This window comes from Salmo salar, chromosome 15 (assembly GCF_965601325.2).
Source record: "Salmo salar chromosome 15, fSalSal1, whole genome shotgun sequence".
In the NCBI taxonomy this organism is placed as follows: domain Eukaryota; kingdom Metazoa; phylum Chordata; class Actinopteri; order Salmoniformes; family Salmonidae; genus Salmo; species Salmo salar.
The window spans coordinates 35767890-35912068 of record NC_138305.1 but is presented as its reverse complement, the minus strand read 5'-3'; the positions used below and the strand labels follow the sequence as shown (position 1 = coordinate 35912068).

At 43.0% G+C, this 144179-nt stretch overlaps 6 protein-coding genes, 1 long non-coding RNA gene and 1 pseudogene across 15 annotated transcripts; 3 read left to right on the top strand and 5 right to left on the bottom strand.

Moving 5' to 3' along the window:
- Positions 1-13504: 13504 nt before the first annotated feature.
- Positions 13505-16098, bottom strand: LOC106571241 (forkhead box protein A2). The gene is made up of 2 exons (XM_014144033.3): positions 15743-16098; positions 13505-15020 (listed from the first exon to the last, which is right to left on the bottom strand). Exons 1-2 carry the CDS (start codon positions 15809-15811, stop codon positions 13836-13838), a joined length of 1254 nt encoding a protein of 417 aa, XP_013999508.3. The 5' UTR covers positions 15812-16098; the 3' UTR covers positions 13505-13835.
- A 14859-nt stretch (positions 16099-30957) lies between these two features.
- Positions 30958-32918, top strand: LOC123727270 (protein CEBPZOS). Its single transcript, XM_045695623.2, has 5 exons — positions 30958-31055; positions 31262-31379; positions 31468-31512; positions 31923-32004; positions 32143-32918. The coding sequence occupies exons 2-4, from the start codon at positions 31262-31264 to the stop codon at positions 32000-32002; spliced, it is 243 nt and encodes an 80-aa protein (XP_045551579.1). The 5' UTR covers positions 30958-31055; the 3' UTR covers positions 32003-32004; positions 32143-32918.
- LOC145850277 (CCAAT/enhancer-binding protein zeta-like) lies at positions 31381-38062 on the bottom strand. Of its 3 annotated transcripts, XM_045696068.2 has the most exons (7): positions 37234-38062; positions 37072-37138; positions 36586-36689; positions 36317-36381; positions 35337-36041; positions 35137-35216; positions 31381-32207 (listed from the first exon to the last, which is right to left on the bottom strand). In XM_045696068.2, exons 1-4 carry the CDS (start codon positions 37280-37282, stop codon positions 36341-36343), a joined length of 261 nt encoding a protein of 86 aa, XP_045552024.2. In that variant the 5' UTR covers positions 37283-38062; the 3' UTR covers positions 31381-32207; positions 35137-35216; positions 35337-36041; positions 36317-36340. The 3 variants fall into 3 exon arrangements, with proteins under 3 accessions (XP_045552024.2, XP_082817831.1, XP_082817832.1); XM_082961705.1 differs by lacking the exons at positions 36317-36381; positions 36586-36689; positions 37072-37138; positions 37234-38062 and having other exon boundaries at positions 35337-35399; positions 35695-36281; XM_082961706.1 differs by lacking the exons at positions 36317-36381; positions 36586-36689; positions 37072-37138; positions 37234-38062 and having other exon boundaries at positions 35337-35399; positions 35866-36281.
- On the bottom strand, positions 37225-42383 carry LOC106571258 (CCAAT/enhancer-binding protein zeta-like; annotated as a pseudogene). Its single transcript, XR_014380534.1, has 6 exons — positions 42315-42383; positions 39726-40801; positions 39501-39592; positions 39227-39280; positions 38203-38302; positions 37225-37284 (listed from the first exon to the last, which is right to left on the bottom strand). The product of XR_014380534.1 is annotated as a CCAAT/enhancer-binding protein zeta-like (transcript).
- On the top strand, positions 42300-54743 carry ndufaf7 (NADH:ubiquinone oxidoreductase complex assembly factor 7). Of its 5 annotated transcripts, none has more exons than XM_014144038.3 (10): positions 42300-42543; positions 43313-43476; positions 45213-45293; positions 45466-45576; positions 45913-46126; positions 51116-51174; positions 51311-51424; positions 52425-52568; positions 53193-53366; positions 53607-54743. In XM_014144038.3, exons 1-10 carry the CDS (start codon positions 42492-42494, stop codon positions 53838-53840), a joined length of 1347 nt encoding a protein of 448 aa, XP_013999513.3. In that variant the 5' UTR covers positions 42300-42491; the 3' UTR covers positions 53841-54743. The 5 variants fall into 5 exon arrangements, with proteins under 5 accessions (XP_013999513.3, XP_013999515.3, XP_013999516.3 ...); XM_014144040.3 differs by having other exon boundaries at positions 42311-42538; XM_014144039.3 differs by lacking the exon at positions 42300-42543 and adding an exon at positions 42802-42825.
- Positions 54744-55510: 767 nt separating this feature from the next.
- On the bottom strand, positions 55511-132350 carry LOC106571242 (serine/threonine-protein kinase D3). Of its 2 annotated transcripts, none has more exons than XM_014144035.3 (19): positions 131962-132350; positions 130658-131507; positions 81051-81189; positions 76265-76396; positions 75332-75489; positions 73436-73628; positions 72961-73038; positions 71970-72150; positions 71084-71207; positions 70877-70954; positions 69406-69682; positions 66682-66734; positions 64911-64983; positions 64345-64451; positions 60348-60509; positions 59768-59866; positions 59230-59497; positions 58475-58560; positions 55511-58273 (listed from the first exon to the last, which is right to left on the bottom strand). In XM_014144035.3, the coding sequence occupies exons 2-19, from the start codon at positions 131009-131011 to the stop codon at positions 58100-58102; spliced, it is 2736 nt and encodes a 911-aa protein (XP_013999510.1). In that variant the 5' UTR covers positions 131012-131507; positions 131962-132350; the 3' UTR covers positions 55511-58099. The 2 variants fall into 2 exon arrangements, with proteins under 2 accessions (XP_013999510.1, XP_013999511.1); XM_014144036.3 differs by having other exon boundaries at positions 73436-73625.
- On the bottom strand, positions 126957-130644 carry LOC145860871 (uncharacterized). The gene is made up of 2 exons (XR_014380607.1): positions 127687-130644; positions 126957-127459 (listed from the first exon to the last, which is right to left on the bottom strand). It is a non-coding gene; the product is annotated as an uncharacterized LOC145860871 (long non-coding RNA).
- Positions 132351-132505: 155 nt separating the features above from the next.
- On the top strand, positions 132506-141919 carry LOC123727306 (uncharacterized). The gene is made up of 2 exons (XM_045696067.2): positions 132506-132733; positions 141594-141919. Exons 1-2 carry the CDS (start codon positions 132566-132568, stop codon positions 141807-141809), a joined length of 384 nt encoding a protein of 127 aa, XP_045552023.1. The 5' UTR covers positions 132506-132565; the 3' UTR covers positions 141810-141919.
- Positions 141920-144179: the final 2260 nt, after the last annotated feature.

Sequence of the window (144179 nt, the reverse complement as noted above, 5' to 3'; positions counted from 1 at the left end):
GCACAGTAGGTTGATACTGAGGAGTATGGAGCGGCTGGAGAAATGAATGATGGAACTGAGAAGTCATTTGTGTTTAGTCAAGTTTATTCTCTTTATGGGAAGCAAGCCTCTCCTGTTTTCCTCTGATCTTAAGGTGAACTATACAACTACTTAATATGGAAATGTAACAGCAACTACTGAAACTATGCAGACCCCTTGACTTTTTCACATTTTGATACATTACAGCCTTATTCTAAAATTGATTAAATAACTATTGTCCTCTTCAGTCTACACACAATACCCCATAATGACAAATCGAAAAACAGTATTTTTTTTAAATGTTTGCATATGTATTAAACATAAAAAAAATGTAAATACCTTATTTACATAAGTATTCAGCCCCTTTGCTATCAGACTGGAAATTGAGCTCCTGTTTCCATTGATCATCCTTGAGATGTTTCTACAACTTGATTGAAGTCCACCTGTGGTAAATTCAATTGATTGGACATGATTTGGAAAGGCACACAACTGTCTACATAAAGCCAGACGGAAGCCACTCCTCAGTAAAAGGCACATGACAGCCTGCTTGGAGTTTGCCAAAAGGCACCTAAAAGACTGTCAGATCATGAGAAACAACATTCTCTGGTCTGATGAAATGAATTGAACTCTTTGGCCTGGAGGAAACCTGGAACCATCCCCATGGTAAAGCATGGGGGTGGCAGCATCAAGCTGTGGGGAGGTTTTTCAGCAGCAGGGACTGAGTGACTAGTAAGGCTTGAGGGAAAGACGAACAGAGCAAAGTACAGTGAGATCCTTGATGAAAACCTGCTCCAGAGCGCTCAGGACCTCAGACTGGGGGCGAAGGTTCACCTTCCAACAGGACAACGACCCTAAGCAGACAGCCAAGACAATGCAGGAGTGGCTTCGCGACAAAGTTTCTGAATTTCCTTGACTGGCCCAGCCAGAGCCCACACTTGAACCTGATCGAACATCTCTAGAGAGACCTGAAAATAGCTGCGCAGCGACGCACCCCATCTAACCTGGCAGAGCTTGAGAGGATCTGCAGAGAAGAATGGGAGAAACTCCCCAAATACACGTGTGTCAAGCTTGTAGCGTCATACCCAAGAAGACTCTAGGCTGTAATTTTTGCCAAAGGTGCTTCAACAAACAGTCAAGAAGTGACTCCAGGATGCTGGCCTTCTAGGCAGAGTTCCTATGTCCAGTGTCTGTGTTCTTTTGCCCATCTTAATCTTTTATTTTTATTGGCCAGTGTGAGATATGGCTTTTTCTTTGCAACTCTGCCTAGAAGGCCAGCATCCCAGAGTTGCCTCTTCACTGTTGATGTTGAGACTAGTGTTTTGCAGGTACTATTTAATGAAGCTGCCAGTTGAGGACTTGTGAGGTGTCTGTTTCTCAAACTAGACACTCTAATGTACTTGTCCTCTTGCTCAGTTGAGCACTGGGGCCTCCCACTCCTCTTCTATTCTGGTTAGAGACAGTTTGTGCTGTTGGCAATTTCTCGCATGGAATAGCCTTCATTTCTCAGAACAAGAATAGACTGATGAGTTTCAGAAGAAAGTTCTTTGTTTCTAGCCATTTTGAGCCTGTAATCGAACCCACAAATGCTGATGCTCCAGATACTCAACTAGTCTAAAGAAGGCCAGTTTTATTGCTTCCTTAATTAGCACAACAGTTTTCAGCTGTGCTAACATAATTGCAAAAGGGTTTTCTAATGATCAATTAGCCTTTTAAAATGATAAACTTAGATTAGCTAACACAACGTGCCATTGGAACACAGGAGTGATGGTTGCTGATAACGGGCCTCTGTATGCCTATTTAGATATTCCATAAAGAATCAGCCGTTTCCAGCTCCAATAGTCATTTACAACATTAACAATGTCTACACTGTATTTCTGATCAATTTGATGTTATTTTAATGGACAAAAAAATTGCTTTTCTTTCAAAAACAAGGACACTTCTAAGTGACCCCAAACTTTTGAACGGTAGTGTATATACTAGAAAAATATAAATGCAACAATTTCAACGAGTTTACTGAGTTACAGTTCATATAAGGAAATCAGTCAATTTAAATCAACTCATTCGACTCTAATCTATGAATTTCACATGATTGACAGGGGCACAGCCATGGTTGGGCCTGGGAGGGCATAGGCCCACCCACTTGGGAGCCATGCCCACCCACTAGGCCCAGCCAATCATAATTATGTTTTCCCCACAAAAGGGCTTTATTACAGACAGAATTACTCCTCAGTTTCATCAGCTGTCCGGGTGGCTTGTCTCAGACGATCCCGCATGTGAAGAAGCCAGATGTGGAGGTCCTTGGCTGGCGTGGTTACAAGTGGTCTGCGGTTGTGAGGAGGGTTGGACAAATACTCTAAAACAACGTTGGAGACGGCTTATGGTAGAGAAATGAACATTAAATCATCTGGCTACAGCTCTGGTGGACATTACTGCAGTCAGCATGCCAACTGCACGCTCCTGCAAAACCTGAGACATCAAATTGTATTTCTAATTTTTTACATTTTTATTTCACCTTTATTTACCAAGTAGGCTAATTGAGAACAAGTTCTCATTTGCAACTGCGACCTGGCCAAGATAAAGCAAAGCAGTTCGACACATACAACAACACAGAGTTACACATGGAATAAACAAACATACAATCAATAATACAGTAGACAAGTCTATATACAGCATGTGCAAATGAGGTAGGATAAGGGAGGTAAGGCAATAAATAGGCCATGGTGGCGAAGTAATTACAATATAGCAATTAAACACTGGAATGGTAGAATTTGCAGAAGATCAATGTGCAAGAAGAGATACTAGGGTGCAAAAGAGCAAGATAAATAAATTCAGTATGGGGATGAGGTAGATTGGATGGGCTATACAGGTGCAGTGATCTGTGAGCTGCTCTGACAGCTGGTGATTAAAGCTAGTGAGGGAGGTAAGAGTCTCCAGCTTTAGTGATTTTTGCAGTTCGTTCCAGTCATTAGTAGCAGAGAACTGTAAGGAGAGGCGGCCAAAAAAGAATTGGCTTTCGGGGTGACCAGTGAAATATACCTGCTGGAACGCGTGCTACGTGTGGGTGCTGCTATGGTGACCAGTGAGCTGAGATAAGGCGGGGCTTTACCTAGCAGATACTTGTAGATGACCTGGAGCCAGTGGGTTTGGCGACGAGTATGAAGCGAGGGCCAGCCAACGAGAGCATACAGGTCGCAGTGGTGGGTAGTATATGGGGCTTTGGTGACAAAACGGATGGCACTGTGATAGACTGCATCCAGTTTGTTGAGTAGAGTGTTGGCGTCTATTTTGTAAATTACATTGCCGAAGTCGAGGATCAGTAGGATGGTCAGTTTTACGAGGGTATGTTTGGCAGCATGAGTGAAGGATGCTTTGTTGCGAAATAGGAAGCCGATTCTAGATTTAATTTTGGATTGGAGAAGCTTAATGTGAGTCTGGAAGGAGAGATTACAGTCTAACCAGACACCTAGGTATTTGTAGTTATCCACAAATTCTAAGTCAGAACTGTCCAGAGTAGTGATGCTAGACGGGCAGGCAGGTGCGGGCAGCCATCGGTTGAAGAGCATGCATTTAGTTTTACTTGCATTTAAGAGCAGTTGGAGGCCACGGAAGGAGAGTTGTATGGCATTAAAGCTCGTCTGGAGGTTAGTTAACACAGTGATTGATCACATACACATGGTTAGCAGATGTTATTGCGAGTGTAGCGAAATGCTTGTGCTTCTAGTTCCGACAGTGCAGCAATATCGAACAAGTAATCTAACGATTCTATCTAATGCACACAAATATACGTGAAGGGATGGAATAAGAATATATACATATAAATATATGGATGAGCAGTGACCGAGTGGCATAGGCAAGATGCAATAGATGGTGTAAAATACAGTATGTATATACATATGGGATGAGTAATGCAAGCTATGTAAACATTATTAAAGTGACTAATGATCCATTTATTAAAGTGACCAATGATTTCAAGTCTGTATGTAGGCAGCAGCCTCTCTGTGTTAGTGAAGACTGTTTAACAGTCTGATGGCCTTGAGATAGAAGCTATTTTTCAGTCTCAGTCCCAGCTTTAATGCACATCTGTGGCATTGTGTTGTGTGACAAAACTGCACATTTTAGTGGCCTTTTATTGTCCCCAGCACAAGGTATACCTGTGTAATGATCATGCTGTTTAATCAGTTTATTGATATGCCACACCTGTCAGGTGGATGGATTATCTTGGAAAAGGAGAAATGCACAAAATTGGTGCATATGGAAAATTTCTGTGATCTTCTATTTCAGCTCATGAAACATTGGACCAATACTTTACATGTTGCATTTATATTTTTGTTCAGTATATATTTAAGGTTTATTTCGAGTTGTACAGATTTGCAGCTAAATGATGAATTGCAGCATACATAGGCCTACATAAGTAAATAAAATAAAATAAATATGAGTAGTGTACAATATTACAGTTAAGCAGTCCCCATGATTTGAATCCGGTGTGTAGTGCTAAGGTAAAAACTTTGGGTCCCCAGGACCAAGATTAAGAACCACTGGTCGATACAATAGGCTTCTTTTATACTCTCTCTCTCTCATTTTCTCATTCTCTATTTCGCTCCCCATCTTATCTTCCTCTGGCATTCTGTCAGACTGCATCACCCCTCCTGGGTGTGCTGAGATGAAACCTTCTTTGGGAGAAAGAGAGAGCTTGAGCTTCTTAAGGGCTGGTGTTAAATCTTTCATAAACCCGTCCCGTCTCTCACTATCCTCAGAGAGTACACGTCGCAATAACATTCACACAGACTTGAGGCACAGATAAGTGTAAACAGAGATGTGGTGTTTGGCCTCTTTAAAAAGCATTACGTCCTATTGTTTGACATGCGTCTCTAGAGTAAATTTCCTCAGTATCTGCATTAAATACCGAGCTGTGAGACCATTTCTTCCTGGGATCACATTAATTGTGAAGAAAGGCCTCTTGGCTGAAATGTGCTATATCCACCTAGGTTAACATGTAATAAAATACACAGACCACCAGAATTCATGCCTCCCTGACTTCATTTTTATTACAATAATTGTGACATTGTAATAATGCACTTGTTATTTCGTCCTAAAGATGACATGTATTATGGTCCCTGCAGATAACCTTCGATGGTCATTCATTAGTCAGTCCTAAGGTGAAAACATTCAGAGAATAACCCGGAGAGGAATGTTGGAGTCATCTGCTCATCACGCCCAAGACATTGTGCTCCAAAGTCTGTTTACAGAGACCTCACAACCAACTCATCAGTGGAAAAAGCCATAACAGTGAATTGTGATTGGAAATGGCCTCTTCAGTCCTATATCTGTAATGTAAGGAAAATATATTACATCCCAGGACTCCATAGATGGGATTCAGTGTCACATAAGGGGTCATAAGCTACTTGTTGGTAATGGTCAAGCTCAGCACGGGTTTTCAGTGAATGTTGTTTGGTTCTTGAGCACCGCCAAGCTCCAAGCACTCACGCCCAAATAATTTCAATTCATGGCACTGAGGACTGTGAACAGGACTATGAGTGGGTGGTGAGATCCTGGCTGTGTCCCAAATGGCACCCTATTTCCTACAAGTGCACTACTTATTCCCTATGTATATCACCTAGTGCTCTATATAGGGAATAAGGTGCTATTTGGGACAACAACCCTGTAACAGAGCTGTGTTTCAGCACCAGCGAGTCGTGAAGGAGGGGTTCTGCACCACCCAGTAGCCTTGCCCACTCACTCACACACTGAGAAAATGCATACCTAAGTGTCTCTCCCTATAAGAAGGGTTACACCATCGGCACACACCCATCCCAGAATTATCAATGGGCCTTTTCAAAACGTCATCACACAGACGTACTATAGGCCTGCGTGCAATGAGATATTTTCTGCTGTACAACAGCATATACGGCGATTAAATTGTTAAGTTGTAGGTCTCTAATAACTCCTTATTACAAAGCCATCCAGACAGTTAATTAAAACAGCCAAAAATGCAATGGGACAAACCAGTGTGTGCATCCTAAATGGCACCCTATTCCCTATATAGTGTGCTACTTTTGCCCTATGGGCTCAGGTCAAAAGTAGCACACTACTGTATATAGGAAATAGGGTGCCATTTGGAACGCAGATAATGCTGTATAACATTCAATGTTACAGCATCACAGAAGATGAAAAATCAGCTACACAGATATCAGGAAAGCATTTAGCTGGTTTCCCACTTAAATATTGCTCGGACCTTGAAGACATCACACATCAACCTTTGTATAGGCTACTGTCTAGAAACCATAGGCTACTGTCCAGAAACCATAGGCTACTGTCTAGAAACCATAGGCTACTGTCCAGAAACCATAGGTTACTGTCCAGAAACCACAGGCTACTGTCCAGAAACCATAGGCTACTGTCCAGAAACCATAGGTTCCTGTCCAGAAACCACAGGTTACTGTCCAGAAACCACAGGCTACTGTCCAGAAACCATAGGTTACTGTCCAGAAACCATAGGTTACTGTCCAGAAACCATAGGCTACTGTCCAGAAACCACAGGTTACTGTCCAGAAACCACAGGCTACTGTCCAGAAACCATAGGCTACTGTCCAGAAACCATAGGTTACTGTCCAGAAACCATAGGCTACTGTCCAGAAACCATAGGCTACTGTCCAGAAACCTGTGTGTAGGGCAGAAACTATAGAGTGGCTTGTAAAGGGCAAAGGTGTTTTGGACAGAAAAGATGCAGAAACATTAATGGTGCCACCAAAACCTTTTTGTGCCAGACATATCCCCAAACTATTCTAAACCGATCTAGTTCACTCTAGATAAACAGCTGTTTGCCATTCATTGGGACGTACAATGTCGCTTTTTTAAGGCAAAAAGAGCTTAAGCGCCTATCTGTTTGCCTTTCAGACCACAGGTCTGGCCACCCAGAGTGATCTGGGCTGGGGGGCTTTGGTGGGGATGACAGGGTAGTTAGGGGGGTACTAAATCCACTGTATTAAAGTCAGTTTAGGTCCACAATTATAGTAACCTACCCCTGTAACTGATGACGTAGCTACTATTATGAGAATTCCATTGATGCACCAATGTAGGCTTGTAACGTGTCTGCTACATGAAGGGGCTGGATCATAGGGAATCCAATATCATTCACCACACTTGGCACCGCCGAAGCATACTATAGCCCATGCTAAACCATGGCACGTGCAAGGCTGATCTAAGCCAATAAAACAATGAGCACAGTTTGTCATGGAGTCAAATGGAGCATAATCAGGGCAGATAGGACAGATGTGGTCACATGACGCTAGAGTTCTGCAGAGAAAAGGCTTTTAAAAGCATAAGACATCTATAGTCTTATCTAACCGATGGGGATGCAAACCGGCCCCAACAAAAGGAGCCTAGGACACCACCCTTGATTCATGGGAAAGCCATCGGCCTGCCTTTGTGGCTGCCCTTCTGCTGTGCAAATAGTCCAAACTGTTCATTGGCCGTCTCCCATTCTCTCTCCCGGCACATTGTTTGTGTCCTTGCATTTCATTTTGACTGGGGAAGATTGCTCTCAGAGCCACTGAGCAAACAGTGGAGAAAGGAGCTTGCCATCTTCCTCTGTTCCCAGGAGAACTAGCATTTTTATTTCAGCTCCAAGCTGTCAAAGGAGCCAAGAGTTTATGTCAGGATGCTGAATGAATTGCTTTAAGCTGGGGGGGCTGGCCACCGCCACTTTTATCAGCAAATGCTCCGTTAAATGTTTCCTACAGATTATTATATGCCTCCGCTCCTCCACTCTATCGTCTAACCACTGCACGGAATATTAAAACATTTACAAATGTTTGGATAAAAATGTCATAGTTGCCTCCATTGCCCCATAGAGGTTAATTTCACAGTTGCCTCCATTGCCCCATAGAGGTTAATTTCACAGTTGCCTCCATTGCCCCATAGAGGTTAATTTCACAGTTGCCTCCATTGCCCCATAGAGGTTAATTTCACAGTTGCGTCCATTGCCCCATAGAGGTTCATTTCACAGTTGCCTCCATTGCCCCATAGAGGTTCATTTCACAGTTGCCTCCATTGCCCCATAGAGGTTCATTTCACAGTTGCCTCCATTGCCCCATAGAGGTTCATTTCACAGTTGCCTCCATTGCGAGAACAGTCATTTCAGTGTGGCTGGTTGTCATGGGTTTCAATGGCAAATAATTGTTTTGATCCTTCGTTGTTTTTCTTATTTTCTGGTGTAAGATTTTTTGTGATCTTCATTGAACTCTAAACTAGCACATTGATTTCATTTTGATAGATCTCAAAGTGTTTGGAATTCTGTCCTGTGCTGAATATGGTATTTCTTGAATCTGAAGACAGAGTAATTACTAAATCATCAGGCATCCAATAACCTTGCCTTGCCTCGTAGGTCGCGTCCCAAATGGTGCCCTATTTCCTATTTTGCCCTACGGGCCCTGGTCAAAAGTAGTGCACTAATTAGGAGAGAGCATTTAGGACGCAACCATGGCCTACGTACATGCATGGGAAAACCCATCGATCCTGTCTGAGGTCCAAAGAAGACCGGGATTATTGAGTAACTCACCGTGTCTGTACCACGACCCACCCTTAACTGACCATTCTCCCAGCCAGGCAGGTCCAAACCTGTCCTCTGCTCTCTCTGCAGTCTTCTAACTGCATCTACAATGTTTGCATCCCAAATAGCACCCTATTCCCTATATAGTGCACTACTTTTGACCAGGGCCCATAGGGCTCTCTGATAGACGGATACCCGTCGATCCAGATATGTGAGAGTGTAGCCTATGCTGTAACTTCCTTTATTCATAACCGTTCCAGCGGTGATACGTTCACATTTTAGACACACTGCATTTACATTCCTGCTGTGGCTAGAGTCTCACTACTCAAATCACTCATTTATTTTTTGTTACATAGTACTACCTCTGAAGGGTTAGATTTAGCGGGCCCCAACATAACATCTCCTCTCTGTTGTCCTCAGCATCTCTGTCTACAGTGTAGATCCAGCCAAGGTCATTATTTTGTGTATTGGCACAGTCTCTTTCACGCCACTCAGCAGGCTTCCCAGTGGGAACATCCATACAGTGGGGAACTGAGCCTGTCTGCAGTGGGGAACACTATTGCAAAATCTCCATGTTAAATCTCCCACTGATGACAGGTCTTTCTGTTGCTAATGGTAAAACAAGCTCCAATCACATTAGATAAATCAGGTTTTGGGTGCAGTGGGGGCATTGGCATTACAATGGACCATTCATTTAATCTGGCAGATAATTAAAATGGATCCCTTTAATTGTCAACCTCTGGAACACTGTGTGGGCATCAGGCGAGTTGTCTGCAGAGAGCCTGTGGCCTTTCTCTCCCATAGAGCCCAATACACAACCCACGGAGTTGAAAATTATGTCTTTCTTAAAGCACCCACCTATACTATACTTTCCTGTTGTCAGGGGTATGTGCGATGATGATACATGATAATGTGTGAAATGAGAAGTGTTTTTTTTTTCTAGGCTATAAAATGCAGTGAAATTGCTAGTTTTCTTGTAGCTTTTTGAAATGTTAGATTTTTTTTCACAATATCAGAAATCAATTTTTTATTACATTGCCATCTCAATATACCTCAATGACCTGCGGCTTCATTTATAACCAAAGTGTAACACTACCAGCTGACATATGTTTTCCCACACTCCTTTGCTAAACCATACGGTTCCCAGGTTGTTATTGCACACAGGCCTCTTGAGTTGACAGGAGCACTCTGTCATCAGCTTGCAGTGCAGACCATGCAGACTAGAGATCCCCTCCTCCCATGATGGATAGATGGATGGATTTATTGATGGATTGACTTTTTCCTCAGTGTGAGAGCCTTGAGGAGGACGTAAAGGGGAGCCAGTGAGGAGGTCAGGGCCGGTTCAGACTGCTGGCAGGACTCTCAGCCCAGTCAATGGGACAGTGTTGACACAGAGCTGTGTGTGAGAGAGGGCTCCGTCCCTCCATCCCCGAGCGTCAACGCCACTGTGCCGAACGCCTATGAAAGGCTCCCCCACGGCAGGAATTTCGCACCAGGCTGCCATAAAAGATCAAGCGATCAACTCTGGCAAGCAGAGTCCTCCTCTGTCACACACATTCTCACCCTACGGACCAAGTGCCTTCCCTTATCCAGCTTCTCCTGTTGTGGTTTGGCACTTTTCAGTGATGTCCAAAAGGGGGATATGCTCCTAAGATTGTTGTCATTGTGGATAGAACATGGTTCACCCCTTGCAGTCTGATAGGAATCAGGTTAGGTATCACACACCTAATGGAGAGAGGATGTCCCAAACCTGAGCCCTCCATCTGAAACTCCTCTTGTTTATACAGTACACACACAAAATACAGCTACATGTTTCCAATTTGCCTATTTCTCCCCGGGTAATGGGGGCAGGTTTTGGCGGCAGGTAGCCTATAGTGGTTAGAGCATTGGGCCAGTAACCAAAATGAGATTTAGGCCTAAAACCAGAGTGGAGTTAACAGCCACACCCTCCAATAGCTTAAAGCAGTATTAGGCTACAGCTTGTAAAACTGGTATCACAAATCACCTTGGAGACCACTCTACTTGGGTGTTCCAGGACTAGGTCCAGCCAAAATGGCTCATGAGGGCATCATAGTTGGGTACTAGTGCCCTCTATGGAATCAATGGGCAATATACTGTGCCAATGGGTACAATGTGAAGCTAACATTTTCGAGCATCTAAATGGGATTAGATTAAATTCAAAATAAAAATATTATCCTTAATAAAAAATAAGATACTAAAATCATGACTTTTATTCGTTGAGCAAGATGCAAAATAGGCAGGCTATTGTGAACGTTATGGACGTAGTTTATTTAATCTCGAAGACCAGTTATGTCTTGTTCTAACCCTTTTCAAACCGCCGAAGGGCTATATTGCAGCTAGTCCGTTATTTGAACCGAGGCTCTGAGATTAACTTTGTGAGCATACACTCATTTAATGTTTAGTCGGCTAATTGACAAATCCGGGACCTGCATTACCAGTGGAATTGGAGTGAATCAATTATTTAAAGACAGAAGCTGTCTGCCAGTGTCAGGTACTGATCACATCTCCTGCTGAAGAGGAACTCTACCAGAGAAACCATGCCAGATAGCAGAAGGGTCACCTCCATCAATACACCTAAAACGTGTCCCTGCATTGGTTATTTCTAGACTGCTTTAAACAAACATTTGCCTATAACGATAATGCAATTTATAACACAAAATAATAATAATGAAGTATTAATATTATTACTAATATTATCATTATTAATATTATTATTGTATATATTTTTTTATCATTATCGATATTGTGTCTGTATAAACATTGCTTATAGGCCTACACATAATGTTCATATTTCACTTACGGTATAAATTTATATTCGAAGAAAAACGAATACTAATTCAACACTAGAAAGAAATTACAATCTGGCAAGTAATTGCCGATAAAGCACAATGCACTCTCTTCCCAAAATGCATCAATCAGAGATGCTCTCCATTCCTTTACAAGAGATACATTTTCTTCTCCATGCAAAACTATCCCCCGAAACGAATCTACATTTCATGAAAATAAAAACATACAAATCTATCCACAGAAAGACCACAGGCATGATCAAGGCTCAAGAGAAATTGTCCATTGACATTTTTGAAAGCCTACTTCTGGATAGGTTTCTTACCGTTGGACATTGAAAGCGACGTGATCTTGGAAGGCAGCAAACTGCTTCCGAGGACTGAAGTCATCGCAGCATTTATTTGAAAGCTATCTCTGTCCATTTATTTAGCCGCAACGCAAAGATGTTGTGGCTAGCCACAACGCCTTGCTAGTTTAGAATAAAACAATATTGTTTAATACTGATGATATCGATTTTTTTTAATAAACTTTGCATAAGAGAGACATTTGAAATATTTGTGTAAATGTAGCTATCGAGACTAATAAGCATATAGCCTAATGTAAAGATTACATATGTGACTTTGAGGTGTTTACTGTAAGTGTATGTTGTTTGCAGGTTATTATCCGACGCATTTTGCACTGATCAATGATGATCATGAGTCGGTCACATTACGGCAGGGCGACCCAATTCCGGTTCTGGACGGCCTAAACTCGAAATACTTCTGTTTTTTGTTTCTACCTGGGTAGTGAATTCCACTCAACTGGTGTTCCAGGTCTGAATCAGTCCCTTATTAGAAGAAGAGGATGAAAACCTGAAGTGTTTCCGCCCGACAGGGGCGGAGATTGGGCAGCCCTGCATTAGGGGATACTGTTGGCCGAAAGTGTGGCAAAATGTGGATGAGATTATAGTCCTTTTCACACATAGGGCTTCACTTTATTTTTTGGGGGAGTAAATGTTTTTAAATAAAAGGTTAATACGCTGTAGTTCGTTCTTTGTGAACATGGCTTATGGCTTCTCGGTGAAAGCAACATGGGCTGCCATTCCATCCCGAAGTAGTTGATGTAATCAGAAGGGGCTCTGACATGCGGACAGTTTATCAGTTAGGATCAGTGGTGAGTCACACGTTAAGTGGTTTAACAGCAACCCAGTGTCAGGGACTCCATGTGGGACTAACATCACCAACACTTTCATTGTGTACTGCTCTTTCTCCCTCCCGTGCACATGTCTATTTTACAGGAGCTATTGTGTGAAAATGACACAAATGTCATGCATCATATGCAAATGATGTTGGTGCTCGTTGGGGTTCAGGGAAGGACTGGTGTGGGACATATAACGGGAAATCATTCGGGAATTGTCATGGTTGTCCGTTCATTGTATAACATGTCATATTAATAATAGTCTAACCAAACTCGTTTTATAAATAATAAATAATGTGGTTAAGTTACGTTTAATAATATGAATAATGCATTATTATACATTATTTTTGGTGTGGTGCTTTTCGTTTCGTTTCTTGGCGAAAATTGAAACCTTTTTCCTAAATGTGGGCAATTGGATAGGCTATATTGTCTTATTGAATAGTATTTAATATTATATATCAGAGATGGGCAATTCCAGTCCTCGGGGGCCGGAGTGGTGTCACACCTTTGCCCCATCCATAGCAAACACAGCTGATCAAACTAATTGCATTCTAAACTGAAGATCATGTAGTTGATTGTTGGAGTCAGGTGTTTTAGCTGGGGCTGGGGCTGGGGGAAAAGTGTGACACCAATCAGACCCCCGAGGACTGGAGTTTTCCATCCCTGGTGTGTGTGTGTGTGTGTGTGTGTGTGTGTGTGTGTGTGTGTGTGTGTGTGTGTGTGTGTGTGTGTGTGTGTGTGTGTGTGTGTGTGTGTGTGTGTGTGTGTGTGTGTGTGACACGTAGGCCTATAAATACAGAACCCTTACTTTCATTGTTTTATATTTGCCATAATTGCTAGCCTTTCTTAAATAAAGTTGTTCGATGTTTTTAACATTTTGAATCATGCAGTTAGCCTATTGCATAATTAGCCTGTATTCCAATGTTTCCTTATAGTAATGCACACATAAAGGTCATATAAAAAAACATCAAATAATACTTTAATATAGATTTTCAGCAGCTACATGAATACACATGAACAACGTATAAGTTATAAGGGATACACAAACGATTATGGCATAGAGAATGTCTCACAATTTGTAACACAGTTACGCCTTCAAATTCATGTAAAAATGGCTGTATAAAATCATTTCTTCCCGTATCAACATAATTTGAACGAATTTGACACTGAGACAGTCCCTTCCATGTCCAATGTCCATAAAATGTGACGCATAAAAACAAAAAAACAACCAATTTACAAATGTACAAATTGTAATTGCTAGAAAAAGTTAATTGAATGCAGATAAAAATCAAGAAGAGTTCATGATTGGCCTCGAATACACACCTTGGTAGTAGGAAGTGTCTGTGGGTGTCGAAGCAACATCTAAGCCCGTTTTAGTCGACATTGAGCCCATGGACAGTGCCCCTGTCATCGGTGAACCATAGCCGTGATACTGCATCATCTGTTCATACGTTTTTAGGTCCATTTTGTGGTGATGCTGCTGCTGCTCCGACGACATGAGATTGTTGATGGAGAAAGGGTGGTTGAATGAATAGTGGTGCTCGGGTTTCAGGTGCGCTTCGTGCACGAGCACCGAGTGATGTTGAGACGGAAGATGGTGTGTCTGTGGGACAGGAGTGGGCGCGTGCTCGGCGGGGCTCATTACCTGCTGCCGGGGTTTCGGGGCAGATACGGGCCGTTTGACGTCTTTAACGGACAGGGTATGATGGGGTGATTCGTTACCGTTACAGCTCTCTGGGCTGCTGTTAGGGCCTCCCTCGGAAGTTTTCCTCCCGGTTTCCCTGCCGACGTCTTTCTCGCACCTGAACCGCTTTTGCCTTCGGAGATAGCAGCCGTTCTCAAACATATTCCCTGAGTCCGGGTGAAGAGTCCAGAAAGATCCTTTGCCTGGTTTATCCGGGGACCTGGGCACTTTGAGGAAGCAGTCGTTGAAGGATAGAGAGTGGCGGATAGAGTTTTGCCAGCGCTGCTGGTTCTGTCTGTAGAAGGGGAAGAGGTCCTGGATCCACTGGTATAGCTCATTCAACGTCAGCATCTTTGTGGTAGACTGCTGTAAGGCCATGGTTATGAGAGAAATGTAGGAATATGGGGGCTTGGCGTGCGTATAGCTTCTCCTGTATGTTTTGGGGTCCCTTGACCTTATGTTGGACTGTCCATACATGGGGCTCATAACGCTCATATTGCTATAGGAGGTCAGGGCATTCATCGAGGGAGACTGGGTGCTTATGGGGCTCATATTCGGATTCAGCGTCGCGCTCATGCCCGCCATCCCTGCTCCCATACCGTGCATGGCCCCGGAGCCCGGTGACATCCCGGCCATGGAGTGGTTCACACCCGTGTTGACGTATGACATGTTCATGGGGTTGCCTGTCATGTTGCTGGTTGAAGTCATTCCAGGCATGCTCATATAGGTGTTCATCGAGTTCATTCCCAGCCCGGTGTGTTGTGTCATGTTTCCAACTGAGGTGTAGCACTGAAAAGAGTGCACAACGTCAATAATAGCTTTAACAATGTGAAATAAAGACTTCTAGTAAAATGACAACGAAATAATTAGGCCTACATAAATTCGTTGTCACTTATATAAACATGTATTTTTCAGTCGGTTAAACATCCAATCTTAGGCTATAAATTGTAACGTCACATTTACGTTCAAACAGTGAAGTGCATATACATCCTAAAGAATATTGTAAAGATATTGTATTCCAAGTCTGATTACACGGCAAAACGAAAACGATTGAAAAGGGAAGGAATGGATCAACGAATAACCCAATGAGGCGAACTGATCACTGTGTTCTCCGTAATAATTCCATAGTCAAAATAGAAATGTGCCTATAAACTTGAATAATTAGAAATACATTTCGGATTCAATTCGATTTTCAAAATATGAAATAGCCTATTCAGGTCATATATTTCATAAATGTCCTTTCCATTCTCCCTAGAAATTGGTCAGGATATCGAAAAAGACCCACTGGGCACACACTGGTTGAATCAACGTTTTTTTTTACATTTAAATGATATTAGGCTACGTTGAATCAACTTGGAATAGACGTTGAATTGACGTCTGTGCCCAATGGGGGAGAGATCCGGGAGAATTTGTAGGTGCCCCAAGTCAATATTTGATCACAAAGTTAATATTATCTCAAGGCTAGTATTGAGTTGTATAGACAGCAAAATACATATATAAACTCTACCCACCTCGGGCTCTCCGTAGTAAGCACTCCAGTCTGAATGCTCGTGTCCTTCCATTTTAACAGCGCTTAGCATTGTGGACAGTCCAAAACAAATTTCCCTCAAAAGCCTCAGTCTCAGCAGAAAATGAAGTGAAAAACGGCCCTAAAACCGATTTGGGACCACAGGCTACCCAGGTCGTTTATTCTGCTTGCTGCCTAGTGACTGGTTCATGGGTATCTTTCTGCCCTGAGTGCCTTCAGACACTGTAAAGCGACTGACGATGACAGGAGTTAAAGACGTTGGCTCCTCGCCTTGCCGTGGTATAGCAGCACTGCGTTTCGCTGAGCGTTCAACCCTCCAATCCTCACTCCTTCAGTGCCCTATTTGAATAATCTGCTCACACCTAGACACGAGACTCTTCCGTTGACCGTCTATTGTAGCTTACACCTGCGCTGGCTGAAAAGGCCAGACCCATTTAAAATGATCCAAAACATCAAGTGTGATTGTTTTCCTCCATAAAAAAACGACAAGGAATTTAGAATTATAAGAGGGATTTATATTAAGGGCTTTATATTAATGCTATTCCCTTTCTCTGTGTTAGCCTTAATAATGTGATTTGGCATCTTCTGACCAACCGAATATTAGTGTTTCTATCAAGGAGTGTGGACTTCACCTCACTTAATTTATATGCGTTTCACATTTTACAGTTTTAATCAAATATGTAATACATTTTTTTGGGTCAAAATAAACAAGGCATTTCCTAACCAGTTATTTTCACAAAACCACAATAATACACCGATGTAAGAAATAGGTAAATTGATACTGGGACATTATGGGTATAAACCACCACTTTAAATACGTATTTAGGCCACATTGAATACCGATTTGGACTATAACATGGTAATGTTTATATATCAGCAATAAGTACAGGGGTCCATGCATCGATTCAATTCTGCTGCGAGGGAGCAATAAGGTACACAGTGGTGTTGACATCAAAGCAGAAATTCGTAGAACGTTGTGTTGCACCTATTTGAATTTCGAAACATTGCAAACATTTTGGGGTCAACTCGAGGGACTTCATTACATCTTGGATAGTCATCATTCATTTATATGCCGAATATTGTGCATAGTTGCCTCTTGAATTAAAATTCTTACTGCAACTAATGTAATGTAATTGTATTTATTTTATTATACGTCCATTGTGTAATAGAAAATACATCAGTCGGTTACAAATGATTGAGCTCTAAACTATATTACATTTCAGGCAATATCGATTTTTTTTTTCCTAGGCCTATTTTAATTACCCCTGATTTCGTAGTGGCAGTTTGGAGAATAGAGATTATTCAAACATAGCATAGCACTGTCTATTCTCTCTGTCTTTGACCATCATTCTATTGACTTTTGTGAGGGCCTTGCTGCACTATGTTTGATATGACGGTTACAAGAGAAGTTTATCTAAAGTGTTTGATCACTAGAGATGGAATGGATGTCCACAGCAATTGCTGATAAAACCAGCTTCGGAAAACAAGGATACGATTGAGGTGATATTATTGGAGCAGTTTAACTGGTATTGTATTTGCCGAATACACACGAGTGCACGCGCACAGGCCAGCCTACATCACGATGGAATCTTTAGATCATGGTGTTTGAAGAACGTCTGATATTTAATTGTGATCATTTTCATAACAAACTATTCCTAATGACTATGAGAATAATGCAACGAAAACTTAAGCCATATGCTATATACATAACACGAGAACCATACACGCATTTACGAAACGCTTATGTCAACAAATTATTAATGCTGTTATAAATATATATAGCTTATGGATATGTTATGAAGTAATTATGTGCCATTTTATTAAGGCTACTGTGTAGACTAAATTCAATGGCAAATTGTGATAATGGGTTTCTGCTGCCACATAGATAGTTTACACTTTAGTCATTTAGCAGACACTCTTATCCAGAGTGACTTACAGTAGTGAATGCATACATTTCATTTATTTTTTGTACTGCCCCCCCCGTGGGAATCGAACCCACAACCCTGGCGTTGCACACACCATGCTGGCGTTGCAAACACCATGCTCTACCAACTGAGCCACAGGGAAGACAGATGAATGTTCATGTCAGATCACCTTGTGTGGCCTCACATTCTTATGGGCCACTTGATAGCTGCACTATTGGGTCAATCAGGGTCTTCTCACAAGCAGTGAAATACAGTACTATAGTGGCCTATTGCTCTTGCCAAATGTGCTGAGGCTGATCAATCACAAAGGGTGTCAACAAAGGCACCACAATGGCCTTAAAATCAAGAATGACATTAGAAGTAGAGTAGAACATAGCATTACCCTCAGAACAAGATACCTCTCATCTCTTTGATTCTGTGAATGATGTGTTCGAAGAGAATGCACTCATGTAGAATAGGGAACAGGCAGGCATGACTGTGGATGTGTGGTGTTCTCAAAGATAAGGACAGGTGTATTGTGGATGTGTGGCATTCTCAAAGATAAGGACGGCATGGCTGTGGATGTTTGGCGTTCTCAAATATAAGGACAGGCATGATTGTGGGTGTGTGGTGTTCTCAAAGATAAGGACAGGCCTGATTGTGGATGTGTGGCGTTCTCAAAGATAAGGACAGGCGTGACTGTGGATGTGTAGCATTCGCAAAGAAAAGGTCAGGCATGACTGTGGATGTGTGGCGATCTCAAAGATAAGGACAGGCATGACTGTGGATGTGTGGCGTTCTCAAAGAAAAGGACAGGCATGATTGTGGATGTGTGGCATTCTCAAAGATAAGGACAGGCATGGCTGTGGATGTTTGGCGTTCTCAAAGAAAAGGACAGGCATGATTGTGGATGTGTGGCATTCTCAAAGATAAGGACAGGCATGGCTGTGGATGTTTGGCATTGTCAAAGATAAGGACAGACATGATTGTGGATGTGTGGCGTTCTCAAAGATAAGGACAGGCATGACTGTGGATGTTTGGGGATCTCAAAGATAAGGACAGGCATGATTGTGGATGTGTGGCATTTGCAAAGAAAAGGACAGGTATGACTGTGGATGTTTGGCAAACTCAAAGAAAAGGACAGGCTTGACTGTGGATGTTTGGGGATCTCAAAGATAAGGACAGGCATGATTGGCGGATGTGTGGCATTTGCAAAGAAAAGGACAGGTATGACTGTGGATGTTTGGCAAACTCAAAGATAAGGACAGACATGATTGTGGATGTGTGGCGTTCTCAAAGGTAAGGACAGGCATGGCTGTGGATGTTTGGCGTTCTCAAAGATAAGGACAGGCATGACTGTGGATGTGTGGCGTTCTCAAAGATAAGGACAGGCATGACTGTGGATGTTTGGCGATCTCAAAGAAGGACAGGCATGACTGTGGATGTTTGGCGATCTCAAAGATAAGGACAGGCATGACTGTGGATGTGTGACGTTCTCAAAGATAAGGACAGGCATGACTGTGGACGTTTGGCGATCTCAAAGATAAGGACAGGCATGACTGTGGATGTTTGGGGATCTCAAAGATAAGGACAGGCATGATTGTGGATGTGTGGCATTTGCAAAGAAAAGGACAGGTATGACTGTGGATGTTTGGCAAACTCAAAGATAAGGACAGACATGATTGTGGATGTGTGGCGTTCTCAAAGGTAAGGACAGGCATGGCTGTGGATGTTTGGCGTTCTCAAAGATAAGGACAGGCATGACTGTGGATGTGTGGCGTTCTCAAAGATAAGGACAGGCATGACTGTGGATGTTTGGCGATCTCAAAGAAGGACAGGCATGACTGTGGATGTTTGGCGATCTCAAAGATAAGGACAGGCATGACTGTGGATGTGTGACGTTCTCAAAGATAAGGACAGGCATGACTGTGGACGTTTGGCGATCTCAAAGATAAGGACAGGCATGATTGTGGATGTTTGGTGTTCTCAAAGATAAGGACAGGCATGACTGTGGATGTGTGGCATTCGCAAAGCAAAGGACAGGCATGACTGTGGATGTGTGGCATTCGCAAAGCAAAGGACAGGCATGACTGTGGATGTTTGGCGATCTCAAAGATAAGGACAGGCATGGCTGTGGATGTGTGGCGTTCTCAAAGATAAGGACAGGCATGACTGTGGATGTTTGGTGTTCTCAAAGATAAGGACAGGCATGACTGTGGATGTTTGGGGATCTCAAAGATAAGGACATGCATGATTGTGGATGTGTGGCGTTCTCAAAGATAAGGACAGGCATGACTGTGGATGTTTGGCGATCTCAAAGATAAGGACAGGCATGACTTTGGATGTGTGGCTTTGCAAAGATAAGGACAGGCATGACTGTGGATGTTTGGGGATCTCAAAGATAAGGACAGGCATGATTGTGGATGTGTGGCATTTGCAAAGAAAAGGACAGGCATGGCTGTGGATGTTTGGCGATCTCAAAGATAAGGACAGGCATGATTGTGGATGTGTGGCATTCGCAAAGAAAAGGACAGGCATGACAGTGAATGTGTGGCGTTCTCAAAGATAAGGACAGGCATGATTGTGGATGTGTGGCATTCTCAAAGATAAGGACAGGCATGGCTGTGGATGTTTGGCATTCTCAAAGATAAGGATAGACATGATTGTGGATGTGTGGCGTTCTCAAAGATAAGGACAGGCATGACTGTGGATGTTTGGCGATCTCAAAGATAAGGACAGGCATGATTGTGGATGTTTGGAGTTCTCAAAGATAAGGACATGCATGATTGTGGATGTGTGGCGTTCTCAAAGATAAGGACAGGCATGACTGTGGATGTGTGACGTTCTCAAAGATAAGGACAGGCATGACTGTGGACGTTTGGCGATCTCAAAGATAAGGACAGGCATGACTGTGGATGTGTGACGTTCTCAAAGATAAGGACAGGCATGACTGTGGATGTTTGGTGTTCTCAAAGATAAGGACAGGCATGACTGTGGATGTGTGAAGTTCTCAAAGATAAGGACAGGCATGACTGTGGATGTGTGGCGTTCTCAAAGATAAGGACAGGCATGATTGTGGATGTGTGGCATTCGCAAAGATAAGGACAGGCATGATTGTGGATGTGTGGCATTCGCAAAGAAAAGGACAGGCATGACTGTGGATGTGTGGCGTTCTCAAAGATATGAACAGGCATGACTGTGGATGTTTGGTGTTCTCAAAGATAAGGACAGGCATGACTGTGGATTTTTGGCGATCTCAAAATGTGTGGCATTCTCAAAGATAAGGACATGCATGATTGTGGATGTGTGGCGTTCTCAAAGATAAGGACAGGCATGACTGTGGATGTTTGGCGATCTCAAAGATAAGGACAGGCAAGACTTTGGATGTGTGGCTTCGCAAAGAAAAGGACAGGCATGACTGTGGATGTGTGGCATTCTCAAAGATAAGGACATGCATGATTGTGGATGTGTGGCGTTCTCAAAGATAAGGACAGGCATGACTGTGGATGTGTGGCGTTCTCAAAGATAAGGACAGGCATGACTGTGGATGTTTGGCGATCTCAAAGATAAGGACAGGCATGATTGTGGATGTTTGGTGTTCTCAAAGATAAGGACAGGCATGACTGTGGATGTTTGGCGATCTCAACGATAAGGACAGGCATGACTGTGGATGTGTGGCGTTCTCAAAGATAAGGACATGCATGATTGTGGATGTGTGGCGTTCTCAAAGATAAGGACAGGCATGACTGTGGATGTGTGGCGTTCTCAAAGATAAGGACAGGCATGACTGTGGATGTTTGGCGATCTCAAAGATAAGGACAGGCATGATTGTGGATGTTTGGTGTTCTCAAAGATAAGGACAGGCATGACTGTGGATGTTTGGCGATCTCAACGATAAGGACAGGCATGACTGTGGATGTGTGGCTTCGCAAAGAAAAGGACAGGCATGGCTGTGGATATGTGGCATTCTCAAAGATAAGGACATGCATGATTGTGGATGTGTGGCTTTCTCAAAGATAAGGACAGGCATGACTGTGGATGTGTGGCATTCGCAAAGCAAAGGACAGGCATGACTGTGGATGTGTGGTGATCTCAAAGAAAAGGACAGGCATGACTGTGATGTGTGGCGATCTCAAAGATAAGGACAGGCATGACTTTGGATGTGTGGCTTCGCAAAGAAAAGGACAGGCATGACTGTGGATATGTGGCATTCTCCAAAAAAAAGACAGGCATGACTGTGGATGTGTGGCATTCCCAAAGATAAGGACAGGCATGGCTGTGGATGTTTGGCGTTCTCAAAGAAAAGGACAGGCATGACTGTGGATGTGTGGCGTTCTCAACGAAAATGACAGGCATGACTGTGGATGTGTGGCATTCTCAAAAAAAAAGACAGGCATGACTGTGGATGTGTGTCGCTCTCAAAGAAAATGACAGAAAGAATAAGAAAAAACAGCAACACAAAACTCTGACATGCATTTACATATTCAGAGAGAGTGGACCGGAGTGTGCCAGTTTCATTATGTTTTCCACAGTGTCATAGGGAGTTAAAATCCCTTTAATTAGTTGTTCTACCAGTTACCCTCATCCGCCCAAACAACTTTTCAAGAAATACAAAGACAAGAGGTTAAGCTTGTGATTCATCAAAGCAAAATTCATAACGAGTCTATTCAGTGTGAGATGAAACCACAAAATGCTCGCTGCCAATTGCCAATAGTGACAGCAAATATACCAGAGTGAGTGAGTCTTGAGTCTGGGCCTTTATCTTGTGCAGCTGTGACAACGGCTGTTGGCTGAAGGTTTGCGGCTTACCACAGTGTGTTTACCTGGAGATGAATCTGAAAGGCAGCGGGACAGGGAGGACACACAACCAAGGTGAAAGGGAACAAGAGACGGCTGTTTCAGATCTGAGGAGAGCAGTTTTGCACTAGCTGGCTGGACCATCTTGCACTCTGTGCACACACACAGGGCCGAGACCCGGAAGAGTGCAGTATCTCAACCAATACACTCCTTTTCATATTGAAAGCATATTGTGGGTTGAAATGGAAGACAATTTAGATTTCACAGGATCCATTAGCATGAAATTCAGCATTCCAAGTCCCTGTCATGCAAAAAGCCTCCTTTAAGGAATAAATGATTAATTAACCTATAGAAATAACTTTTTTTTCTCTTCTTTTGGTGTGGATGAGTTGAATGAACATGGTTTTATTTTAACAGTTGAGATATGCATGTATGTGTATTCTACTGTATTCTACTGTATACTATGATAGTAGTTGATCATTTTTCATTACAGTAAATCTTTCTTCTGAAACCTATTATAGCTGACGGATTTGTGCGCCTTTTCCCATCAGCCTGATGGCTCTTGGCTTGGACATTACAGAGATTTGTTGTATCCCCTCATGTGAATAAGGGAAATACAAAACATGACAGCACAAAGACACTTCCATCCATCCCAGAGACATCAAGCTACCTCCCATTGTCCTCTGATTTTCATGATACAATTGGTGGTGTTAACTGAGAAACAGTGTGGGGCCTTCTTCAGAAGAACCAGTGAGAGCATTACTGATGTCATTCTCAGCTCCATGACAAAGCTCCCTGCCGGCAAACAACATAAGTGTCCAATCTGTGTTTGTCAACCAGAGAATGCCCCTTCCAGATCCTAATAAACCTTCTCCTTTTCAGGCTCTGACAGCTAACAGGCTAACCACAGTGGAGGCCAATGGCATGGCCACTCCTCAGGTTGTGTCCCAAATGGCTCCCTATTCCTTATATAGTCCACTAATTTGGACTAGGCACCATACGATTCTGGTCAAAAGTAGTGTACAATGTAGGGAATAGGTTGCCATTTGGGACACAGCCTCAGATTAGCACCTCCTCAGCCTCCTGCCGTTCTGGACAAACATGGCCCTTCTCCACATGAAGCACAATGAGGTAGGCAGGGTGAGAAACAGCCGCTCGGTGGGGGAGCCACCACTCCTTCCCAGAATTTCCTGGGCCGACCCGTCTGGGTCTTTCCCTCAGCAGTAGCAGCCAGCTGCCTTCCTGGCTAGGCAGGCCACCCTAACAGCCAGCCAGATGTGTGTATCTCAGGTGAGCAAATATTGTCACTTAGTTAAGACTTCTGTGTTCCCCCTCCTACAGAGGCTGCTGTGTATTCCTAGGGGCTGCAGGAAGTGCAAGTAGCACTGTGAAGTTAGAAGATGCACGGGGGGGGGGGGGGGGGGGGGGGTAGCTAATTAACCTAAGGGATGCCCACCTCAACCCTCTATCATTAACCATGTACGATAGTTAATTGATTACGATAGTTAACTGGGTGCGATAGTTAACTGGGTTCGATAGTTAACTGATTACAATAGTTAACTGATTACGATAGTTAACTGGGTACGATAGTTAACTGGGTACGATAGTTAACTGGGTGCGATAGTTAACTGGGTGCGATAGTTAACTGGGTGCGATAGTTAACTGGGTACGATAGTTAACTGGGTTCAATAGTTAACTGGGTACGATAGTTAACTGGGTACGATAGTTAACTGGGTGCGATAGTTAACTGGGTGCGATAGTTAACTGGGTGCGATAGTTAACCTCTTACATCTAGATGTTCCGCTAGCGGAACACCTGCTCCAATATCCAATGATAGGCGTGGCGCGAATGACAAATTCCTCAAAAATCCCAAAACTTCAATTTTTCAAACATATGACTATTTTACACCATTTTAAAGACAAGACTCTCCTTTATCTAACCACACTGTCCGATTTCAAAAAGGCTTTACAGCGAAAGCAAAACATTAGATTATGTCAGCAGAGTACCCAGCCAGAAATAATCAGACACCCATTTTTCAAGCTAGCATATAATGTCACAAAAAACAAAACCACAGCTAAATGCAGCACTAACCTTTGATGATCTTCATCAGATGACACTCCTAGGACATTATGTTATACAATACATGCATGTTTTGTTCAATCAAGTTCATATTTATATCAAAAAACTGCTTTTTACATTAGCATGTGACGTTCAGAACTAGCATTCCCACCGAACACTTCCGGTGAATTTACTAAATTACTCACGATAAACGTTCACAAAAAGCATAACAATTATTTTAAGAATTATAGATACAGAACTCCTTTATGCAATCGCGGTGTCCGATTTTAAAATAGCTTTTCGGTGAAAGCATATTTTGCAATATTCTGCGTAGATAGCCCAGCCATCATGGCTAGCTATTTTGACACCCACCAAGTTTGGTACTCACAAAACTCAGATTTACTATAAGAAAAATTGGATTACCTTTGCTGTTCTTCGTCAGAATGCACTCCCAGGACTTCTACTTCAATAACAAATGTTGGTTTGGTTCCAAATAATCCATAGTTATATCCAAATATCGGCGTTTTGTTCGTGCGTTCAAGACACTATCCGAAGAGTAAAGAAGGGTGACACGCCCGGCGCGTTTCGTGACAAAAAAATTCAAAATATTCCATTACCGTACTTCGAAGCATGTCAAACGCTGTTTAAAATCAATTTTTATGCGATTTTTCTCGTAAAAAAGCGATAATATTCCGACCGGGAAACCCTGTTTTTGTTCAAAGATGAAAAAATAAAAACATGGAGTCGTCTCGTGCACGTGCCCCCAGTCTCATTGTTCTCAGATCGACCACTATCCAAATGCGCTACTGTTTTTCAGCCATGGCCTGCAAAGTCATCATTCAACGTTCTGGCGCCTTCTGAGAGCCTATGGGAGCGTTAGAAAATGTCACGTTACAGCAGAGATCCCCTGTTTTGGATAGAGATGATCAAGAAGGCCAAGAAATAGTCAGAGAGGGCGCTTCCTGTTTGGAATCTTCTCAGGTTTTGGCCTGCCAAATGAGTTCTGTTATACTCACAGACACCATTCAAACAGTTTTAGAAACTTTGGAGTGTTTTCTATCCAAAGCTAATAATTATATGCATATTCTAGTTTCTGGGCAGGAGTAATAATCAGATTAAATCGGGTACGTTTTTTGTCCGGCCGTGAAAATACTGCCCCCTATCCATAACAAGTTAACTGGGTGCGATAGTTAACTGGGTGCGATAGTTAACTGGGTGCGATAGTTAACGACAGCATATGTCCCAAATGGCACCCTGTTCTCTAAATAGTGCACTAATTAGTGCACTAACTAAGGCCCATATGGCTCTAAACAATGGTAGTGCACTAACTATATGGAACAGAGTTTCATTTCATATGCACCAACAATCTCTTTCTAAGCTAATTTCATTCTTCATCCTCACAATTCCTGATCACCACAGCCAGGATCATTCTCAAATCAAATTTGGTTTGTCACATGCTTTGTAAATAACAGGTGTGGACTAACAGTGAAATACTCACAGGCCATTCCAAACAATGCAGAGAGACATTTTGGCAATAGTAGAAAAATAATAACACAAGGAATAAAAACACAATGAATAAGGATAACTTGGCTATATACAAAGGGTACCAGTATCGAGTCGATATGCAGGGTTACGAGGTAATTTAAGTAGATATGTACATATATGTAGGGAGAAAGTGACTAGGCAACGGGATAGATAATAAACAGTAGCAGCAGCGTATGTGATGAGTCAAGAGTTACTGCAAAAAGGATCAATTCAGATATTCTAACTATTTAGCAGTCTTATAGCTTTGGGGTAAGAAGCTGTTCAGGGTCCTTTTGGTTCCAGACTTCGTGCATCGTTACCACTTGCAGGTGGTAGCAGAGAGAACAGTCTATGACTTGGGTGGCTGGAGTCTTTGACACGTTTTAGGGCCTTCCTCTGACATCGCCTGGTATAGAGGTCCTGTTTGCAAACGTAATGATGGTGTTGGAGTCGTGCGTGGCCACGCAGTTGTGGGTGAACAGGGAGTACAGGAGGGGACTAAGCACGCCTGAGGGGCCCCCGTGTTGAGGGTCAGCATGACAGATGTGTTGTTGCCTACCCTCACCACCTGGGGGCGGCCTGTCAGGAAGTCCAGGATCCAATTGCAGAGTAAGGTGTTTAGTCCCAGGGTCCTTAGTTTAGTGATGAGCTTGGAGGGCACAATGGTGTTGAACGCTGAGCTGTAGTCAATAAACAGCATTCTCACATAGGTTTTCCTTTTGTCCAAGTGGGAAAGGGCAGTGTGGAGTGCAGTAGAGATTGCATAATTTGTGGAGCTGTTGGGGCGGTATGCGAGTTGGATTGCGTCCAGGGTGTCTGGGATGAGGGTGTTGATGTAAGCCATGACAAGCCTTTCAAAGCTACAGATGTGAGTGCTGCGGGGCGGTAGTCATTTTGACAGGTTATCTTGGTGTTCTTGGGCACAGGGACTATGGTGATCTGCTTGAAACATGTAGGTCAGGGTTCCCAAGTATTCCTATGCATAATAGATAGACACTTGATCATGTACAAATCTAAGCAAGGTTTGAAATGATTATGTTTTAGTCAAACATTATATCTGTTTGGGCTTCTTGCGGTCAATTTGCAGTCTACAAAAGATTTGTTATCATGTTCCGGACCTCCCTGTTCCGGAAATCGGCCCGCGGCTGAATCTAGTTGATGATCCCTGATGAAGATATTACAGACAGGGTCAGGGTAAGGTTGAAAATATCAGTGAAGACACTTGCCAGCTGGTCAGCACATGCTCTGAGTACACGTCCTGGTAATCCTTGTGAATGTTCTCACATCGGCTACGGAGAAAGTGATCACACAGTCATCCGGAACAGCTGGTACTCTCATGCATAGGTTCAGTGTTGCTAGACTTGAAGCGCACTTAGAAGGTATTTAGCTCGTCTGGTAGGCTCACGTCACTGGACAGCTCACGGCTGGGTTTCTCTTTGTAATCAGTGATAGTTTGCATGCCCTGCCACATCGAATGAGCGTCAGAGACGGGGTAGTAGGATTCGATCTTGGTCCTGTATTGATGCTTTGCCTGTTTGATGGTTCAGTGTTGCGCGATTTCATATAAGCGTCCGGATTAGTGTCCCGTTCCTTGAAAGTGTCTGCTCTAGCCTTTAGTTCAGTGTGGATGTTGCCTGTAATCCATGGCTTCTGGTTGAGATATGTACGTACGTACGTATGGTCACTGTGGGCACAACATCATTGATGCACTTAATAATGAAGCCAGTGACTGATGTGGTACTCCTCAATGCCATCGGATGAATCCTGGAACATGTTCCAGTCTGTGTTAGCGAAACAGTCCTGTAGCTTAGCATCTGCTTCATTGGACCACTTCCATATTGAAACTTTCTGTTTGAGTTTTTGCTTTTAAGCAGGAATCAGGAGGATATAGTTATGGTCAGATTTGCCAAATGGAGGGTGAGGGAGGGTGAGGGAGGGCGAGGGAGCGATTTGTATGCGTCTCTGTGTGGAGTAAAGGTGATCTTGGGGCGGCAGGTAGCCTAGTGGTTAGAGCTTTGGGCCAGTAACTGAAAGATTGCTAGATTGAATCCCCGAGCTGACAAGGTAAAAATCTGTCGTTCTGCCCCTGGACAAGGCAGTTAACCCACTGTTCCTAGGCTGTCATTGCAAATAAGAATTTGTTCATAACTGACTTGCCTAGTTAAATAAAGGTTACATTTTTTCGCCTCTAGTTGCACAGGTGACATGCTGGTAGAAGTTAAGTAAAACTGATTTCAGTTTTGCTGCATTAAAATAACTGGCCACTAGGAGCACCGCCTCTGGGTGAGCATTTTCTTGTTTGTTTATGGCCATATACAGCTCGTTGAGTGTGGTCTTAGTGCTAGCATCGATTTGTGGTGGTAAATAGACAGATACTAAAAATATAGATGAAAACACTCTTGGTAAATAGTGTGGTTCTGTATTCTAACTCAGGTGAGCAGAACCTTGAGACTTTCTTAATATTAGAGATCTACTCACAAGTTTTTGTTAACAAAGAGGCACACACACCCTCCTCTGAGCTTCCCTGACGCAGCCGTTCTGTCCTGCCGATGTATAGAAAAAACATCTAGATTTATATTTACTATGTCTGTCACGTCCTGACCATAGTAAGTTGTTATTTTCTATGGTAGAGTAGGTCAGGGCGTGACAGGGGGTGTTTGTCTGTTTTTGTATTTCTATGTTCAGTTTCTAGTTTTGGTATTTCTATGTTGGTTTTTGTTTGGCATGACCTCCAATTAGAGGCAGCCGGTTGTCGTTGTCTCTAATTGGAGGTCATATTTAAGTTGATGTTTGTCCCACCTGTTTTTGTGGGTGATTATATTTTGTGAGTAGTGTTTGTTCCTCCTGCATCACGGTTTGTTGTTTTGTCCTTCAATTTATTTTGGTATTGCATTAAGTTTCACAGTCTAATAAATATGTGTACCGAAATAGACGCTGCATTTTGGTCCGATCATTTAAACAGCCGTGACAATGTCATTGTCCAGCCACGACTCATAGGACATATCAGTTATTCAGATCACTTTGATAGGATAGTCTCGAACGGAGCTCATCCAGTTTATTCTCCAGTGATTGAACAGAGTGTAGAGGTGATTTTATCCACTCCGACGTAGTTTCGTCAGGTATCCCGCGCTCCGGCCTCTATAGCGCCGTCTCCTCCTTTTTCGATTGTCAGGATTTGGGACTGGTCCGCGATAATTAATATGTTGTTCTCCTCTGACTCATTGAAGTAGAAGTACTCGTCCAAATTTAAGTTAGTGACAGCTGTTCTGATGTCCAGAAGCTCTTTTCGGCCAAAGGAAACAATGGCGGAAACATTATGTAAAAAAAAAAGTTATGATCACTGCAACAAAAAATTACACTAAATAACGTACATTTAGCAAACTATTTAATCACATTTTGGGTGTATATTGTAAATACAATTCCCATGACCACTGGTCTATAAAACAGGATGCATTTTTGTCCTGAGGAGGATTCACCTGCAGACTAAGTCAAGTCAAAGATACTTATAACTAACAACTGCCTTATTCAATGGCGGTCAACCGGTCTATATGTTGATATTGTCTACATGAGCAAGACCAAAGCATTCTTTGACCGTATGATTATAGATTGCCTTCTAAACATTTTGGTCCCACTTTAAACAAAGTATAACATATAAAGGCGATATATAGCATACATAAAGGCTTCATAAACACTACAGAAATGCTTCACAAATAACCTATAAACGTATGTCATTGCCAAATGTGACATAATGCACTATGTACAGATAACTGCCAAAATACAGGAAACACCAACATAAAGTGTCTTAATAGGGCGTTGGGCCACCACAAGACAGAACAGCTTCAATGCACCTTGGCATAAATTCTACAAGCGTCTGGAACTCTATCAGAGGGATACGAAACCACTCTTCGATGAGAAATTCTTTAATTTGGTGTTTTGTTGATGGTGGTGGAAAACACTGTCTCACGCGCCACTCCAGAATTGCCAGTAAGTGTTCAATTGGGCTGAGATCTAGTGACTGAGACACACACACCCTTTAAACCCCTTATGCTCCTTTGAGACCACTCTTTCAATAACTTACTGAAATCTCTTCTTCTAGCCATGCATGGTAGCCAAAATAATGGGTAACTGGGCATTTTTATACATGACTCTAAGCATGATGGGATGTTAATTGCTTAATTAGAAACCACACCTGTGTGGAAGTACCTGCTTTCAATACACTTTATATACCTAATTTACTGAAGTGTTTCCTTTATTTTGTCAGTTACATGTACATAGTGCATTATGTCACATTTGGCAATTCACCCTACAGTGGAAATGTAATGTCACTCTTTATTCACCATTTATAGAGTCTGACATAAGCTTACAGATGATTTGTGAAGCATTTATGTAGTGCTAATAAAGCCTTCATGTATGCTATATAAAGCCTTTCTTTAAAAGTTGTACTTTGTTTAAAGTGGAACTAACATTTGATTGAATAGTGCATAATACTAAACAGACATATAATAAACACATAAGGCATTCATGTTTAGAAGCATATTGATTAATCTATCTGTGAGTGCAGCTGCCTGTAGGTCGTCTCTCACCTTTCTTGTGAAAGTAATATCCTCTCTCCTCCTGAGAAATGTACATGGAGATGTCTTTTTTTGTTCCTACTAGGACAGTGCTTCCTAAACTTTTTCACTCATGCTCCCGTTTCACCCCCACCACCCACCCACCCACACTTAAATTAGCCTTTTACTTAATAAGATGGTGATATGGGAATAGACTAAATATTACATCAGTATTTTCTGTGTATATTGAATTGAACCCCCCAATCATTCATGTTCATTTTAAGAATTAAATTAAATAGATGTGTTATCCCTGCCTGTTATCTTGAGTACAGTGACCCCTTGTGGTGAGTTCTCGCAGTAGCAGGGCGCAGTGCTAGGAGAAATGCTATTCATACCGCCCTGAATGTCTCACCTGGGTTTCCGTACTGCACTCAGGAAGTAAAATTATACAAGGGCATGTAAGGTAGGTTGGTATCATATACCAATATAACCTAGTTCATTTGTAATACAATGTGCATTTAATGTTTTATGATATTTGTACTGAAAGGTCTGAGTTGTCAGTACGTACTCGCATTCTCTGCTGAAATGAATAGCTGTCTGCGAATTTAGAATGAATGCATTGCGGACTCAATTGAAAGTGAACCTTACCCAAGACTCCGTCTTTCCTAGATGGCCCCCAAAACATTAGCACCGTTAGCAAAGAGACTGTTCAAAGGAGTAGTACTACTTGAAGTGGCAGGTGTGCTAGGTGCTTATGGTCTTTTTTACAAGATGAACACAAGTCAAGGTATTATTTACATTTTATATAGAAAGGACGTCATGGACTCTACCTTGGGCTATGTACACCTTTAACAAAATGTTTTTGTTTTTTTTAGATTTCAGGAACAGTATGAACAACATGCTTCCCTCTGTCCTGGAAGGTAAGGGCTGTAGACAGTTCACAACATACACAACCTGGAGGAATTGATCCTCAATTCCAAACTGCATAGCAATGAAATCAGCCCCAATTATTACACTTTTTCCCCGTTACAATTACTGCAAACCAGACATCTCCTAGTATACTGTTTTCATTTTGTATTTCTTGTATAAACTTATACAGAGTTAAAATAGCTATACAGAGAATACATAATTTCACAGGCATTTAGTCGTTTCTCCAATGATTGGCAGTACAACCTGGAACTGGCAACAGGGTTAGATTGAGGCAATACACCGGTGTATTCATTAGTGGAAACAGTTGCAAAACATTTTGCTACAGTGGGCATGCTGCCCACTGAACCATCATGTGATTAAATGTGTTGAATGCTGAGAGACACTATCACTCTCTTTCCAGTTTATTACAAGTCCAACGAATATGCTGGGGTTTATGGGATTCGAGAGAAAGACCTTGAAGATTGGTCCAAGAAGGCATAGAGGTGTGTGAACACAAACATAAGTAATCTAAGGTCCAGAAAGTATTACTTCTTCTTGAAAGTATTTTTGCCAGCCCTTGGTTTGCCAAACTGGGGCTTGCCAAACTGTTTTTTGTTAAACATGGCCTTCTTCTTCCGTAGGGTCTTGACGTCTCTGCCTCGGACCCAGTGGTCTCTCTGGGCTTCCCACTTGAGCTGCCTGACACCTGGAGGAAAAGAAGACATAAGTGCAATGAGCAAAAACCAGACTGCATCCTCTACTAAAGTTAGGTCATCATCTGTATTCAACAACCTGTTCCATATGAAATGTGCCCGGTGGTTTTTGTCTTAGGGTTACCTTCAGATCAGTGGTTCTCCATCCTGGTCCTAGGCACCAAAAGGGGTGCACATTTGCTTTAGCACTACACACCGGAATCAAAGCCTGATGAGTTTACAATTTGAATCAGGTGTGTAGCGCTAAGGCAAAAACTAAAATGTGCACCCCTTTGGGTTCCTAGGACCAGGATGGAGAACCACTGCTTTAGAGCCATCATGATTGAGAGAATAGTCTATTCTGTACAACTTTAAAAGGACTACTAGAGTATGACTGGGTGTGCTATAGGGGGTTGAGGTTAATCGGTTAGCCACTGAAAATACATATGACCGGTCATGTTCATCAATCTATAGGTTAACCTGCATTATTTGGTGGAATTAAATTGGCACGTGTGTATTTTCATTAGTCGTCATGCATCTTATTTATCACGCGCACACCCCCTAGTTTGAGGAGTGGAATGGCCTATCACCTGTCAGACATCACCCAGTCATTGTGCAACGAATAATTCTAAATGCAATTGTGTGTTAATGGTTTTGATAGCCACGATTAAAAATACCTTATTTCTTATTAAAGCGCATAAGCTATCATGTCACTTATTACTTTACATGTGAGCTTGAGGCAGTAATTGTTTGAAATCCACAACTATTTCTGTTCTATTGGTTTTATATCAACTTTCTTTCGTTGTCCAGAAGCCAAAGACACAATCCTAGTCATATTAACAACCCATCCTAGTCATATTAACAACCCATCCTAGTCATATTAGCAGCCCATCCTAGTCATACTGTATTAGCGGCCCATCCGAGTTGTTGCTATTAGATTCCCCCTTTAAGTTTCTTAAAGGAGAGTTTCATATGGAACCCCTTGCATTAGAGGTGTGCTATTTTAGAGCAGTATTTTCCGACAAATTGCATTTTGACAAATGTCTGAAAATCACATTTTAATTATCTGCTTCATTACATCAGGTGCATGGTCAATAATAGGCTATAGCATTTTTGACTGTAAGACGATAGACTTGCTATTGTTGCATGTTTTCATTAAGCGCTTAATGAAACATGTCCGTTTCTTGTATGCATGCATAGTATTTTCTATTGGTCACGTAATTTTACTGTCTAGAAAAAAATGAACAGTTTGTTGACCAGTTAATGAGGGTTGGTTAATTGGCAACAAAATTGCTCGAAATGTGCATCCCTAGTGTTCTCTAAACTGCTGTGTAGATACTGACTCTCTCCATGGGGAATACAGTGCCTTGCGAAAGTATTCGGCCCCCTTGAACTTTGACCTTTTGCCACATTTCAGGCTTCAATCATAAAGATATAAAACTGTAATTGTTTGAAGAATCAACAACATGAAGTGGAACGAAATGTATTGGATATTTCAAACTTTTTTAACAAATAAAAAATTGAAAAATTGGCCGTGCAAAATTATTCAGCCCCTTTACTTTCAGTGCTGCAAACTCTCTCCAGAAGTTCAGTGAGGATCTCTGAATGATCCAATGTTGACCTAAATGACTAATGATGATAAATAGAATCCACCTGTGTGTAATCAAGTCTCCGTATAAATGCACCTGCTCTGTGATAGTCTCAGAGGTCCGTTTAAAGCGCAGAGAGCATCATGAAGAACAAGGAACACACCAGGCAGGTCCGAGATACTGTTGTGGAGAAGTTTAAAGCCGGATTTGGATACAAAAAGATTTCCCAAGCTTTAAACATCCCAAGGAGCACTGTGCAAGCGATAATATTGAAATGGAAGGAGTATCAGACCACTGGAAATCTACGAAGACCCGGCCGTCCCTCTAAACTTTCAGCTCATACAAGGAGAAGACTGATCAGAGATGCAGCCAAGAGGCCCATGATCACTCTGGATGAACTGCAGAGATCTACAGCTGAGGTGGGAGACTCTGTCCATAGGACAACAATCAGTCGTATACTGCACAAATCTGGCCTTTATGGAAGAGTGGCAAGAAGAAAGCCATTTCTTAAAGATATCCATAAAAAGTGTCGTTTAAAGTTCGCCACTAGCCACCTGGGAGACACACCAAACATGTGGAAGAAGGTGCTCTGGTCAGATGAAACCAAAATCGAACTTTTTGGCAACAATGCAAAACGTTATGTTTGGCGTAAAAGCAACACAGCTCATCACCCTGAACACACCATCCCCACTGTCAAACATGGTGGTGGCAGCATCATGGTTTGGGCCTGCTTTTCTTCAGCAGGGGCAGGGAAGATGGTTAAAATTGATGGGAAGATGGATGGAGCCAAATACAGGACCATTCTGGAAGAAAACCTGATGGAGCCTGCAAAAGACCTGAGACTGGGACGGAGATTTGTCTTCCAACAAGACAATGATCCAAAACATAAAGCAAAATCTACAATGGAATGGTTCACGAATAAACATATCCAGGTGTTAGAATGGCCAAGTCAAAGTCCAGACCTGAATCCAATCGAATCTGTGGAAAGAACTGAAAACTGCTGTTCACAAACGCTCTCCATCCAACCTCACTGAGCTCGAGCTGTTTTGCAAGGAGGAATGGGCAAAAATGTCAGTCTCTCGATGTGCAAAACTGATAGAGACATACCCCAAGCGACTTACAGCTGTAATCGCAGCAAAAGGTGGCGCTACAAAGTATTAACTTAAGGGGGCCGAATACTTTCGCAAGGCACTGTATACTGTGGTTTTAGCTAGTATCTAGCCAACTGAGTAAAGTCATTTATATGAACTGGCCCCTGTCTGTTTTTTTTCTGTTAGGTGGCACTAACTGTGGTACACAATAGGACAAGGATATATTCAATAGGTTGATTGACTGTATTGAAGCCAAGGTTTACCTGCTTTGTCTTTGTTGGCTATAGCATTCATGCCGATGTTGTCAAACTTAGAACCAACATTTTCATCCAACAGTCCCAAACTGGAAAAAAATAACATTTAGTTTCATACAATAAACTAACCCTTCAACAAACGGATAGACAGGATAGACATCAGCACACCAACTTAACATTGTGAGATATGACAGGCGTGACCATCTCACCTGTTCAGCAGAGGCAAACATGGCTGTGTCCTCATTTCTTTATTTTCTTCCCTGGTTTGGAACCTACAATGAAAGAATGAACATGTCAGATAAGATTCTACACTCCTGAATGAGATTCGGAGCAGTTGAACAGTACAAACAGAGGCCCAGCTATTAACCTAAAGAACCACTGAAGTCAAGATCCTCTGATGCCTTCTTTTTAGAACCTGGCCTTGTGTGTGGAACCTCCATCTCATCTGAATCTTGAAGGGAAGCCAATATATTTGATAAGAATCAACCTTTTTATACATTAATAATTCACAATTAAGGATGCCCTTTTCAAATGAATTTTGAAGTTAATTTAAGTCAATCTGCTTACCAGCGTTATCATCAAGTGCTGGAACTGAAAGACAAATTAGAGTCAAGTGTGAACCTGTAGTGGAGGTATAGGCTAGTGGGAGTTTCTGCCATATTATTAAACCAGTCATTTCATTTCAAATAGTGAAGGGAAGTGAACACTTCGGGAGGAAGGAGAGAAATTGTGACATACCTTCCTCATCATCCTCCCCAATGCTGTCCATGAAGGAAGGCCCCTCCAGTTCATCTCCAAAGTCCTCCTCATCCAAACTGCCTAGGGACTCCTCCTCATCCAGATCACCATCCAGGTCTGAATCAGAGTCATCCTCTCCACCCTTCTTCCCCTTCTTAGATTTCATCTTGATATTGCTGCACCACACACACACACACAAACTGGTAGATATATCATTGGAAACCATTTCAATGCAATGTTTGATACATTTTAGTCATTTAGCAGACACACTTATCCAGAGCAACTTGAGTGCCTAAACAAACAAAAAGTACTGGTCCCCAGTGGGAATCAATCCCACAACCCTGGCGTTTCAAGCGCCATGCTCAACCAACTGAGCCACACGGTACCACATAGGTGTACAAATGAATCACTTGGAGTTATCAATGCAAAGCTATATTAAACTTGTGCTTACCTTGCAAAGTCCAGGTCTGTTTCATCAACTGGCAAGTCTGAAATAACTGTCTCCCTCATATGTATCTGGATAGGGTGAGAAGAAAACCAAAGATGAGTCTGAAGTATGATATACATTGACCAATAACATTTCAGAGTCCTTGAGCTGAGGGTGAAAAGCAACCAGGAGCAGAGTCTGAGCCTCTAGTCTGACAGTGGCCCATTTCCTGCATTTCAGCCAATAAAAATACATGTTCTATTGGTGACTGTGGGCAGAGTCCTTGAGCTTACCGAGCAGCTTCTCAAACTCATCATCCACATCCTCCCCACTCTCGTTATCGCCATCACCTCGTGGCCGACGCAGTGCCTTTTCCGCCTCTCGTTTCTTGAAGAACCTAGCGTGGGAAACACACAGGGAAAAATAGGGTATTTGATTACAGTCCAGAACTTGAATCACTCAAACTTCATATTCAAGGGGCATCATTTTCTTTGCTGCCTTATTCGTAAAAAATAAAACATCTGACAATGTGTTACTCGGGAGGAGGACCGTCTATAAAACCATTGTTACTCGGGAGGAGGATGCGTCTATAAAACCATTGTTACTCGGGAGGAGGACCGTCTATAAAACCATTGTTACTCGGGAGGAGGACCGTCTATAAAACCATTGTTACTCGGGAGGAGGACCGTCTATAAAACCATTGTTACTCGGGAGGAGGACCGTCTATATAACCATTGTTACTCGGGAGGAGGACCGTCTATATAACCATTGTTACTCACCGATAGAAGAAGACCTCATCCACAGGAATCTGACTCTCTTCATTGGACTGGAACTCCTCACAATTCGCTGAGAGATGGGGAAGAAAAAATACTTTCCTTATGTCTGCTCAATAAAAGGGACCCCTCTATCATTCTTCAGAATGACTCAAAAGACACACTCACCAGGTAAATTGTGGATGTTGTTCATGGCCAGCTTCTGTTTGGGCTGCATTTCTGAAGGATTGAGAAACAGTTTCAACAAAGATGAAAGACCGGCAGTATGGATAATTAGGGATTAGGGAACTGAGACCAGTCGACTAAAGGGCGGTTTATACTTGGTCTAACAACATGTCTGTAGACAATTAGAATGCAACAAGTGTCGTTGGTCAAACAACATTTCATTTCTCTGTTTCCTTGCTGCACATACATGATAAAAAAGTGAATCTCTGCGGCTGTGGCAACGTTCGTTGTCTTGGTTACTGGGCTGCAACAGCAACAAGACCAAATCCATCTGTGACAAGACGATGCAGGAGTTCTAGAATTCTCTGATAGAATGATCTGCTTTTATTTCCTCACTCACAGCCAGCCGTAAGCTGTTTTCTGTAAGCTTGTAAAATAATGTGGTGGGTTTATTTTTCTGTAATAATCAATAAAAAGTATCTAAAGTTAAGACCTTCAGCTATACTCTGGTCATTATTTTAACTGGCTAGCCAGCTAGCTAACAAGTTAGCAACAAACCAAAATATTGTTTGCTTGACATTTACTAAATTCATTTTTAAACTGGATGGGTTTATTGGTGTTCAAATAGAGCAAGTATGCAATTTGGAGTGCCGGGCTGCTGATGTCATGCAGAGGCTGTCGTTTTCTGTTTATACTTCTTATAACAATAAGTTTGATGTCAGACGACAACAGATTGTTCATGATGTCGGTCTATCAACATGTCTGTAGACGGTTGTCGCAGCCTTAAGAACTTGACATTTGAGAAAGTGTTTGGCTGAGTTCCAAAAGGCTCCCTATATAGTACTTGGCTTTTGACCAGGAACCCCCTATGGGCCATGGTCAAAAGTAGTGCGCTATATAGGGAATAAGGTGCCTTTTGGAACACACATTATGTACTGATAGAAAGGTATATGATCATGTTGGATGTATTACTTTTGCCCTTCAGTTGTTTGGGATTCCTGAAGACGAAGCGATCCAAGAACTTGCTGAGAGTGAAGTCCTGGAGAGGGTTTCCTGTGTAGTTGAACTCTCCCTGAGGACATGATGCAGGGAGAAAAGGATGAATGAACACGGAGAGACTCAAGCGGTAGTATGAGGGCTAGCCCTGACACCCACCCGGGCCCAATGTTATACAGGCAGCCCTGACACCCACCCGGGCCCAATGTTATACAGGCAGCCCTGACACCCACCCGGGCCCAATGTTATACAGGCAGCCCTGACACCCACCCGGGCCCATTGTTATACAGGCAGCCCTGACACCCACCCGGGCCCATTGTTATACAGGCAGCCCTGACACCCACCCGGGCCCATTGTTATACAGGCAGCCCTGACACCCACCCGAGCCCATTGTTATACAGGCAGCCCTGACACCCACCCGGGCCCATTGTTATACTGGCAGCCCTGACACCCACCCGGGCCCAATGTTATACTAGCAGCCCTGACACCCACCCGGACCCATTGTTATACAGGCAGCCCTGACACCCACCCGGGCCCATTGTTATACTAGGCAGCCCTGACACCCACCCGGACCCATTGTTATACAGGCAGCCCTGACACCCACCCGGGCCCATTGTTATACAGGCAGCCCTGACACCCACCCGGACCCATTGTTATACAGGCAGCCCTGACACCCACCCGGACCCATTGTTATACAGGCAGCCCTGACACCCACCCGGACCCATTGTTATACAGGCAGCCCTGACACCCACCCGGACCCATTGTTATACAGGCAGCCCTGACACCCACCCGGACCCATTGTTATACAGGCAGCCCTGACACCCACCCGGACCCATTGTTATACAGGCAGCCCTGACACCCACCCGGACCCATTGTTATACAGGCAGCCCTGACAACCACCCGGGCCCATTGTTATACTAGCAACTTCTTTGTATAAATGTTTTGGTAATAAGCACAAAGTTTTTCAATGCAAATGAACAAAAAAACAAGTTCATCTTACCTGTAAGATTGTTTTGGCAAACAGTGACACTGAGGGGTGGAAATGTGCGGAGAGCTGAGGGGGAAAGATGTGTGTAAGAAGAATAGAAACGACAAGTATCAGTACCATTTCAAGCAAGCCCATAACACCTTTATCGCATCCCAAATGGCACCCTATTCCTTACATAGTGCACTACTTTTGACCAGAGCCTTAGGGGCCCTGGTTAAAAGTAGTGCACTATATATGGAAAAGGGTGCCATTCGGGGGATGCAACTAATATTGTCGTGAGGCTCACCCTTTGAAGCTCCCATAAGGTGGTGAGGTCAGCCCCACAGAACAGGGGGTTTCTGTGTAATGGGTCATATATATTCTCCATACTCTTCCCACCTGGTAACAGAAGAACGAGTATGCATGAAGAGGGGGAAAGGTCACAACCAAAGCATGATTATAAGTCAGGGGAGAAATTAGACAACTGTAGAAACAAGGGAGCAACATATAGCCGTCAACCAGTCCAGTTCACCTGTAGAGAGCCACATAGTAGCGGTCGGAGACGATCTGCTGAGAATCCATCACCTGGAAGAGCAGCATGAGAGCCTGGACGGCCGTGTTGAACTGGGTCAGGTGAACTACTTTAAACAGCGTGTCCAGCTGTTCACCTTCTCGTCCCCGGCCTTGGCATAGGGATAGGCCCTGTTCACGCCCGACAGCAGGGCGCTCAGCATCTTGGACTCCACGTCCTTCTTCTTGATGCTTGCTCGGAAGAAGGAGAAGTAGATGGATATGAGTTTGCTGGCCAACTCGGCCTCGTCGTGGCTCAGCAGCACCTGGTTGAGGAAGCACACAGCATAGTACTGGGCCTTCAGGTTGATGTTGGGCCTGAACATGAGGCGCTCCAACTCGCTGCACACCACCGCCTTCATGTTGGGATGCTTGTTCAGCAGAGTCTCCATCCTGGATCAGAACCGTCATGGCTGCCATCCTGTCAGCCAGCGTCCCTGCAGAGACCACATTCTTCATCCAGGCTGAGTTGGCCCCCTTCTGCATGTTCTTCTTGCTCTTGTAGAGCCCAGTCTCAGCCTCAAATAGCTCAATAGCCAGGGCTTTGTACTGGGAGACCAGAGACTCATCCTGTGGGTCAGAGGTACCTTCTGCAGTGTACTCCAGGTCAAACCACTTGCCACCTGGTTTGATCAGCAGCAGCTGCCTCAGCTGAAACTCAAACGCGTTGGCATTTAGTTTAGCTTTCTTTGCAGTGGCTGGGACACTGGTTTTTGCTGTCTCTTTATTTTTCTTCGTCTCCACTGTAGATGTGCCAGGCAGGTCCTTGCCTTTATGCTCTGGCTTGGGTTTCTGTTCATCCGACTTAACTTTCTTGGCATCAGCCCGTTTGCTTTCCTTTTGGCTGGACTCGGCCTTCTCTTCCTCTGTAGGCTCATCTGGGAGAATCTGTTGTATCTGTTCTTTGTATGAGCAGATGCTTAACTTGGCGATGAATGTCTCCAACTCGCCAGGTGCCAGGTCATCAATGGCTCCTTTCTTTCCACCATCGATTAGCTCGTTCTCGTCGTTGATGCCGGCAAGCAGGACAAAGTCAGTCTACATCGGGACAAGAAAAAAGCCATGAGGAAACAGGTGATTTTACAGCCATGACTTGGCTGTGAACATGACTAAGTACAACTTGCTAGCTACTTGCTAGCACCTATAATTTAGTAACGTCAAAGATATTTAACTAATCTCTTCTGTCTGTGGTTAAGTAGCTAACGTTAGTGATCATCATCATCACATAACTGACCTGACAGTGCTAGATAAAGCATAGCAAGATGTTTTATTTGATCAAATATAGTTTATTTCAAATCGTTGAACCATTGAAACAACGACGGACTGGGCGCCTGGCACAGAACACCAAGCCCCCATCTCTGGGCCCGGCCGACCCGCCCTGGCCGGCCTGGACTCCTGCAGGCGCCCCCAGGGGGGGGCACCCCCCGCGTCCCCCCGGGCCCCACAAGGGTGCGTTCTCAGCCCTCTCCTGTACTCCCTGTTCACCCACGACTGCGTGGCCATGCACACCTCCAACTCAATCATCAAGTTTGCAGATGACACAATAGTAGTAGGCTTGATTACCAACAACGACGAGACGGCCTACAGGGAGGAGGTGAGGGCCCTTGGAGTGTGGTGTCAGGAAAATAACCTCCACTCAATGTCAGCAAAACAAAGGAGATGATCGTGGACTTCAGGAAACAGCAAAGGGAGCAGTCCCCTATCCACATCGACGGGACAGTAGTGGAGAAGGTGGAAAGTTTTAGGTTCCTCGGTGTACATATCACTGACAAACTGAAATGGTCCACGCACACAGAGTAGGGTGAAGAAGGTGCAACAGCGCCTCTTCAACCTCAGGAGGCGGAAAAAATGTGGCTTGTCACCGAAAACCCTCACTAACTTTTACAGGTGCACAATTGAGAGCATCCTGTCGGGCTGTTTCACCGCCTGGTACGACAACTGCACCGTCCGCAACCGCAGGGCTCTCCAGAGGGTAGTGCGGTCTGCCCAACGCATCACCGGGGGCAAACTACCTGCCCTCCAGGGACACCTACAACACCCGACGTGACAGGAAGGCAAAAAAAGATCATCAAGGACAATAACCACCCAAGCCACTACCTGTACAGACTTGATGTCATTGGCCATTTCAATAAATGGAACACTAGTCACTTTAATAATGCCACTTTAAGAATGTTTACATATCTCACGTCACTCATCTCATATGTATATAGTGTATCCTTCACTATCTATTCTTTACTATCTATTGCATCTTAGCTGCTCTGTCACTGCTCATCCTTATTGTATACTTAGAAATTCTCATCCCATACCTTTACTAGATTGTGTGTATTACGTTTTGTTGTGGAATTTGTTAGATGTTACCTGTTAGATACTACTGCACTGTCGGATTTAGAAGCATAAGCATTTCGCTACACTCGCAATAACATCTGCTAACCATGTGTATGTGACCAATCAAATTTGATTTGATTTAGAAGTCGCAGTTGTGGTTTACTGCTAAGGTTAGCAGGAGGTTCATTTGATAACGTTAGTTGGCCTGCTAGCCTCAGATACTTACTCGGGTTCCACCCAAGCGCAAAACCTCGTCCAAATTAAATTCGTCTTCCGTTTGAGGACCATCACCATTACTTTTTCTTCATCATCATCTCCTGCATCGTTGTCATTTTCAAACTCGTCCTTCATATTAACATAATTTGTTTTGGCTACTGCCTTACGTTCTTTTGCTTTCGGGACCATGCTGACAGCAGCATGTAGAAAAACGACAGGACCTGGAAGAACAATGTACGGTAACTGCCTTACTACTGTCTGTTGAAAGAAAATCCTTGTGATGTCTATACTCAGTAAAACTACAGAACAATATTAGCTATTTTATTCTAAAACGGCATACTTATATTCGTAAGAAATGTCCGGTTTTTATTTGGATTTGTTTGTATCGAAGAGGACAGTTTGACCTAAAGTTCACAAGTCAATATGATCCAATCAAAAGCGTTGTTACAACCACATGACTAATTAATTGTCCAATCATAATTGTTGTTGCTGTAAGAAGGCGGATGTACTTGCACACAAATGTAGGTACCTAGCTTGTTGAAGATGTCCAATGAGTTCTTTGAGTAATTAATACATTATCTGCCTAAGTCAGTCATATAAAGATGAACTAGAGTTTGACATGTTATTGTATTTATGAAACGAGTTAACTTTAGCTGATCCTCGAGATTGTGCTGTTAGTTGCCTCTCTCATGCTACATGTGCAGCTATCGATCTACGTTAGATAGCTAGCTAACTTCATAACACGAGCACCTGCTGTGAAAGTCAGACTTGATGACAATTTCTGGGGAAGTACAGTTACAGTAGGGAATTGTTTGACTATTGTAGCTAGCTTGCTGTCTCAATGAGGACTGTTCGAGCACTGCAGAGATTAAGCAGAGTCCTTGTCTGCCCTTGTCCACCACCATTATTTGGTAAGGGCAATTTCTTTATTTAGTCTATGTCTGGCCGTCAGATAGTTAAGCGAATGATATTGAATATGCTCTATTGTTTACGTCTTCTACTCTATAGTTAGATTATGGAGCGTGGCACAGAGACAAAGTTTCTCAAGCGGTTCAGCAGAGAAACCAATGCCAGGAAACTCGATGCTCAGACACCTAACCTCCAAGATCAAAGCCACAGGTCCTATCTCAGTGGCAGAGTACATGAGAGAGGTTCTTACCAACCCAGTCATGGTAACTACTAGTTACACACACACACATACAGGTGAAGTCGGAAGTTTATATACACTTAGGTTGGAGTCATTAAAACTCGTTTTTCAACCACTCCACAAATTTCTTGTTAACAAACTATAGTTTTGGCAAGTCGGTTAGGACATCTACTATGTGCGTGACAAGTAATTTTTCCAACAATTGTTTACAGACAGAGTGAATTATAAGCGAAATAATCTAGCACAATTCCAGTGTGTCAGAAGTTTACATACACTAAATAGACTGTGCCTTTAAACAGCTTGTAAAATTCCAGAAAATGATGTCATGGCTTTAGAAGCTTCTGATAGGCTAATTGACATCATTTGAGTCAATTGGAGGTGTAACTGTGAATGTATTTCAAGGCCTACCTTCAAACTCTGCCTCTTTGCTTGACATCATAGGAAAATCAAAAGAAATCAGCCAAGACCTCTTTTTTGCAGAACTCCACAAGTCTGGTTCATCCTTAGGAGCAATTTCCAAACGCCTGAAGGTACCACGTTCATCTGTACAAACAATAGTACGCAAATATAAATACCATGGGACAACGCAGCCGTCATACCGCTCAGGAAGGAGACGCGTTCTGTCTCCTAGAGATGAACGTACTTTGGTGCGAAAAGTGCAAATCAATCCCAGAACAACAGCAAAGGACCTTGTGAAGATGCTGGAGGAAACGGGTACAAAAGTATCTATATCCACAGTAAAACAAGTCCTATATCGACATAACCTGAAAGGCCGCTCAGCAAGGAAGAAGCCACTGCTCCAAAACCGCCATCGAAAAGCCAGACTACGGTTTGCAACTGCACATGGGACAAAGATCGTACTTTTTGGAGAAATGTCCTCTAGTTTGATGAAAGAAAAATAGAACTGTTTGGCCATAATGACCATCGTTATATTTGGAGGAAAAAGGGGGAGACTTGCAAGCTGAAAAACACCAGCCCAACCGTGAAGCATGGGGTGGCAGCATCATGTTGTGCCGGTGCTTTGCTGCAGGATGGACTGGTGCACTTCACAAAATAGATGGCATCATGAGGTAGGAAAATGATGTGGATATATTGAAGCAACATCTCAAGACATCAGTCAGGAAGTTAAAGCTTGGTCGCAAATGGGTCTTCCAAATGGACAATGACCCCAAGCATACTTCCAAAGTTGTGGCAAAAGGACTTGAGGACAACAAAGTCAAGGTATTGGAGTGGCCATCACAAAGCCCTGACCTCAATCCTGTAGAATATTTGTGGGCAGAACTGAGTAAGGCGTGTGCGAGCAAGGAGGCCTACAAACCTAACTCAGTTACACCAGCTCTGTCAGGAGTAATGGGCCAAAATTCACCCAACTTATTGTGGGAAGCTTGTGGAAGGCTACCTGAAACGTTTGACCCAAGTTAAACAATTTAAAGGCAATGCTTTCAAATACTTATTGAGTGTATGTAAACTTCTGACTCACTGGGAATGTGATGAAAGAAATAAAGCTGAAATAAATCATTCTCTCTACTATTACTCTGACATTTCACATTCTTAAAATATAGTGGTGATCCTAACTGACCTAAGACAGGGAACTTTTACTAGGATTAAATGTCAGGAATTGTGAAAACTGAGTTTAAATGTATTTGGCTAAGGTGTATGTAAACTTCCGACTTCAACTGTAGTAAAGAAACCCATCAGATTATGCTTTTACTCTATAGAAATGTTTGCTTCAGAGATGAAGTGGTCTATTTCATGTTCCAGGGCTATTATGTGCAGAATGATATGCTTGGGCCAGATGGAGATTTCATCACATCACCAGAAATTAGTCAAATCTTTGGGGAGGTAAGCATTTATCCAGAACAACATTTTAATACATGTATGTATTTTTGTGTAGTAGATAAGTATGCATATACACAATCAACAGTCTCTTAATGTTCTAGTCTCTTGATGTTGTTCCAATCCCAATGCCCTGAGTGATGATAATGGTTTGAGCTCCTCCCTTCTCTGCCTGTAGTTGCTGGGGATCTGGTGTCTGAGTGAGTGGATGGGAGCAGGGAAGCCCAGTCGCTTCCAGTTAGTGGAGTTTGGACCAGGAAGAGGCTCCTTAGCCAATGACATTCTCAGAGTATGTATGTCCAGTGATGCTAAATCTTAGTAAATGGCTAAAATGTTGCATGTGTACACAGTATACATGTCAGTTCAATCTATGATCAGTGGAGGGAGCCATTTCCACATTTTGCCTGCTATATATTGAATCTTTTTTTTTTTTTTTTTCATCAAAACATTTCTTGTGATTTTGGACAGTCACAACCTGTCCTGAACCTCATCATGGATGGGTTTTATCAGGACATTTAAACTCAGACCAGTGACTCGGAATCCAGGATCCAATGAACTAAACTACACCCTGTCTGTTTGTCTCTCTCTGTTTGTCTGTCTGTCTCTCTGTGTCTGTGTTGTTCAGGTTTTCAGTCAGCTGCGTGGGGCCCTGGGTGGGGCTGCAGTCTCAGTGCACCTGGTGGAGGTGAGTCCTAAGCTGAGCCAGGTCCAGGCCCAGTGTCTAACAGGAGACCAGAGCCAGGTGTCGGCCAGCGAGGATGAGCCTGTGTACCGCCAGGGGACCAGCACCACAGGCCTCCCCATCTCCTGGTACCGCAACCTGGATGATGTCCCCAGAGGTAATAATCTAGAATTAGATTAAGGGGGTAGATCAGCTTTAATAGTGCAGATAGATTGTAGATTCCATCAATGTAATTCTCTGTATCATTTCTAATCCCCCATAATATTTTTGTAATTCTATGCACTTGAAGAAACTTTCAAAGTTCTTGAGATTTTCCGCATTAACTGACCTTCATGTCTTAAAGTAATGATTGACTGTCATTTCTCTTTGCATATTTGAGCGGTTCTTGCCATAATATGGACTTGGTCTTTTACCAAATAGGGCTATCTTCTGTATATCACCCCTACCATGTCACAACCCAACTGATTGGCTCAAAGCATTAAGAAGGAAAGAAGTTCCACAAACTAACTTTTAAGAAGGCACACCTGTTAATTTAAATGCATTCCAGATGACTACCTCACAAAGCTGGTTGAGAGAATGCCAAGAGTATGCAAAGCTGTCATCAAGGCAAAGGGTGCCCTACTTTTAAGAATCTCAAATATAAAATATTTAGTTTTGTTTAACACTTGTTTGGTTACTACATGATTCCATGTGTGTTATTTCATAGTTTGGATGTCTTCACTATTATTCTACAATGTAGGAAATAGGTGTGTCCAAACTTTTGACTGTTACTCCGTATATTTAAAAATATATATATTTTCCTTTATTTTCTCTAACCCTACCACCCCTCTCCTAATTGGAGTAAACTAATGGACAACAACACTGAGGCTTCTACTTCCAGTTTATACATACTATATACATTTTATGGAAACAATGCAACAGTTATCTTTTGTTGGTTTTTAATCCCATCCTTCAGCTACCTTCAACCCTTCCCATCCATCTCCGAATCCCATCCAGTATGATTTCTACTTTGCCATATATTTTTAACTGTGCTGTTTCACAAAAGTTCCTGAACCCATATACATTTTACGGACACAGCAGATTTGACATTAGTTTTCTTGTTGTTTTTAATCCCACCCTTCAGCTCCACTCAACCCCTCCCATCAATCTCTGAACGCCATCCAGTTTTTTTAATTTCTATTTGCCATATATTTTTCCACTGTGCTGTGATGTTTCACAAATGTTCTGAACCTTTCTATTCTCATAGTTTCTACAGATTGTAAATTATAAACCTTTTTGCTAAAAGTATTATTTTATTATTGATCAATTGACTATGACTTTTTAAATCACCCAGTAGTGCTATCTGCAGAGTTAGCGCCACTTCTTCAGCCATTCCTGGACCTGCAACCAACAACAAGCTACATATGGACACTCTATAGTGTCCAAGTTAAACAAATGATCTAATGATTTTGGCTCTTCGCAGGAAAATCTGCAGAACTGGGATGGTTGTAACCCCACAATATATAACATTCTATTGGTTGCAATGTACCAATGTGCCATGGAATTGGTACATCGGAAATCTCTTCCCAACTATTTAGCAATTTATATGGCACAGCTGTCAATTTCTTTGGTCCTTAAATTAAACTGGTGTACTTGTTTATTTATTACAAATTTCTTTAACCAATTTTGCTCTTCAATGCAGGGCCAACAGACAAGTTCCTTACTTTTTCCCCCCTTCTACTTGCCTTTTCCATTTTTGCAGTAATGCTGCAATTAGTTGGTTGTAATTTTGGGTAGAGCAGACATTTCCATATACAGTTGAAGTCGGAAGTTTATATACACTTATCTTGGAGTCATTAAAACTCGTTTTTCAACCACTCCACAAATTTCTTGTTAACAAACTATAGTTTTGGCAAGTCGGTTAGGACATCTACTTTGTGCATGACACAAGTAATTTTTCCAACAATTGTTTACAAACAGATTATTTCACTTTTAATTCACTATCACAATTCCAGTGGGTCAGAAGTTTACATACACTAAGTTGACTGTGCCTTTAAACAGCTTGGAAAATTCCAGGAAATGATGCCATAGCTTTAGAAGCTTCTGATAGGCTAATTGACATCATGTGAGTCAATTCTAGGTGTACCTGTGGATGTATTTCAAGGCCTACCTTCAAACTCAGTGCCTCTTTGCTTGACATCATGGGAAAATCAAAAGAAATCAGCCAAGACCTCAGAAAAAAAATTGTAGACCTCCACAAGTCTGGTTCATCCTTAATCCTCCAAGTCTGGTTCAACGTCAAGGTAATGGAGTGGCCATCACAAAGCCCTGACTTCAATCCTATAGAACATTTGTGGGGAGAACTGAAAAAGCATGTGCGAGCAAGGAGGCCTACAAACCTGACTCAGTTACGCCACCTCTGTCAGGAGGAATGGGCCAAAATTCACCAAACTTATTGCGGAAGCTTGTGGAAGGCTACCCGAAACGTCTGACCCAAGTTAAACAATTTAAAGGCAATGCTACCAAATACTAATTGGCTGTATGTAAACTTCTGACCCAGTGGGAATGTGATGAAAGAAATAAAAGCTGAAATATATAATTTTCTCTACTATTATTCTGGCATTTCACATTCTTATAATATAGTGGTGATCCTAACTGACCTAAGACAGGGTACTTTTACTAGGATTAAATGTCAGGAATTGTGAAAAACTGAGTTGAAATGTATTTGGCTAAGGTGTATGTAAACTTCCGACTTCAAATGTATTTTTGTTAGATTTGACATAACTCCACCAGTCCTATTTATATCCTTTACAAAGATTATACCTGTTTATTTATTTGGGGGGGGGGAAATATTATTTTTTTTTAAATCAATTTGTGTATTTGAGTTTAACCACAATATTTGTTGTAATATTTGTTTTATCTTTTCTGGTGGATTAAACAAAAATTGCAACCAATTTTCTATGGCTTGTTTTAAAAATAGCGATATTTTGGAGATTATTTCATTTTCAAATAACTGAAAGTGAGAGGTTGTAATCTGAATAAAGGGAAAAGGCCATTCTTGAACCTGCTAGAGAAACAGTTTGGATTGAAATATAACTCTTGTATGACTGACAACTAGTAAAATGTCTAATGCTTTAATATTTAATAATTTCTGTCCTCCGAATTCATATTCATTATATAAATAGGCCCATTTTAAATTTGTCTGGCTTGCCGTTACAAATAAAATAGAATATCTTTTGCTCATATAATTTAGAAAACAGGTCGCTAGGTGTAGGCAAAACCATAAGTAAATTAGTAAACTGGGATATGACTTAAGAGTTAATCAGGGGGATTTTTCCACAAATAGACAGGTATTTTCCTTTCCATGGTAGCAAAATATTATATTCTATTAATGTATTGTAGTAAGATAATTTCTTTCTTTTGGGATATGTTTACCGATTATGTCCACATCACCGACAGACCATTTTATTGGTAAACTACACGGTAATATAAAAGTACAAATAATTTTTTTTTTTTTTTTTTGTTATTTTTTTTTTTGTGATCCAATACATAATATAGTACACTTATTTTCTGGCTGTGGGTAACTGGTGCATGGAATCAGGCGCAGGAGAGCAGAGATGCGTGTACAAGGTAATTTATTCCACGAACAGCACCAGTATAAAACAAATACTAAAGGTGCATGAAATTACCGGTCACTCATAAATAGCGGCGTAATAACGAACCCGGCAAACAATACCAGACAACAAGTAATGACCTGAACATTATATACAAACACGCACACAAACATGGGGGAAACAGAGGGTTAAATAATGAACATGTAATTGGGGAATAGAAACCAGGTGTGTAGAAAACAAAGACAAAACAAATGGAAAATCAAAATTTTGGCGGAAGTCGTGACACTTATCATAATTTGGTTGTAATCCAGAGAGGTTAGGAAAAGTATCTAGATCCTCTATGAGGCTATGGAAGTATCCAAATAGTGGATTTAAAAGAAAGCATGAATCAGCGTACAATGACACCTTTGTTTTTAAGCCCTTGATTTCTAACCCCTTGAGATTGTTGGATCTGATTTTTATAGCTAACATTTCAATGGCCATAATAGGTAGATATGCCGATAGTGGACAACCTTGTTTTACTCATCTTGACCGTCTACTACTTTCAGAGAAGTAGCCATTAATTACTATTTTACACCTAGGGTTACTATACATAACTTTAACCCATTTTATAAGAGATATAAGAGAAATATTCCAGGCATTTATATATAAATTCCAGTCCTACTTTATCAAAAGCCTTTTCAAAGTCAGCTATGAATACCAAGCCTGGTTTCCCAGATTTTTCATAGTGTTCTATTGTTTCCAGTACTTGTCTTATATTATCTCCAATGTATGGTCCATGTAAAAAACCTGTCTGATTAGGGTGAATAGTATCCGACAATACCTTTTTAATTCTATGGGCTATTCATTTTGCTAGAAATGTTGCATTACCACACTAAAGTGTAAGGGGCCTCCAATTTTTTAAATGGACCGGTTATTTTTATTTACCACTTGGATCCTGTTTCAGTAATAATGAAAACACACCTTCTTGTTGAGTATCTGATAATCTACCATTTTTGTAGGAGTGGTTAAAACATGCTAATAACGGTCCTCTGATATATCAAAAAATATTTGGTATACCTCCACTCATATGCCATCCAACCCAGTTTTCCCAGACTTAAAGGCTTTAATTGCATCAAGAAGTTCCTCCTCTGTAATTTGGCCTTTACATGAGTCTTTCTGTACAGCTGTTAATTTTACATAATTAATAGAAAAAAATCCTTACAGTTAACATCGGTTAGTGAAGATGGAGGAGACATGTGCTTAAAATACTTTGCTTCCTTTTTCAAAACATCTTTTGAATCATGGGTGACTCCATCATTTGTCACAAGTTTCAGTAAATTATTTTTGGTAGCATTTTTATGTTGAAGATTCCAAAAAGATTTTTGGTGCATTTTTCCCCATGTTCCATCGAGTTTGCTTTATTTTTATAATATATTACACTTGGTCTTTCTTGAATAAGTTCCTGCATTTTTTTTGTTTTTCCTCTAACTTATTCTTTGCCTCTGGTACAGTTTTTATTTTATCTACTATTAGTCCTCTTTAATGTTGTTTTTTTTTGTTTTTTTTCACAGGCTTCAGCATCTACCTCGCTCATGAGTTCTTTGATGCCTTACCCATCCACAAATTCCAGGTACATTTACTTCACCAGCTGTTTTGATTATACATATAGATTTTGATGGCAGATCACAAAGAATTGAGAAAAATGTATTGTAATTACCATTTGATCCATTGCATTGTGTTGTGCATTGATTGTGATGTGGGCCCAGGGAACAGAGAAGGGCTGGAGGGAGGTGATGGTGGATATTGACCCAGATGAGCCAGGCAAGCTGAGGCTTGTCATAGTGCCAGCTCCCACTCTGGCCTCTACTCAACTCATACAGGTGAGTGCTGCGTGTTGATGCTTAACTCAGACCATCTTTAAAAACAAAGAAAAAAATCTTATCACGTTTAGTTTGTATGTGTGTATCAGTTGAAAGATTCAAATAAAAATTATTGTAAGCATTTTATCGGATTCATCAAAATGTAGCTATCGCTGATGTTCAATGTGAATGGATGTCTCCTAGATTGAAAACAGTTACCTCTTTGCTAAAGCCTACATTGACACAAACACAGTCAAATTGCTCGACAAACTCCTTTTTCCTTAAAAGTCTGAACGTCTGTGTAGCATCTGGTTTTTATTACCAGTGTTTCTGCAGTATATACAGTACCAACCTATTTGATCTGGCCTCACTGGAAGAGTGCAGGGGCTTTGAACAGCCTGCCAAAGCCTTACATCATGAGTGAACTTGGGTGAAACCCCCTTACTGGTTTTAAATCCTGGCTAATGGCTGCTGCCCCTGCCTGACTGTCTGTGTATCCCAGGTTCCACATACTGTAGTAGAGTTTAACCTTAACGCTGTTCTCTCTGCGCTCGCCAGTTAAAAGCCCTACATAATCTTATCTGTTGCTCTGCCATCTCTGTGGTCTAATGGGGTTTTCAGTTACAAGTAGACAGGCCTATAGGTTTTAATACTCCACTTTAGTCTCTTTTTTTCCCCATAGATGTCCCAACATGTGTTCCCTGATAGTCTAAGAGTATTTCCCAAATCGCACCCTATTCCCTTTATAGTGCACTACTTTTGACCAGGCCCATTGGGGCTCTGATCAAAAGTAGTGAACTATATAGGGAATAGGGTGCCATTTGGGATCTATCCTAACCCACCAAAGCTATCCCCTCCTGGTTTTGTGATGCCTTGGGGCTTAGAGCCAGTGCTGCTAAGTGGTGATGAATTGGAAGCAAAGTCACGTATGATTGCTGATGTGTGTGCTCAGGCCCCTGCTTCACCCAGACAGGTAAGCAGAGCCGCTCTTGTTTTTGTTCTGAAACCCCTCACCTCCTAGGCAGATGAAAAGAGGCGGCACGTGGAGGTCTGCCCGGAGGGAGGGGTCATCGTCCAGCGCCTAGCCAATCGGATTGCCGAGGATGGGGGTGCTGCACTGATTGCTGACTACGGGCACGACGGGACCAAGACGGACACGTTCAGAGTGAGTGTCATCATGTCTCCAACGTGGCCCGTTTATCAGCAGGTTTTAATACGGTCTGTGTGTATGGTAAAGTGATTAGCCGAGTGAGCCTCAGCTACAAGGAAACAGATGCAGGAAGCCGACATGCCTCTCTTGACCTTTGCTGGTGGCACACGGAAATCAGGGTCATCTGCCCTCCAGTCCTGTTCCTGGGGCTACACCCTAACCCAGCCCCATCTGGCTCCTATTAAGAGGGGTGGGCTCCCTGCCTGGCTCCCTGACTCTGGGACTCACTGATGTGTGTGATGAAAAGGGGGGGAGAGGTTCAAGCAAGCGACCCCCTCCTTCAGAAGACAGGGAATCACAGAATTCTATCTGTTAACAAGGCAGAAAGGTTTCAGGCAGGCTCACATTTATGTAACTAGATGAAGATGTTATCAATCGTTGCTCATGAGAGGAGTATAAAAAATTTGGTATAAAAAAAAAAAAGGGAATTATTTCAGATGAATGTAATTCTTTAACAACTAATGATTTAAATCAAATGAAAAGGTAACGATCCACAGATAATGAACTGTAGTAGCTAGTAGTAGTCATGTCTACCATTTGTGTCATAACACCAGAACACCACCTGTCCCCCACCCCCAGGGTTTTAAAGGTCATAAGCTCCATGATGTCCTAGCCTCGCCTGGCTCTGCTGACCTGACTGCTGACGTGGACTACAGTTACCTGAGGAGGATGGCTGGAGCTACGGTGGCCTGCATGGGCCCTGTCTCTCAGAAAGACTTCCTGAAAAATATGGGAATCGATACACGCTTACAGGTGAGTAGGAACCCCGTGTGCACACTTCCCTCTTCCACTTCTTTATACATGGGGCCCTAGGTAACCACTATATAAACAATCACAACAATCCGCTTGTATCACTTTCTGTCAAAGCATTACGTTAAGTGGACGCTCATGGTTTTCAACTGCCAATCGGGGCTTTCAAGACAACTTGGGATTTTACTTTTACTTTGCCCTCCACTCAATTATCTTTGTCTGATTGCAATGTTGTGTCTTCAGGTGCTGCTGAGGAACTGTGCAGACCCATCCACAAGGGCCCAGTTGATCCAGGGCTATGACATGCTGACCAACCCCCTGAAGATGGGCGAGAGGTTCCAGTTCTTCACCATGCTCAACCACAGTCGCCTCACCAGGCCCGAGCAGTCCAAGGGCGGGAAGAAGATGGCCCCAGTGCCCAAGAAGGGCCCAGCGCCCCTGCCTGTGGCTGGCTTCAGTGAGCTTGGCCTTTCGTAAAGAATAGACACAGAGACTCACCATGGGTTCCTCTGCACTGCGGAGGCTGTGTGTCAACTCACTTGAAAGTTGCACTATACCTTGATTCTACATTTACATTTTTGTCATTTAGCTGACGTTCTTATCCAAAGCAACTTAGAATAGTAAGTTCATACTTTTTTTCTTACTGGCCCCTTCGGGAATCGAACCCACAAACCTGGCATTGCAAGCGCCATGCTCTACCAACTGAGCCACACAGGATTATATACACAAGACCCTCGGAAGCAATATGGTTTGGTCTGACTGTGGTGTGAGTTTGGTTTGAAAGGTTTAACTTTTTGAACTGCTGATAAAATCCTAAGAATTATGCACCTTGCCTCACTGAGGGAAGATGGTGGCTGCCATCATCTACATGTTCATTAGACCAACATATAATTCCAAGTGGGAGACAATGTAACTTTGATCAGTCAGAAGAACGTCACTCAAGGTCACAGTGTTTGAAGCTATAGGACGCCATTAATGGCCCTTGGCCACATGGTGCCTGGCTGTCTCCACATCTTGAAGCAATCTGGTGAACGTGGAGTTAGTAGATAGCGGATGCATCCCAAATGGCATCCTATTCCCTATATAGTGCACTACTTTTGAACAGAGCCCTATGGGCCCGGGTCAAAAGTTGTGCACTACATAGGCAGTAGGGTGTCATTTGGGACATAGTCAGCCACTCACAGCATGCTGTGCTTTTCTCTGACAGGCTCTCCCTCACTGCCCCAGTAGCAATTAAAGGATACTATTACACAGGCCGATTACCGAAGCCATAATAACCAGCCCAAAAAACTGAGCGACCCTAACATGAAGCTATCATATTAAAGACTTAATGAGTCATATCATATTAAAGACTGAATGATTAAAAGTCATTACAAAACATTTTCCGGTGTATATTATCGATCTCTTTGTCTTGGAACCACATACTGCGCTAAGTATTTTCATACAATTAAGACTGAAAATATTCTGGTATTAATCCAGTGTATCAGCATATTTACATTTTGAAAGAAATCTTAGAAGATTTCTTAGAAAGGCAACAGAAATGTTTTCCTGCTCAAACTTGTAGAGCGGTAGGAAGCGTTTTCTGGGGCCATCTATAGGCCTTAACATATGGTTCCATCGTTACACAGCAGTAGTTAGCCATTTCTTTTCTTCCCCAGCCACAAACGGCTCTGTTCATCTAACCTATTGCACAATGAAATGTGGCAGGCTACACTGGCACTGTGACAGTTGGATTTAACTACACAGATTAGAGACATAAAGAGAGCTCTTTACCCCAGTTCTTCTGACTCTGTTGGTTGTCTCCCAAATGGTACCCTATTCCCTATGTAGGGCCATGATAAAAAGTCGTGCACTACATAGGGAATAGGGTCCCATTAGGGACGCACATGTCCCATAGTTCCCTCAGTCCCTCGACCAATTAAATGATCAAGAATACTTGCTTGTTTTCAAAATGTCACTAAAATAGGATGCATTTGTGTGTTATGTTGTATGGCCTATCTTACACAGATAACCATTCGCTGTAGTTTCCATGAGTTCTCTTACATAAAGGTAGAATATGTTCCTTTGTCTGGAACACCGCTATAACCTGATAAATAAGACCAAGGGGACACGAGCTGCAAATGAAATAAGTAGTAAATTCTCTTCAGTACTGTCCGAGGCATTTATTTATTATTAGATATGTGAATATTGAAATATAGAAAACATTGACATCTGCCAATCCAGTGGCAACACAGACTAAATTAATCTCAGGTTTAAGTCATCACCCTTCTACGTGTGCTTTGTACTGAACATACAGTATGGCAAACATCATACCACAACATTGTTTCACAATCCAAAGGGGTGGGTTGAGACTGAAAATAGACTAATACCAAAATAGGGAGTGTGAAGACAACATATTGCAGTTTCAATTGAGCCATTTGGTGTTTTCATAAAACAACAATCATAATTTTTTTCCCTGCACACAAAATTTCAGTCATCTGATACTATAAATGAAATGAATGCATTCATTGTATTCTGTATTGTCATGAATATGTAACTGGGTTAGTATCCTGCATATGACTGCACTTGGTTCCAGTGGTGTCAAACGTTTTATTTTATTTAGAATGTCTTCGTATGTCATCAACCGCTATTAGCATGGACAAGCTGTACGGTCATCATTCAAACGGACGTGCCCATGACGTGCCCGCTGTTGGCTTGTTTGACATAGTACAGAGTACTCAGTCCACTGTTGGCTTGTTTGACAGAGTACTCAGTCCACTTATCCGCTGTTGGCTTGTTTGACATAGTACCGAGTACTCAGTCCACTTATCCGCTGTTGGCTTGTTTGACATAGTACAGAGTACTCAGTCCACTTATCCACTGTTGACTTGTTTGACATAGTACAGAGTACTCAGTCCACTTATCTGCTGTTGGCTTGTTTGACATAGTACAGAGTACTCAGTCCACTTATCCGCTGTTGGCTTGTTTGACATAGTACAGAGTACTCAGTCCACTTAGCCGCTGTTGGCTTGTTTGACATAGTACAGAGTACTCAGTCCACTTATCCGCTGTTGGCTTGTTTGACATTTTACAGAGTACTCAGTCCATTTATCCGTTGCTGTCTTTTTATCCAACCATGCTTTGTCACTGATCAGACTTTGACAGCATCCCAAATGGCACCCTATTCCCTATATAGTGCACGGGTTTTGACCACAGCTTTGGTCAGAAATAGTGCTCTATATAGGGAATAGGGTGCCATTTGGGATAAATCTTTTGTGAATCTGCCGGACTGCTTGACCTTGCAGCTCCCTCACCGGGGTACAGCAGCAGTTCTGGCATTGAGTGTGGATCCAGTCAATCATCCGTAAAAACACAATACCACACATGTAATGAAATGAGAAGGAAAATAAATAAGGCAGAGCTCCGAGAAGGTCACATCAGTTCTTGAACAATTTTTTTTTTCTCAACTATCTTTACTTCATTGAACAAAAAAACAAAAATTTGTAAGCTATGGCTGAGAGCATAGAATTAACATCTAAAATTCCCTAGGCTTGGTCCTATCAATGTTTTTGTGACACTTAGCACTCTACTCCATTCAATTGACATCCAGAATTCCATATAAAAATAAAGGTAGAATCATAAGAAATGTCATTATTTCTGTGGGAAGGTTTCTCAGGCTTTGGTTAGACCGGTATCATTTTCGCAGGATTCTTTTTCTCAGGGGGGGGGGGGGTTAAGACCGTGTGTAGCAGCTGCTGATTGGTTCACAACTTCATTCAAAGCATCCAATAATGGAGCCAGAGATTACAGGCATTAACAAATAGTGCAAAAACATTGAATAAGCTAAATATATTCAATATATATTCAAAACATTAGCATATTTTGTATGTTTTCGAGTTCAACAGCCTTACATGAAACCATTGGAAATAAATGTTTTCAAAAAATAGCACATGGTAAATTTACAATTCAATGTAGTCGTGAGATTTCAAATACACATGATAAACTAACAACATTAGAAAAATATGCTATAGAAGCTGAAATGTCTCTTGGATTTGGTCCAAACCATCTTCTATTGTAGCCATTTTTCTGGGTTGAATGGCAGTGCAAATGTTTATTACTGTTGCTGAGGGATTCCCCAACTAACCAACCACTTAGGGTTTGTCTTTCAGGCTCATGAGACAGACTGTATATCAGGGGTATTCAACTCTAACCCTACGAGGTCCGGAGCCTGCTGGTTCACTGTTCTACCTGATCATTAATTGCACCCACCTGGTGTCCCAGGTCTAAATCAGTCCCTGATTAGAGGGGAAGAATGAAAAAATGCAGTGGAAATGGCATCTAGGTCCAGAGTTGAATATGAAGGCTGTATATTATGGCTTGTAGAGAACACAGTCCGTGGAGAGAGAATCCACATACCTAAGGTCTCTGGAATGTGATGAAAACCAAACAACCTGAAGATACTCGATCGTCACGCCTTTCCTCACAACACCACGAATGTGTTCCCATGTCATGCTACTGTACCACCACACAGCTGCCTGTCCGCTGCAGCACCTCCTGCCTGTTCCATGTGGTAATGCACAATGACACCTTTATGCAAATACATATAGGGTACATGCATCTCTCCCTGTTTAATCTTACAGTCTCAGCCAACAGTAGCAGGTTCCAGGGACCCAAGCACCAGCCATGGGTCTCCGAGTCTCAGGATGCCCTGTGAACTCCTCCTGAAACGTGCAGCCTGCAGGCAGTCCTCCCAGCCACTAGGGGTCCTCCTCCATGTCGTCCAGGTTGGGCGCCATGATGAAGTGCTTGGGATAATGCAGGCTCTGCTCGTCAGCGTGCTCCTCCCAGCGGGCGTCGTCGCTCTCGTGGGTGATGTAGCGCTCCCCTCTGCGTGTCTCAAACTCCCGCAGGTCCAGCCACGTCTGATAGTCCTGGAGGAGGGAAGGGAAGTGTAGGGGGAGTGTATTGTCATTAATAAACTGCAAGGCGAAGTACAGGAGGACTTTCATAGATCCTTAGATGGAGTAAGTTCTATTTCCATAGCAGAGTGAACTGAACATCATAGACATGTGTTGCATTTAATGATGTGATGAACGTAGTGTGACAAAGTAGTCACTGTGCAGGTGCGTTACCTGAAGCCAGGGGTGACTGAGGGACTTGTCCACACTGTAACGCTTCCTCATCTTCACCTGGAGGAGGTTGTTGATCAGGTCTGTGGCTGTGGGTATGGATGGACCAACATGGTCAACATTGACATCAGAAACAAGTGATATCTACATTTCCATCCAGCACAATCTCCCTCTACTCTGGCCACTCCAGACTAGAATGAAATGAATGGCTACCTCTAGGTTGAGTCAATTAGGACTACAAAACTATTCTGCTGTTCTCAGTCTCAAAGGTCCAAAGACAGTTCCAAAGACAGTTCCAAAGACATTTTAAAGAGAGCAGTAGGCCTCTTTTTCCTGAGGTGGGAGATTGAAAGAGGACACACCCTGAGAGGTGAAGACCAACTGTTAAAACCCCAGCAAATGTTATCTTTATTTAACTTGGCAACTAATTCTGATTTACAATGAGGCCTACCCCGGCCAAACCCGGCCAAACCCGGCCAAACCCGGACAACACTGGGCCAATTGTGCGTCGCCCTATGGGACTCCCAATGACGGCCGGATGTGATACAGCTTGGATTCAAACCAGGGATTGTAGTGACACCTCTTGCACTGAGATGCAGTGCCTTATACCGCTGCACCAATCGGGAGATAGGTAGATGGATGGTCTACTGGTCGACCCACACAGGCAACATCCCAAATGGCACCCTATTCCCTACTATACATATGGGGGCCCTGATCAAAATATAGGGTGCCATTTGGGGTGCATGCACTTCTCTTACCCTCTCCAGAGATGTCCTTCCAGGGGTTGGAAGGGTACATGAAGGCAGCATTCTGGATCTGGTCGTTGATGTCCTCGTCCTCATTGAAGGGGAAGGTCCCACTGAGGCTGACGTAAACGATCACACCTACCGACCACATGTCCAGGGAACGGTTGTAACCTTTACTGCGTAGGACCTCGGGTGCCAGGTAGGCGGGTGTGCCGACCACAGAGCGCCTGAACGACTTCTCGCCAATGATGCGAGCGAAGCCAAAGTCACATAGCTTCACCTATAGGAACACACGTTGGAACCAAGGCCATCACTGAGCTGTCATTCCTTATAGGTAACTTCCATTTTCTATTATTTAGTTAGCAAAGTAATAAGTGATTGATAACAAATTCTCTTTTACAATAACAACCTGGTTAAATAAAGCAATAGCATAATGAGTCAGTACTTCAGTTAGCTTGTTGTGGTGGACCACAGATTTATGTAAATAGAACATAGTAACAGAATCAGTATTGCATTGCATCATGTTGTGGTGGACAGGTCATGCACTCACCTGAGGGAAGGGCTCCGCGGAGGCCAGCAGCACATTCTCAGGCTTCAGGTCACAGTGGACGATGTTCTTAAAATGGAGATGCCTCAGAGCCACTAGGATCTGTGGGTCAGGAAGCACATGGGGTGACTTACTTCTGGCTGAGCTATGGTACTTGTCATTACAGTGGCTGTACACTGGCTGGGCTGTAATTGTGTAATTACCTCTAAAAGGCACTCCTAAGGCAGTGGTTCCACCAACTGAATTTTGCTCTGCCTAGAGTAACCCTGAAGTACCCCTTCATGTGCATTTTAACAGTAGACCTATGGTCTCATTAGTCTTCTTAAGTACCCCCTGTTGATTGGCCAAGTACCCCCTGTTGATTGGCCAAGTACCCCCAGGCGTCCTAGTACCCCTGGTTGAGAACCAATGGCCTAGGGTAAGGATTTGGGTAACTGTTATAGATACAGTGTAATAATGATTAATTACAATAGTTATTACATTGTACTTACAGGAACAATTATAAAGTAATAAAAACACTGTATGCAAAGTGTTACCATGTTGGTCATTACGAGGTAGATCACAGATAGTACTGAGTAGTGACCTGTGTGACCAGGAACTTGGTGAGACGCTCGGGGAGCTTGCTCTTCTCACTGGACAGGATCATCTCCAGCATGTCTCCATGGAGCTTCTCCATGACAACAAAGACCCTCTCGGGGGTCTCGAACATGCACTCCAGGTTGACGATGCCAGGATGGTGAAGGTTCTGACAGGCAGGGAGACAGGGATTCAATTAAATATGTTTAAAAGATCATTTATCCCTGATGTGCAATTAGAGGGAGAAGACCTGGGAGACAAATACACTATGGGCTGGGTGACAGATGACCTCAACTGACAGATGACCTCAATGATGAGCAAAGTGATGCATGCACACAGTTATTTATTTATTTATTTATTTATTTATATATATATATATATATATATATATATATATATATATATACTGCTCAAAAAAATAAAGGGAACACTTAAACAACACAATGTAACTCCAAGTCAATCACACTTCTGTGAAATCAAACTGTCCACTTAGGAAGCAACACTGATTGACAATAAATTTCACATGCTGTTGTGCAAATGGAATAGACAACAGGTGGAAATTATAGGCAATTAGCAAGACACCCCCAATAAAGGAGTGGTTCTGTAGGTGGGGACCACAGACCACTTCTCAGTTCCTATGCTTCCTGGCTGATGTTTTGGTCACTTTTGAATGCTGGCGGTGCTTTCACTCTAGTGGTAGCATCAGACGGAGTCTACAACCCACACAAGTGGCTCAGGTAGTGCAGCTCATCCAGGATGGCACATCAATGCGAGCTGTGGCAAGAAGGTTTGCTGTGTCTGTCAGCGTAGTGTCTAGAGCATGGAGGCGCTACCAGGAGACAGGCCAGTACATCAGGAGACGTGGAGGAGGTCATAGGAGGGCAACAACCCAGCAGCAGGACCGCTACCTCCGCCTTTGTGCAAGGAGGAGCACTGCCAGAGCCCTGCAAAATGACCTCCAGCAGGCCACAAATGTGCATGTGTCTGCTCAAACGGTCAGAAACAGACTCCATGAGGGTGGTATGAGGGCCCGACGTCCACAGGTGGGGGTTGTGCTTACAGCCCAACACCGTGCAGGACGTTTGGCATTTGCCAGAGAACACCAAGATTGGCAAATTCGCCACTGGCGCCCTGTGCTCTTCACAGATGAAAGCAGGTTCACACTGAGCACTTGAAAGACGTGACAGAGTATGGAGACGCCGTGGAGAACGTTCTGCTGCCTGCAACATCCTCCAGCATGACCGGTTTGGCGGTGGGTCAGTCATGGTGTGGGTTGGCATTTCTTTGGGGGCCGCACAGCCCTCTATGTGCTCGCCAGAGGTAGCCTGACTGCCATTAGGTACCAAGATGAGATCCTCAGACCCCTTGTGAGACCATATGCTGGTGCGGTTGGCCCTGGGTTCCTCCTAATGCAAGACAATGCTAGACCTCATGTGGCTGGAGTGTGTCAGCAGTTCCTGCAAGAGGAAGTCATTGATGCTATTGACTGGCCCGCCCGTTCCCCAGACCTGAATCCAATTGAGCACATCTGGGACATCATGTCTCGCTCCATCCACCAACGCCACGTTGCACCACAGACTGTCCAGGAGTTGGCAGATGCTTTAGTCCAGGTCTGGGAGGAGATCCCTCAGAAGACCATCCGCCACCTCATCAGGAGCATGCCCAGGCGTTGTAGGGAGGTCATACAGGCACGTGGAGGCCACACACACTACTGAGCCTCATTTTGACTTGTTTTAAGGACATTACATCAAAGTTGGATCAGCCTGTAGTGTGGTTTTCCACTTTAATTTTGAGTGTGACTCCAAATCCAGACCTCCATGGGTTGATAAATTGGATTTCCATTGATTATTTTTGTGTGATTTTGTTGTCAGCACATTCAACTATGTAAAGAAAAAAGTATTTAATAAGATTATTTCTTTCATTCAGATCTAGGATGTGTTGTTTAAGTGTTCCCTTTATTTTTTTGAGCAATATATATATATATATATACACACACACACACACACTGAGTGCAGAAAACATTAGGAACACCTGCTCTTTCCATGACATAGACTGACCAAGTGAATCCAGGTGAAAACTATGATCCCTTATTGATGTCACCACTTCAATCATTGTAGATGAAGGGGAGGAGACCGGTTAAAGAATGATCTTTAAGCCTTGAGACAATTGAGACATGGATTGTGTACGTGTGCCATTCAGAGGGTGAATGGGCAAGACAAAAGATTTCAGTGCCTTTGAACGGGGTATGGTAGTAGGTGTTAAGGAGCACCGGTTTGTGTCAAGAACTGCAACGCTGCTAGGTTTTTCATGTGTATCAAGAATGGTCCACCAACCAAAGGACATCCAGCCAACTTGACACAACTGTGGAAAGTATTAGAGTCAGCATGGACCAGCATCCCTGTGGAACACTTTCGACACTGTGTAGAGTCTATTCCCCGACAAATTGAGGCTGTTCTGAGGGCAAAAAGGGGAGTGCAACTCAATATTAAGAAGGTGTCCTTAATGTTTGATAGAGCTCTAGGGTTCCTCTGTGGAGATGAGAGAAGCTTCCAGAAGGACAACCATCTCTGCAGAACTCCACCAATCAGGCCTTAATGGTAGAGTGGCCAGACGGAAACCACTCCTCAGTAAAAGGCACATGACAGCCCGCTTGGAGTTTGCCAAAAGGCACCTATAGACTCTCAGACCATGAGAAACAAGATTCTCTGGTCTGATGAAACCCAGATTGAACTCTTTGGCCTGAATGCCAAGTGTCACGTCTGGAGGAAACCTGGCACCATCCATACGGTGAAGCACGGTGGTGGCAGCATCATGCTGTGGGGATGGGAGACTAGGGTTAGGGTTACACCAGTCTCAACGTCAACAGTGAAGAGGCGACTACGGGATGCTGGCCTTCTAGGCAGAGTTGCAAAGAAAAAGCCATATCTCAGACTGGCCAATAAAAATAAAATATTAAGATGGGCAAAAAAACACAGACACTGGACAGGGGAACTCTGCCTAGAAGGCCAGCATCCCGGAGTCGCCACTTCACTGTTGAAGTTGAGACTGGTGTTTTGTGGGTACTATTTAATGAAGCTTCCAGTTGAGGACTTGTGAGGCGTCTGTTTCTCAAACTAGACACTCTAATGTACTTGTCCTCTTGCTTAGTTGTGCACCGGGGCCTCCCACTCCTCTTTTTATTCTGGTTGGAGCCAATTTGCGCTGTTCTGTGAAGGGAGTAGTACACAGCGTTGTACAAGATCTTCAGTTTCTTGGCAATTTCTCGCTTGGAATTGCCTTCATTTCTCAGAACAAGAATAGTCTGACGAGTTTCAGAAGAAAGTTCTTTGTTTCTGGCCATTTTGAGCCTGTAATCGAACCCACAAATGCTGACGCTCCAGACACTCAACTAGTCTAAAGAAGGCCAGTTTTTTTGCTTCTTTAATCAGCACAACAGTTTTCAGCTGTGCTAACATAATTGCAAAAGGGTTTTCTAATGATCAATTAGCCTTTTAAAATGATAAACTTGGATTAGCTAGCACAATATGCCATTGGAACACAGGAGTGATGGTTGCTGATAATGGGCCTCTGTACACCTATGTAGATATTCCATAAAAAATCTGCAGTTTCCAGTTTCCAATAGTCATTCACAACATTAACAATGTCTACACTGTATTTCTGATCAATTTGATGTTATTTTAATGGACAAAAAAAATAATTTTCTTTCAGAAACAAGGACACGGACACGTACACAGGGTTTGTTTTCATCAACTAACACCCCACTCCACATAGTGGATATGATGTGTATGTACCAGGGTCCACAGGCTCACTCTGAAATCTGAAAAAGTCAAACATTTCTTCACAAGAGTCTTTCACAAATCTAGCATGAGACCACAAAACCGAATCTCTATGTTTCACTACTGTTGTGAAGTGAAACAATAGTGAAACGTAGCTACTTTAGATTCCCAGGCTATCAGGGTCTAGACTGGCTGTAAAATAGCCAGGCTTCTCTGTCTTTTATCTACCTGGAGAATGGCCACCTCGTTCCTCAGCTGGCTCTCCTGCTTGGTAGGGAACCTCATCTTGTCGATGATTTTGATGGCCACGTCTCTCCCAGTCTTTCTGTGTTTACCTACACATGAGAATGAACAAGATAAATCACAGGCTACTCGCTGCAGACTGTAGCAAATGAACTGTCTGTATTTCTACCTTTGTCTCGAACTATAGAACAAACAGAGAAAGGAATTCTACTAATAAAAGTTGATTTGCATAACATAGAAAGAAAAATAAGTAGTCTTCCCCTCCCAGTGATTGAAACTATAAAGAGAGGAAACGTGGATGGATGGATGGATGTACATGAAGCCAAACGGAAGGGAACACTTCCTCTACCTCGCTCTCCAACCAAGGTGCATGAAATGAGGAGCAAACTGAACTCTTGGGAGGACAGTGGAAGTTGATAAAAGTGCTTTGTTATTGGTGAAAGTAAAACCAAACCATTTCGGCCCTTTAGCCTTCATCAGGGCTGAATTTCATCTCCACTTCACCATGTACATGAAGCCAACAGAAATACTGTAGAGTCAGTCTGACTTACCTCCATACACAATCCCAAACTGGCCTGACCCAAGGACCTCATCAGCAAAGATCTGGTAGACTGAACTGATATCCTGAAAAAGAGAAAAGACATACAGTGTCCTCGGAAAGTATTCAGTCTTATTCTAAAATTGATTCAATTGTCGTCGTCCCCCCCTCATCAATCTGCACACAATACCCCGTAATGACAAAGCAAAAACAAGTTTTTAGATTTTTTATATTTTTTTCAATCACATTTACATAAGTATTCAGACCCTTTACTGAGTACTTTGCGGAAGCACCTTTGTCAGCGATTAGAGCCTCGAGTCTTCTTCGGTATGGTGCTACAAGCTTGGCACACATGTATTTGGGGAGTTTCTCCCATTCTTCTCTGCAGATCCTCTCAAGCTCTGTAAGGTTGGAAGGGGAGCATCGCTGCACAGCTATTTTCAGGTCTCTCCAGAGATGTTCGATCAGGTTCAAGTCCGCGCTCTGGCTGGACCACTCAAGGACATTGAGAGACTTGTCCCGAAGCCACTCCTGCGTTGTCCTGTTGGAAGGTGAACCTTCGCCCCAGTCTGAGGTCCTGAGCGCTCTGGAGCAGGTTTTCATCAAGGATCTCTCTGTACTTTGCTCTGTTCATCTTTCATTCAATCCTGACTAGTCTCCCAGTACCTGCCGCTGAGAAACCTCCCCACAGCATGATGCTGCCACCACCATGCTTCACCGTAGGGATGATGCCAGGTTTCCTCCAGACGTGACACTTGGCATTCAGGCCAAAGAGTTCAATCTTGGTTTCATCAGACTAGAGAATCTTGTTTCTCATGGTCTGAGAATCCTTTAGGTGCCTTTTGGCCAGTTCCAAGCAGGCTGTCGTGTGCCTTTTACTGAGGAGTGGCTTCCGTCTGGCCACTCTACCATAAAGGCCTGATTGGTGGAGTGATGCAGAGATGGTTGTCCTTCTGGAAGGTTATCCCATCTCCACAGAGGAACTCTGGAGCTCTGTCAGAGTGACCATTGTGTCCTTGGTCACCTCCCTGACCAAGGCACTTCTCCCCCGATTGCTCAGTTGGTCCTTGCGGCCAGCTCTAGGAAGAGTCTTGGTGGTTCCAAACTTCTTCCATTTAAGAATGATGGGGGCCACTGTGTTCTTGAGGACCTTCAATGCTGCAAACATTTTTTGATACCTTTCCCCAGATCTGTGCCTCGACACAATCCTGTCTCGGAGCTCTACGGACAATACCTTCGACCTCATGGCTTGGTTTTTGCTCTGACATGCACTGTCAACTGTGGGACCTTATTTAGACAGGTGTGTGCCTTTCCAAATCATATCCAATCAATTGAATTTACCACAGGTGGACGCCAATCAAGTTGTAGAAACATCTCAAGGATGAATAATGGAAACAGGATGCACCTGGGCACAATTTCAAGTCTCATAGCAAAGGGTCTGAATACTTATGTAAATAAGGTATTTCTGTTTTAAATGTTTTATAAAATTGCTAACATTTCTAAAAACCTGTTTTCGCTTTGTCATTATGCGGTATTGTATGTAGATTGATGAGGAAAAACATGTATTTAATCCATTTTAGAATAAGGCTGTCAGGTAACAAAATGTGGAAAAAGTCAAGGTATTTGAATACTTTCCGAATGCACTTTATTTCACTAAACGGACATCCATCTAACATTTTGCAGATATCTAATATTTTTTATATCCCTAAATTCCTTAGTTATCAGGAAAGCTTGTGGAGCTGTAGCTATACACAGCTAATATGCTGTATTGGATAGACACTTACCACATTCTCTGTGATCTGTGAGTTAGACACTGATATGCTGATAGAAATGTCCTCTGAAGAGACAAGAAACAGATTATGCGAGGCTTCGAAAATAGTAAATGATCAAGCATTATTTGAAGCAGGACACACCAAGGACACATGGTAATGTTCTTAGTTAAGTATATTTTGATATATATTTTAATAACAACTAAATCCTAACTGGCCTGAGTGGCAGTCTGTTTGTGCTTTAATGCCAACTCGTTGTCATGCTATGGCTTGACAGCAATGGAGTTGGCAAGAGCACACAGATCTGGGACCAGGCTAGAGCCACTGTTCAGTAGTAGAAACCCGCAAGGCGAAAGCCCAGCCTGTACGTTCAGTACGTTTCCATTGGGGTTTCCATTGATTCTGAACCCAGGCCCAGCCATGGTGGTTAAGGTCATATCCAGTGTTCTATACCAGCACTCTGTCCCAGTAGTTGGCCACCAAATGCAAATCAGCTGGGTCAACCAAAGGCTGGGTTTATGTAACACAATCCATAGAGAAATATACACTGCTCAAAAAAATAAAGGGAACACTTAAACAACACAATGCAACTCCAAGTCAATCACACTTCTGTGAAATCAAACTGTCCACTTAGGAAGCAACACTGATTGACAATACATTTCACATGCTGTTGTGCAAATGGAATAGACAACAGGTGGAAATTATAGGCAATTAGCAAGACACCCCCAATAAAGGAGTGGTTCTGCAGGTGGGGACCACAGACCACTTCTCAGTTCCTATGCTTCCTGGCTGATGTTTTGGTCACTTTTAAATGCTGGCGGTGCTTTCACTCTAGTGGTAGCATGAGACGGAGTCTAAAACCCACACAAGTGGCTCAGGTAGTGCAGCTCATCCAGGATGGCACATCAATGCGAGCTGTGGCAAGAAGGTTTGCTGTGTCTGTCAGCGCAGTGTCCAGAGCATGGAGGCGCTACCAGGAGACAGGCCAGTACACCAGGAGATGTGGAGGAGGCCGTAGGAGGGCAACAACCCAGCAGCAGGACCGCTACCTCAGCCATCGTGCAAGGAGGAGCAGGAGAAGCACTGCCAGAGCCCTGCAAAATGACCTCCAGCAGGCCACAAATGTGCATGTGTCTGCTCAAACGATCAGAAACAGACTCCATGAGGGTGGTATGAGGGCCCGACATCCACAGGTGGGGGTTGTGCTTACAGCCCAACACCGTGCAGGACGTTTGGCATTTGCCAGACAACACCAAGATTGGCAAATTCGCCACTGGCGCCCTGTGCTCTTCACAGATGAAAGCAGGTTCACACTGAGCACATGTGACAGACGTGACAGAGTCTGGAGACGCCGTGGAGAACGTTCTGCTGCCTGCAACATCCTCCAGCATGACCGGTTTGGCGGTGGGTCAGTCATGGTGTGGGGTGGCATTTCTTTGGGGGGCCGCACAGCCCTCCATGTGCTCGCCAGAGGTAGCCTGACTGCCATTAGGTACCCAGATGAGATCCTCAGACCCCTTGTGAGACCATATGCTGGTGCGGTTGGCCCTGGGTTCCTCCTAATGCAAGACAATGCTAGACCTCATGTGGCTGGAGTGTGTCAGCAGTTCCTGCAAGAGGAAGGCATTGATGCTATGGACTGGCCCGCCCGTTCCCCAGACCTGAATCCAATTGAGCACATCTGGAACATCATGTCTCGCTCCATCTACCAACGCCACGTTGCACCACAGACTGTCCAGGAGTTGGCAGATGCTTTAGTCCAGGTCTAGGAGGAGATCCCTCAGGAGACCATCCGCCACCTCATCAGGAGCATGCCCAGGCGCTGTAGGGAGGTCATACAGGCACGTGGAGGCCACACACACTACTGAGCCTCATTTTGACTTGTTTTAAGGACATTACATCAAAGTTGGATCAGCCTGTAGTGTGGTTTTCCACTTTAATTTTGAGTGTGACTCCAAATCCAGACCTCCATGGGTTGATAAATTGGATTTTCATTGATTATTTTTGTGTGATTTTGTTGTCAGCACATTCAACTATGTAAAGAAAAATGTATTTAATAAGATTATTTATTTCATTCAGATCTAGGATGTGTTGTTTAAGTGTTCCCTTTATTTTTTTTTAGCAGTATATAATACTGCCTGTATTGTATGCACAGGCCAGTGGAACAAAGTCTGTATCCCAAATGGCTATGTAGTTCACTACTTTTGACAATAATCATTACATAAGGAATAGGTGCCATTTGGGATGCAAACAATCTCGATGCAAACTGAACCCAAAGACCTCGACCAATACGGCCTTCTTCTTTTTAATTGGTCTTGCAGTAAATAAGCAACTAGTTTGAGCATGTGAGACGCGTTCTTTGTGTGACAGTAGTTAACCATCAAATAACCAAACATCGCTCACTGGCGTTATACTCCTTTGTGTGACTACAGATTGTTTGAGTTTAATGATGTTATATCACTCTCCATTAATTAAATGACGGGAGGAATTTTTCTATCACTAATCACAGCCAGAGAGAAATCAAAAAAAGCTTGAAAATCCCCTAAAATCTCTTAAATCGTCTTAAAATGCCACCATTTAATTTTCCAGTAATACACTTTGAGCAGGCAGCGGGAGGTCACAGCTGCGCGCACACACACGGCCATAAAAACATACAAATTGTGTGACATTACATTTTCCTGATCTCCTCAGCAGATCCTCAATCACATTAGCAGCAGGCCAGGGTACTATTCTACTCACTGTGATCCTTGCCCTGTCCGGGGCCAGTGCCGACACTGGGTTGCGGAGTGACGGGCATCAGGGCCTGCCGGATGGCCTTCTCCCAGCCCTGGGCCACCTCCAGCCCCACACCCGTGGCAGCCAGGGTAGGGTTATGGAAGTGACCACTGTTATTCTCCCCCACGTAGTAGACCATAGTGGCGGTGATGATCTCGAAGCAGTGAGGGTTGCTGCCCTGGGCCAGGCTGTGGAAGTCCTGCGCCTGCTCCACCTGCAGGATCTCTGACAGGGGGATCTCCTGAGGACGGAGTCAAAGGAGCAGGGTCAAAGGTCACCAAAGTTCACAATGGATTGTCAGCCAATCAAACGACCCGTGAGGCTGAGGTACTCCAATCAGCTGCTAAAAAGTACACCTATAGCGTCCTAACGTCTAACTGTCCCAGGAATAACTACACTCTCAGCTCTACCAGGTCCCCTCTCTCCTCTTCTCAGCTATGGTCTTTACTCTCTTCTCCTCACTCTCTGGCAGCCTTTGAGGAATGAAGTGTGTGGGGCTTTTCAAGTCCATTTTAACATTCCGCTGCTGTAGCCGAGCGAACCAACACACCCACAAGGAGAGAGAGAGAAAGAGAAAAAGAGAGAGAGAGAGAGAGAGAGAGAGAGAGAGAATTGCTGGCCAGCCAATCGTCTCTCAGTCAGCCCAGTCTGCTGCACCCATCCGGGCCTCTGTCGCCAGTATAAGATTAACTGCTTGTGGTTTGCCGAGCGTGCCACATGACAGGGTGCTCCGCCGGGTCAGGGGGGAAGCAAAGCGCTCCCCTGATTAAAAGGCAGGACGTGCCTCCCCGTTCTGGGCACGAGGCATGCTGGCAGCCTGCCAGGCAGGCAGGGAGGGAGGAACGGCCAGAGACACCACAGGGAAGCCCCCCAGTCCAGTCCTGGCACTGACGGTCGGTCTGCCACAGGAGGAGCATGCTCAGAGATTCAGCCACAGGGCTCTCTCTCTCTCTCTCTCTACTCTGTCTCTCTCTCTACTCTGTCTCTCTCTCTCTCTACTCTGTCTCTCTCTGTCTCTCTCTCTCTCTCTCTCTCTCTACTCTGTCTCTCTCTCTCTCTCTCTCTCTGTCTCTCTCTCTCCTCTCTCTCTCTCTCTCTCTCTCTCTCTCTCTCTCTCTCTGTCTCTCTCTCAGGCAAAAAGAACATGAAAGGAGGAGAGAATAGAGAGGGAAAAGACAGCCTTGCCTGTCTGTCTGTGGGAGGATGAGGGCAACACCTTACTTTCTTCAAATAACACCACAAGCGTTACTAAAATGTTCACTACATAAATAGAAAGCAATAACTGGAATGACAGGACCTTTTCTAGCTTGTCTCCAAGCTTCACACTACACTTTAGACCTGTCACTTTTGACCTGTCAATGTCTTTTTGTTGTCTGTGTAACTTCTATAATTGGACAGAGACGTCTAATAAGAGATGTGATGACCGGTCTTGTACCTTGTAATACTTGGTTCCTGTTTCGTTCTGCAGCAGGGTCAGACACTTGCTGTCCAGCCTCCAGTAATGCCTCTTCCTCTGAAAACAAAAACAGATCACAGCAGTGAATTATCATCAAAACCTCAAATAGCATCTCTGAAAAATACTATTGACTCTCTCTCGCTCGCTCTCTCTCTTTTTTTTTTGATGATCCAAGAGGTTTCTTACCAGGTTGTCTCGGCTGGTGTAGTGGACCATCCATCCCTCCCGAACCATGGTTGTGCTCTTCCGCTTGGTTTGTTTTATGGACTGAACCACCCGCATTAGGGGGATGAAACTGCTTGTCATGGGGCTACACAAAATGACAAGAGCACGTATGAACAAATGTATGCTTACCCACTGGGCACAGACATCAGTTTTGATTTACATTTGGTTGAGACATGTCACCATGTCATTGGATTTAGGTTAAAAGTTTGTTAAAAAAAACAGGAAATGTCCTTAAGTTGATGACTTTTTGCAACTCCAGTTGTCCACATTGATTCACTTTTTTGAAGGGGTTGAAATGACGTGGAAACAACGTTGGTTCTACCCATTTTTGCCCGGTGGGTAATGCCAATTGCCAAATCATTGGCATACATTTATAAAGCTTATGTGATGTAACAACAAACTCACAAACTAATTTCATATACGAAACGCAACAGAACACAAGGAACTCCACAATTGAACGCATCTGCACACATTATACCTATTCATTTCATTAAACATCATATTCATTCCAGTCCAGTGATAGCCTGTGGTGGCTGAGTTGGGAGAGATGAGACTCTCACGGGACATGACATAAATGTAGCCAAAGACCAACTCTAGTGCCAGAAGAATGTTACAGCTTTATGTCCCACCCGGGGAGAAGAGGACTAAGGGCTCTATTCAATCTGTATCGCAGAAGTTCAGCTTTACAGCGCGATTGAAATTTAAAGGCAATGTTCCTGCGTTAGCAGAGAATGCATTCATGGTAAATGCTGCATATGTCGGCTCAACCGGAAATTACCTTTAAGTTTCTATTGCACAATCTGTAACACTTCAGTGATACAGATTGAATATGGCCCTAAGTAAGTACCTGATAGCCTTCACTGTGTCCTCGTCCTTGTCCCCATCCAGACAGGGCCCTTCAATGTAGAACTTATCGTCTGGGGTGGAGGGCTCCTCCGAGTCTTCCATGCTCTGGCTGCCCTCACTGTTCACATCACTGTTGTCCACCTCCATGGTGGTCTCAGAGTCGGGGCCAGGACTGGCCGGTTCTGAGGCAGGAGACACAGTAGGATATTGATTCATGAATGGATTGATTGATTTGAAACAATTAAGTACAACAAATCCCAGAGGATGACACATTAAATACACTTATTTCCACTGTGGTCCTCATGTGGTAAAGGTATGTACTGCTTACTAGCCTGGGTCCCTACTGTATGAACTGTACATGTGGTAAAGGTATGTACTGCTTACTAGCCTGGGTCCCTACTGTATGAACTGTACATGTGGTAAAGGTATGTACTGCTTACTAGCCTGGTATCCTACTGTATGAACTGTACATGTGGTAAAGGTATGTACTGCTTACTAGCCTGGTATCCTACTGTATGAACTGTACATGTGGTAAAGGTATGTACTGCTTACTAGCCTGGTATCCTACTGTATGAACTGTACATGTGGTAAAGGTATGTACTGCTTACTAGCCTGGTATGCTACTGTATGAACTGTACATGTGGTAAAGGTATGTACTGCTTACTAGCCTGGTATCCTACTGTATGAACTGTACATGTGGTAAAGGTATGTACTGCTTACTAGCCTGGTATCCTACTGTATAAACTGTACATGTGGTAAAGGTATGTACTGCTTACTAGCCTGGTATCCTACTGTATGAACTGTACATGTGAAGAGTTGGCTACAGTACATAGCATATGGGACCTGGCTAACTACTTACTACATGGGGGAGGCATTCTTCCACATATCCATCAATACATTCAATACACTGGGGGCAGAAATGCTTTTGACTAAATAGTGGGGACAAGTTATGGAGGCAATTTTAGGTAGCTATATACTTGAGACAAACTTACCTCCATTAAAGGAAACCTCACCAAGGCAGTCTCTTGGTATCTTGGCTGCACATCTCTTATGGCAGTTAAATTTACAATCTGAAAACATGAACATTCAACATCACGTTCACTCAACCGACTGTACGAAGATGCCATATGGACATATCTATGCACATCTAGTCACATTAAGATCTTACATCTACTGTTAATCATTTGAATTAGATCATATATTTTATTGAACCTTTAACTAGTTGAGTCAGTTAAGATCAAATTCTTATTTACAATGACGGCCAAACCCTCCTGTAACCCAGACAATGCTGGGCCAATTGTGTGCCGCCCTATGGGACTCCCAATCACAGCCGGTTGTGATACAGCCCGGGATCGAACCCGGGTCTGTAGTGACACCTCTAGCACTGCGATGCAGTGCCTTAGACCGCTGTGCCACTCAGGATCCCTCTATCTACACAACATCATTCCAGTGTTTAGAGTGCCTCACCTTTGCACTGCATGCCCTGGCGGAACAGGCCTTTCAGCAGGCGTTTACAGAACTGGCAGATGGTTGGTCTGGTATAGGTGTGCACTGAGAAGGTGTGAGGCACCTTGACCCTTCCCAGCACCATCTTCTCCATCCAGATAGGCCTGCCGCTCAACAGGCTGTTACCCTTCCCTGCCCCCTGGAGAGGGCGCTGCTGAGGGAATGAGAGAGAGAGAGAGAGAGAGAGAGAGAGAGAGAGAGAGAGAGAGAGAGAGAGAGAGAGAGAGAGAGAGAGAGAGAGAGAGAGAGAGAGAGAGAGAGGAGAGAGAGAGAGAGAGAGAGAGAGAGAGAGAGAGAGAGAGAGAGAGAGAGAGAGACAGAGAAAGAAGAGAAGAGGAGAGGAGAGACAGACCGAGAGAGAGAAGAGAGAGGGTAGGGGATAGGGGGAGGTAGCACAACGGGGAAAGGGAAGGAAAAGATAACAGATAGCACAAGAGAAAGAGAAAATTTGTTAAAAAATAGGAAAATCATTCCAGACATTACTATACTGTGTATTTTATGTTGTATCATCTCTACAGACTGTAATGTTCTGAATAACATCTCACACAGATTTTATTGTAAAGTATTTTCAGTCACCACTTCTTTAGAAAGGTACTGGACACACAGGCAGGAGAGAAGTAGCCGGTGTAAAACAAAAAGGAAGAGATTTCATTGGGCGACGATGAACAGAGCTTATGAAAAGGCTTTGTTTCATCAGCCTTGACTGGGAGGCAGCAGAGCAGAGTCAGCCATGCTCTATCACCTTTACCGTATCTTATTGGTAATAATTGTTTAATCACAAGTTCATACATAGCTAGGTACACAGTGTTGGGGAGTAGTGAACTAAATGTATTTTGACTAGTAATTTAATTAGATTTTGCAGTAGCTTGGTGGTAGTTGAACTAAATTCAGATCTTGGTAGTGTTTTCAGTACTTCATTACTTTTTGACATGTGGTGGTGTAGCTAACTACTGGAACTACACTCTACTTTTAGCTTCCCCAACCCTGTAGGCACATTTGTTAAAAAGCTATTTCACATCTTGGTGGTCATTTTAAACATCACATCAACTTAACTGACCAGAACGAAAAGTGCACATTACATAAATATTTTGAGACTCGAATTGCGTGGGAAGGAAAATAATCAAGAGTATTTGTTTTTAGCATTATATTATTCAATATATAACGTTATATATTGAATGAGTAAGAAGTGGATTAAGTTAATAATATTACAAATAATCCTTTGTTTGTTTAGACGGTACAATACTGCATGAGGAGGGATTGAAATGACTTTATGAAAGTGATTACTATGAAGAGCCTTGTTTCTTCAGTAAAATGGTTCCTGGGTTTTGGTATGTATACACAGCGTTTTGACATAAACACTCTCTTTAGGCTCCCAACCACTAATTGGCCAGCCTGACTGAGTGCCTGTCTGCATACGGAATGTATGTGTGCGTGTGTGCGTGTGTGTATGTGTGTGTTCGTTCACGTGTGTGTGTTTGCGTGCATGGGTGTGTGCGTGTGTGTGTGTGTGTGTGTGTGTGTGTGTGTGTGTGTGTGTGTGTGTGTGTGTGTGTGTGTGTGTGTGTTTGCGTGCATGTGTGTGTGCGTGTGTGTGTGTGTGTGTGTGTGTTTGCGTGCATGTGTGTGTGCGTGTGTGTGTGTGTGTGTGTGTGTGTGTGTGTTGAAGAAATGGAAGCTGTACACAGTAGTACAACAAGCAGTCATGTAAAGTGGAGCAGCATTAACAACAGCACAGAGAGCTTTGTCTGAAATGGCACCCTACTCACTACATAGTGCACTGCTTTTGACCAGTGCCCTATGGGCACTAAATAGGGAACAGAGTCCTATTTGGGACAAGGACAGAGAGTGTCCCCCTACCTCTTCCTGGGAAACAGGGACATGTTCGATGGGGGCTGGGCGGGGGACGGACAGCACGGCTCCAGGCAGGGACACGTTGGACAGCCGTCTCTTTCTCACCCCGCTGCAGTTGTTAGGGATCTTAAAGGCGCAGCGCTTGTGGTAGTTCAGTCCACATCCTATAGAGGAGGCACAGTACTTAGAAACCATACATGCATGTCTCCCTCTCTCTCTCTCTCTCTCTCTCTCTCTCTCTCTTTCTCTCCCTCCCCCTCTCTCGCTCTCTCCCTCTCTCTTCCTCCCTCTCTCTCTCTCTCTCTCTCTCTCACTCGCTCCCCCTCTCTCGCTCCCCCTCTCTCGCTCTCTCTCTCTCCCTCTCCCTCACTCTCTCCCTCTCTCTCACTCTCTCCCTCTCTCTCTCTCTCTCCCTCCCCCTCTCTCTCTCTCTCCCTCTCCCTCACTCTCTCCCTCTCTCTCACTCTCCCTCTCCCTCTCGCGCGTGCTCTCTCTCTCTCTCTCTCTCTCTGTCTGTCTGTCTCTCTCTCTCTCTGTCTGTCTCTCTCTCTCTCTCTGAGTTATAGTGTTAGTGTAGGTCATGTGAATGACCTGTAGCCAGGTGAATGTTCAGTGCTGTTTTAGTCTTCTATCAGGTTACATATGATGAAAACTTCAACTGTCTCCTCTGACAATCATCCCGCTCCACAAAGCACTATGAGAGCTCATCCACTGCTTGGCATCACTACAATGAGAAGCACTCAAAGGCTGTTCTGATCAGGACTTGAAAGCAGGGAGCTACACCGTCAATCAAGATATTCTTCTATACAGTTCCCCAGGCTTTGATTCGGGCCTATGTGAGCCAGGAGTTTGATTTGAGGTGAAGCCTAGGTCAAGAGTGACGTGACTGGGATCAGTAGCTCTGGGCTGAGGGGGCACTGGGGCAGGTTCCAAACATACCTTCACATTTGAGTCCCTGTCGGACCAGGCCCCACAGCATCTCCCCACAGTCATCACAGAAGGCCGGGGCCTTGTAGGAGTGCACATACAAGGCATGGGGCCGGATCTGGAAGTCCTCGACAGTGGCTAGAGCTGAGACACACACACACACACTGGGTTAGTGTACTGCAAGAAAAACAACATTAACAAAGAGGTGAGACAAGCATGGACATGAATACCAGAGGAAATGGATTGTGATGAGTCATGATCAAACCATTAGTATGTTTGAAATGAAGTGGGCCAATCCTTTAGCAGAAAGCCAGTAGAAATCGCCCCAATCCTACAAGACTGTCATGATGTTATTATTTTTCAACTGTCATTCTGATTCAGAGTGTTGTTAATGCCTTTCAGATGCATGTCAAGTACAAAACAGACCCCGCTGATGAACGGGTAGCCGTCCTATCGCCTCCGACCACAAAACATCTCCCCCGTCATTTTCTGTTACTTTCCTGACGATTCTAACAACATATTGAATCACCATTTATCGACATCCAGGATGTAACCTACAACTGCCCGACGCTCATTATGGTTGACTTGAACATTGTGCCTTTGTGGTTGTGTTACTATTCAGACACATGAGTGGGTCAAAAGTTTACATACACTAAGTTGACTGTGCCTTCAAACAGCTTGGAAAATTCCAGAAAATAATGTCACGGCTTTAGAAGCTTCTGATAGGCTAATTGAGATAATTTGAGTCAATTGGAGGTGTACCTGTGGATGTATTTCAAGGCCTACCTTCAAACGCAGTACCTCTTTGCTTGACATCATGGGAAAATCAAAAGAAATCAGCCAAGACCTCAGAAAAAAAATTGTAGACCTCCACAAGTCTGGTTCATCCTTGGGAGAAATTTCCAAACGCCTGAAGGTACCACGTTCATCTGTACAAACAATAGTACGCAAGTATAAACACCATGGGACCACGCAGCCGTCATACCGCTCAGGAAGGAGGCGCGTTCTGTCTCCGAGAGATGAACGTACTTTGGTGAGAAAAGTGCAAATCAATCCCAGAACAACAGCAAAGGACCTTGTGATGATGCTGGAGGAAACAGGTACAAAAATATCTATATCCACAGTAAAACAAGTCCTATATCGACATAACCTGAAAGGCCGCTCAGCAAGGAATAAGCCACTGCTCCAAACCGCCATAAAAAAGCCAGACTACGGTTTGCAACTGCACATGGGGACAAAGATCGTACTTTTTGAAGAAATGTCCTCTGGTCTGATGAAACAAAAATAGAACTGTTTGGCCATAGTGACCATCGTTATGTTTGGAGGAAAAAGGGGGAACACCATCCCAACCGTGAAGCACGGGGGTGGCAGCATCATGTTGTGGGGGTGCTTTGCTGCAGGAGGGACTGGTGCACTTCACAAAATAGATGGCATCATGAGGAAGGAACATTATGTGGATATATTGAAGAAACATCTCAAACATCAGTCAGGAAGTTAAAGCTTGGTTGCAAATGGGTCTTCCAAATGGACAATGACCCCAAGCATACTTCCAAAGTTGTGGCAAAATGGCTTAAGGACAACAAAGTCAAGGTATTGGAGTGGCCATCACAAAGCCCTGACCTCAATCCTATAGAAATGTTATGGGCAGAACTGAAAAAGTGTGTGCAAGAAAGGAGGCCTACAAACCTGACTCAGTTTCACCAGCTCTGTCAGAAGGAATAGGCCAGAATTCACCCAACTTATTGTGGGAAGCTTGTGGGAGGCTACCCGAAACGTTTGACTCAAGTTAAACAATTTAAAGGCAACGCTACCGAATACTTATTGAGTGTATGTAAACTTCTGACCTACTGGGAATGTGATGAAAGAAATAAAAGCTGAAATAAATCATTTTCTCTACTATTATTCTGACATTTCATATTCTTAAAATAAAGTGGTGATCCTAACTGACTTAAGACAGGGAATTTTACTAGGATTAAATGTCAGGAATTGTGAAGAACTGCCAGTATTTGGCTAAGGTGTATGTAAACTTCTGACTTCAACTGTAGTATGGGCCCTGGTCAAAAGTAGTGCACTATATAGAGAATAGGGTGCCATTTGGGACGTAGACATAGTTAATTGGGGTATTCATGAGTCACTTTAATGTAGTTACATTGAGAACTGTTGAGTGACATGCCTGTTCTCTCCCTGTTGGACATTTCTCTGAGGGCACAAATTGGCTTCTTTCTCTCTGAAGTCTAGCCACCTTTGCTCTTTGCTCAGTCCAACCCTTAATTTCACGTCCGTTTTCTAAGAAAATAGATTTACTGTTCATAAACACCTCTCTGTCTTTTTATCAATAGGCGAACATGAAGGCCAAGTGGTTGAAATGAAAAACAGCGCCATAGCAACCGCATTCTCAGTGAGTACACAACAAACCAGACAGCGTTCTGAAAGAGCAATTATTCACTTTAGAGGAGAGATGAGAGCATTCTGCACTCAGAGAAAAACACACTGCTCTGCTATTGGTTTTCTAAATGACAAACAGGTTAGGTACCTAAAATGTATTCATAAGACTATACATGATAATAATAGTCTTATCCTATCCTTAATCTAACAATTACTAAGTGGGGATAGATGTGAAAGTGCATAAGCAACATTAATCAGGTCACAATCAACGTCCTCATCAATCACGGAGAATCAGCAACTGCAGAAATATAAATTGCATGGCTTTGAAATTGGGAGTCAAGAGTAATCTGCCACGGTCTCTGAGCGACACCAGCTTAGACCTTGCAGAACAGAGCAGAACATAACAGAGTAGAACAGGGCAGAACAGAGTAGAACACATTAGAAAAGGGTAAAACAGAGCCGAACACAACAGAGCAGAACAGAGCAGAGCAGAGTAGAACAGAACACATTACAACAGAACAGAACAGAATAGAGTAGAACAGAACAGGGCAGAACAGAGCAGAGTAGAACAGAACACATTACAACAGAACAGAATAGAGTAGAACAGAACAGAACAGGGCAGAACAGAGCAGAACAGGGCAGAATAGGGCAGAGCAGAGTAGAACAGAGCAGAACACATTACAACAGAACAGAGTCGAACAGGGCAGAAAAGAACAGGGCAGAACAGAGCAGAACAGAACCGAGCAGAACAGGGCAGAACAGCGCAGAACAGAGCAGAACAGGGCAGAATAAGGCAAAACAGAACAGGGCAGAATAGAGCAGAACAGAGCAGATCAAATAAGGTGACAGGGAGCTGAACTCAGCAGGCCTGTCTGGGCAAAACCAGAGAGGGAAAAACATGACATTTTGGTCTTTTATCCTGAGCACACAGAGTAGCAGGCGATGGAGAAACGTAGAGAACAGTCAGACTAAAACTTAATCAACACTACATCTGCACTGACTGTGGGGCCGTGCTGCACCAAAAACAAGCACAGAGGATCAGGAAGTGGTCTGGGGTTGAGTCTTGTGTGGTTGGGCTGTGAGTTCATACATTTCGTCTTGTGTGTTGGAATTCTACATGAATACTACTCTGGGGTGTGTTGCTGTTCAGGTGTTAGTTGAGTTTCACACCTAGGATGATCAACAACAGACCACAAGGCACTGCCATTGAAAGGGAATATGCCCACCGAAAATGTTATGGGGTTATCATCGGTTGACATAGGGGATGAATACTGAAGGGGATACATCGTGCCACATCCTAAATGTGACAGCCTGGCTCGATTCAGTCTTATGTAGCAACATTTTAAATAGTGTTTAAAAATGTTTTAAAGTAGAGACTCAGAGCTAGAAAACTGTATATAATACACTACAGTTGAGGAACAATGGGAAAGTAATTCTGCTTTGAAAGTTAAAAGACTTGTAACATCACGTTTGAGAAAATGGCCCTTGAATGTTTTGGTACACCTACTGGAGAGCTCTTCTTTGTCTGCACCCATTCAGCATCGTTCACACCCTCTTAAGCCTTAGCCCCACCCATCTCTTTGAGGATTCACATGTGAGGCCATGTACTGAACAACCAAAAATGTCAAGATTAAAGGCTGGTTTATACTACGCTTGCGTTCATAAATGAAATCTGGAGTGCCAGAGTGCGCTCAGAGCATTGTCAGATTGACCGGTTCATAAATTCAGAGCGTTTCCATCTCAGAGCGTTCAGAGTGCACACTGGACACTCTGGCCAAGGAGTAGGGTTGATCCGAGCATTCTGATCTAACAACAGCAATCAAGCACCCAAGCTAACTGGCTAACGTTGGGTAGCTTGCTAGCTATGTCCAGACACAAATGAGACCACTCTGACCATTTTACTCACCGTAGCAGAGCTGGTTAGGCTGTTTTCATGTTATCCAGAAAGTAGGTGACTGTAACTGTGCTGCTGGCAACAATTTAATTACGCTTTTTTTTGCCAACGTTTACTGACACTGGCCATATTCAACGGGTGTTGAGCGTTCGTAAATTAATTCTGTTATTATGGCACAATCAGAAGAGAGTGCTCTGAAAGAGTAGATAGCCAGAGCGAATTTACCATCTCCGTCTATCAACAGTTGTCGCAGTGATATCATGAACATTCTATTGAAATGGTTACGGGCATAGTCTTTTGTTTAGAAGTGTAGCTAGCTAGCTAAACAACGAACCATAATCCCAACTCATAATGTTACGACCCTGCATTAATCTCCTTCATCTCTTGATATCAACCTCATCTCTCAACATCAACCTCATCTCTCAATATCAACCTCATCTCTCAATATCAACCTCATCTCTCAATATCAACCTCATCTTTTGTGACACGGAGTATCTCCAACCCTTTTCCAGGTCTCACCGGAGAGGACCACCTCGATCAGGTCTCCCTCATGGATGTCCTCCGCTGACGTCAGTCTCTGCAGGATGTTCTCTGAGGTCAGATCATGGCGGAACAGAAGGATCTTGTCGTACATGCCAAAGAATCCACACTCTGGGAACTGGGAGGAGGATGACAAGTATTACAGGTATGTTTAGTTTACACAATATGTCACAGTGCAGTGCTTCCAATAACTGATAGTATGTATAACTCAGGCCTGGGATTCTCAATTAAAAGTAATTTTTAGTTCAGGAATCGGTTAAGGCATATAGAGCAATGTTTTTTTCTGAGAAGGGATTGTGGATGGGGCCCTTGTAGACCTACACTACAAGCAGGAAATGAGTGAAGCGCAGTTTGCATCGAGTGTGTGTGCAGCAACCAGCACAGCACAGAGCGAGTGACAGCAGGAAATTGAACCCACAGGCTCCGGACTGGTAGCTGCACAGCTCTCGTTAGGAGCTGCAGAGATGAATCTCGTCTAGTCATGAATTATGATGAGGTCCTGTCATTGACACCTTGCTGCCTTTAGCTGTCTGTCCTGCTACAGCTACAGATACAGTACAGCCCAAACAATATGACACCCAACTGACAAGACCATAACAATGTGCCATATTGACTGATTGACTGACATACTAAAATACACCACACCACAAGCCAACCAGCCCAGTTCAACCCAACAGCATACAGACACCCCCCAGAAGCAACAACCAACCACCTGACACACTGAACTACTAAAAGACACGGTGACCCCGAATAACACATCACCATAAAATATGCATATGCAGTCATCAGTCAAGCAGTAGCCCATGAAGACAAAACCACACAGTCCTGTGTGTGTCAAGAGACAATACTTTGTGTCTATAGAGGTCAACAGCTTGTTGAACTCTGCTAATAGTAAAAAGGCAGTGTCATTTATATTACAGTCAAAACTTTATCGACACATCGGCAACGGACAGCCATCCACCCAGGGGACAGGACACTGTATCTGTAGGAGTTAGAATCAGAACGTTAATCTGACTCCGAAATCCGTAATAGAGATAATGTTCATGCAAATCAGACTAAACTGAGCAAGACAAACAAGGAAATGAGATGTCCTCTGTCTATCCTATCAGAATGAAGTATTTAGGTCTCCTATTGGATGGAGCCTGCATGGAATAATGTAAATGTGATGTGCCACAGGGTGGATGACTGTTTATGGTTGATCCCTCAACGTGATATGTCTCCATGTATTTTATGTCAGACATAGGGTCATCTCATGTTATACTTTAAGGATAAAGTAAATCTCATCATGATTCAATATCATAAAAATGAAAGATTATGATCTTGGGGCGATAGGGAAATGGAAATGTCAGGATATATCTAATCGGCCCCATGAGTGGAGGTCTCCCACTGGGCATAGACGTCAATTGTTAGATTACCTGTTAGATACCGCTGCACTGTCGGAACTAGAAGCACAAGTATTTCGCTACACTTGCAATAACATCTGCTAGCCATGTGTATGTGACCAATAAAATGTGATTTGATTTGAATTGAATGTCTATTCCACATTGGTTCAACGTCATTTCATTGAAATGACGTGGAGACAAGGTTGATTCAGCTAGTGTGTCCCCAGTGGGCTGCCTGGTCACATGATGCAGCATGACATTACTCTGTTTTATATTAGAGGCATAAAAAAAGCCAACTTCGTAGTACTGCAGTACTGTCTGTAATCCACATACTTGCCACAACGATAAGCAATTGTTGAGCACCACAGATATATCATATAAATCAAGTGCTATTTGCATGTGAAAATGTCATGGGATACTTTTGCTACCCCGTAACGTTTACAATTTTGCCGGTGGCCTAGTCTTTGATTGGGTGAGCACATCTTACAGAGTGTGACTTTAATGGGAAAAACTCAGCAGCGATGTGAACTCATGTAAGAACAGCCGATCCCCTCTGTGTTAAACCACTATTAACTAAGCTGAACTCTGGCAGACACACAATCTCTACTCTATTATCACACTCTCATCACACCCTAAAGAGGATTTTCTGATTCTGACGACTCAGTCTGCCACACTAGTAAGACGTTAAACATGATCAGATCACTGAGGAGACTGAGAGAGAGAGAGAGAGAGAGAGAGAGGTCTGGGTCATGCCTGAACCCTCATCCTCATCCTCCACCCCGTCCCTGCTCGGCTCACTACCCAGGAACCACAGCAGAGCAGCACAGCAGAGCAGACTGAGCATCAGTGGTGGCCTGGTTCCGTTACAGGATGCCTTTGGTACATAAGTCCATCTAAACAGCTGAGCCCCACCTCCCTGTCCTGTCGTACTACCTCTAATCTCTACAGTACTCATATGCCATTATCTGAGACCATTGACTCAGTAAGTCTCTATCGAGGGTAAATAATCCAACTCTGACGTGAACCACACACCAACGTCAGACTAGGATGGATGCCTGCCCACATGTACATACCTCTAGGGGTGGAAGGTAGCCTAGTGGTTAGAGTGTTGGACAAGTAACCGAAAGGTTGCAAGATTGAATCCCTGAGCTGACGAGGTAAAAAAAATCTGTCGTTCTGCCCCTGAACAAGGCAGTTAACCCACTGCTTCTAGGCCATCATTGAAAATAAGAATTTGTTCTTAACTGACTTGCCTAGTTAAATAAAGGTCAAAAAATACCTCGTAACCCTGCACTTTGACCTGCTACTCCCTGTATGTACTCTAGCTTCATTCGTGTGTTTTATTTATCTTGTGTTTTTCTTTTCTTATTTGAACTCTGCATCGATGGGAAGGCTTGTAAGTAAGCATTTCACTGTACAGTCTACACTTGTTGTATTTGGCACCTGTGACAAATCAAATTTGATTTCAATGAGATCAGGCCATATCAGTTCATCTGGAGCAGAGTCCTCCTCTCTCACAGGCACTGGCTCATGTAGCGTCTTTGTCAGGATGATTACCAGACTGCCAAGCCAAGGCTGTGTGATAATTAACTTTAAGATGAGTGTGTGAGGGGCCAGGGGGATCTATTTTCTGCTATGTGTGCATATCGCACAGAAGATACTGCAAATGCAGAACCAGCTGAAGTTGCAACAGACCAGGAAATAGGTGTGCTGTTGCACTGTACGGACAAATTTGACTGTGTTAAACAAAACCCGAGCCTCAACACGAAATCAAGCTATCAACTGACGCACAACAAGACCTTGAGTTAAATTCGGGTTGCACTCAACGAGACATCTAAAACCCTGAATCAGACACAGCCATTTTACTCCCGTATTAGTCTAAAATGTAAATAGCTGATTTGGTTCTGGTTGCTAAGATTACCCCCGTATATAGCTCTTGACAAGACATTAAGGGTACATCTATCAGTGTGTTGGATGAGCGGAGAGGCTCTGGACAGGGCAGCTCAATAGGAAACAAAAGGTAAACAGGTATTTGCTTGTTTCCCTGTACCTCACTGACCTGTCACCTCACTAGAACACATAGCATAGATGCCATAGGACAACAGGAAGTTAAGATAAGTGGGACATGGTTGCCATGCTGTCCACAGCCCTGTCAACCAGAGGGCCTCATTAATTTGGATGGTAAAGGCATTCCCCTCTGGATTAGTATCGACTATGAAATAGTTTTTTTTGTTATTCTAAAGGGGAAAAAATCCATTGTTTTTGTCTGGCCACTGTTTTGAACATCTTCAATTGCCATTATAGCAATTTATACTGAACAAAAATATAAACGCAACATGCAACAGTTTCAAAGATTTTACTGAGTTGAAATTGAAATGAATACATTAGGCCCTAATCTATGGATTTCACATGACTGGGCATTGGTGGATCCATGGGTGGGCCTTGGATGGCATAGTGCCACCTGCTTGGCAGCCAGGCTCACCCACAGTCAATCAGAATGAGTTTTTCCCCACAAAAGGGCTTTATTACGTACAAAAATACTCCTCAGCACCCCCCCGCAGGTTAAAATGATGGATGTGGAGGTCCTGAGCCGGCGTAGTTACACATGGTCTGCGATTGTGAGGCCAGTTGGACCTACTGCCAAATTCTCCAAAACAAAGTTGGAGGCAGCAAAATGAACATTACATTTACACTTTAGTTATTTTGCAGATGCTCTTATTCAGAGCCACTTACATGAGCAATTAGGTTTAAGTGTGTTGTCTTGGCTGTGTGCTTAGGGTCATTGTCCTGTTTGAAGGTGAACCTTCGCCCCAGTCTGAGGTCCTGAGCGCTCTGGAGCAGGTTTTCATCAACGATCTCTGTAATTTGCTCTGTTCATCTTTGCCTCGATCCTGACTAGTCTCCCAGTCCCTGCTGCTGAAAAACATCCCCACAGCATAATGCTGCCACCAACATGCTGGTGCCAGGGATGGTGCCAGGTTTCCTCCAGACGTGACACTTGGCATTCAGGCCAAAAAGTTAAATCTTGTTTTCATCAGACCAGAGAATCTTGTTTCTCATGGTATGAGAGTCCTATAGGTGCCTTTTGCAACTCCAAACGGGCTGTCATGTGCCTTTTACTGAGGAGTGGCTTCCGTCTGGCCGTCTTCCGTCTGAGGAGTGGCTTCCGTCTGCAGAGACGGTTGTCCTTCTGGAAGGTTCTCCCATCTCCACAGAGGAACTCTAGAGCTCTGTCAGAGTGACCATCAGATTCTTGGTCACCTCCCTGACCAAGGCCCTTCTCTCCCGATTGCTCAGTTTGGCCACGCGACCAGCTCTAGGATGTGTCTTGGTGGTTCCAAACATCTTCCATTTAAGAATGATGGAGGCCACTGTGTTCTTGGGGACCTTCAATGCTGCAGGCATTTTTGGTACCCTTCCCCAGATCTGTGCCTCGACACAATCCTGTCTTGGCGCTCTAAAGACAATTCCTTCGACCTCATGGCTTGTTTTTTTCTCTGACATGCACTGTCAACTGTGGGACCTTATATAGACAGGTGTGTGCCTTTCCAAATCATGTCCAATCAATTGAATTTACAACAGGTGGTCTCCAATCAAGTTGTAGAAACATCTCAAGGATGATCAATGGAAACAGGATGCACCTGAGCTCAATTTCAAGTCTCATAGCAAAGGGTCTGAATTCTTATGTAAATAAGGTATTTCTGTGTTTAATTTTTAATACATTTGTAAAAATTCCTAAAAAACCTGTTTTCACTTTGTCATTATGGGGTATGGTGTGTGGATATATATATTTTTTATCCATTTTAGAATTAAGGCTGTAACGTAACAACATTTTGAAAAAGTCAATGGGTCTGAATACTTTCCGAATGCACTGTATATAGGACGAACCAACCATGTTGCTTTGAGCCAGGTAATTACATTCTGTTAGGTTTTGAGGCAGATCAAATCGAATCTATGTACTCGTACAAAACATGGCCACATTCAAAGGGACCCCCCACCAACGCACAGAGACTGCATCCCAGATGGCACCCTATTCTCTACATATTGCACTACTTTTGACCAGAGCACTATGGGCCCTGGTTAAAGGTAGTGCACTACATAGGGAATAGGGTGTCATTTGGATTTACCTGTGAGCATTAACAGCGTTAGCATTAGGCTACTATCATCTGTCTAGGGCTCCCGAGTGGTGCAGCGGTCTAAGGCACTGCATCTCAATGCTAGAGGCGTCAATACAGACCCTGGTTCGATTCTAGGCTGTATCACAACTGGCCGTGATTGGGAGTCCCATAGGGCGGCGCACAATTGGCCCAGCGTCGTCCGGGTTAGGGTTTGGCCGGGGTAGGCCGTCATTGTAAATAAGAATTTGTTCTTTAACTGACTTGCCTAGTTAAATAAAGGTTAAATATAAATAAATATTGCCAACCCTTAAGCCTCCACACAGATACTGTTCAAATGTACACAACTTTCCCTTACGAAATATTGATCAACCCCTACAAAAATGTTCATTAATTATAATCCACATAGAAATTCCCATCTCCTGTTGCTGCAGGAATATTTTCTGGTGTAGCAAACTGTCTTAAATGAAGATAATGTATTATCATCACGAAAACATATAGTGTCTTTAGCTAGCTTTTTACCAGGGCACCAAACATGACCTTTACCCTTAAGAGTGCATTCCTGGCTGTGATGTCATGTGATAATCTGCTGCTGAGCGGTGTGTGTGTGTGTGTGTGTGTGTGTGTGTGTGTGTGTGTGTGTGTGTGTGTGTGTGTGTGTGTGTGTGTGTGTTTGTGTGAGCCAGTGCACATGTGTGTGTGTGTGTGTGTGTGCGTGTGTGTGTGTGTGAGCCAGTGTGTGTGTGTGTGTGTGTGTGTGTGTGTGTGTGAGCCAGTGTGTGTGTGTGAGCCCATGTGTGTGTGAGCCAGTGTGTGTGTGTGTGTGTGTGTGAGCCAGTGTGTGTGTGTGTGTGTGTGTGTGTGAGCCAGTGTGTGTGTGTGTGAGCCAGTGTGTGTGTGTGTGTGTGTGTGTGAGACAGTGTGTGTGTGTGTGAGCCAGTGTGTGTGTGTGTGAGCCAGTGCACGTGTGCATGTACTAGATGTTGTTCTCACAGAGCTTTTAGGCATTTGGAGCCTTACATAAAACAATCTACAGTGAGTGTACAAAATATTTTTCCATGATATAGACTGACCAGGTTAAAGCTATTATCCCTTATTGATGTCACTTGTTAAATCAACTTCAATCAGTGTAGATGAAGGGGAGGAGACAGGTTAAATAAGGATTGTTAAGCCAATTGAGATATGGATTGCGTATGTGTGCAATTCAGAGGGTGAATGGGCAAGACAAAAGATTTAAGTGCCTTTGAATGGGATATGGTAGTAGGTGCCAAGCACACCGATTTGAGTGTGTCAAGAACTGAAACGCGGCTGGGTTGGTCCACCACCCAAAGGACATCTAGCCAACAGCAGGCCAGTGGTTGAAAACAGGTCATTGATGAACGAGGAGAAAGGAGGCTGACAGTCCAGTACAACGTTGGTGCCCAAAGACCCATAGAAGAATGCACAACTCGTCACACCTTGACACAAATGGGGTATGGCAGCCAACGTTCTTACAGAGTTCCACTTCTTTCATCAAAAACCAAGAAACTACGGTTGCAGTGGGCTAAGGACGAAAAACACTGGACACTGGAGTAGTGGAAAAACATTGACTGGTCTGATGCTTTCTGGTTCCTGCTGTTTCAGGCTGATGGGAGGACTAGGGCATGGAGAACCACATGAGTACATGCATCCATCATGCCGCATGTCTTCATTGCAGGCTGGTGGTGGTGTGATGGAGTGGGGTGTGTTTTCATGACACACATTGGGCCCCTTGATAAAAGTGGAGCAACGTTTGAATGCCACAGGATATCTGAACATCATTGCCAATCAGGTGCATCCCTTCATGTCAGTAGTGTATTCATCTGTGAATAGATTTTTCAGCAGGATAATGCCCCATGCCACAAGACTAGGATTGTCCAGGAATGGTTCCACGAACATGACAGTGAATTCAGCTTACTGCAGTGGCTTGCACAGTCACCAGATCTCAATCCAATTGAGCATCTGTGGGATGAGATGGAACGACCTATTCCGAGTCGAGATCCACTACCAGCCAACTTGACACGGCTTTGGGAAGCATTGGAGTCAACATGGGCCAGCATCCCAGTGGAACGCTTTCTAACAGCATCCTATGCCCCGACGAATTGAGGCTGTTCTGAGGGCAAAAGTGGGTGCAACTCAATATTAGGAAGCTGTTTGCACACAGTGTATATAACCCATGCTGTTAGCATCAGGAATCAGGCAGAATACCATTACAGATGGAGTTTAACAGCCAGCTATGCATTCCCATCTGTATCACCATCAGTTACCCTCATCTAGTCTATATACCATACATACAGCCCACAGCACATTGTTGCATTCATTCCCCTTTTAATGACCTGTCTCCATCAGATATCATCAACTTTGCAATAGAGGCCTGATCCTGGTGGATAGCATAAATAACTCTTGAATTCTCTCGATCACGCAACTCTGACTTAAGCATAAATCATGTCAATAGTATATTTGTGAGAGAAATCGAGTCACGCATGCAGACCTCAAGATCTCATGGATTCAGCCCTATATGACAGAACAAGCTATTAATATATATATATAAAAAACTCCCAATTGTCTAGGTAGAGAAAATTGTGTTTTTTGCCATGCATACCATAGCCTGAGTATATGGTTGCCAAGTTACAAACCGCTTGTTCCTGCGCAGAGGAAGTGCTGTCGTCTGTAGAAGGTACATAGCTCTGAGTCTTCACAGCCCAACAACTGAGAGATAAAAGTGTATTTTGTGGCTCTTTGTGGAACAGAGGTAGAGTGTTTGTGCATTCCATTCTTCTGCTCTGAAATGGGGCCATGAACAAGGCTCAGGGTACAAATTGAAGATAATAGTCTGTGATGATCTGAAAAGTTAGAAACAATCAACACACACACACACAACATCACAATCATACAAAGAACAGCTATGTGAGAACACCATCACCCAGCCCTCAGAGACAAATTGTTCTCCAGACAGACAGAGAGACAGACAGACAGACAGACAGACAGACAGACAGACAGACAGACAGACAGACAGACAGACAGACAGACAGACAGACAGACAGACAGACAGACAGACAGACAGACAGACAGACAGACAGACAGAGAGTTTACCTAATCATTTAGAGACAGTTGGACATGTGGAGAATATGTAAACACACTCTGACTGCTGCAGAGTCTGACTGTATCTCCATCCCAAATGGCATCCTATTCCCTGTTTAGTGCGCTACTTTTGATCAGGGCCCATAAGGCTCGGGTCAAATATAGTGCACTGTGTATGGAATAAGGTGCCATTTGGGACGCGTACTGTGTGTATGTGTAACGTCCTGACCAGTAAAAGGGTCATTTGTTATTGTAGTATGGTCAGGGCGTGGCAGGGGGTGTTTGTTTTGTGTGTTTTGAATTTTTTTGGGTTCTAGGGTATTTTGGTTCTAGTTTTCTATTTCTATGTTTCTTTTTCTATGTGTGGCCAGGTATGGCTTCCAATCAGAGGCAGGTGTCTTTCGTTGTCTCTGATTGGAAGCCAATCTTAGGCAGCCTGTTTTTTCCTGTGTTTTTGTGGGTGGTTAGTTTTCTGTATAGCCCGTGTGCCTTATGGAACTGTTTTATCGTCTGTTTATTTTGTTTTGAGTGTTCTTTTCTAAATAAAGAAGAAAGATGAGCACTATACCCGCTGCATTTTGGTCACCGTTCATCGACGCACGTGACAGTATGTAGGAGTCTGAGAGGTAGCATTGAGAAAATGCAGTGCTCGACAAAAATACCAGACACATATCATGTTTTAATAACATGCTGTTGATAAATTCAGACTGCATGGTGGACTAAATGTGTATAAAGAGAGTCCATATGAGACCAGTGATTTGACTATGTGTTTTAGTTCTAATGCATGACCTCTTCCTCTGCCCCTCTTGCCCCCTTAATAAGGGATGGGATTGTGTTTGTGTGTGTGTGTGTTTACACGCACATTTGTGTGAGTATGTGTGTGTGCAAGTGTGTATGACTGCAGAACCTTTGCTATCCCTATGTCATTTATTTACAATGGGTTAAATTCATGTTCAAAAGAGTGATTTGAGGCTCAAAAGACACCAACAGTCAGCCATCTTCCATCTTCTTCTTCTTCTCAGATTCTGAGACATGCAGTTCTTAGCAACTACTCCAAATAGCAGTTCCCTTCTGTCACTCTTCTTTCTAAGCCATCAGTCGTCATGTTTGTTTGTGACTCAGGAAGTCACTGCTATGTCAGAGCAAGGCAAGGCAGGCAGCTGACCCCACCGAGCCATACACACACCATACACCGAGCCATACACACACCATACACCGAGCCATACACACACCATACACCAAGCCATACACACATAATACACCAAGCCATAAGCCCATACACCGAGCCATACACACACCATACACCGAGCCATACACACCATACACACACCATACACCAAGCAATACACCCACCATACACCGAGCCATACACACTTCAGACTAGGGGAGGAGAAGGGGTACACATAGCCTCGTCACATCAGACCAGAGGAGGAGAAGAGGTACACACAGCCTCGTCACATCAGACCAGAGGAGGAGAAGGGGTACACACAGCCTCGTCACATCAGACCAGTGGAGAACGGGTACACCAGCCTCGTCACATCAGACCAGGGGAGGAGAAGGGGTACACACAGCCTCATCACATCAGACCAGTGGAGAACAGGTACACACAGCCTCGTCACATCAGACCAAGGGAGGAGAAGGGGTACACACAGCCTCATCACATCAGACCAGTGGAGAAGGGGTACACACAGCCTCGTCACATCAGACCAGGGGAGGAGAAGAGGTACACACAGCCCCGTCCCATCAGACCAGTGGAGGAGAAGAGGTACACACAGCCTCGTCACATCAGACCAGGGGAGGAGAAGAGGTACACACAGCCTCGTCACATCAGACCAGGGGAGGAGAACGGGTACACACAGCCTCGTCACATCAGACCAGGGGAGGAGAAGAGGTACACACAGCCTCGTCACATCAGACCAGGGGAGGAGAACGGGTACACACAGCCTCGTCACATCAGACCAGGGGAGGAGAACGGGTACACACAGCCTCGTCACATCAGACCAGGGGAGGAGAACGGGTACACACAGCCTCGTCACATCAGACCAGTGGAGAAGGGGTACACACAACCTCGTCACATCAGACCAGAGGAGAAGGGGTACACACAGCCTCATCACATCCATAGAAACCCTTCACCCTCCTTCAATGGATGTTAGTTCTCATCCCTCCTTTTCCACAGACCAGAGGAAGAGAAACAAGTCCTTCATGACATCACCAGGGAGTGTATTTTTACAACATAACTACAGGGCAGCCTCCCAAATGGCACCCTATTCCCTACATAATGTACTAATTTTGAGTAGGACCCATAGGACAATAGTCGAAAGTAGTGCACTATGTAGGGAATAGGGTGCCATTTGGGCCGTAACCCAGGAGAGTGATGGTGTCATGTCAATGCTTAGAAGAAGAAAACACACTGGCGTGCTCGTTGATTTGATTTGTTTAGTATGAGTCACAGCCAGTGACCAAGTTCCTTTAAAATGGTCTAAAAGTCTCTTACTAAAACATCAAACTGAAAAATGCACTTTGATTTAATTAGTTTACACAATCCCTTATGCTTCCTTGCTAGCTGGTTGTAAGGATAAATTAGTAAACAGTGCTAAGAAAACACACGCAGACACGCGCACACACACACACAAGCAAAGACAAGCAGTGTCCCAGGAAATGACTCCAGCAGGTCAGTACGTGAGGAAAAGTCATCTCAGATTTGAACACACCACCAGCTTATTGCAATACATTCACTGCAAATGATGGTACATTTTCACAGCAACTGAGGGAGGAGGACTGGACTGTTGTTTCTGTGATATCAGTGACATCACTGCCACTAACGGTTGCTGTGGATGTACTGCATTGTTGAGTAGATGAGGGGGCAATGAGTTTATAGATACACTCACTGTTTCAGGAAAACAAACACCTCTCAATATCTACAGTGCCCATATTAGGACAGCCTCAACACCATAAACACCAGTGTAGTACAAGGAGCTGTGGATGTCTCATCTAGTGACAGAGAGGTTCAATCTTTATGCATCCAGTCCTACACCAAAGAGTATGTCATCAGGACTTAAGCAGGTTAAACCTATAGCTAGAGATGCAAATTAGCCTCGAAAGCTTCAGATGTCCCTGTCAGTTTCAGCACGTTCAGCAGCATGGAATAAACAATTAAGTAAGGTATATGGTCGTGACTTATTTCCTTCTTGTCCTGTTATAGGATAACATAATGAGAGACAGAGCTCTATCCACTTCCTCCTCTTCGCCTAGAGGACAAGGCAGACCAACGGTGGCAGCGCAGCAGGTAGACTCTGACCACAGAACATCGGCCGTCATTTTCTATTCATTTCCAGATGATTCTACATGTTGAACCGCCACCGTTTGTCGACAGACAGCAGGCGTCTACTGCGCATGGCCAACATTCATTATGGTGTGTTTTAAGAGCACAGCAGACACACGCAGGTGAGGAACAATGTGTGAGGTGACTAGAGATCATCAACCCCCCATTTACAAAATTACAATTACACTCTCCAATATTACCAGAATGCCTGTCTATGGACTGAAGGGCACTTTGATATAATAATCACTTAAAGCCTAGTGGATGAAACTCGGCTACTCTTAATGGGGATTGTATAATCGTGCCCTTGCCTGGCCAGAGGGATAATCCCATCTCAGTGCAGAAGCCCATGGTTGCGTCCCAAATGGAACCCTATTCCTTATATAGTGCACTACTTTTAATCAAGGCCCATAGGGCTCTGGTTAAAAGTAGTAGTGCACTATATAGGGAATAGGGTGTTATTTGAGTCTCAGGCCATGTTTCCGTAGCACAAAGCCAGCTTTGAAACAGGTCTGTGGGGCTGCAGGGTTATGGCACATGGCCTTGCCTGGCCCACTTGGAACTCATCCCTGGACCTCCAGGGAATAAACACACCTCTGTGTGTGTGTGTGTGTGTGTGTGTGTGTGTGTGTGTGTGTGTGTGTGTGTGTGTGTGTGTGTGTGTGTGTGTGTAAATAAACCTGCCACACACACACACACACACACACACACACACACACACACACACACACACACACACACACACACACACACACACACACACACACACACACACAACCCAGTACATATAACCACATTAATGCACATACACATACGCATACACACACACATATAGTACCGGTCAAAAGTTTGGACACGCCTACTCATTCAAGGGTTTTTCTTTATTTTTACTGTTTTCTACATTGGCGAATAATAGTGAAGACATCATAACTATGAAATAACACATATGGAATCATGTAGTAACCAAAAAAGTGTTAAACAAATCAAAATATATTTTATATTTGAGATTCTTCAAAGTAGCCACCCTTTGCCTTGATGATAGCTTTGCACACTCTTGGCATTCTCTCAACCAGCTTCATGAGGTAGTCACCTTGAATGCATTTCAATTAACAGGTGTGCTTTGTTAAAAGTTAATTTGTGGAATTTCTTTCCTTCTTAATGCTTTTTAGCCAATCAGTTGTGTTGTGACAAGGTAGGAGTGGTATACAGAAGATAGCCCTATTTATTTTGTAAACGACCAAGTCCATATTATGGCAAGAACAACTTAAATAAGCAAAGAGAAACGACAGTCCATCATTACTTTAAGACATGAAGGTCATTCAATCCGTAACATTTCAAGAACTTTTTAAGTAACTCTTCAAGTGCAGTCGCAAAAACCATCAAGCGCTATGATGAAACTGGCTCTCATGAGGACCACCACAGGAAAGGAAGACCCAGAGTTACCTCTGCTGCAGAGGATACGTTCTTTAGAATGAACTGCACCTCAGATTGCAGCCCAAATAAATGCTTCATTTAACAGAGACATCTCAACATCAATAGTAGGTGAATGGATGATCTCCGCATGTGTGGTTCCCACCGTGAAGCATGGAGGAGGAGGTGTGATGGTGTGGGGGTGCATTGCTGGTGACACTGTCGGTGGTTTATTTAGAATTCAAGGCACACTTAACCAGCATGGCTACCACAGCATTCTGCAGCGATACGCCATCCCATCTGGTTTGCGCTTAGTGGGACAATCATTTATTTTTCAACAGGACAATGATCCAAAACACACCTCCAGGCTGTGTAAGGGCTATTTGACAAAGGAGAGTTATGGAGTGCTACATCAGATGACCTGGCCTCCACAATCACCCAACCTCAACCCAATTGAGATGGTTTGGGATGAGTTGGACCGCAGAGTGAAGGAACATATTTTTTGGTTACTACAAGATTCCAGATGTGTTATTTCATAGTTTTTATGTCTTCAGTATTATTCTACAAAGTAGAAAATAGTAAAAATAAAGAAAAACCCTTGAATGAGTAGGAATGTCCAAACTTTTGACTGGTACTGTACACACACACACACACACACACACACACACACACACACACACACACACACACACACACACACACACACACACACACACACACACACACACACACACACACACCCCTGGTTATTTCATGCAGAGTTAGATTAGATTGTGAGAGATACTTGTAAATAGCAAATCTCCTCGACTCTCAATTGGATCTCCATGGAAGACTGGAGCCAAAGATATAGTCGTATGATTACAGTATAAATTCAATTCACTATAAAACCTTTAACACAATTTAATTACAAAGTATAGTTCATGACATCCATTTCCAAGAACTTGGTTTTCCAAGAACTTGTTTACAGAACGAAAAGCAGAATGAGATCGCTTGTCAAGGTCACCATGACAACTTCCATTTAGCAGAGAAAACTATGTGAAAAACTAAAAAGAGCTTGCATCCTAAATGGCACCCTATTCCCTACAGATCCTGGTCAAAAGTAGTGCACTATATAGGGAATAGGGTGCCATTTGGGATGTAACCTATGTGAAGAAAGTGTTTTGAGGTAAAGTGAATGTTTCCTGGTAGGTATGAAGAGAGGTCAGTCCCTGTTTGTGTTCCAAATGGCACCATATTCACTATGTAGTGCACTACTTCTGACCAGGGCTCGTAAGGAATCCCATAGGGCTCTGGTCAAAAATCAGTGCACATACACATACACACACACACATACAGTACCGGTCAAAAGTTTGGACACACCTACTCATTCAAGGGTTTTTCTTTATTTTGACTATTTTCTACATTGGAGCATAATAGTGAAGACATATAAGGGAAAGGATGCCATTTGGTACACACACCCCTGTCCACATGGCAGCAGTGTGCTTTCTCCTTGGATACCTCCCTGGATACCACCACTACACTGCCCTACCTGTTCTCTGGCCTAGTCTCTGTTACCGGGGCAACGCTCAACACGCTTAAAAGTGATACCCGACCGACAAGGACCTTTTGAGTAAAGAGTGGGAGACTGATAGAGAACTGGGATGGGGTGGGGTGGTTGAGGTTCTCTCTCTCTGGTGATGTTTTATAGTCTTTGATAGAGGTAAACAAGCTATTCAGCATAATAACAAATGGATAGACACCTTATGACATTTTTCATTACTTTTCACCACATACTGATGGAATTGGAAACAATGAACTACCTGTTTGCTCCCCATATGCTTAAAAGCCGTTACGGGGAGTCAAACATAAAAGCTGAGAGGAATTGAAACAGACGAATGTAAAAAAGTCACAAAGGCCAATTGATTGAATTAGGGCTACAGTTGTGTAACCATCACTCACTGTGCAGTGCACCAACCAGGAGAGGAAAGGAAGCCACACACTCAAACTGTTGCCTGCTATAAGACATCAACAAACACTGGCCTTCCAACCACAGAGGTAACACATATACATCCCAGGGAGGTAAAGCTATTCATTAAACTGCCTTTAGGGGCAATTTGAGAGCGTGTTTCCTATTCGTAAGCCAAAAACCCCATATATCCCTCCCTGTGCAAATTAGAAGCTCTTTGTAAATGGTAGGTTAAACAGTATAATCAAATCTCAATTAGTTTGCTCTCTGAAAAGATGGTCTTTTGTATTATGGTTTAGGAGACAAGTATGTCATACCAGTACATGTTTGCCTCCCAAATGGCACCCTATTCCCTATATAGTGGACCATTTTTTTTTACCAGGGGGCTCTTGTCAAAAGTATTGCACTATGTAGGGAATAGGGTGCCATTAAACATTTAGGGAAGATTCTCATTGACAGAAGCTTATTTTAAGCATTATCACATGCACAGGGATAACTCTCCCTTAACAGGCTAACCATACACGAGAGACTGATCACACATTGACTACTCTATTGACCAGATAAGAGTGCTGGTCTCTGAGGGTGGTAAACTGGAGCCATATACACCCCTATTAGACTCAGATAAGCAACGAAGAGCACTCTCTCTTTCTCTCTCTCTTGCGTGTGTTCTCTCTCTCACTCGCTCCCTCTCTCTATTTATCTTGCTTGCTCTCGCGCTCTCTCTCTCACTCTCTCTGTCCTGCTCTCTCTCTCTTGCTTTCTCTCTCTCTCGCGTTCTCTCTCTCACTCACTCACTCCCTCTCTCTATTTATTTTGTTTGCTCTCATGCTCTCTCTCTCACTCCCTCACTCTTGCTCTCTCTTGCTTTCTCTCTCTCTCACTGTATCTCTCTCTCTCTTTTCTGGGAGAGATAAGGAAAGGTCTGGCTCATCATGTATAAAGCAATTGATTTAAAATAATATTATTTCAGACCGGGAGGGGTTGATGACACAATAGGCCCGTCAAACTATGGGTCTGAAATAGTGAGGCTATTCTACTTTGGAAGATACAGCTCTAATACAGTTCTGACACAGTTCTGATACAGTACTGATACAGTTCTGATGCAGTACTGATACAGTTCTGATACAGTTCCGATACAGTAATGATACAGTTCTGATACAGTACTGATTCAGTTCTGATGCAGTACTGATACAGTTCTGATACAGTTCCGATACAGTTCTAATACAGTTCTGATACAGTTATGATACCGTACCGATACAGTTCCGATACAGTTCTAATACAGTTCCGATACAGTTATGATACCGTACCGATACAGTTCTGATACAGTTCCGATACAGTTCTAATACAGTTCTGATACAGTTCTGATACCGTACCGATACAGTTCTGATACAGTTCTAATACAGTTCCAATACAGCTCTAATACAGTTCTGACACAGTTCTGATACAGTACTGATACAGTTCTGATGCAGTACTGATACAGTTCTGATACAATTCCGATACAGTAATGATACAGTTCTGATACAGTACTGATTCAGTTCTGATGCAGTACTGATACAGTTCTGATACAGTTCCGATACAGTTCTAATACAGTTCTGATACAGTTATGATACCGTACCGATACAGTTCCGATACAGTTCTAATAACGTTCCGATACAGTTCTAATACAGTTCTGATACCGTACCGATACAGTTCTGATACAGTTCCGATACAGTTCTGATACAGTTCTAATACCGTACCGATACAGTTCTGATACAGTTCTAATACAGTTCTGATACAGTTCTGATACAGTTCCGATACAGTTCTAATACAGTTCTGATACAGTTATGATACCGTACCGATACAGTTCTGATACAGTTCTAATACAGTTCCGATACAGTTCTAATACAGTTCTGATACAGTTCTGATACCGTACCGATACAGTTCCGATACAGTTCTAATACAGTTCCGATACAGTTCTAATACAGTTCTGATACAGTTCTGATACCGTACCGATACAGTTCTGATACAGTTCCGATACAGTTCTAATACAGTTCTGATACAGTTATGATACCGTACCGATACAGTTCTGATACAGTTCTGATACAGTTCTAATACAGTTCCAATACAGCTCTAATACAGTTCTGACACAGTTCTGATACAGTACTGATACAGTTCTGATGCAGTACTGATACAGTTCTGATACAGTTCCGATACAGTAATGATACAGTTCTGATACAGTACTGATTCAGTTCTGATGCAGTACTGATACAGTTCTGATACAGTTCCGATACAGTTCTAATACAGTTCTGATACAGTTATGATACCGTACCGATACAGTTCCGATACAGTTCTAATACAGTTCCGATACAGTTCTAATACAGTTCTGATACAGTTATGATACCGTACCGATACAGTTCTGATACAGTTCCGATACAGTTCTAATACAGTTCTGATACAGTTCTGATACCGTACCGATACAGTTCTGATACAGTTCTAATACGGTTCTGATACAGTTATGATACCGTACCGATACAGTTCTGATACAGTTCTAATACAGTTCTGATACAGTTCCGATACAGTTCTAATACAGTTCTGATACAGTTATGATACCGTACCGATACAGTTCCGATACAGTTCTAATACAGTTCCGATACAGTTCTAATACAGTTCTGATACAGTTCTGATACCGTACCGATACAGTTCTGATACAGTTCCGATACAGTTCTAATACAGTTCTGATACAGTTATGATACCGTACCGATACAGTTCCGATACAGTTCTAATACGGTTCTGATACAGTTATGATACCGTACCGATACAGTTCTGATACAGTTCCAATACAGTTCTAATACAGTTCTGATACAGTTATGATACCATACTGATACAGTTCTAATACAGTTCTGATACAGTTATGATACCGTACTGATACAGTTCCAATACAGTTCTAATACAGTTCTGATACAGTTATGATACCATACTGATACAGTTCTGATACAGTACTGATTCAGTTCTGATACAGTGTACTGACACTCCAATAAGTGTAGGTCAAATCACGCCAAGCATTCAGGCATGCCGTAGCCTATTGGAATTAAGTATGCAAACTTAAGCAAAACAGGTCATATAAGAAGCGATGCACTGTTATCAATGAACAGAATCTACATGATAGAAACACACCACATCACTTTTCTGTTCCTCATCAGCTGGGTCAATGCTTGTCCTCCAGCCCTCACAACAAGTTAATGGGCTTGACATTGATGCCAGTCAAATCCTATGTTCTCATTCCTTGTGTGGGCAGTTATCAGTAAGTCAGGCTGATATTTCCTCATATGGGAAGCTATCAGCAAGCCATGCTGATATTTCCTCATATGGGAAGCTATCAGCAAGCCAGGCTGATATTTCCTCATGAGATGGTATGACCAGCAGGGTCATTACATTTAAATCTAAAGGACTAAACAGACCGCACTGACTAACGGTTAAAAGCAGCATCTGACCACAGAACATCGGCAGTCATTTTCTGATAATGTTCAGATGATTCTATGTGTTGAATCACACCGTTGGTGGACAAGAACAACCAGCAGCTGATCTACTGTGTGTGTTCTCATGTAGATCTGTATCAGTCCTAACCCCACTGTATCACTGTAACAGTCTAGCTTCCGTCCCTCTCCTCGCCCCTACCTGGGCTCGAACCAGGGATCCTCTGCACACATCGACAACAGCCACCCTCGAAGCATCGTTACCCATCGCTCCACAAAAGCCGCGGTCCTTGCAGAGAAAGGGGAACAACTACTTCAAGGTCTCGTATCAGTCCTAACCCCACTGTATCAGTCCTAACCCCACTGTATCAGTCCTAACCCCACTGTATCAGTCCTAACCCCACTGTATCATTCCAAACCCTCTGTATCAGTCCTAACCCCACTGTATCAGTCCTAACCCCACTGTATCAGTCCTAACCCCACTGTATCAGTCCTAACCCCACTGTATCAGTCCTAACCCCACTGTATCATTCCAAACCCTCTGTATCAGTCCCAACCCCACTGTATCAGTCCTAACCCCACTGTATCAGTCCTAACCCCACTGTATCAGTCCAAACCCCACTGTATCAGTCCAAACCCTCTCTATCAGTCCTAACCCCACTGTATCAGTCCTAACCCCACTGTATCAGTCCAAACCCTCTGTATCAGTCCTAACCCCACTGTATCAGTCCTAACCCCACTGTATCAGTCCTAACCCCACTGTATCAGTCCTAACCCCACTATATCAGTCCTAACCCCACTGTATCAGTCCAAACCCTCTCTATCAATCCTAACCCCACTGTATCAGTCCTAACCCCACTGTATCAGTCCAAACCCTCTGTATCAGTCCTAACCCCACTGTATCAGTCCAAACCCTCTGTATCAGTCCTAACCCCACTGTATCAGTCCAAACCCTCTGTATCAGTCCTAACCCCACTGTATCAGTCCTAACCCCACTGTATCAGTCCTAACCCCACTGTATCAGTCCTAACCCCACTGTATCAGTCCTAACCCCACTGTATCAGTCCTAACCCCACTGTATCAGTCCAAACCCTCTGTATCAGTCCTAACCCCACTGTATCAGTCCTAACCCCACTGTATCAGTCCTAACCCCACTGTATCAGTCCAAACCCTCTGTATCAGTCCTAACCCCACTGTATCAGTCCTAACCCCACTGTATCAGTCCAAACCCTCTGTATCAGTCCTAATCCCACTGTATCAGTCCTAACCCCACTGTATCAGTCCTAACCCCACTGTATCAGTCCTAACCCCACTGTATCAGTCCTAACCCCACTGTACCAGTCCTAACCCCACTGTACCAGTCCTAACCCCACTGTATCAGTCCTAACCCACTGTATCAGTCCTAACCCCACTGTATCAGTCCAAACCCCACTGTATCAGTCCTAACCCCACTGTATCAGTCCTAACCCCACTGTATCAGTCCAAACCCCACTGTATCAGTCCTAAACCCACTGTATCAGTCCTAACCCCACTGTATCAGTCCAAACCCCACTGTATCAGTCCTAACCCCACTGTATCAGTCCTAATCCCATTGTATCAGTCCTAACCCACTGTATACGTCCTAACCCCACTGTATCAGTCCAAACCCCACTGTATCAGTCCAAACCCCACTCTATCAGTCCTAACCCCACTGTATCAGTCCTAATCCCACTGTATATGTCCTAACCCCCCTGTATCAGTCCAAACCCCACTCTATCAGTCCTAACCCTAACCCCACTGTATCAGTCCTAACCCTAACCCCACTGTATCAGTCCTAGCCCCACTGTATCAGTCCCAACCCTAACCCCACTGGAGCAGTCCTAACCCCACTGTATCAGCCCTAACCCTAACCTCACTGTATCAGTCCTAACCCTAACCCCACTGTATCAGTCCTAACCCTAACCCCACTGTATCTGTCCTAAACCTAACACCACTGTATCAGTCCTAACCCTAACCCTGCTGTATCAGCCCTAACCTCACTGTAATAGTCCTAACTCTACTGTATCAGTCCCAACCCTAACCCCACTGTATCAGTCCTAACCCTAACCCTACTATATCAGTCCCGACCCTAACCCCACTGTGTCAGTCCTAACCCCACTGTATCAGTCCTAACCTTACTGTATCAGTCCTAACCTTACTGTATCAGTCCTAACTCTGACCCCACTGTATCAGTCCTAACCTCACTGTATCAGTCCTAACCCCACTGTATCAGTCCTAACCCCACTGTATCAGTCCTAACCTTACTGTATCAGTCCTAACTCTGACCCCACTGTATCAGTCCTAACCCCACTGTATCAGTCCTTACCCCACTGTATCAGCCCTATCCCTAACCCCTGTGATTCAGTCCTAACCCCACTGTATCAGCCCTAACTCTGACCACACTGTATCAGTCATAACCCCACTGTACCAGTCCTAACCCTAACCCCACTGTATCAGTACTAACCCTAACCCCACTGTATCACTCCTAACCCCACTGTATCAGTCCTAAACCACCTGTATCAGTCCTAACCCTAACCCCACTATATCAGTCCTAACCCCCTGTATCAGTCCTAACCCCTCTGTATCAGTCCTAACCCCACTGTATCAGTCCTAACCCCACTGTATCAGTCCTAACCCTAACCCACTGTATCAGTCCTAACCCCCCTGTATCAGTCCTAACCCCACTGTATCAGTCCTAACCCCACTGTATCAGTCCTAACCCCCCTGTATCAGTCCTAACCCCCCTGTATCAGTCCTAACCCCCCTGTATCAGTCCTAACCCCACTGTATCAGTCCTAACCCCACTGTATCAGTCCTAACCCCTCTGTATCCGTATGATTCACAATAAGGAGCACATGATGTTGATAGCCAGCTATACCTTAGGGAACATCAGACTGACTACATGGCATTGACTACTGAGACAACTTAGATAACGTCATTTCATTTCCAAGTGTTTGAGTCAAATACTCATTAACACGCTTCTGTACAGCTCCAAAGATCCTTGGCTATTTTTACTCTGTATTGTACTATTCCTGTTCCTTTTCGCAGTGGACAAAGGGCTTTCAACGTAGAAACAAATAGCACTGTCTGACAGGGACAGCCAGTAATTCAGATCAAATCAAATGTTATTCATCACATACACAGATAACAGCAGGTATAAAAGCTGCAGAGAAATGCTTCTGCGCTAACTCCCTCAACAATACTCCCTCAACAATACTCCCTGTCACGGATCCCCCTGGTACTGCTGCTCATTCCGTTCACCAGCTCCGGAGGTCTACGTCACTGGCCTTCTAGGCATCACTGAACTGGATTCATTACCACCAACCCCGGACTGTCTTGTCTCATTACACAGATCTGGTTCCCATTCCCCCTGATTAGTATGTTATATATGTGCCCTCTGTTCCCAATTGTCCTTGTCAGTTATTGTTACCATGTCCGTTGGTCTTGTGAGCACCTGTGCTGTTGTATCGGCTTCCATGCTTCGTGTTGTTGTGCACTTGTTTTACGGGTCTTGTCCCGTGTATTATTTAGAGGTTTACACCTCACTCTTTTGTTTGGGTGGAGAAAATTAAACCCCCTATTACATATTCCTGCGCTTGTCTCCTATCATTATACAGCGTGCTAGAATAACCGACCCACTAAATAGAGACAGCAGGAAAGACCGAGCTGTTGACCTTCGTAGAGACAGTCCAGCACCATCCTGCGTTTGGAGGGGAATGTGCAGTCCCTCCAGTCTCCAGCACCGGTTCCGGCGCCAGCCCCCATACCACTACCTGCCTCCGTCCCATCTGAGCTGGTTTGCGAAATACCCCTGTCCTTCCCGGAGCGCTTTGATGGTGCACCAGCAAAATGCATGGGATTCCTTCTGCAATGCAACCTGTACCTCGCTATGCCGAGGCTGTCTCCGGGAGACACAGAGTTGCCACCGTCATCTCGCCACTGACCGGACGGGCCCTGGACTGGGGTGCTGCGGTCTGGTAAACGGGCGGACCCAAGGTCAAGTCCTACGAGCGCTTCACCCTGATCTTCCGCTCAGTGTTTGATCATCCTGTGGAGGGCCGAGAGGAGGGTGAGCGCCTACTCCGACTACGCCAGGGATCTAGGACCACCTCGGTGTTCGCTCTGGAGTTCCGGACCATCGCAGCCTCCACCGGATGGACGAGTCGGCTCAGGTCACCGTGTTCCGCAGCGGACTGCGGGAGGAGGTACAGATGGAGTTAGCCTGCCGTGATGACAACCTGTCACTTGACCAGCTCATCAGCATGGTGATTGTTTGGACAACCTCCTGCGGTCCCGACGAAGACCTGAGCGGAATCCGGAGCCCATGGCTACACCTGCTCCATGGCCAGAGCCGATGGAGGTGGGCTCTGCACGTTTGCCGAAGGCAGAGCATAGGAGAAGGAGGAATATAGGCCTGTGCTCCTATTGTGGATATTGGGGTAATTTCTCCACAACCTGCCCTCTATCCACTAATAGGCGAGGAGGTGACAAGCCTGGGAATTCTCCTGCTCCAACCCAGGTAGGATGCAAAATCTCCCCTACTTCTCTGTCAACTCAACTAGTGTGTTTTCCCATTAAATTCCCTGAATAACCTAGCCCCTCACTACCATTAGCTCTGATTAATTCCAGAGCTGCCAGGAATCTTTTAGACTGGCCACTGCATTACACATTCCTTTGGTTCCCCTACAGTCACCCATTTTGGTTCCAGCCCTGGATAATCGTCCAATAGGGACAGGGCTCGTACATCACATCACTGTTCCCGTTTCTCTGCTGACCCATGACACTCATTTGGAACAGATCACCTTTCTGATTATAGACACCCCACACACCACGTTGTGTTAGGTCTCCCCTGGTTGAGTTGGCATAACCCTGTTATTTCCTGGTCCAAGGGGAGACTGCTGGTTGGTTGCAGGAGTGTCAGGGGACTTGTCTTGCTGTGTCTGTCAACACCACTACGGTGGAAAGTCCGGACCACGCCCCTTAAGTGGAGTTACCGGAGGAATACCAGGATCTGCATCAGTTTTTCTCTAAAATCCAATCTACACGCCTGCCTCCTCATCGCCCCTGGGACTGTGCCATTGACCTGCTGTCTGACACAGCCCTCCCGATAGGACACGTCTATCCTCTCTCCTATGCGGAGACCGTTGCCATGGAGACCTACGTACAGGAGAGCCTCCAGCAGTGTTTTATCCGCCCCTCTACGTCATCAGCCTCCTCAAGCTTATTCTTTGTTAAAAAGAAAGATGGGGGACTGTGCCCCTGCATTGATTATCGAACTCTGAATAAAGCCACCATTAAGTTCAGCTACCCTTTACCCCTCATCTCCACCATCATCGAACAAATGCACAGGGCGCAGTACTTCAGGAAACAGGACTTGAGAAGCGCCTACAATCTGGTGCACATTCGTGCAGGCGACGAATGGAAAACAGCCTTTTCCACGACCACGGGCCATTACGAGTATCTCGTAATGCCTGTCTAATGCTCCTTCAGTTTTCAAGGCCTTTATTAACAAAGTGTTTCGGGACATGCTGGGACGGGGCGCAGTGGTTTATATAGACAACATTTTGGTCTATTCTGCTGCCCATACCCAGCATGTCTCGTTAGTCAGGTCTGTGCTGGGAAGACTGTTGGAGCATGATCTATATATATATATATATTTTTTTTTACTTTGTTTAATGAATTTTCAACACCTGCATTTACAAAATAATTGCACTATAAAGTTATTTGGTAGTAATACAAAACAACACATCAAAGACAACAATACAGCAAAACAAAGAGAGGGACAAACATATTTTTTAAAATAAAATAAAAAGACAAGAAAAAATATATTTTGATACAGTTGTTACCAGTCAACTAGCACAGATTGTACAGTCCTTAACATCTGAGATGTCGTGTATACACATACCAAGCCTCTTGCATCACCAATAGATAAATATACAGTGAGGGGGAAAAAGTATTTGATCCCCTGCTGATTTTGTACGTTTGCCCACTGACAAAGAAATGATCAGTCTTTCATTTTAAAGGTAGGTTTATTTGAACAGTGAGAGACAGAATAACAACAGAAAAATCCAGAAAAACGCATGTCAAAAATGTTATAAATTGATTTGGATTTTAATGAAGGAAATAAGTATTTGACCCCTCTGCAAAACATGACTTAGTACTTGGTGGCAAACCCCTTGTTGGCAATCACAGAGGTCAGACGTTTCTTGTAGTTGGCCACCAGGTTGCACACATCTCAGGAAGGATTTTGTCCCACTCCTCTTTGCAGATCTTCTCCAAGTCATTAAGGTTTCGAGGCTGATGTTTGGCAACTCAAACCTACAGCTCCCTTCACAGATTTTCTATGGGATTAAGGTCTGGAGACTGGCTAGGCCACTCCAGGACCTTAATGTGCTTCTTCTTGAGCCACTCCTTTGTTGCCTTGGCCGTATGTTTTGGGTCATTGTCAGGCTGGAATACCCATCCACGACCCATTTTCAATGCCCTGGCTGAGGGAAGGAGGTACTCACCCAAGATTTGACGGTACATGGCCCCGTCCATCGTCCCTTTGATGCGGTGAAGTTGTCCTGTCCCCTTAGCAGAAAAACACCCCCAAAGCATAATGTTTCCACCTCCATGTTTGACGGTGGGGATGGTGTTCTTGGGGTCATAGGCAGCATTCCTCCTCCTCCACCAAACACGGTGAGTTGAGTTGATGCCAAAGAGCTCCATTTTGGTCCTGACCACAACACTTTCACCCAGTTGTCCTCTGAATCATTCAGATGTTCATTGGCGAACTTCAGACGGGCATGTATAAGTGCTTTCTTGAGCAGGGGGACCTTGCGGGCGCTGCAGGATTTCAGTCCTTCACGGCGTAGTGTGTTACCAATTGTTTTCTTGGTGACTATGGTCCCAGCTGCCTTGAGATCATTGACAAGATCCTCCCGTGTAGTTCTGGGCTGATTCCTCACCGTTCTCATGATCATTGCAACTCCACGAGGTGAGATCTTGCATGGAGCCCCAGGCCGAGGGAGAGTGACAGTTCTTTTGTGATTCTACCATTTGAATAATCGCACCAACTGTTGTCACCTTCTCACCAAGCTGCTTGGCGATGGTCTTGTAGCCCATTCCAGCCTTGTGTAGGTCTACAATCTTGTCCCTGACATCCTTGGAGAGCTCTTTGGTCTTGGCCATGGTGGAGAATTTGGAATCTGATTGATTGATTGCTTCTGTGGACAGGTGTCTTTTATACAGGTAACAAGCTGAGATTAGGAGCACTCCCTTTAAGAGTGTGCTCCTAATCTCAACTCGTTACCTGTATAAAAGACACCTGGGAGCCAGAAATCTTTCTGATTGAGAGGGGTTCAAATACTTATTTCCCTCATTAAAATGCAAATCAATTTATAACATTTTTGACATGTGTTTTTATGGATTTTTTTGTTGTTATTCTGTCTCTCACTGTTTAAATAAACCTACCATTAAAATGATAGACTGATCATTTCTTTGTCAGTGGGCAAACGTACAAAATCAGCAGGGGATCAAATACTTTTTTCCCTCACTGTACATCACTCTGGAACTGCAGGGAAATGTAGTCATTTAACATAAGAAAAGAAGGGAGCCCACATTGCATAGAATTTGTCTATAGACCCATTGAGTGTGTGTTTAATTTTTTCCAACTTTATGCAATTCAAAATGTATTTAATCTAAAGAGCATGAGAAGGGGTTGCAGAGGATTTTCATCTAAGTAAAATTAATTGTCTCACTAACAAAGTGACAAAGGAAATTATATCCTTATTCATTTTGGTCAGTTGTATTGTGGATAAGGAAACCACAAATAATGCAATAAAAGGGTCTGGCTTGATCTGTGTGCCGCTTAATTCTGAGAGTGTGTTAAAGATGTCTTTCCAGAAACCAACAAGAGATGGGCAACACCAAAACATGTGTACATGATTAGCAAGAGACTGGTTACATCATACACAATTAGGGTTCACATCCTTGTAAATTTTGGATAATCTTGCTTTGGTCCAGTGGGCCCTATGAATGAGTTTGCATTGAATGAGACCGTGTCGAGCACAAATAGAAGATGTATGTATACTTTTGAGTGCGCTTCCCATAGTTCATCTGATATTTCCTCATCCAGTTCCTCCTCCCATGTGAGCAAATTTGACTATAGATTATTGACAAGGTGCCTTTCAGAGTAGGAAGTGGGATAAGAAACGTGTCAAACTGTGTTTCACCTGGAAGGGTGGGGAATCGGGGATCTATGCTATGGACGTAACTCCGGACTTGTAAGAACCTACAGAAATGATGTCTGGGAAGACCAAATTTAGCTGATAATTGTTCAAACATACTAAATGTATTGTTAATATAGAGATCTCTGAATCTTTTAATTTTTAGTTTTACATGTTTTTATTTCACCTTTATTTAACCAGGTAGGCTAGTTGAGAACAAGTTCTCATTTACAACTGCGACCTGGCCAAGATAAAGCAAAGCAGTTCGACACATACAACAACACAGAGTTACGCATGGAATAAACAAACATACAGTCAATAATACAGTAGAAAAAGTCTATATACAGTGTGTGCAAATGAGGTAAGATAAAGGAGGTAAGGCAATAAATAGGCCATGGTGGTGAAGTAATTACAATATACCAATTAAACACAGGAGTGATAGATGTGCAGAAGATGAATGTGCAAGTAGAGATACTGGGGTTCAAAGGAGCAAGATAAATACATAAATACAGTATGGGGATGAGGTAGTTGGATGGGCTATTTACAGATGGGCTATGTACAGGTGCAGTGATCTGTGAGCTGCTCTGACAGCTGGTGCTTAAAGCTAGTGAGGGAGATAAGTCTCCAGCTTCAGTGATTTTTGCACTTCGTTCCAGTCATTGGCAGCAGAGAACTGGAAGGAAAGGCGGCCAAAGGAGGAATTGGCTTTGGGGGTGACCAGTGAGATATACCTGCTGGAGCGCATGCTACGGGTGGGTGCTGCTATGGTGACCAGTGAGTTGAGATACGGCGGGGCTTTACCTAGCAAAGACTTGTAGATGACCTGGTGCCAGTGGGTTTGGCGACGAGTATGAAGCGAGGGACAGCCAACAAGAGCGTACAGGTCGCAGTGGTGGGTAGTATACGGGGCTTTGGTGACAAAACAGATGACACTGTGATAGACTGCATCCAATTTGTTAAGTAGAGTGTTGGAGGCTATTTTGTAGATGACATCGCCGAAGTCGAGGATTGGTAGGATGGTCAGTTTTATGAGGGTATGTTTGGCAGCATGAGTGAAGGTGTCACGAACGTTTAAAGGGGCGGACCAAGGCGCAGCGTGAGTTGAGTTCCACATACTTTATTATATAGTGAAACTACCAAAACAATAAACAAACATAAAACGAACGTGAAAGCCGTAGTGCTAAACACACTAACACAAACAATATCCCACAAAGCAGGTGGGAACAGGGAACCCTTAAGTATGATCCCCAATCAGAGACAACGAACATCAGCTGCCTCTAATTGGGAACCATACCAAGAGCACCAACATTGAAATGAAAAGACTAGAACACCCCCTAGTCACGCCCTGACCTACAACACCATAGAGAACCAAGGGCTCTCTATGGTCAGGGCGTGACAGAAGGATGCTTTGTTGCGAATACCGAGACTAGACCATGTTGAGAAAGCACCATCAACCATAGATGGGGGAAAAGCTGGGTTTGAGGCTACCGGAGCAAAAGAAGAAGTTGTCTGAAACCCAAAGTGGTGCCTAAATTGATTCCAGATCTTCAATGTTGTTTTGACACATATATTTTTGGTGGAGGAGTAAGGGCCTGTAACGGAGGAGTGAGCGAGGGAAGACAATGATGCTGGTATAGATGATACGGCCTCCATCTCTAGCCAAATTGGGGGTGGGAATATCTCTCTGCTCTGCAACCTGTACTGAATGATCCTAAGGTTAGTGGCCCAATAATAGAATCTGAAATCCGGTAGCGCTAGACCGCCATCTGGTTTGGGCCTCTGCAAAAGCTGTTTTCGTATCCTTGGGGGCTTTTTGTCCCATATAAAAGGTAGAATTAGGCCGTCAATCTTTTTGAAAAACGTATTGAGAAGAAAAATCAGTAGGCACTGATAGAGATATAAGAATTTAGGGAGAGTATTCATTTTAATAGAATTAATTATTGCGACTAAGGAGAGGTGGAGCAAAGACCAGCATTCCAAATCGTCCTTAGTACGGGTCAAAAGAGGAGCAAAGTTCGCTTGAAAAAGGTTTTCAAATCTGATTGTGACATGTACCCCGAGATAAATAAAACTACTGTGAGCAATTTTAAATGGCAAGTTATGTAAAGGGGATTTTTTTTTGCGGCCATATTAAGCAGCATCAATTCGCTTTTATTGAGATTCAGTTTATACCCTGATAAGTGACCGAAGGATGTGAAAGTGGCAAGGACAGCAGGAACAGAGACAGAAAGGTTGGATGTGTATAATAAGCATGGTCTATATGTTAAACAAGAGAAGTATTTGTTTTTTCTCCAGTGGTCCGTGTCCTTTTTGGGCGACCTCATATCCATGGAGGGAGTGGAGATGGAGATGGAGATGGAGGAGCAACGCATCAGCGCAGTCAGGTCATGGCCCATCCCCAACTCTGTGAAAGCAGTCCAGCGATTTCTGGGGTTCGCCAACTTTTTACGGAAGTTCATCCGGGGCTTCAGCACGGTGGTGGCGCCTCTTACCTCCCTGCTGAGAGGAGGTCCCCAGCGGCTTCATTGGACGGTGGAAGTGGAGAGGGCATTTGAGACACTGAAGGCATGCTTCACCACTGCTTCCGTGCTGGCACATCCTGACCCCCTTCATTGTCGAGGTGGATGCCTCCAAAGTAGGAGTCGGGGCACTGCTGTCCCAGCGCACTGGAACCCCTCCAGAACTGCGGCTATGTGCCTTCTACTCCAAGCAGCTGAGCCCCGTCCAGAGGAATTACGACGTCCTGGACCGGGAACTCTTGGTGGTCAAGAAGGCTCAGAAGGCGTGCATGTTGTGTAAATCAAATGATACAAACCCCCCAAAAATCAATTTTAATTCCAGGTTGTAAGGCAACAAAATAGGAAAAATGCCAAGGGGGGTGCATACTTTCGCAAGGCACTACCTCAACAATGCTGCCTCAACAATGCTCCCTCAATAATTCTCCCTTAACTATTCTCCCTTAACATTTATCCCCTTAACAATTCTCCCCTCAACAATCCTAGCCTCAACAATCCTCCCCTCAACAATCCTCCCTCAACAATCCTTCCCTCAACAATCCTCCCTCAACAATCCTCCCTTAACAATGCTCCCTTAACAATGCTCCCTCAACAATGCTCCCTCAACAATTCTCCCTCAACAATGCTACCTCAACAAAGCTCCCATTACCAATACTCCCTCAACAATGCTCAAGCAACAATGCTCCCTATACAATGCTCCCTCAACAATGCAGTACAATAGCAATAACAATAATATCAATAAAAAAGTAAAGTAAAAAATAACAAGTAATAGAATAGGTAGTATGCATAGTAATAATATACTATATTTACTAATATAAAAGGTGTAGTGACTTGGTGTGGATGGCCCAATACATCACTGGAGGCCTATAGCAGTACTTTAGGTCTGTTTTTGCTTAAGACAGATAAATTCCAAATCTATCCAATAATTAACGTGACTGTCAGACAGGCAGGTCAGTGCGCTCTGGGCTTAGGAAGGAGTGCAGAGTTGGCCAGATAATAGAGACTACAGGAGATGGTTGTCTGCATGGCTGAACTCACTGGCAATATTTAACCAGGCTGGAATGCAGTGGGAATATCCATTCAAATTATATCCAGTCCCTATGTCTCCAAAAACACCATTCCTAGAGCTTGTCTACGTCGCAAATGGCACCGTATTCTCCTATGGGCTCTGGTCAAAAGTACTGCACTGAAAGGAGAATAGGGTGATATTTGGGACGCAGCCGTTGTCTGTCGCTTAACACATTAAGCAAAGAGTGAGCGTGACTAATCCACACCATCCACACCTTGTAAATGTTACACCCTACCCTGGAAGGCAGAGACCCCCACAATACAGACCCACACATACCGTAGATGTCACTTCTCTACTCTCTAGAAATACTACTGAGAACCAGTCACAGGAGATCAATTAAAAGGAAGAAATCTTTGTAGACAGGAACTGAAAATGTAATGTTCACTTGAAGAAACAATCAATGTGATGTAACTTATCATTCTATTTTGGTTTATCTCTGAAAGATGAATTCCCAGCGAATAACAAAACCAGTCAAGAGGAAGAACCTACATTCATTCCACGGGTATCCGATTACTCCACCCCCTACTTGATTGATGAATTAAGGTCGCTAATTAGTAAGGAACTCCCCTCACCTGGTTGTCTAGGTCTTAATTAGAAAGGAAAAACCAGCAGACCCTTGGCCCTCGGTGGAATGAGTTTGACACCCTTGACCTACACAATGTAGACTCTGAGAGTAGAGATGGCTTTATTTTTGGGGGGTAATAAATTACATTGAATCCATTCACTTTGGACATCACTGGTATTTCATCTGAAAATGCCTCTATTGAAAAACTCAACATTTTAGAAAACGCTTCACGCACATCATTTGTATTTATTATGGATCCCAATTAGCTGCTGCCCAGAATAAAAATATTACATTTCATAACACTTTTCACAGCCCATTAAGTGTGTTATCTCTGGCCACTACTCTACTACCACATATCTACAATACAAAATCCATGTGTACGTGTGTGTATTATCATATGTATGTTTCTGCGTGTGTCTGTGCCTGTGTGTGTGTATGTCTCTTCACAGTCCCGCTGTTCCATAAGGTATATTTTTATGTTTTTTTAAATATTGCGTCAGCTTGCGTCAGTTACCTGATGTAGGATGGAGTTCAATTTAGTCATGGCTCTATGTATTACTGTGCGCCTCCCATAGTCTCTTCTGGCCTTTGGGATTGTGAAGAGACCTCTGGTGGCATGTCTTGTAGAGTAGGCATGGATGTCCGAGGTGTGTGCTAGTAGTTTAAACAGACAGCTTGGTGAATTCGGCATGTCAATACTTCTTACAAAAACAAGTAGTGATATAGTCAATCTCTCCTCTACTTTGAGTCATTAGAGATTGACATGTTAGCTCTCCGTGTAGATTTAAGGGCCAGCTGTGCTGCCCTGTTCTGTCCCTCTTTATGGCACCTGACCACACGACTTAACAGTAGTCCAGGTGTGACAAAACTAGGGCCTGTAGGACCTGCCTTGTTGATAGTGTTGTTAAAAAGGCAGAGCAGCACTTTATTCTGGACAGACTTTTCCGCATCTATTTGCTACCGTTGCATCAACATGTTTTGACCATGACAGTTTACTATCCAGGGTTACTCCAAGCAGTTTACTCACCTCAACTTGCTCAATTTCCACATTATTCATTACAAGAGTTTTAATTGAGAATTAGGGTTTAGTGAATGATATGTCCCAAATACAATGCTTTAAGTTTTTGAAATATTTATTGTCACCCATTCTGAAACTGAACCCAGCTTTTTGTTAAGTGGTGCAGTAATTTCACTCACTGTAGTAGCTGACGTGTAAAGTGTTGAGTCATCTGCATACATAGACACACTGGCTTTATTCAATGCCAGTGGCATGTCATTAGTAAAGATTGAAAAAAGTCAGGGGCCTAGACAGCTGCCCTGGGGAATTCCTGATTCTACCTGGATTATGTTGGAGAGGCTTCCATTAAAGAACATCCTATGTGTTCTTTTAGACAGGTAACTCTTTATCCACAATATAGCAGGGGGTGTAAAGCCATAACATATACATATTTCCAGCAGCAGACTATGACCGATAATGTCAAAAGCCACACTGAAGTCTAACAAAACAGCTCCCACAATCTTTTATCAGCAATTTCTCTCAGATAATCATCAGTCATTTGTGTAAGTGCCATGCATGTTCAATGCCCTTCCCTATAAGCCTTCTGAAAGTCTGTTTTCAATTCATTTACTGTAAAATAGCATTGTATCTGGTCAAAGACCATTTTTTCCAAAAATGTACTAAGGGTTGGTAATAGACTGATTGGTTGGCTATTTGAGCCAGTAAAGTTTTTTTTATTATTCTTGGGTAGCGGTCTGACTTTTGCTTCCCTCCAGGCCTGAGGACAAACACTTTCTTGTAGGCTTAGATTGAAGACATGGCAAATAGGAATGGCAATATCGTCCGCTATTATCCTCAGTAATTTTCCATCCAAGTTGTGAGACCCAGGTGGCTTATCATTGATAGACAAGAATACTTTTTTCACCTCTTTTCGGAATTCAAAATTACAGTTCTTGTCTTTCATAATTTGGTCAGTTATACTTGGATGTGTAGTGTCAACGTTTGTTGCTGGAATGTCATGCCTAAAATTGCTAATCTTGCAGATGAAAAAATAATTTAAGTCGTTGGCAATTTCAGTGGGTTTTGTGATGAATGAGCCATCTGATTCAATGAATGATGAAGCTGAGTTTGCCTTTTTGCAAAAAATGTCATTTAAGGTGCTCCAAAGCTTTTTATTATCATTCTTTATAGAATTTATCTTTGTTTCATAGTTTCTTCTTTTTATTCAGTTTAGTCACATGATTTCTCAATTTGCAGTATGTTCGCCAATTGGTCGTGCAGCCAGACTTATTTGCCATTCCTTTTGGCTCATCCCTCTCAACCATACAATTTTGCAATTCCTCATCAATCCACTCAATCCACAAGGATTTAACCGTTTGTACAGTCATTATTAGTAACTTCAATAAGCAATTTCATAAATGTGTCAAGTGCAGCATCTGGTTGCTCCTCATTACACACAACAGACCAGCAAATATTATTTACATCAACATAGAAATCATTGCAAAATGTACTGTATGACCTCTTATACACTATATTGGGCCCAGCCTTTGGAACTTTGTTTTTCCTAGACATGGCTACTATATTGTGATAACTACATCCTATGGATTTGGATACTGCTTTAAAGCAGATCTCTGCAGCATTAGTAAAGGTGTGATCAGTACATGTTGATGATTTCATTCCTGTGCTGTTTGTAACTAGCCTGGTAGGTTGACTGATAACCTGAACCAGGTTGCAGGTACTGGATACAGTTTGAAGCTTTTTCTTGAGTGGGCAGCTTGTGGAAAGCCAGTCAATATTAAGGTCTTCCAAAAAATATACCTCTCTGTTGATATCACATACAATACATTATCAAGCATTTCACACATATTATCCAGATAATGACTGTTAGCACTTGGTGGTCTATAGCAGCTTCCCACAATAATGGGCTTTAGGTGAGGCAGGTGAACCTGTGGCCATATTACTTCAACAGTATTTAACATGAGATCCATTGAAGCTTTTCAAGAATGTGGCTCTGAATATAGACCAGAACACCGCCCTCAATGGCATTTCTATCTTTTCTGTAGATGTTATAACCATGTATTGCTACCACAATATCATCAAACGTATTATCTAAGTGAGTTTCAGAGATATGAATGTCATCTGTTACTAGCAAGTTATTGATTTCATGAACCTTGTTTCTTAGGCTACATATGTTAATGTGGGCTATTATTAGCACTTTTCTGGGATGCTTGATTTTTTTGTGTTGCTTTACTGGGAAGCTTTTCAGAAGTAGACATGACAATGTTATTTATATTTGAGCTGATAGTGCAGGATGAGCTGCACACAGTGGACTTCCGACTAGGGCACACCGCCTCAGTGCTAACAATATAACTCTGGTTCATAGGCACATGAATACTGTATACAATAGCTGTAGGATTGACAGAGGCATTCAGGGGAGTTAGAGGGACATCAATTAGGTTACTTACATTGTGAATGCCAATGCCCCTGGGATAATGTACATTTGCTGCAGCATTACGATAACTCAGCAACACAATGGTAGGGCTTATCTAGGCTGGGCTTGGATCATTGATAAGTCATTGTCTCAACAAAGCCATGAAATGCGTAGACAGAGTAGAGCATCTTCTGTTTCCAGAAGGTGTCAAAGTTATCTATAAAAGTGATTCCAAAAGAGCTACAGTAATCTTTTAGCCAGGTGTGTAATGCCAGTAGCCTGCTGAATCTTTCACACCCGCAGCCCAACGATGGTACCAGACCATAGTTGGGTGCTTCTACACCTGCATTGCTTGCTGTTTGGGGTTTTAGGCTGGGTTTCTGTACAGCACTTTGAGATATCAACTGATCTAAGAAGGGCTTTATAGATACATTTGATTTGATTCGACCTGAAATAATTTGCTGCTTTTTGGAATCATTACTCTTATTGGGCTCTATAGGGAACATCAAAATGTCTTTACCCGTCACCCTCACAATTAACTTAATGTGCATCCCAAATGGCACCCTCCTATTTTGTTTCATTACAACCTGTAATTTAAATTGATTTTAATTTGGATCTCATTGAATGGACATACACAAAATATTCCAAATTGGTGAAGTAAAATGAAAAATGTAACTTGTTTAAAAAAATTCAAAAAATGTAAAACGGTAAAGTGTTGCGTGCATATGTATTCACCCCCTTTGCTATGAACCCCCTAAATAAGATCTGGTGCAACCACTTACCTTCAGAAGTCACATAATTAGTTAAATAAAGTCCACCTGTGTGCACTCTAAGTGTCACATGATCTGTCACATGATCTCAGTATATATACACCTGTTCTGAAAGGCCCCAGAGTCCACAACACCACTAAGCAAGGGGCACCACCAAGCCAAGCAAGAGGCACCATAAAGACCAAGGAGCTCTCCAAACAGGTCAGGGACAAAGTTGTGGAGAAGTACAGATCAGGGTTGGGTTATAAAAAAAGATCAGAAACCTTGAACATCCCACGGAACACCATTAAATCCATTATAAAAAAATGGAAAGAATATGGCACCACAACAAACCTGCCAAGACAGGGCTGCCCATCAAAACTCACGGACCTGGCAAGGAGGGCATTAATCAGAGAGGCAACAAAGAGACCAAAGATAGCTCTGAAGGAGCTGCAAAGCTCCACAGCGGAGATTGGAGTATCTGTCCATAGGACCACTTTAAGCTGTACACTCCACAGAGCTGGGCTTTACGGAAGAGTGGTCATAAAAAAAGCCATTGCTTAAAGAAAAAAAATAAGCAAACACGTTTGGTGTTCACCAAAAGGCATGTGGGGGACTCTCCAAACATATGGAAGAAGGTACTCTGTTCAGATGAGACTAAAATTTTGCTTTTTGGCCATCAAGGAAAACGCTATGTCTGGCGCAAACCCAACACCTCTCATCACCCTGAGAACACCATCCCCACAGTGAAGTATGGTGGTGGCAGCATCATGCTGTGGGGATGTTTTTCATCGGCAGGGACTGGGAAACTGGTCAGAATTGAAGGAATGATGGATGGCGCTAAATACAGGGACATTCTTGAGGGAAACCTGTTTGTCTTCCAGAGATTTGAGACTGGGAGGGATGTTCACCTTCCACCAGGACAATGACCCTCAGCATACTGCTAAAGCAATACTCGAGTGGTTTAAGGGGAAACATTGAAATGTCTTAGAATGGCCTAGTCAAAGCCCAGACCTCAATCCAATTGAGAATCTGTGGTATGACTTAAAGATTGCTGTACACCAGCGGAACCCATCCAACTTGAAGGAGCTGGAGCAATTTTGCTTTGAAGAATGGGCAAAAATCCCAGTGGCTAGATGTTCCAAGCTTATAGAGACATACCCCAAGAGACTTGCAGCTGTAATTGCTGCAAAAGGTGTCTCTACAAAGTATTGACTTTGGGGGGGTGAATAGTTATGCACGCTCAAGTTTTCAGTTTTTTTGTCTTATATCTTGTTTGTTTCACAATAAAAAATATTTTGCATCTTCAAAGTGGTAGGCATGTTGTGTAAATCAAAAGATACAAACCCCCCAAAAAAATCAATTTTAATTCCAGGTTGTAAGGCAACAAAATAGGAAAAATGCCAAGGGGGGTGAATACTTTCGCAAGGCACTGTAGTGCACTACTTTTGACCAGGACCCATTGGGGAATAAAGGGAATAGGTTGTCATTTGGGACGCCGCTCTAGACTCCAAAACCAGAGATCCCACTGCCACCCTTTCATGGTCCAACATATCACACACGGTTCACATTACATAGTCTGAATAACCATGGGATTTCAGATGAGTTCAAGCCCCTCGGCAGCACAATCTTTTCTACATTAAACATTTCACAGAGTGTGCGTTCCAAATAGTACTCTATTCACTACTTAGTACCAGTGCTCTGGTCAAAAGGAGTGCACTATATAGGGAATAGGGTGCTATTTGGGATGCCAACAGGCCAGGGATGTTATACAAGGCCTAAGGCTCCTACAGAGATCGAAGCCCTTAAAGCTGAACACATTCTACAGGAATGTGATAATGACCCTCGCCTGTCCAATAAAGAGGTAACATGCCAACAGTGTCGGATGTAGCTCTGTTCCAGGCCGTTAGTGTGGCTTGCTAATGCCGAGCCTTCCTAAACATTAGCAAGCCGCACTAACGACCTGGACCAGAGCTAGAATAGACATAGAGTCCCACCAAGCACAGTCATCCATTCTGGTGATCCTGAGTTTTAAGAAACAGGAACAAGGCAAAGAAAGACTGAACGAAACCTGCTCAAGCGATTTCCCCAAATCCACCAGGGCCTTATATAAGATGATTTGTGGAGATTATGAAATGAGTGTGCCTCCCTCAACTCTAGTAATTGGCCTGGTTTATCAATCAAAAAGGGCAATCATAAAAGTTTATATAAATCCTTAGGAACCGTGCCGTGGTACTAAACAAATCAAATCAACGTTTATTGGTAGCGTACACAGATGACAACATGCTGAAACAACGGCAATTCCATTGTACGTATCTCACAGCGAAACTGAATTATTATTCTCCAACGCACAAGCAGCAGCATCACCAATGCATTAAAGGGGCTCAGTTGTACCCAGAGAAATCACAATCAGATACCATGTACATTTACCAAATGTTGATAACATGCCCTATAAGGCACTTGTTATTCCCTATGGGCTATCCCTGAATTCCACTATTACAGTGCCTTCAGAAAGTATTCACACCCCTTGACAGCCTAAATTTAAAATGGATTCAATTTAGATTTTGTATCACTGGCCTGCATGTCAAAGTGGAATTATGTTTTTTGAAATGTTAATAAATTAATAAAAAATTAAATGCTTAAATGTCTTGAATCAAAATATATTCAACCTCTTTGTTATGGCAAGCCTAAATAACATCTGGAGTAAAAATGTGCTGAACAAGTTACATAAGTTACATGGATTCACTTTGTGTGCAATACTTTTTGAATGACTACCTCATCTCTATACCCCACACATACAATTATCTGTAAGGTCCCTAAGTCAAGCAGTGAATTTTAAACACAGATTAAATCACAAAGACCAGGGAGGTTTTCCAATGCCTTACAAAGAATGGCACCTATTGGTTGTTGTGTAAAAATATTAAAAGCAGACATTGAATATCCCTTTGAGCATGGTGAAGTTAATAATTACACTTTAGATGGTGTATCAATACACCAAGTCACTTCAAAGATTACAGGCGTCCTTCCTAACTCAGTTGCTGGAGAGGATGGAAACCACTCAGGGATTTCACCATGAGGTCAATGGTGACTTCAAAACAGTTACAGAGTTTAAAGGTTGTGATAGCAGAAAACTGAGGATAGATCAACAAAATGTTAGTTACTCCACAATACTAACCCAAATTACAAAGTAAAAAGAAGGAAGCCTGTACAGAATAAAAATATTCCAAAACATGCATCCTGTTTGCAATAAGGCACTAAAGTAAAACTGTAACAAATGTGGCAAAGAAATTTACTTTATATCCTGAATACAAAGTGTTATGTTTGGGGCAAATCCTTAAACACAAGTCCAAATATACACTGGAGTTACTTAGCAAGATGACATTGAATGTTCCTGGGTGGACTAGTAACAGTTTTGACTTAAATCTGCTTGAAAATCTATGGCAAGACTTGAAAATGTCTGTCTAGCAATGATCAACAACCAACTTGACAGAGCTTGAAGAATTTAAAAATAATAATCCAGGTGTGCAAAACTCGTAGAGACTTACCCAGAAAGACTGACAGCTGTAATCACTGCCAAAGGTGATTCTAACATGTATTGACTCAGGGGTGTGAAAACGTATGTAAATGAGGTATTTCTGTATTTCATTTTCAATACATTTGCAACATTTTCTACAAACATGTTTTCACTTTGTCATTATGGGGTATTGGGCGAGAAAAACAATATTTAATCCATTTTGAATTTGGGCTGTAACACAAGAAAATGTGGAATAAGTCAAGGGGTATGAATACTTTCTAAAGGCAATGTATTGTAAGTGTGTTTTGCAAGATGGAAAGTCTCTCTCACCCCCCCCCCCCCCCCCCTCTCTCTCTCTCTCTCTTTCTTTCTCTCACATTTCCTCTCTTTCTCTCTCTCACATTTCCTCTCTTTCTCTCTCTCACATTTTCTCTCTTTCTCTCTCACACTTTCTCTCTCTCTCATGCACTTTCTCTCATCTCTACTCTTCCATATACCAGGGGTTCGTCCCAAATTGCACCCTATTCCATATATAATGCAGTACTTTTTACCAGGGCTTTTTTAAAGGGTGGTCGTCTTCGCAAGGGAGAGGAGGACCTCAGTCCTCTTCATACTATAACACCACACCATCAGATGCCTAATGATAAATTGGATAAAAAAATGTATAAACCAGATTCTAGGCTACATAGTTAACCTTTGTTCTCTCTGCTGTTCCAGTCTTGTCCTGTGCACTGGCTGAAACTAATTGTTAGCCTATGGCACTTTAGAGCAGGAAATACACTCCACCAACATGGCACAGCTCCACATGCAGTACTGTGGGAGGGGTGGGTGGTCAGTCAGTCACTCACCATCAGCACAGTTCTATGTCATTCATGTCACACAATGTGTGTAGTCTAATAATGGCCATAAAAACAATGGCGGAATAATGAAGTTTCTTAACCTACTCCCTAGACTTGACGCCCCCACGGAAATAAAATTAGCATAATACAAAAATCCCCATAAAAATGTGTACATTTAAGCTAGAGATCTTTTTTTTTTCATTGGATGCGTCTCAATCTACCTCATCCGCCGATGTCGCACTTCCGCATCTGTGTGAAAGGTGACAGATTACATTTTTCAAACGTAACTTTTTTTAAAACGTTCTGAGAACGAAAGTGAAAATGTCGCCTGTTAATTTGAAGGGAGGTTCTGAGAACGTTTTACTATGGTTCCCTGAAAGTTTTCTTGGGAGATTTTAATGTTCTGAGAACGGAAATTATTAGTTGGTTATTTGAAGGTTGGTTATTTGAAGGTTGAAATTATTGGTTATTTGGTTTTTGAATAATTTTTAAAACTAACTGAATGTTTCAATAAGACTGCTAGCTTAGGTTAACTGTTTTTAACTGCAAGCACAGATAGGACGCATGGAAATTGAAATGTGCTTAGGCATTAATCACACAAACACGTTTTATTTTATTTAGTATGGTATCAGTGAGATTCAAACCCATGATCTTCTGTTGTCTACCCATTGAATTAGTCCACTGCGCCACCAGGATGGAGATAGCATACTGTCTTTTTTTAACTAATACAAAGCTGTTCATTTTAGTCTATTCAAACAGACCCCATTTCAAAGGAAACAATCACTCATTAATATCAGGTGTGGCCAATTAGTGGATGCGGCCAACTTACTTAACAAGATAGAGAATAGAGAGAGTTTTGTTGACACTGAGAATGGAATGTATACGTTTTTTAAATAAAATTCTTAGAACATTCTTTGAGCGTTACTAATGTTTTCTTGTGGTTTTCCTAAGGTTCTGAGAACATTACTTTAAATGAACCATGAGGAAACCTGCAGAAAACCTTATGCTGAAATTCCCATGGCAGAATGTTGTTTCTCCTAATTTGAGAACATTACTTTAAATTCAACCATGAGGAAACGTTATGCTGAAATACTGAAATTCCCACAGAAGAACATTGTTTCTTAACTTTCTTTAAACTATTTGAGAACATTCCCAATGCAAAACCAGTTGGAGAATGTTCATAGAACATTACCAACATTTAAATTTAAATCTAACCATGTTTGAACTTTTAGGAAACTTTCTCTTAAATTAATGAAATTCAAAGAAAATAAAGTTTTTTTGTCAAGTTCCTTAAACGTGCTGAGAATGTTCTGAAGCCAAGCAACTATCCTGCACCATTCCCAGAAAGTTGTGGGAAGGTTGTTTGCAAAATAACCATGAGATAACAACGCTCTGACCAAGCTCTAAGAAACATGTGATTCTCAGAACGTTATGTGCTAGCTGGGTGGTGACTAATATTATTACAATGGCAAGGAGCTCAACTGTATCTCAGTAGCCCATCGCCTAGTGATTTTCAGAACTGATGATGATGATCATGATCTCTGTGAAACTTCACCAGCTGGAGTGTTCCAACCATAGAAAATAGAATGATGTGATAGAATAAAAACATCTAGTTCTGTAGTTCCAACACTGGGTTAAGAGTTTGCAATACAGACAGATCTGTTTATTAGAGCAAAGTGCAATTGTTTGGACTGCATCAATTAACTTAACAGTTTTAGCCTCAACTCTGTTTCTTCCAGCTAGAATATACACACATCACATATCGGAACCCCAATCTCCTTTTTTTTTTTTTTACACACACTAGCACCTCTTTGTCTGCTGCCTACAGCAGCCTGCAACCATGGTATGTGACAGGACAGGGAGGGTGGGGCTGACTACGGAGCTGAGCCGGGCAGGCTGGTGCAGCCCGGGACAGTATGGCGGCCTGCAAGGGAGGGGAACTTCCCCACTGTCTTCCTGGACACCCCGGGGACTGTTCCTGTTCCCCTCCTACAGGAGAACAAATATTACATGGTCCAACATACCGTAAATATGGGCCCGGAGTTTCAATACTCCCACACCAGGGGGGATTACGTCTCAAATGGCATCCTATTCCCTATATAGTGCACTACTTTTGACTAGGTCCCATAAGGAATAGGGAGCCATTTGGGACAGTTTTTGAAAGTGAGGTGGTGGGAAGACATATCAACATCTCTTTATGGTATGAACCACCATCAGTAATGTGATGTACATGTAGTTTTGTTGTTGACCTATATAGTATGAATAGTGGATACTGGATACACTCATGGCTTCCAGAGAAGTCTAAGGATAATGCTTAGTGCAAGATTGAAGGCCAAGCAAGCAGCCTCATAACCATGTGGTTAAACGAGATGGGTCGATTGCAACGAACGCAGGTTAATGCTGGATTTCTTAAAATTCTACAAACGGGAGATGATATGCACCTGCATGTTAAAACAAACTTGATTGAAACCAAAACCTCACAAGAACAAACCAGCAGTTCAGTTGTTCTCTCGCTGTTACTGTGTCAAGTGATTATGATACTAGACAGCTGCATACGTTCTCGCCCCCAATGAAATATCAACATATCAGGAGCATCAGAAAATGTAAGGCTGATGAATTTAAAAAATACTTATTAGAGTATAGAAATATAGAAGTAGTAGGCCTATATTTCATTTAAACGTTTTTAATATATTTTAAATCAAAAATATGACATAGGCCAAAGTCATCGCGACTGAATTGATTTAATACACATTTGTAGTCTGGACAGTCCAGCAGTGGTGGTCAGTGTCATTTAAGTGAAGTAGGATGATTTTATTTTTTATGAGCATGGCCTTATTTCTATTACAGCATATCGGATGACTGTCATTCATATTCCAATCACCCAGCTCAATGTAACATCAATAGGTTTAGGCTACTACATGATACTAAAATTTTCCCTTTACCCATCATGAGGTTGCTACAACCTAGCCTATGAATTAAAGTTTAAAACGTAGGTGCACAGGTCGAGAAGTTTTTTTGTAATCAAAGTGACAGACAGTGACACATGCAATTCTGCCTTGCACACTCTTGCCTGCATCTAGCTGATCTAGGGTGTAATAATTAGTCCAAAAGTTGCAAATGTGAGTTTCTATTAGACAAATTCTGGTATTTTTATCCCCGTTACGTTCTGTTTGCTTCTGTTTAAGAAGCATTTTTCAACAGAATTGGCAGAATGAATACACCCCTGATCACACACAAACACAGTTCACTTTCATAGCAGCCACATAAAAACAGCACTTTGATCATTTTGTATATTATTCCTTCTCACAACTATCCTCTCACCTTTTCCCTTTGCTTGTGGACTTTAGTGCACAACACATCTCCTTTCTGTGACCAGACGAAAAAACCTTTACAAGCCAAACCTTCATATCATGACCGCTAACTGCTACACACAGCCTACATCGTTGTCACTTCATAGTCTACATACACTACCGGTCAAAAGTTTTAGAACACCTACTCATTCAAGTGTTTTACTTTATTTTGACTATTTCTACATTGTAGAATAATAGTGAAGACATCAAAACTATGAAATAACACATATGGAATCATGCAGTAAACAAAAAAGTGTTAAACAAACCAAAATATATTTTATATTTGAGATTCTTCAAATAGCCACCCTTTGCCTTGATGACAGCTTTGCACACTCTTGGCATTCTCTCAACCAGCTTCATGAGGTAGTCAACTGGAATGCATTTCTATTAACAGGTGTGCCTTCTTAAAAGTTCATTTGTGGAATTTCTTTCCTTCTTAATGCGTTTGAGAGAATCAGTTGTGTTGTGACAAGGTAGGGGTGGTATACAGAAGCTAGCCCTATTTGGTAAAAGACCAAGTCCACATTATGGCAAGAACAGCTAAAATAAGCAAAGATAAAGGACATTCCATCATTACTTGAAGACATGAAAGCTATGATGAAACTGTCTCTCATGAGGACCGCCACAGGAATGGAAGACCCACAGTTACCTCTTCTGCAGAGGATAAGTTCATTAGAGTTATCAGCCTCATAAATTGCAGCCCAAATAAATGCTTCACAGAGTTCAAGTAAAAGACACATCTCAACATCAACCGTTCAGAGGAGACTATGTGAATCAGACTTTCATGGTCGAATTGCTACAAAGAAACCACTACTAAAGGACACCAATAAGAAGAAGAGACTTGCTTGGGCCAAGAAACACGAGCAATGGACATTAGACTGGTGGAAATTTGTCCTTTGGTCTGGAGTCCAAATTGGAGATTTTTGGTTCCAACAGCCGTGTCTTTGTGAGACGCGGTGTAGGTGAACGGATGACCTTTGCATGTGTATTTCCCACCATAAAGCATGGAGGAGGAGGTGTTATGGTGTGGGGGTGCTTTGCTAGTGACACTGTTTGTGATTGTTTTAAAATTCAGGACACACTTAACCAGCATGGCTACCACAGCATTCTGCAGCGATACGCCATCATATCTGGTTTTGGCGTAGCGAGACTATAATTTGTTTTTCAACAGGACAATGACCCAACACACCTCCAGGCTGTGTAAGGGCTATTTTGAAGGAGAGTGATGGAGGGCTGCATCAGTTAACCTGGCCTCCACAATCCCCCGACCTCAACCAAATTGAGATGGTTTGGGATGTCGGACCGCAGAGTGAAGGAAAAGCAGCCAACAAGTGCTCAGCATATGTGGGAACTCCTTCAAGACCGTTGGAAAAGCATTCCAGGTGAAGCTGGTTGAGACAATGCTAATAGTGTGCAAAGCTGTCATCAAGGAAAATAATATTTGTTTACACTTTATGGGTTACTACATGATTCCATATGTGTTATTTCATAGTTTTGATGTCTTCACTATTATTCTACAATGTAGAAAATAGTCAAAATAAAGAAAAACCCTTGAATGAGTACTTGTTCTAAAACTTTGGACCGGTAGTGTAGCTACTAAAACGAACGCGTTAGTAAACCCAATGCAATCATGTAGTACAGTGTACAGTCAGAAAGCAGTTTAGCAGTTACACTGGTGGGCCCCGTTGGCACAAAACCTTACCTTGACTTGGATGATTTCCAGTGTTGAATAGCCATAGGTAGCTAGCTAACATTGCCTACCTCTCTGTTTGAGTAGGCTAAACTAGCTAGCTGCATTATTAGCTAAGTGAAAGTTAAAACAAATACAACCAAATATAGCTAGATCTCTCTCTCGCTCTTGCTCTCTTGCTTCTCCTTAATTTTGGAAGAAATGAATTTGTTCAAAACTGTTAAACTATTGTCTTTCTCTCTCTTTAAGTCAACTACTCACCACATTTGATGCACTGCAGTACTAGCTAGCTGTAGCTGATACTTTCAGAACTAGATTAATTCTCTGATCTTTTGATTGGATGGACAACATATCACTTCAAGCTGCAAGAGCTCTGATAGGTTGGAGGACATCATCCAGAAGTTGTCATAATTAGATCCAAGGTCAGTTTTGCGTTTCACCTCCTGATGATTATGATGACTGACCGTGTTACAATTTAAAAAAAACAAGGCTTAATCATGCTCTCTCTCTATCCATCTGTCTCTAATCTGCAGGTATGTTTTGATGTGAGAGAGGATGCCAGTCCCGTCATCGCCACCTCACCCGCTCTTAAGATAACCTTCGGGCCAACTGGGGGCCCAAGGCTAGTTAGGAGACACCGCTAGAGTCACTGTAATTGTGATGAACTGAGAGAATATTAGGGTAGCACTGTAATTCATAAATCATATGCTGTCTGCCTCTGTTCTTACCTCTTTCCCTTTTTGTCTTCTACACCTCTCTCCCCACCTCGTCTTTCTTCCTCGTTTTATAATGCACACCATATGCATTGAAGTACAGATTGAACTTGTATTTATAATATAATATTACAATTATCATAATTATAATACATGTATTATGTATTTATAACACCTGGATAATGAACTTCTTTCAATAAAGCGTTTCACATCAACTGAAATTAAGTATCTCATTGAAATACTATCCTGTGTCCTCAGATTAATGCAAATGAAGGGAGTTAGATATGCATAGTGTTTTTTCAGAATATATGAATTACAAATCAGCCTTTACTTAAATCATGTTTCAAGTTACAATGTGTAATCTTTTATGTCCCAGGAGCAGGAGTGGTAAACACTGTTGAAGTGTATAATTGTTATACATACATGCAGACACAGCATCATTCAAAGAATGAAGTTTGATACACCTGGTACTGGATATGACTGAAAAATAATGTCGCAGAGATTCATACCTGAACCACACCTTTATTTGCCAAGGAAGAGTACATGATCAGTGAATATATTCAATGTACAGGCTACAATGTGAGGATCTCATGTGTGGTAATAACTACAGTACACGTATATAGGACTTGCATCCTTGGCACAATAAAGTTATTATATTCTACTCAATCCATAGGCTTCATTAATGCCATTCAGACTTGAAGTTGATACAACAACTATGATAGCTGAGGTTCATACATTGGTATGAATATTAGTTCAGAACCAAACGTTTTAGGGTCCATACACAGATTGGCTACATACTGTAGCTAGCTACACATCCATAGGCATACAGTTATTTTTATCCTCCACTACACAATAAGCAAGTAAAAAGTTAGCTAGCTATGTTACTTCAGCTGCATTGCAAGGCAAGCTTACATTCAATTTGCAGTAAATGCTTTAGCTAGCTAGATTTTTACATCCACTGTTTCCCAAGACGACAGCCTGGTTTGCTGGTTTTCTCAAGAGTCCCTAAAACATTAAACAACACGAATTACAATGTCATACTGTACTCATGTCATAACACCAGCTAGCTGGCTAATGTTAGCTAGTCAGTTAACTTGCTGAGTCGTAATTTTCCAAAAATTGACTTTATGACAAAAATATGCACAATCGTTTGTTTGTCTCTACATTAACTAACATATTCCTCTCAATTGTACATTTTTAGCTTGACTCGTTATGATGTTGTAATTACTTACATTTGCTTCCCCGTAATGTTTTGTCAGCCATCTTTGTTGAAGAAAGCCACCAGGGACGGGTGGTTCGCGTCAAATTCGTCATTGGAACCACTCGATATGATTGGTCATATAAAAACCTTGGGACCCAAATGCAAAATGAGTGCTCTAACTCCCCCTTGTGGTGGTCTGGAGCAATAAAGCCGTGACGCTGGGTACCTCTAAGTCCCGCGGTGTAAGCTCGCAACTTGTAAAGGAGGAACCATTGTATGTAAGTCTATGGAAGAGGTTGAGAACCATGAGCCTCCTAGATTCTGTATTGAAGTCAATGTACCCAGAGGAGGACAGAAGCTAGCTGTTCTCCGCCTACACCATGGTCCTACCCTACAGAGTGCTGCTGAGGCTACCGTAGACCTTCATTACGAAAAAGTGTGTTTTAATCAACTATTTGGTGACATATGAATACATTTAGTATAGTTTCATCTAAAAAGGATAACTTTCTTTAATTTTTCACTATTTTTATTTCTATGAAATTCACTGAGGAGGATGGTCCTCTTCTTCCTCCTCTGAGGAGCCTTCACTGCAGTCCAGGGATATTTCCCCCCGATCTTGATAAGAAATTACCATACTTTTTCAAGCCAACTTACTTTTTTCCTTGTACTTTTACCACTTTCCTTCCCCAATTGGTAGTTACAGTCTTGTCCCATCGCTGCAACTCCCGTACGGACTTGGGAGAGGCGAAGGTCAAGAGCCATGCATCCTCCGAAACACTAGCCTTCCAAGCCACACTGCTTATTGACACACTGCTCACTTATCCCAGAAGCTAGCCGCACCAATGTGTTGGAGGAAACGCCATACAACTGGCAACTGAAGTCAGCTTGCAGGTGCCCGGCCCGCCACAAGGAGTTGCTAGAGAGCGATGAAACAAGGACATCCCGCCGGCCAAACCCTCCCCTAACCCGGACGACACTGGGCCAATTGTGCGCCGCCTCATGGGTCTCCCGGTCACGGCTGGCTGTGACACAGCCTTGGATCGATCCCAGGTCTGTAGTGTCGCCTCAAGCGCTGCAATACATTTTCTTTTTAAAGACAAGTTGTAATTAATGGATTACATAAATTGGAGAGAAAAAATTATAGTAACAATAGGGTAGACCATATTAGTTTTCCATTCATACAAGGTGTCGGGTAAATTGCCACATTAGATTTGTCGTGGTAAACGAGGAAATACTTTATTTCAGTTGTACGGACTGATTGTCAAAATAGATAATTCGTCGTCAGTCTACTAAAAAAGCAGGATCAATTTGTTCCATTGATAATACCCACCAGAGGGAGGAGTATTCTTGAAATTTTTTGGCAGCAATCAGGAATAAAAGATAACCTCGACATAAATCGATGGCAAGTGATGGTTGCAATTGAGATCAGCTGTGCGAGTGATTTTAGCGCAATGTTTTTTAACCAGAGATGACCTTGAGTTAGTGTAACAGTGTAGGTTCCGTCCCTCTCTTCGCCCCAACCTGGGCTCGAACCAGGGACCCTTGCACACATCAACAACTGACACCCACGAAGCATCGCTACCCATCGCGCCACAAAAGCCGCGGCCCTTGCAACGCAAGGGTAACAACCACTTCAGGTCTCAGAGCGAGTGACGTCACCGATTGAAACACTATTAGCGCGCACCACCGCTAACTAACTAGCCATTTCACATCGGTTACATTAGTACGCTGGCCAATGGTCGTTGCAATGGGCCCCATATGTTTAAATTGAGGATTAGAAAAGATCTGATGTTGCACTATGGCTCACACATAGAATGAAAAATGTTACACCCCTTTTCTTTGATAAAATCTATCACGGACAGTAAAAACATGCCTCTACAGTATATTGTGCCATCGCTGTTGTGTCAATCACTCATCATCATAACAAAATGTAGTTTTCATACTTTTACTCAAGAACCATACAAGAAACAACTTGTTATACATTGCTCTGTGTATTTGTCACACAAATAGAAACTGGGAGTGGTATGTGTGATAAGGCCATATACCTTACAAGAGCAAGTGAATATGTTGTTGAGTAATGTAGACTACTCTGGGAATCCTATATTATCTGTGTTTTCCAGCCTACCACAGTATTTCAATATTTTGCAAAGTAGGAGGGAGAAACCGTCACCTCTCATCTAATCAACCCCTGGGGCATCTATTGTGTGCAAAAAACAGGTGTAACATTCATAAGCAGAAACCAAAACAGAATATTACACCTATGAAAACCACAACTATACAGTATATATCTGCCCTGTTTCAATTGTATTTCTCTCAAATGCAACCTCTTGTTGTTTTATCACACTGATGCTTACTTGACAATATAACGCCTCACCTCATGGTTCAACACTACACATCTGTACGCTCTATAAAAAAGTAATAACTACAAAAAACAGTCCAAATATGAGTTTTCTAACTCTTAGAAAGCAACAAGGTCTTTAAAAAGCGATGCCCTCTGTAACAGTCTAAAGATTGTAGCTTACAAATAAATAATGTGTATTACAATTTGCTATACAGACCACTAAAGGAGATTGTGTGTCATATTAAATTGTATATATATATATATATATATATATATATATATATATATAGTTTTATTTTTTTTATTTTTTGATGGTCGAATTAATAAACTAAACTAAACTAAAATCCCAATAAAATATGATGAATATAGCAAGTCACAGACAACTGTAAAATAATTTAGAGTGTATAGTTTTTGTTCAGGTTTTAATGCGACCTCATGTCTCCATGCATGCCCATCATGAGGACTATATGGCCAAGAAATGGTTTGTCTTTAGGGTTAGGTTAGGGCTAAGGTTAGGGTTAGGGTTAGGTTAGGGCTAAGGTTAGGGTTACTGCTGTAAGTACATTGTCATAATGAATCATTATAATATTTGTTGCACTGTAATTACATTGTAGTTAGTTACACAGTAATAACAGCACTGTGATGTAAATTGTTACCTTACCTTTTGGTCCACTATTGAACATACGAGCTCCTTCACCGCAGATAGCCCGGACAGATCGCTGGCATCCAGGTTCACCGTTTCCCTGGTGAGTCCGATCTGGAGAAGAAAAGACACCCCATGGAAAGAGCACCCGGAGTTGGTGGGGCTCGGGGCGCTGAGACTCCCATTTGACAGTCGACTGAAGAGTGTCGCCGGCGGGCTTGGAGACGGCGAAGGAGTCGGTGAGGTGACTGGATTCGGAGCCACAGAGAGGGGGCACAGTCTGGGTAAGGGTGGAGGGGAAGAACTGCTGCAGGCAGACATTGGCTGTCTTGTGTCTTCTTGATGAGGTAAAGAGGCAAAGTTGACCGACATTGAAGGTATTATTTCGAATAACAGCTCTCAAGTTCTATTCAACAACATCGGCTATGTTGCGTCTTGGTAATTTGTTTAGAATATCCAGTCGGTTGAATAAATGATAGATCATTCAGGGTGGGAAACGAATTCTAGCACCACTGTTTAGCTTACTTTTACAAATAAGACATCTTTGATGTATTATTGAACATCAACTCTATAAACAAATTAACAATTACTCTGAAGTGTAAATTGTGACAATTCCTCTTCACAGCTCACACGAGGCACATAACAATAAATAATGTTCAATGAAAGCATGTTGATTCTTCCTCCATTCTCAGCTCTACACCACTCCGAGGATAAAGTGCTTCTGCAAAAAGCCCCCAACCATTGGAGAATGTTCAGCCTCAGCGGAACAGAAGCCAGTTCTTATGGTGAGTAGAAGAAACAGCCACAGTGCAGTCCTTCTCAGTTGCAACTCCATGTAGTAGAACGTTTGTAATTCCCCGTAAATTATCTGGTAACAAATAAAACTATAGATGAGAGTAGGTAATGGAGAACATTTCTGAGGGGAAAAAACTATCCTGTCGGATCAATGAGTCAGATTGATTGATTAGCCAAAAGTTACTGTAAATGAATAGGCTGCAAAACAGCTTGTACTGTATACAATCATTTAATATAACCATTTAAAGGGTATCAATAATAACAACAATATAACAACAGTATTATTATCATCATCACTTGTTGTTCCTTTGCATAATGAATTTAAACTTGCCTAATACATCTGAAACCAAGACACATCTGGATATGTGCTCTCATTTGATTGGGAGAGGTAAAACATGTTCATGTAATTGCTTGTAATAGGATTAAATGTACATAGCCTATGCTTGATCTATTTCACTTATAAATGCCCACACAAAGTCCGTAGACGTGCTAATTGATAAGGAATCAAATCTTTGAAATACATTTACCTTTTCGAAAAGGACTGTTTTCACTCTCTGGAGATGAAAAATGTGTGTGTTAATTCTTATCTTCCAAGAAGTTCGAACGCTTGAACTGTGATATCACGATGGTCGGGTGTGAGTGTTTAGATTTGGCTCCAAACTCCCTATTTTGGCATGAGTGCAAAGCCTGAATATTTTGCCAACTATACTACTTTCCTTTCCAAACTTTCTTCATGTAGCCAGATAGCAACCAGTTCATCAGTATCCTATATCGCACTGTAATATGCCGCGTTCGGAACTAGTCGGAACTAGGACACTCGGAAATGGTTGAACGCGGTTGAACCTAACTGGTTGAACGCGGAACGTGTATATCGTCAAGTCGTAAATGTCCGTGTTTACTACTTTCGACTTGTGTGTAAACGCGGTATTAACCCTCCCGTCCCCACTCATTCGGAAACAACACAGCACAGGGCTTTCTGGGACTGGAAGTTCTAGTCTTTGTTCTGCGAGCCATCAGTTGATGGTGCGGCTGGACAAGAAGAACGACATTACCCAGTAGGCTTTGGGTGTGTGACGCTCTGGAATTATAGGCTAATTTCTCAGCTATTTATCCCGTTATTCTCAAAGCTCTATGATGGCTGTAGTATCTGCGACCTCTAACGGCGCAGATGAAAACCCCGGTGAGATAAAAGAGGACAAAAAAGGATGGTTATCCAAGCGCACTCATTTTACGCACCGGTGGAAACGCGCATGGTTTCAGTTGAAGGAAACTCTACTGTTGTATGGTGAAAATGAAGAGGTAAGAAGACAACAGTTAGTTTTCTAGGGAACTTGTCACGCAAGCTAGGACTAAATTATTATTTAGGAGACAGCATTTTCCCCCCTATGTTTATGACAAAGCAGCAAATAATATAGCTATGCGACCAAGCGTTACATTGTAACTTTCAGCGGTGTCAGTGCAACATGTTCCCCTACAGTGTTGTCCTGTTACCATAGCAGCGGGCCGTTTACTGACGTCTACAGTAGCAAGGTGGCAAGGTCTCACTTAACTAGGTGTTTTGAACACTGTTAAAGGAATACAAAATCAATAAAAAGTAGGCTATTGTTATTTAGACTACATGTATGCTTGAAATGTCGAGGCAGTAGGCTATATTGCATTTACGTTGGGATTTTATTACAAGGCAGCAAACTATGCCTAGGTCATAGATATGTTTCAAATTGCACCCTATTCCCTTTGTAGTGTGCTACTTTTGACCAGGACCCATAGGATGTACACTATATTTTTATTACATTTTTATTTAATCTTTATTTAGCCAGGAAATCATGCTGAGACCATGGTCTTTTTTGCAGTTGAGCCCTGCATGAACACATCAATTACACAATACATATCTATATTAACATCAATTATACGATACACATACATTACACTATACATATTTATATACACATCAATTACACTATACATAGCTACACTACCGGTCCAAAGTTTTAGAACACCTACTCATTCAAGGGTTTTTCTTTATTTTTACTATTTTCTACATTGTAGAATAATAGTGAAGACATCAAAACAATGAAATTACACACTTGGAATCATGTGGTAACCAAAAAAGTGTTAAACAAATCAAAATATATTTTATATTTGAGATTCTTCAAATAGCCACCTTTTGCCTTGATGACAGCTTTGCACATTCTTGGCATTCTCTCAACCAGTTTCATGAGATAGTCTCCTGGAATGCATTTCAATTAACAGGTGTGCCTTTCTTTCCTTCTTAATGCATTTGAGCCAGTCAGTTGTGTTGTGACAAGGTATGGGGGTATTGTCACGTCTTGACCAGTAAAGAGGTTATTTGTTATTGTAGTTTGGTCAGGACGTGGCAGGGGGGGTTTGTTTAATGTGTTTCGGGGTTTGTTGGGCAATGTTCTATGTTAGTCTATTTCTATGCCTGTGTCTAGTTTATCTATTTCTATCTATTATTGGTTTGACCTTCAATTGGAGGCAGCTGTTTCTCGTTGCCTCTAATTGAAGGTCCTATTTAGTAGGGGTGTTTTTTCATGGGTTTTTGTGGGTAGTTGTTCCATGTGTAGCTGTATGTCTCACAGGACTGTTTTCTCATCGTTGTTTTGTGTTTGTTTTGATTTTTCATCTTAATAAAGAAGATGAGTATTCACATTCCCACTGCGCCTTGGTCCCATCTGTACGACGAACGTGACAGGTATACAGAAGATAGCCCTATTTGGTAAAATACCAAATCCATATTATGGCAAGAACAGCTCAAATAAGCAAAGAGAAATGACAGTCCATTATTACTTTAAGACATGAAGGCCAGTCAATACAGAACATTTCAAGAACTTTGAACTCTGATTACAACAGGTATACAACCTTACAGTGAAATGCTTACTTACGAGCCCCTAACCAACAGTGCAGTTTCAAAAAATCTGGATAATAATAAGAGATAAAAGTACCAAGTAATTAAAGAGCAGCAGTAAAAAATAACAATATATACAGGGGGGTGCCGGTACAGAGTCAATGTGCGGGGGCACCGGTTAGTTGAGGTAGTATGTACATGTAGGTAGAGTTAATTAAAGTGATTATGCATAGATGACAACAGAGAGTGGCAGTGGTGTGGGGGGGAGTGGGGCAATGCAAATAGTCTGGGTAGCCATTTGACTAGATGTTCAGGAGTCTTATGGCTTGGGGGTAGAAGCTGTTTAGAAGCCTCTTGGGCCTAGACCTGGCGCTCCGGTACCGCTTGCCGTGTGGTAGCAGAGAGAACATTCTATGACTAGGGTGGCTGGAGTCTTTGACAATTTTTAGGGCCTTCCTCTGACACCGCCTGGTATAGAGGTCCTGTATGGCAGGAAGCTTGGCCCCAGTGATGCACTGGGCTGTTCGCACTACCCTCTGTAGTGCCTTGCGGTCGGAGGCCGAGCAGTTGCCATACCAGGCAGTGATGCAACCAGTCAGGATGCTCTCGATGGTGCAGCTGTAAAACCTTTTGAGGATCTGAGGACCCATGCCAAACCTTTTCAGTCTCCTGAGGGGGAATAGGTTTTGTTGTGCCCTCTTCACGACTGTCATTGTGTACTTGGACCATGTTCGTTTGTTGGTGATGTGGACACCAAGGAACTTGAAGCTCTCAACCTGCTCCACTGCAGCCCCGTTGATGAGAATGGGGGCATGCTCGGCCCTCTTTTTCCTCTAGTCCACAATCATCTCAGGCCTTCATGGTCGAATTGCTGCAAAGAAACCACTATTAAAGGACACCAATAAGAAGAAGAGACTTGCTTCGACCAAGAAACACGAGCAATGGACATTAGACCGGTGGAAGTTTGTCCTTTTGTCTGGAGTCCAAATTTGACATTTTTGGTTCCAATCACTGTGTCTTTGTGAGACGCGGTGTGGGTGAACGGCTGATCTCTGCATGTGTATTTCCCAATGTAAAGCATGGAGGAGGAGGTGTTATGGTGATGTGATGCTTTGCTTTATTTATGACACTGTGATTTATTTAGAATTCAAGGCACACTTAACCAGCATGGCTACCACAGCATTCTGCAGCGATACGCCATCCCATCTGGTTTGGGTTTAGTGGGACTATCATTTGTTTTTCAACAGGACAATGACCCAACACACCTCCAGGCTGTGTAAGGGCTATTTTACAAAGAAGGATAGTGATGGAGTGCTGCAACAGATGACCTGGCCTCCACACCCCCCGACCACAATCCCCCGTTTGGGATGAGTCGGACTGCAGAGTGGGAACTCCTTCAAGACACCTGGAAAAGCATTTCAGGTGAATCTGGTTGAGAGAATGCCAAGAGTGTGTAAAGCTGTCATCAAGGCAAAGGATGGCTACTTGAAGAATCTCAAATATAAAATATATTTTGATTTGTTAAACACTTTTATGTTACTACATGATTCCATATGTGTTATTTCATAGTTCATTATTCTACAATGTAGAAAATAGTAAAAAAAAAATGTTGACTGGTAGTGTATATACACATCAATTACACTACATATCTATATACACATCAATTACACTATACATATGTATATACACATCAAGTACACTATACATATCTATATACACATCAATTACACAATACATGAAAAACAAACAAAACATGAAAAGCAAAACACAATCATACACATTGTTCAGTAAAAAGGCCCTCTAACATCCGCCTGAATTACCCGAGAGGCACCAACTCCATCAACTTTAAGGACTTTTGGAGATCATTCAACATGAGAGGCCAAAAAAACAAAAAGCAGATGTACCTACTCAGTGGTGATTGAAGGGATCTCCAGGGTTAGTCATGAGTCCAGGTCTGGTAACATATGTCTGAAGGTTAATAATGAGGTAAGGTATGGCAGAAGTTTATGCAAGAGGGCTTTGTAGGCAAAACGAGTACAATGCATTGATCTACGAGACTTCAAGGAGGGCCATCCTACTTTCTGATACAAAATGCAATGATGTGTAGAGAATTTATCCCCCGTAATAAAGCGCAACGCACTATGATAAACTGCATCCAATACAGTGGCGGCTGCATTCATATACTTCTCAAAAAAATAAAGGGAACACTAAAATAACACATCCTAGATCTGAATGAATGAAATAATCTTATTAAATACTTTTTTCTTTACATAGTTGAATGTGCTGACAACAAAATCACACAAAAATAATCAATGGGAATCCAATTTATCAACCCATGGAGGTCTGGATTTGGAGTCACACTCAAAAGATAAGTGGAAAACCACACTACAGGCTGATCCAACTTTGATGTAATGTCCTTAAAACAAGTCAAAATGAGGCTCAGTAGTGTGTGTGGCCTCCACGTGCCTGTATGACCTCACTACAATGCCTGGGCATGCTCCTGATGAGGTGCGGATGGTCTCCTGAGGGATCTCCTCCCAGACCTGGACTAAAGCATCCGCCAACTCCTGGACAGTCTGTGGTGCAACGTGGCGTTGGTGGATGGAGCGAGACATGATGTCCCAGATGTGCTCAATTGGATTCAGGTCTGGGGAACGGGCGGGCCAGTCCATAGCATCAATGCCTTCCTCTTGCAGGAACTGCTGACACACTCCAGCCACATGATGTCTAGCATTGTCTTGCATTAGGAGGAACCCAGGGCCAACCGCACCAGCATATGGTCTCACAAGGGGTCTGAGGATCTCATCTCGGTACCTAATGGCAGTCAGGCTACCTCTGGCGAGCACATGGAGGGCTGTGCGGCCCCCCAAAGAAATGCCATCCCACACCATGACTGACCCACCGCCAAACCGGTCATGCTGGAGGATGTTGCAGGCAGCAGAACGTTCTCCATGGCGTCTCCAGACTCTGTCACGTCTGTCACGTGCTCAGTGTGAACCTGCTTTCATCTGTGAAGAGCACAGGGTGCCAGTGGCGAATTTCCCAATCTTGGTGTTCTCTGCCAAATGCCAAACGTCCTGCATGGTGTTGGGCTGTAAGCACAACCCCCACCTGTGGACGTCGGGCCCTCATACCACCCTCATGGAGTCTGTGTCGGACCGTTTGAGCAGACACATGCACATTTGTGGCCTGCTGGAGGTCATTTTGCAGGGCTCTGGCAGTGCTCCTCCTGCTCCTCCTTGCACAAAGGTGGAGGTAGCGGTCCTGCTGCTGGGTTGTTGCCCTCCTACGGCCTCCTCCACGTCTCCTGATGTACTGGCCTGTCTCCTGGTAGCGCCTCCATGCTCTGGACACTATACTGACAGACACAGCAAACCATCTTGCCACAGCTCGCATTGATGTGCCATCCTGGATGAGCTGCACTACTTGAGCCACTTGTGTAGGTTGTAGACTCCGTCTCATGCTACCACTAGAAGCACCGCCAGCATTCAAAAGTGACCAAAACATCAGCCAGGAAGCATAGGAACTGAGAAGTGGTCTGTGGTCCCCACCTGCAGAACCCCTCCTTAATTGGGGGTGTCTTGCTAATTGCCTATAATTTCCACCTGTTGTCTATTCCATTTGCACAACAGTATGTTACATTTATTGTCAATCAGTGTTGCTTCCTAAGTGGACAGTTTGATTTCACAGAAGTGTGATTGACTTGGAGTTACATTGTGTTGTTTAAGTGTTCCCTTTATTTTTTTGAGAAGTGTATAAACAATATTGCCATAGTCATTAACCAGAATGAATTTTCACCTTTATTTAACCTGTTGGGGGTAGGGGGCAGTATTGACACGGCCGGATAAAAAACGTACCCGATTTAATCTGGTTACTACTCCTGCCCAGTAACTAGAATATGCATATAATTATTGGCTTTGGATAGAAAACACCCTAAAGTTTCTAAAACTGTTTGAATGGTGTCTGTGAGTATAACATAACTCATATGGCAGGCAAAAACCTGAGAAGATTCCTTACAGGAAGTGGCCTGTCTGACAAGTTGTTGTTCATCTTGGCTCTTTTTATTGAAGACTGAGGATCTTAGCTGTAACGTGACACTTCCTACGGTTCCCATAGGCTCTCAGAGCCCGGGAAAAAGCTGAATGATATCGAGGCAGCCCCAGGCTGAAACACATTTACGCTTTTGGCAAGTGGCCGATCAGAGGACAATGGGCTTAGGCGCGTGCCCGAGTCGACCCCATGCTTTATTTTCTTTCGTCTGTTTACCTAAATGCAGATTCCCGGGCGGAATAATATCGCTTTTTTACGAGAAAAATGGCATAAAAATGGATTTTAAACAGCGGTTGACATGCTTCGAAGTACGGTAATGGAATATTTAGAATTTTTTGGTTACGAAATGCGCCATGCTCGTCACCCTTCTTTACCCTTTCGGATAGTGTCTTGAACGCTAAAACAAAACGCCGCTGTTTGGATATAACAATGGATTATTTGGGACCAAACCAACATTTGTTATTGAAGTAGAAGTCCTGGGAGTGCATTCTGACGAAGAACACCAAAGGTAATAACCTTTTTCTTATAGTAAATCTGACTTTGGTGAGTGCTAAACTTGCTGGGTGTCTAAATAGCTAGCCCTGTGATGCCGGGCTATCTACTCAGAATATTGCAAAATGTGCTTTCACCGAAAAGCTATTTTAAAATCGGACATATCGAGTGCATAGAGGAGTTCTGTATCTATAATTCTTAAAATAATTGTTATGCTTTTTGTGAACGTTTATCGTGAGTAATTTAGTAAATTCACCGGAAGTTTGTGGGGGGTATGCTAGTTCTGAACGTCACATGCTAATGTAAAAAGATGGTTTTTGATATAAATATGAACTTGATTGAACAAAACATGCATGTATTGTATAACATAATGTCCTAGGTGTGTCATCTGATGAAGATCATCAAAGGTTAGTGCTGCATTTAGCTGTCTTCTGGGTTTTTGTGACATTATATGCTAGCTTGAAAAATGGGTGTCTGATTATTTCTGGCTGGGTACTCTGCTGACATAATCTAATGTTTTGCTTTCGTTGTAAAGCCTTTTTGAAATCGGACAGTGTGGTTAGATTAACGAGAGTCTTGTCTTTAAAATGGTGTAAAATAGTCATATGTTTGAGAAATTGAAGTAATAGCATTTCTAAGGTATTTGAATAACGCGCCACAGGATTCCACTGGCTGTTACGTAGGTGGGACGATTTCGTCCCGCCGGCCCTAGAGAAGTTAACTAGGCAAGTCAGTTAAAACCTGTTGGGGCCACCCCTTCCCATTCGGATCCCGGTAACGGGATTGCTTGACAAGATACATGGCGCGAAATTCAAAACAGCAAAAATCTAATAATTTTTATTTCTCAAACAATCAACTATTTTACACCCTTTGAAAGATAAACATCTCCTTAATCTAACCACGTTGTCCGATTTCAAAAAGGCTTTACGGCAAAAGCATAAAGTTAGATTATGTTAGGACAGTACATTGACAAAACATTATACACAGCTATTTTCAATGCAAAGACAGGCGTCACCAAAAGCAGAAAACCAGCTAAAATTATGCACTAACCTTTGACAATCTTCATCAGATGACACTCCTAGGACATTATGTTAGACAATACATGCATTTTTTGTTCTATGAAGTTCATATTTATATCCAAAAACAGCATTTTACAATGGCGGTGATGTTCAGAAAATATTTAGCCTCCAAAACTGCCGGTGAATCAGCGCTACAATTTACAAAATTACATTGATAAAATATAATATTGTCATTCAAAGAATTATAGATTAACATCTCGTGAATGCAACCGCATTGCCAGATTTCAAAATAACTTTACTGGGAAATCACACTTTGCAATAAACGAGGTACTATGCTCAGAAAAATAGGCTAGGCGATACAGGTTACCGCCATCTTGGAACCATCTAAAATCAAATATACTATTGTAAATATTCACTTACCTTTGATTACCTTCATCAGAAGGCACTTCCAGGAATCCCAGGTCCACAACAAATGTAGTTTTGTTAGAAAAAGTTCATAATTTATGTCCATATAGCTCCTTCTTGTTAGCGCGTTCTGAAGGCTACTCAAAATGTACGAAGCGCGTGGGACTTGTCGTCACGAAAGTGCAAAAAAATATTATTTACGTTCGTTCAAACATGTCAAACGTTGTATAGCATAAATCTTTAGGGCCTTTTTCAATCAGAACTTCAATAATATTCAAGGCGGACGATTGCATTGTCTTACAAAACGTTTCGGAACGAGAGAGTACCCACGGGCACGCGTGTCATAGTAGAAATGGACTTCCCCCGTGACAAACTTTCCAGGCCTCTCGTTCGGTCAGTTTTTACCGGAGAAGACTCAAACCACTTTGTAAAGACTGTTGACATCTAGTGGAAGCCGTAGGAAGTGCTACATGAATCCTAATTTACAGTGTGTTTCATAGGCAAAGGCTTGAAAGTGATTCCACACATCAGATTTCCACTTCCTGTTAGGATTTCTCTCAGGGTTTTGACTGCCATATGAGTTCTGTTATACTCACAGACACCATTCAAACGGTTTTAGAAACTTCAGAGTGTTTTCTATCCAAATCTACTAATAATATGCATATCCTAGCTTCTGAGTTTGAGTAGGAGGCAGTTTAATATGGGCACATATTTTTTCCGAAATTGTCAATACTGCCCCCTAGCCCCAACAGGATAAAATTATGAACAAATTCTTATTTTCAATGACAGCCTAGGAACAGTGGGTTAACTGCCTTGTTCAGGGGCAGAACGACAGATTTGTACCTTGTCAGCTCAGGGATTTGATCTTGCAACCTTTGGGTTACTAGTCCAATGCTCTAACCGCTAGGCTACGCTGTGCTGACTGAATGAGTTGTTTTCTGTCATTTAACTAAAGACAGGACCTGTTCCTATAGAAGAAGACTATGTTTATTCTTAATTTGTTAACTAACTCATCAACATGCTTTTGGAAAGATAGCTTTTCGACAATCCAGATGCCCAGATATTTATAAGCGGTGACACGGTCAATGAGGTCACCATCCAAAGTTTCCATGCATAAATCATCAGATACATTTTTACGTGATTTGGAAAATAACATATACTTAGTTTTACTTCCATGAAGTACCAATTTCAGTTCAACAAAGGCTTTCTGCAGTCAGTATAGGGAATATGGTGCCGATAGGGACGCACAATATATAGGGAATAGGGTGCCAATTGGGAAGCACAGCATATCTGCCATCTAAAACAACATCACTTCTCCTTCATCCAGAAGCTTCTGAAGCCCATCAACCTGGTTGGGGCAGTGGTAGAGGTTGTTGAAGGAGGCGACGGATCATTCGAATGGACTATTACTCCTAAAGACAGGAAGCGGACCTTCTTCCTCCGGGCTGGCACCATAGCAGAACAGCAGGGATGGATGGAGGCTATATGTGAAGCACAGCTGAGCTCCAGGGACCATGCTACTAATGCATGTGTGGTGCAATAGATGATCACTTATTTGATTTTACATACCCTGAACAAAAATATAAAAGCAACATGTAAAGTGTTTCATGAGCTGAAATAAAAGATCCCAGAAATGTTCCATATGCACAAAAAGCTTATTTCTCTATATTGTTGTGCACAAATTTGTTTACATCCCTGTTAGTGAGCATTTCTCCTTTGCCAAGATAATCCATCCACCTGACAGGTGTGGCATATCAAGAAGGTGATTAAACAGCATGATCATTACACAGGTGCACCTTGTGCTGGGGGATAAAAGGCCACTCTAAAATGTGCAGTTTTGTCACACAACACAATGCCACAGATGTCTCAAGTATTGAGGGAGCATGCAATTGGCATGCTGGCTGCAAGAATGTCCACCAGAGCTGTTGCCAGCGAATTTCATGTTCATTTCTCAACTGTAAGCTGCCACCAACGTAGTTTTAGAGTATTTGGCAGTACGTCCAACAGGCCTCACAACTGAAGACCACGTGTAACCATGTCAGCCCAGGACCTCCACATCCAGCTTCTTCACCTGCGGGATCTTCTGAGACCAGCCACCCGGACAGCTGATGAAACTGTGGGTTTGGACAACCAAAGAATTTATGCACAAACTGTCAGAAACCGTCTCAGGGAAGCTCATCTGCATGGTCATCATCCTCACTAGGGTCTTGACCTGACTGCAGTTTGGCATCATAACCGACTTCAGTGGGCAAATGCTCACCTTCAATGGCAACTGGCCTGCTGGAGAAGTGTGTTCTTAACGGATGAATACTGGTTTCAACTGTACCGGGCAGATGTCAGACAACGGGTATGCCGTCGTGTGGGCGAGCGGTTTGCTGATGTCAGCATTGTGAACAGAGTGCCCCATGGTGGTGGTGGGGTTATGATATGGGCAGACATAAGCTGCTGACAATGAACACAATTGTATATTATCGATGGCAATTTCAATGCACAGAGATACCATGACGAAAGCCAGAGGCCCATTGTCGTGCCATTCATCCGCCGCCATCACCTCATGTTTCAGCATGATAATGCACGGCCCCATGTCACAAGGATCTGTACACAGTTCCTGAATGCTGAAAATGTCCTGGCCTGCATATTTACCAGACATGTCACCCATTGAGCATGTTTGGGATGCTCTGCATCGACATGTTCGACAGTGTGTTCCAGTTCCCGCTAATATCCAGAAACTTTGCACAGCCATTGAAGAGGAGTGGGACAACATTCCACAGGCCACAATCAACAGCCTGATCAACTCTATGCCATGGAGATGTATCGCACTGCATAAGGCAAATAGATGTGAAATCCATAGATTAGGGCTTAATTCAGTTATTTAAATTGACTGATTGCCTTATAAGAACTGTGACTCAGTAAAATCGTAGAAATTGTTGCATGTTGTGTTTATACACTACATGAACAAAATAATGTGTATACCTGCTCGTCGAACATCTTATTCCAAAATCATGGGCATTAATATGGAGTTGCTACCCCCTTTGCTGCTATAACAGCCTCCACTGTTCTGGGAAGGCTTTCCACTAGATGTTGGAACATTGCTGCAGGGACTTGCTTCCATTCTGCCACAAGAGCATTAGTGAGGTCGGGCACTGATGTTGGGCGATTAGGCCTGGCTCGCAGTCGGCATTCCAATTCATCCCAAAGGTATTCAATGGGGTTAAGGTCAGGGCTCTGTGCAGGACAGTCAAGTTCATCCACACTGATCTTGACAAACTGTTTCTTTGTGGACCTCGCTTGGTGCACAAGGGCATTGTCATGCTGAAACAGGAAAGGGCCTTCCCCAAACTGTTGCCACAAAGTTTGAAGCACAGAATCATCTACAATGTAATTGTATGCTGTAGCATTAAGATTTCCCTTCACTGGAACTAAGTGGCCTAGACCGAAACATGAAAAACAGCCTCAGACCATTATTCCTCCTCCACCAAACTTTACAGTTGTCACTATGCATTGGGGCAGGTAGCGTTCTCCTTGCATCCACCAAACCCTGATTCGTCTGTTGGACTGCCAGATGGTGAAGTGCGATTGCTCGGCCATGGAAACCCATTTCATGAAGCTCCCAACCAACAGTTTTTGTGCTGACGTTGCTTCCAGAGGCAGTTTGGATCTCGGTAGTGAGCATTGCAACCGAAGACAGACGTTTCTTTAAGCGCTACACGCTTCAGCACTTGCCAGTCCCGTTCTGTGAGCTTGTGTGGCCTATCACTTCGCAGCTGAGCCGTTGTTGCTCCTAGACGGCAGCTCTAGCAAGGCAGAAATTTGACAAACTGACTTTTGGAAAGGTGGCATCCTATGATGGTGCCACGTTGAAAGTCACTGAGCTCTTCAGTAAGGCCAATGTTTGTCTATGGAGATTGCATGG

Coding starts and splice junctions, on each gene's coding strand:
- LOC106571241 (XM_014144033.3), bottom strand. CDS start 15,811: ATGCTAAGCGCTGTTAAAATGGAAGGACACGAGCATTCAGACTGGAGT. Junction 15,021..15,742: donor CTTACTACGGAGAGCCCGAG/GTGGGTAGAGTT, acceptor CACTCTTTTCAG/TGCTACACCTCAGTTGGAAA.
- ndufaf7 (XM_014144037.3), top strand. CDS start 43,146: ATGAGGACTGTTCGAGCACTGCAGAGATTAAGCAGAGTCCTTGTCTGC. Junction 43,216..43,312: donor TTGTCCACCACCATTATTTG/GTAAGGGCAATT, acceptor TCTACTCTATAG/TTAGATTATGGAGCGTGGCA. Junction 52,569..53,192: donor CCAAGACGGACACGTTCAGA/GTGAGTGTCATC, acceptor CCCCACCCCCAG/GGTTTTAAAGGTCATAAGCT.
- LOC145850277 (XM_082961705.1), bottom strand. CDS start 35,371: ATGAGGACACAGCCATGTTTGCCTCTGCTGAACAG. Junction 35,217..35,336: donor TGTTTGCCTCTGCTGAACAG/GTGAGATGGTCA, acceptor ATTTTTTTCCAG/TTTGGGACTGTTGGATGAAA. Junction 32,208..35,136: donor AGCCAACAAAGACAAAGCAG/GTAAACCTTGGC, acceptor CTTTTCCTCCAG/GTGTCAGGCAGCTCAAGTGG.
- LOC123727306 (XM_045696067.2), top strand. CDS start 132,566: ATGATGGCTGTAGTATCTGCGACCTCTAACGGCGCAGATGAAAACCCC. Junction 132,734..141,593: donor TGTATGGTGAAAATGAAGAG/GTAAGAAGACAA, acceptor TCCTTCATCCAG/AAGCTTCTGAAGCCCATCAA.
- LOC106571242 (XM_014144035.3), bottom strand. CDS start 131,011: ATGTCGGTCAACTTTGCCTCTTTACCTCATCAAGAAGACACAAGACAG. Junction 81,190..130,657: donor GTTCAATAGTGGACCAAAAG/GTAAGGTAACAA, acceptor TCCTCCTCCCAG/TTCCCAGAGTGTGGATTCTT. Junction 72,151..72,960: donor TGAGGTTTCCTTTAATGGAG/GTAAGTTTGTCT, acceptor CTCCTGCCTCAG/AACCGGCCAGTCCTGGCCCC.
- LOC123727270 (XM_045695623.2), top strand. CDS start 31,262: ATGGCCCCCAAAACATTAGCACCGTTAGCAAAGAGACTGTTCAAAGGA. Junction 31,380..31,467: donor CAAGATGAACACAAGTCAAG/GTATTATTTACA, acceptor TGTTTTTTTTAG/ATTTCAGGAACAGTATGAAC. Junction 31,513..31,922: donor GCTTCCCTCTGTCCTGGAAG/GTAAGGGCTGTA, acceptor CTCTCTTTCCAG/TTTATTACAAGTCCAACGAA.